Source organism: Podarcis melisellensis, assembly GCF_964234715.1.
Source record: "Podarcis melisellensis genome assembly, chromosome: 15".
Classification (NCBI taxonomy): Eukaryota; Metazoa; Chordata; class Lepidosauria; order Squamata; family Lacertidae; genus Podarcis; species Podarcis melisellensis.
The window spans coordinates 20,150,977-20,294,587 of record NC_138532.1 but is presented as its reverse complement, the minus strand read 5'-3'; the positions used below and the strand labels follow the sequence as shown (position 1 = coordinate 20,294,587).

At 45.3% G+C, this 143,611-nt stretch overlaps 3 protein-coding genes across 5 annotated transcripts; all 3 read left to right on the top strand.

Annotated features, from left to right (window-relative positions):
* Positions 1 to 40,972: 40,972 nt before the first annotated feature.
* On the top strand, positions 40,973 to 60,419 carry LOC309357590 (uncharacterized protein). 3 transcript variants are annotated; one of them, XM_081889861.1, is made up of 12 exons: positions 40,973 to 41,029; positions 41,946 to 42,199; positions 44,802 to 44,923; positions 46,697 to 46,742; positions 46,873 to 46,910; positions 47,006 to 47,652; positions 52,982 to 53,087; positions 54,077 to 54,223; positions 55,174 to 55,234; positions 55,814 to 55,980; positions 57,908 to 58,009; positions 59,396 to 60,419. In XM_081889861.1, exons 2-12 carry the CDS (start codon positions 41,947 to 41,949, stop codon positions 59,516 to 59,518), a joined length of 1,812 nt encoding a protein of 603 aa, XP_081745987.1. In that variant the 5' UTR covers positions 40,973 to 41,029; position 41,946; the 3' UTR covers positions 59,519 to 60,419. The 3 variants fall into 3 exon arrangements, with proteins under 3 accessions (XP_081745987.1, XP_081745986.1, XP_081745985.1); XM_081889860.1 differs by lacking the exon at positions 40,973 to 41,029 and adding an exon at positions 41,624 to 41,833; XM_081889859.1 differs by lacking the exons at positions 40,973 to 41,029; positions 57,908 to 58,009.
* Positions 60,420 to 76,053: 15,634 nt separating this feature from the next.
* Positions 76,054 to 85,783, top strand: LOC309357629 (uncharacterized protein). The gene is made up of 7 exons (XM_081889960.1): positions 76,054 to 76,248; positions 76,323 to 76,543; positions 77,973 to 78,140; positions 79,432 to 79,614; positions 81,449 to 81,569; positions 84,762 to 84,875; positions 85,459 to 85,783. Exons 2-7 carry the CDS (start codon positions 76,412 to 76,414, stop codon positions 85,629 to 85,631), a joined length of 891 nt encoding a protein of 296 aa, XP_081746086.1. The 5' UTR covers positions 76,054 to 76,248; positions 76,323 to 76,411; the 3' UTR covers positions 85,632 to 85,783.
* A 3,750-nt stretch (positions 85,784 to 89,533) lies between these two features.
* LOC309357544 (uncharacterized protein) lies at positions 89,534 to 143,339 on the top strand. The gene is made up of 34 exons (XM_081889734.1): positions 89,534 to 89,995; positions 90,284 to 90,476; positions 91,937 to 92,064; positions 94,251 to 94,388; positions 97,023 to 97,243; positions 98,003 to 98,160; positions 98,718 to 98,945; positions 100,405 to 100,740; positions 104,432 to 104,830; positions 106,721 to 106,891; positions 108,329 to 108,486; positions 108,600 to 108,740; positions 109,670 to 109,808; positions 110,161 to 110,351; positions 111,761 to 111,886; positions 113,794 to 113,995; positions 120,351 to 120,513; positions 121,383 to 121,497; positions 122,563 to 122,832; positions 123,544 to 123,684; positions 124,312 to 124,560; positions 125,203 to 125,406; positions 125,942 to 126,109; positions 127,356 to 127,505; positions 127,639 to 127,818; positions 128,631 to 128,844; positions 130,583 to 130,666; positions 130,860 to 130,982; positions 133,639 to 133,793; positions 134,821 to 134,907; positions 136,188 to 136,334; positions 138,202 to 138,396; positions 139,256 to 139,377; positions 142,694 to 143,339. The coding sequence occupies exons 1-34, from the start codon at positions 89,819 to 89,821 to the stop codon at positions 142,935 to 142,937; spliced, it is 6,117 nt and encodes a 2,038-aa protein (XP_081745860.1). The 5' UTR covers positions 89,534 to 89,818; the 3' UTR covers positions 142,938 to 143,339.
* The last annotated feature ends 272 nt before the right edge of the window (positions 143,340 to 143,611 follow it).

The following is a 143,611-nucleotide window of genomic DNA, read 5'->3' as shown; positions in this document are numbered from 1 at the left end:
TTTTTGTGCATGTGAGGCTACTCTCCCAAACTGGGACATTTTCTTAGAGATGATTTTTTTCCCTTGTGCCCCCACAAAAAGCCACTTTTGAAAGTCAGAGGAAATGCAAAATTTTTGTGCATTATGGTGCGTGGGAGGTCCTGATCAAAGAGAAAACTCAAAAGCTCATCCCAGGCACCCTTTAGGGTTTGGGGTGGATAAATTTGTCTGCTTCCATTTCTCCTTTTGCCAATCTTAAACTCAGTTTGCCCCAATTTGCCAACTTTCCTCTCTTGCAGATTAAAATTCACTTTGACATACTTCCCCTCTAAATATGTGCATTTTCACAAGCTAAATTCCCAAATAGAATTTGTACATTATTTTCAGAAATACATACCTGTTTGTGTGTATTTATTCCCTGTCTGCATCTTTATTGGATCTGAAATCTTTTTTAAAATATGAAATTGCTTTAGTTGCTTTTATATATGGAGTTGTCATAGCACTTTTTAATAACATCAGTATATTTTATAGGAAATGATTTGCAAGTGGAATGAAAATAGATAATATATGCCTGTTTTGTACATGGTTTGGGCTTGGAGAACTAGAACCGCAACCCCACACCCCAAGAAGGGTGAATTCCCATCACACACACAAAAAAAGACTTGAGACAAATAATATCATTGATATACAGGTTACATTTATTTTAAAAATAACAAACTGGAGGATCTGCGAACATACCTAATTAACCAAATAAAAAACTTCTGAGCAGGTGAATAGTAATAATTCTGCGGGGCACCAATCCTCCCGTCTCCTGGGAAAGCTGACAGCCACACACTGTGTCCACAAAGCAATGTTTGTTAAATTCCTCCCTGCCTGCTGTGTGCCTCAAGGGTATGAACCTGACAGGCACACCATGCCTGGACAAAATGCCAATAAAGCCAATTTAAGGAATACCACTCCAGTCACACTGATGACACCCAGCAGGGTAGAGCAGGCAAGAAAGAGGAGACCCAGTGGTTAATTGCGGTGGGGATCTCACCCACAAAGGGCCGGAGCCAATAGAAAATGAGGGAAGAGTGTGGGATGGAGCCAGTTTAAAAAATCTGGTCTCCACTTCTTCCCTATTGGGCAAAACTCCCCACAACATGCTCAAGCACATTTCTCACCCAGCCAAACCATCTCTCCTCTTCTGCCACGGGAGGAGGGTGTGGCTTATTCCCCTCCCCCCCAAAGAGTCGAATGGTATTTCAGAGGATAGCATAGGGGCCAATTCCTAGGGGCCGTAGGGGCTTTGGCCAATACAATAAAATATGTGAGGGGGTTGGGACCCCCCCAAGTTGATGGGCATTCCCATTCAAATGGTGTGCATGCACCGTGTTATGTGATCGATTATGCAGGGCAGAGCTTACCTGGGCCCCCACAATATTTTATTCAAGTTGGCACCCCTGGCCAATAGCTCCATTTTGGTTCTGGAATTAAACCGCTGGTTAGGTTTATATTAAAATGCCAAATGGACAAATTTCCCCCCATTCCTGCTTTAGGAAGGTCTTTGAATCCTGGATGAGATACTGTATATATCGTCAATAGTGTTGAAATGATGGCTGTAGTTCAGTTTGGACTGTTCTAGCGCACTTTGGAAAGGAGGAAGTTTGCAAAGGGCCTGTTATCTGCAGAGGCACAAAGCAGTCCATGCTTCTTCTTCTTCTTTTTTGGCAGCTGACGTTCAGTCATCCATTTCTGTGCTGTAAACACAGCGATAAGATAAGCCCTGAGGTAGAATGCTAAACAGAACGTCTCCTCGCCCCACAAACACAGGCCTGTAACCTCTCTGCAACGCTCATTTAAAAAAGAAAAGGGGGAAAAAATGTTTGATGGAACAGGAACTAAAAATTTGCTCTTCCCTCCCATGAAAGGAACACTGGCTCCCCTTAAATGCATCAGGGGTTTATCCGATGTTTGGCAGAGAATACGGTGCAAGAGTTGAGACAGGCTGGTACACCTTGGGGTTGGCTAGGCTGCTGCTCATATTGTGCGTTCGGAGCCAGTGGTTCGTTGTCCACTTGACATCACACAAAACAGCCACTGGCCAGAAGCAGCTTGAAATGGCAACGTGCCCTGGCTTACTCATGCTGGCAAGGCGTTTGTGTGCAGCACACTGTGTCGTCTCCTGAACCTCAAATACTGTTTCATGTTTCACACAGGTGCTGGGCGCGCATACAATATTGAACGGGGCTTTATACCGCTCCCAGGCAGGGCTCTGTAGCAGGCCTAGAGCAGGCTGCAGTGGCGTAGTGTGGGGGGTGCAGGGGGGGCCGGCCACACCGGGGCAACATCTGGGGGGGCACTCACTCGCACTCGCAGCTCTCTGCCCCTACTAAAATCCACGGGTTAGGGGGCACAAATTACTTGCCTTGCCCCGGGTGCTGACAACCCACGCTACGCCACTGGCAGGCTGTCACCTGGTGCTCCATTTACAGGGGGGCAGAGGGGGTCTAACCCCACCCATTACCTTTTCAGGCATCCCCTTTGGTGACTGCAAGATGATGATGATGATGATGATGATGATGATCCGCTGCTCTGCCTTCAAACTTTTCTGGATTTTTACTTCCCAGTTTTGTGTGCAGAGAGAAAACACACCTCCAGATAAATATTTAGAGAGAAAATGTGCACTTACATGCACACTGATATTCTCTTATTAGAGGAATTTTAAAATGTGAAATAAATGTGGAAACAATACAGAATTATGGGTTTAAAACAAACATTGTCCAGGCCAGAAATATTCATTCATCCTTCATACAAGGCCAGCCTATTTGTCCTTCGAACCTAGTACTGTTGACTCTGAATGACAACAGTCTTCTCAGGATCTTTCCCATCACTTGCTGCCTGGTTCATTTAGTGCTGATGCTAGAAATTGAACCTGAGACCCTCTGTGTGTGGCAGGGCAGGTGCCTTGCCGTTAAGTTGTGGTCTTATCCAGAAGCAGACAACATGGTGAAATAGTGCCACAAAACCACTCTCCCAACACTATCATTGCTGCCACATACGGTATTTGGATAATGCGGTGTTGACATAAAGCAGCAACAAGGTCAGGGCTGTGCAGGTACCACATTTTGTTTTAATTTGATTTCGACCATTGTAACCCACCTTTCCAGCAACAATGTTGAGCTCAGAGCAGCATCAAGAATGAGCAAACATAGCATTCACTATCATCATATCGAAAACATCCACTGGAAGAGTGTGCCTTTGGGGGTTAAGTCAAACTGTCGGAGAGTTACAGTGACCTGTATAAGGCAAAAAAAAAGCCCACAAATTCAGCAGTCGATTCATGCAATTCATTGCAAATGCATAGTGATTTGAAATACAGTGGTACCTCGGGTTACATATGCTTCAAGTTACAGGCGCTTCAGGTTACAGACTCCGCTAACCGAGAAATAGTGCTTCAGGTTAGAAATTTGCTTCAGGATGAGAACAGAAATTGTACAGCAGCGGTGCGGCAGCAGCAGCGGGAGGCCCCATTAGCTAAAATGGTGCTTCAGGTTAAGAACAGTTTCAGGTTAAGAACAGACCTCCAGAACGAATTAAGTCCTTAACCCGAGTGGTACCTCGGGTTACAAACTCCGATAACCTGGAAGTAGTACCTCGGGTTACGAACTTTGCCCCAGGATGAGAACGGAAATTGCACGGCAGTGGCAGCAGGAGGCCCCATTAGCAAAAGAGCACCATGTGCTGTTTTTCAGTTAAATATTCCCATTACTCTGCGGAGGGTTGAAAACATTATGTTGAACTTAAAACTGGTAACGCTCTGAGATGTGTCTGCGTAAGAGAAAGTCTTTGTTTGAGGCGCACAGAATGTGTTTTGGGGGAAAGGGAGAAGAAGGCTTCTGTTTTATTTCCACAACAGCACTAAACTTTGGAATCTTCCCTGCCTCTCACTTTGGAATGAAATAGCCAAAGTCAATTTGTAGCTTTGGTGAAAATTCAATTTCTGGCCACTCCCTCAACGGGAGGAGAGGTGCAGACAGCCGAGAATTAATGTCTCCTGTTGGAATGGGATTTCTCTCCTTCATGAAAATGGAGTCACTTATCGGGCCAGCTAGTTCAAATATGCAAACTTCCGTGTTACACAGAACTCTTCATCAGGATAGATGGAAAATGAAAAATTAAAAGCTGCACAATCCAATGCAAGTCTCCCTGCTTTCAATGGTGCTTACAGTCCCTGGTAAGTGTGCATTGGACAGTGGCCTCCAGCGCTTCATTGCATGTGGAAAAAGTCAGGTACAGTATTCAAACATCCCAGCTGTCATTCACCGTTCATTGTAACACCTTTGGAGGTTCATTGTATTCTTATTACAAGTTAGCAAAGACGTCAGTTAAGAGCTGAGATAATAAGCAATGTCTTTCTTTAAAAAGGAGCAATGCTGTGGACAGGTGTCTATTTCTACAACAAGCACATGTCCAACTATGGAAAAACATTACTCTCATTTTTTTGATGATGTTACTCTCTGTACAGCGATGGTGCCTTAGGAAGAGGAGGAGGAGGAGCAGGAGGAGGAGCAGGAATACTGTAGTGTATCGTTAATTAAGGCTGCAATCCCATACTCCCCTACCTGGGAGCAAGTCCCTTCAAACTACGTCTGGCTTACTTATGAGTAGATGTGGATTGTGTCAAAGCTCCAGCCTATGAACTTGATGGACCACTGATCTGATTTGGTATAAAACAGCTTCCTATGCTCTTATTCTGTCTCTATAACCAAATTTATGCAGATGCAATTAACTGGTCCCTTAATCAACTCGATGTTGGGAACCTGAAGTGTGATACCCATGTAAGTGGAAGTTCCAGTCACCACACAGAGGCACCAAAATAAGGTCCAAAATAGTTTACTGCTGCAGAAGATCAGGCTTCAGTAATACCATTCCAGATGTTGATACACACATACAGCTTGTAGGCAGATACAGATACAGATATATGCAAGTAGAAAGTATTTCTGTTCCTTCCAGCAATTCAAGACACAACACAGACTCCGACTCGCAGACAGACTCGCGGACTGACTAATAAGCTAACATGCCTTAATCATTTATATAGGCCGTTGCCATAGCAACTTGCTAGGCTGACCTTATACCTGTTGGCTTGTCTCATACATGGGGTGATTTGTGCCCATGAAAGAAATTAACCCCTCTCTCCATGTCCAGCTCCTCCAACAACCAACACATATGATCAATCAAAGAAGATTTCTTTAACTGGATGACTGGCACCCGTTATAACAACAGTAACAAATGGGTAATCATTTTTACCGCCCAAAGTCTTTGCAATTCTTAAGAAATCTTGTTCCTTATGTTGCTATGAAACTACCATTTTCTCACACCATCTCCAGGTTTATGCAGGGGACAGAAAAATCTGTTCTTGCTTCCTTTCTTTTAGTTTTCTAGAGTAATATGCTCTCCCCCCCCCCCCGCCCCCAATCATGGTTAATGCTATGGCACATTAGGGATTTGCCACCTTAACCATTCAATGACTGTCTGTTAGCAGAGCGAGGGAAATCAAGAATTTTACATCAACGTATCTCAGTTTGTTTCAAAACACATCCTCCCCCCCCACATGTTTCTACAGGAGCAAGGCATTTACTTTGTTTCCCTGACAGGGAGCAATTTTTATTTTTTGAAAGAAAGAAAGTTATATACCGCTCCTTTCTGGAGATAGTCTTTAAATACATAGAGGTGAATATACAGAAGTAAGATGCATTACTGAAGGTCGTGTAGGGAAGTTTTTAATGTTTGATGTTTTATTATGCTTTTACAGTGTATTTGTTGGAAGCTGCCCAGGGTGGCTGAGGCAATCAATCAATCAATAATATTGGCTGAGGCAATCAATCAATCAATAATAAATTTAGCTGCTGAACATGGCCAACCTAAGACATTTGCTGTTTGCAGCAAAATAAAACATGGAAGCTCCATTCCACGGATGAGACTGGGAGTTGAATCTGATGTTAATACTGGCAACTGGACACTGCTCTCCACTGCCCCTGTTGGTATTAGGCTAGCTTAGGAAATTCAGGATAGGCTCTATGGCATATACAGCTCTGACCTCCAGCACCTTGCCATCACTCCAGCATCTGCTACCTCACTCTGCCTAATGGTAGGGTCGGCCCCACTGCTGATTTTGTACCACCTGAAGTTTCCCAGTAGTCTTCTTAGTGTGTGCATGAGACTTTTCCACACATCCTTCTAAACTGCACATTCGTGGTGATTTGTGCTTGTGATACTATCGGAGCATTAACACCTGATTGTGCTTGTGAAAGTTTGGGTGCTGTCACACTGTTCAGTTCCAATAAGTGCATATCCTGTAACTCATTGAAATCCCATAATTTTTTATACTGCAACTTTTCTGGTTTGTTTGTTTTTTGTCCTGCTTTTCGTTTGTGCTATAACCTCTCTGGACAGCAATAAAGCAGTAACGTCAGGGAAGCATTGCAAAACAACCTGAAGCAGAATAGGTAAAAGGTAAAGGGACCCCTGACCATTAGGTCCAGTCGTGACCGACTCTGGGGTTCCGGCTCTCATCTCGCTTTATTGGCCGAGGGAGCCGGCGTACAGCTTCCAGGTCATGTGGCCAGCATGACTAAGCCACTTCTGACGAACCAGAGCAGCGCACAGAAACGCCGTTTACCTTCCCGCCAGAGTGGTACCTATTTATCTACTTGCACTTTGGCATGCTTTCGAACTGCTAGGTTGGCAGGAGCAGGGACCGAGCAACGGGAGCTCACCCCGTCGCGGGGATTCGAACTGCCAACCTTTCGATTGGCAAGTCCTAGGCTCTGTGGTTTAATCCACAGAATAAATCCATTGCTAATGCACTCTTTCTGTTGTTAAGAGCTTGTTGCTGAATCTGCCTGTGAGAAAACACAGGCTAGAGGGGCCCTATATGTCTAGCAAGCTGCTTTCCTTCATCCGGCCTACTTACCTGGCTTCCATACAAACTTCCTCCTGTCCTCTCCCCAGAAAGTGATGGATGATTCACCTCTTCAAATGGAGGGAGCGCGGAAGAATGCATTGCGTGAGAAACTTTGCATAATGTTCTGGCATCTTTGGCAAGAGGAAGCAGCATCCAGGGCTCACACCAATTCGTCAGCAGTAATAATCATGCTTTTTTTTTAAAAAAAGAAGCAAGCCCATTGTGAGGGTCAGAACGCCAAGGTGTTCCCACAAGGCGAATAAATACCTAGAAGAGATTGCAATTATTTGCTCTTTGAATTGCAGCAGATCTGTATACCATAATAAGACAAGGTTCATAAAGCCTTTGGCAGTTTCAGAAGTGGTGTTTCAGGCAGCATCAAGAAGGAGCTGTTAAAGAAAGAAAAGTCCTCCTCTGCTTGGAGGAATGAATTGTTCAATTCACACACAGAATGAATTGTTTGGGTTCTGAGCATCCTTGCCTTGCCTAAGCTGCTTTGGTTTTTGGGGAGGTGGGGGAGATTTTTGCCATCTTTTTTTCTATTTCTTCAGTGATTTTTCTTGAGTTACAAACATATCCATGCAGTGTCGAGGGCCAGAATCCTTCTGGTGGCAGGATGCCAATGACCTCAGGATCACACCAAACCTCTCTTCTTAGCTTTTGCCTTCCACCCCAAGAGAGCTCAGGGCTGCAAGACCTCAAGGACTGCCTCTCCCTATATGAACCAACCCAGATTCTGCAACCATCATCTGAGGCAATTCTTTGTGTGCCCCCTCTGCGAGAGGCTAGAAGGGTGGCAACACGAGGGTGGCAACACGAGAACAGGCCTTTTCTGTGTTGGCTCCCCAATTGTGGACTGATCTCCCAGGGACCTGGCACATATCTTTAGGTTCCAGGGGAAAATGTCCCTCTTCTTATTAAGGTAAAGGTAAAGGGACCCCTGACCTTTAGGTCCAGTCGTGACCGACTCTGGGGTTGCGGCGCTCATCTCACTTTATTGGCAGAGAGAGCTGGTGTGAACCAGAGCAGCACATGGAAACGCCGTTTACCTTCCCGCCGGAGCAGTACCTATTTATCTACTTGCAGTTTGACGTGCTTTCGAACTGCTAGGTTGACAGGAGCAGGGACCAGCAACGGGAGCTCACCCCGTTGCGGGGATTCGAACCGCCGACTTTTTGATCAGCAAGTCCTAGGCTCTGTGGTTTAACCCACAGTGCCACCCGTGTCCCCTCTTGGCTAATAAACAACCTATGGACTTTTAAACTGTTTGGGGCAGGGGCGGGGGACGGATATCGTTTTCGTTTGTTACCATGTTACGCATTTTTGTGGTTTTTATATTGTAAATCCCCCTGTGATCCTCAGATGAGGGGCAGTATTGAAACATAATTTAATTGCTAAAGCATTTGGCAAAATACAAAGGATGCACTGTTTCTTGGGATGAATCTGCCACCTGCTGGCCATCTCTTCCCTTGAATTCACAGTCAGGAATGTGAGGCTGGCTGGCTGGCCCAACTGCACAGGGTGTAGTTCTTGGCGGCACCGAACTCAAGAAACCCCTGACCGCTGGATCAGGCCCAAGGTCCATCTAGTCCAGCATCCTGTTCTCACAATAGCCAACACGATGCCTTGGGGAAGTTTGGCAGCAGGATTCCTGAGCACGATAACCATCTCTTTGCTTGTGATTCTTCATTTGTGGTATTCAGAGGCCATAGAGGAAGATAGCCATTGTGACTAGTAGCTGATGATAGGCTTTGATTCACCATCTGGTTGGCAAGATGGTCCATTGGCCTGATCCAGCAGTGGATGCCGGTGCCATTTTGCTGGCAGAAGAGGTGGTGGGGCACCCAAGGGGGGGACCACCTTGGGGTCTTCCTCTGTCCGAGGTGGCTATTTCACCCTGCCTCATGGATGAGCTGACCCACCTCCCTTCGTGAAGTTGCTGTTCCCCTGCATGGCACCACTGAGAAATCTTGACCGTGCTTTCTAGGGTCAATATTTGACTGAGCCAATCCCACAACGTTGCCTCCCAGGATGAATACCAAACTGAGCAGCTTTTGGGAATGTCTCAGTGCTGCCTTCTTCAAGACATTTGGACTACTCAGTCCCCATCTGCAGTTGCCAGCTTCAGATACAGCTCCTCTAGCCTGTTATGCAGACTCTAGCGGGTGGCGATATTCAAAAGATTTCTACAGATCATGTTGTCATGCGTAAGAAGTCACAGCAGCTGTGTCCAGGCCAGTTTTCCCTCCTGTTAAGCCGGCTGCCTTATCTATTGCTTCCAGGCTGTTCTTTCTGGTTTCTTTCTGTCTGATTTTGCTGCTGCTGCTGCTGTTTCTATCTCTGTCTTTACTGGCAATGTGGAGCGCAAGTTCTGATTTCAGTAGTGAAAACTTGGGGGCGGGGGAAGAGAGAAAGATATTTTAGTAGAAAGGGTACCTGTTTCAGTACGACCCAAAAGACCTCTGGAATCATTCAAGGTTAAATTGCAAGTGAACAAAAAAGAACAACAACAAAAAGGAGTGCATTTTTTAAGAAGACTCAATATAAGGCAGGGTTTTGTTTTGTTTTGTTTTGTTTATACCTGAATAACTCAGCCTTTCATTCAGAACCATGAAGATTGGAATTTTTTATTTTTAGATGTAGGACAATGGCCTAACAGCAGAGGACAAGCCTTGCAAGCAGATGGTCAGATTCATTCCTTGGAGTCTCCAGGTATGGCTGATAGAGAGCCTTTTCTGAAACCCTGGAAAACCTCTGCCAGTCGGTTTAGATGATGCAGAGCTAGATAGACCAGTGCTTTGACTCAGGGTAAGTCCGTTTCCTAAGAATCTCTCAAATATTGGGGTGTTTGCTTATGATACCACCACAGAAGAAACACACCTCTTTTCTTTTATACAGAGGAAATGCTTCTGCTATGACATGGGAACGTATCTAAAAACAAATAGTCTATTGTTTTCATGGACATGTAAATTTATGCAGGGTTAATCAATCTATTTATCAATTAGGTAAAGGTAAAGGTACCCCTGCCCGTACGGGCCAGTCGTGACCGACTCTAGGGTTGCGCGCTCATCTCGCTCAAGAGGCCGGGAGCCGGCGCCGTCCGAAGACACTTCCGGGTCACGTGGCCAGCGTGATGAAGCTGCAACTGGCGAGCCAGCACCAGTGCCGCACACGGAAACGCTGTTTACCTTCCCGCTATAAAGCGGTACCTATTTATCTACTTGCACTTAGGGGTGCTTTCGAACTGATAGGTGGGCAGGAGCTGGGACTGAACGACGGGAGCTCACCCCGCCGCGGGGATTCGAACCGCCGACCTTACGATCAGCAAGTCCTAGGCACTGAGGTTTTACCCACAGCGCCACCCGCGTCCCATTTATCAATTAATCAAATGCAATTTATATGATGCATCCGTTATAGAATTCACCTGGCTGAGTGCAGAACAAGAAATCACCCCACGGAATTTTGAATGATATGAGTGAAATTGGATGTGCGTGGGAACGATGATGTCGCAGTCATTAGGATTCTGTCCATTAAAAAAACCCGCACCAACCTTGTAAAATGAATTTGCCAGCCTTCTCAGCCTCGCAGGAAACCTGTGAGAAAGCTTTTTTTTTTTTTACATGTTATAGTTTGATGTGGGTACGCATGCTGGGAACGGCGCGGACAGAGAATTCACAAAAGCATCCAGCCCTCTCTTGTGGAAGACCTCAGACCACAACTCTTCCAACTCACCCCGCCCCTTCAAGGCACTAAAGTGCTTTTCATTAAGTCTTGGTACTGTGTCTGCCAAAAAACCTTCAGGGGAAACAGTGATTCTTCATGCCCTCTCTGAAATACCTAAAGTCTTGGAATGACCCCAAAGTATGAATCTGTTGAGGGTAAACTTTTTAAAAAAGAAAAGGTGCTATCCCAGGGACAGAGTGCTGTGCCCGTTAAAGATTTAGAGCTGCCCTGCCTGTTTAGGAGGAAGATTTGCAACAAAGGCTGTCATTGAATGTTTTGTACAACCTGAGCCCTCGGAGAAACCTTCGCTGACTGGGTGTCCCATTCAGCATAGCTGTGCGTAGCCCACACACCTTGGAGGGCACCAGGTTGACAACGTCTGCCTTAAACTTTCTCCAGATTTGAAGGTTGGCAATTCAGGCAGTGGTGTAGCATGGTATGGGGGAGGCCACGGGAGCAAAATTCTGAAGGGGTGCAACTAAGCACCCCCACACACAGGTGCTGGCTTCTGCAGGGATCCCCACTCCAGTGAAGGTGGCAAAACAGCCCAGGCCCATGGTGAACAGGCACAGATGGAGGGAGGTGGTCAAGGGGCGACCCCAGTGCAGTCCAGCCCAGTGCTCCTTTCTGCAGGCGGATTTGCCTATCAATGGCCTCATCAGGTGGCCAAGCTGAGGTGAGGGTGGGCAGATGGCGCGGTGTGGACTTGCTTGGCTCCAGTGGAGGGAGAACTCTGGTGGCATTGGCAACTTGCTTGTCCCGGGCTCCGGCAACCCACGCTATGAACTCAGGGTCCTGCCAAAGGGGATGGGAACATGGCTGTGAGCAGAGTGGCCAGCTTCCAACAACCCACAGAACAACCTGTTGACACACCTGCCAAGCAGAAGATGAGGTAGCTGTGGCTGCTCCTTTCTCCAGAGGGCAGCAAGGTCCAAGCATCTCCTCAGTCCCCCAAGATCAGCAAATAGCCTGTTTGGCTCAGAAGTGCCACCATGCCCACATTTCATGAGGAAGTATAGGAAGGGACGTAGCAAAAGGATAGAGCATTTTCTTTTTGTGCAGGTTCAATCCCTGGAATCTTCAGGTAGACCCCAGCCTGAAACCCTGGAGAGCTACTGCCAGTCAGTGCAGACAGTATTAACTAGATGGACCATTGGTCTGATGCAGTATAATGTAGCTTCCTCTGTTTCTATTTAAACCGGTTCTTTATTCGGGGTCATGAGGACTAGCATCTTACTTCACATTTAGAAGGACCATCTGCTTTGCAGGCACAAGGTCCCAGGTTCAATTCTCCAGGTAGGCCTGGGAGGAAACCCTGCCTGAAACCTTGGACAGCTGCTGCCAGTCAGAGTAGACATTACTGCACTAGATGGACCATTGGTATGGCTCAGTGTGAGGCAGCTTCCTATGTTCCTAAGGAGGTGTGTGTGTTTCTTCCCCAGCATTAGGGCAGACCAGGTGATTTTCAAAGGAAGAACGTTTTTTAAGCAGCTCTGATGTTTACCAAAAGGCAGGATTTCCATACTGGGCACTGCCCAGCACGGTTTGGATTACACGTTAAACAGTGTCACAATAATTCATGCTTCACAATCCAAAGTGTGAAGGTTTTCGCCGCACCCGGGTTCCCAGGAAGGTCAGATATGCCTGTTCAGAAATGTGAAATTAGCAAGTGGAGGAAAACTCACGCAGGCCTTCTCCTGAGCACTGCTCTCAGCCAAATGAGTAGAGAGCTGGTGAAAGTAGCTTCATTTCTAACCACGGCTGCGTGTAATTTGGGTTTCTGCACACGTGCAGAATTCAGGGGCAACTAAAGGAGTTGGTGTCCTGTGAATGGCTGCCTTCAATTTTCTTAAAGAGCCAGTGATTAAGGCTTTGGAGTTTGGCAGTGCGTGGGGGTCTGCCCAGGGACAGCTCAGGAGCTAGAAAATAGTGGCAGACTGTGAGGCAGAGCCAGGTTTAAATTCCCATGCAGTCTTGAAGCTCAGGGGGCAGCTTTCTGCCAGTTCTCAGCCTTAAGTTCTCTGGTGGTGGGGTGGAAAGATGATGTATTTGGCATGCCTTTTACGATGAGCCTACCAAATCCACACTTCCTGAACCAGTGCTCATTGAGGCACACGGCTCGTCTCCTTTGAAATGCGTACTTCTGCTAATTTTGCAATGCAGCTGTTCAGCCAAGGAATGTGTAGAAGAAAATATAATAAATGCACACATTAATGAATAGTATGCATGCAAAAACACATATATATTCATGAAAACAGCATCTATTAATGAAAACGCATTCTATTAGGAGGAAATTGCTTGAAAAATGGACATGCACTCGGCAAAATTGTATGATACGCTCGTATTACGAATGTTCACTTGGACTTAAAAACTTGTTTGTTTGTTTGTCAGTGTTACACAGAAATAGAACAAACTAAACTTAGAACTGGTAAAATATGAGAAAGTGAGAGAAACTGAAGTTGGCACATCTGCTCATCCCTTTCCACCTCACAGTGTTCTTGCGATTGCCACATCCACATGTACATTTAAAGCATTTTTTATGCCACGGGTGGCGCTGTGGGTTAAACCACAGAGCCTAGGACTTGCCGATCAGAAGGTTGGCAGTTCGAATCCCTGTGACGGGGTGAGCTCCCATTGCTCCGTCCCAGCTCCTGCCAACCTAGCAGTTCAAAAGCACGTCAAAGTGCAAGTAGATAAATAGGTACCGCTTTGGCGGGAAGGTAAACGGTGTTTCCGTGTGCTGCTCTGGTTCACCAGAAGCAGCTTAGTCATGCTGGCCACATGACCCGGAAGCTGTACGCCGGCTCCCTCGGCCAATAAAGCGAGATGAGTGCCGCAACCCCAGAGTCGGTCACGACTGGACCTAATGGACAGGGGCCCCACTACCTTTATCTTTAAGAGCCACGGAGAATCCTGGGAATTGTAGTTTGTTAAGAGTGCTGGGAATTGTACCTCTGTGGGGTCAGCTCCCTTAACAAGCTACAGTTCCCAGGATTCTTGCGGGCAGGGATGCCATGACTATTGAGGGTGGGGGTGGGGGTGGATGTGACCGGAAATGGGGAAGGCGAACCATCAAGCTCTTTGGAGGAAAAGTGGGATAACATCAGTAACAATAACAACAATATTTTTGTTGTAATATTAAAAAAAGGACAGTGGTACCTTGCGTTAAGTATTTAATTCGTTCCGGAGGTCCATTCTTAACCTGAAACTGTTCTTAACCTGAAGCACCACTTTAGCTAATGGGGCCTCCTGCTGCCACCAAGCCGCCAGAGCACAATTTCTGTTCTCATCCTGAAGCAAAGTTCTTAACCTGAATCACTATTTCTGGGTTAGCAGAGTCTGTAACCTGAAGCGTATGTAACCTGAAGCATATGTAACCTGTACTGTACTGAGACACTGTACTGAGACAGGATCCCTTCCAAGGATATAGAGCCCTTTGCTGCTGCTTCATATTCAGCTAAGGGCTGCATTAAGCAAGCCAAACATTTTGCTAGCTCCAAGACAGGATGGGACATGTTTTATGGGGGCACCAAAGGTACTGTGTCCCAGTTGCTTTATCTGCCAGCTGCTCCCAAGGCATAAAAGGCGCCCAGCAATGAGCGCTCTTCGCCATTGCTCTCTGTTGACTTATGATTGGAATGTGATTCTCCAAGCCCTCAAAAGGCGGCTGTGGGTTCATAACTCCATTTGCAAATTCCAACCTCCCTCCTGCACTGTAAAAAAACTTTTTGTCTCATTTAAAACACAACCAGTTAAATATTTGAGTTCCAAAACACAGCTTTGACTGGGGCCAGTTTAAGACAGCTTGCTGTGCCTGCATGAGGCTAGGCAGCAAACGGCACCCCGTCCTCTAAAGCACCCGAGGGCGTAGCATAGCACCTAAAGTAAAGGTAAAGGGACCCCTGACCATTAGGTCCAGTCGTGGCCGACTCTGGGGTAAAGCTCATCTAGCTTTATTGGCTGAGGGAGCCGGCATACAGCTTCCGGGTCATGTGGCCAGCATGAATAAGCCACTTCTGGCGAACCAGAGCAGCACACGGAAACGCCGTTTACCTTCCCGCCGGAGCAGTACCTATTTATCTACTTGCACTTTTTGGCATGCTTTCGAACTGCTAGGTTGGCAGGAGCAGGGACTGAGCAACGGGAGCTCACCCCGTTGCGGGGATTCGAACTGCGGACCTTCTGAACAGCAAGTCCTAGGCTCTGTGGTTTAACCCACAGCGCCCGTGTCCCCAGCATAGCACCTAAGGGTGGTCAATTTTTGTTTTGTACCTGTGAACCAGAATATCTCACAAGCTCCTCTCCCCACCCCCCACCCTCGGTTGTGAAATACAATGTTAACTTAAATAATCAATAGTTATTTTCACTAGTGCACACATTTTTATGTTCATTTTACCCAAGTGTGTGCATTTTTGTACAATTTGCTTGGGTGGGGAATTGCATTGCAAAATTCAGATACATGCGAATTCCTAAGGGTAGCTGTGCTTCCATTCATGGATTGTTTTAGAAAGTGAAAATTGAATAGTTGCACCCTTAAATGGAAACTGAATTGAATTTCTCTCCATCCCTAGTAGAGGCTCACATTCCATTTGGCTGACCACTGTGAGAACAGGATGCTGGGTGGACTATTGGAGTGAGCCAGTGGCTCTTGCGCTCTCTCTCTCTTTCTCTCTCTCTCTGTGTGTGTGTGTGCTTCAAGAATGGATGAAAACTTTTAAGCATAGTTTTGCAAAAACTCTGAGTCCTCCCTGCTCAGCTACATAGCTGGCAAAGAAGAGACTGAGAGGAGATATGACAGCCATCTTCAAATATCTAAAGGGCTGTCCCTATGAAGGGTGCAGCAAACTTGCTTTCTCCTGCTCCGGAAACTAGGACCCAGACCAATGGATCCAAGTTGCAAGAAAGGAGATTCCAACTAAAGAGGAGGAGGAACTTTCTGATTGTAAGAACTGTTTGAGAGTGGAACGGTCTCCCTTGGGAGCTGGTGGACTCTCCTTCCTTGGAGGTTTTTAAGCTGAGGTTGGATGGGCGTTTGCCATGTATGATCTAGCTGTGGTTCCTACATTGCAGGGGGCTGGTTTGGATGACCCTTGGGGTCCCATTCAACTCTACAGTTCTATGATTCTGCGATTCCTTCTTGAAGCTATTGTGTGAAAAACCAGATAAACAATTTCTATCTAATCACAAATCATGCCTTTGGTTGCATTTTCCCCCCTCCATCATATATTTCATGGCCAAATGCAGTTGGCTGTGTTAGGCTGCAGACACAGGGCAAAAAGGAACCTGCCCCCATGCTCCCCTGCCCAGCCAGCTGCCCCTAGCAAGCCTCTGATACCTGCCTTTCCATCTACTGCATATGGTAGATGTGAAGAAAAGAGGCCTTAATTGAGAGTGTTTTCATAGCTGTGATCTAGTATCTCTTGGGCGCCCATTTTCTGCTCCTCTCTAGGTTGTGTTTAGGGATGGTGCCTTGCCACCCCACCCAAAAAAGGCACTCCTGTCCCGTGGTTTGCACTTTCTTCCTTTTCTTTTATAGCAGTACAAACAAACTGCAGGTGCTGTGCATCTCCCTATAAACCGCAAGAGCCAGAGTCCTGCCCTGGATACAAAAGGCCTTCATTGCAGACACTGGGTGACCCTGTTGTGTTTTTTCAGGCCATGATTAAAAGGGCAATTATTCACCCAGTGTTGATAGTTGGGGCAGCTTATTGATCAAATGCAAGAGACAACTTTGATGGAGGGAAGACTGAACTTCAAACTTGACCGCAGAATCTCCCTGGATTCAATGCGCCTTCATTTTTCTTTAGAATTGGGTGGACTCGCATGCAAATCAGACCCTCCACGCTGAAATGACAAGGGGAGGGAGGCTGCTGCTGGGGGGCTCTTGAACTGGAGCCAGTTGGGGGTATGGAGGCGGGTAAAACTGAGCAAAGTAAAGCACGATGCAGAACAAGATGGAGATACTGTGTGTGAAAACGTAGGAAACTGCCTTGAGTCCATCCAGGCCAGTGTTGTTTACACTTAACTGGCAGCAGTTCTTCAAGGTTTCAGGCAAAGGACACTCTCAGCTCTAACTGGGAGACACCAGGGACTGAACCTGGGACCATCTGCATCCAAAGCAGATGCTGTACCACTGAGCTACAGCCCTTAAGATCCAGGATTGGACCATTGGTCCATCCAGATCAGCATCGTCCACACTAACCAGCAGTGGCTGTCCAGGCTTACAGGAAGGGTACATCCCCAGCTTTGCTTGGGAGATGCCAAGGACTGGAGCTGGGATCTAAAGCAGATGATCTCCACTGAACTAGAGTCCTTCTCTCAAGGCACAGGAACATAGGGAAGCTGTCAGACCATTGGTAGTCTCACTCAGTATTGTCTACTGTGATGGACAGTGGCTCTCCCAGATTTCAGGCAGAGACCTCTCCCTGCCCTGCCATTGCCATTGGGGACTGAACCTGTGATCTTCTCAAGAGAAAGCAGATGCTGTACCACTGAGATGTGACCTTACCAACCACTGTAGACTGAAGTTTTTATTAATATTATTAAATTTTTATTGGAATTTTATTTGCAACATAACATAAACCCCCCACCCATCCCATACACAAATCCATCCTCATTAAACATGAACATAACATACACTGAGCATAATATAAGGTAAAGGGTAAAGGGACCCCTGACCATTAGGTCCAGTCATGACCGACTCTGGGGTTGTAGCGCTCATCTCGCTTTATTGGCCAAGGGAGCCGGCGTACAGCTTCCGGGTCATGTGGCCAGCATGACTAAGCCGCTTCTGGCGAACCAGAGCAGCGCACGGAAATGCCGTTTACCTTCCCGCCAGAGCAGTACCTATTTATCTACTTGCACTTTGACGTGCTTTTGAACTGCTAGGTTGGCAGGAGCTGGGACCGAGCAACGGGAGCTCACCCCGTCGTGGGGATTCGAACCACTGACCTTCTGATCGGCAAGTCCTAGGCTCTGTGGTTTAACCCACAATCACCACCTGCATCCCATGAGCATAACATACAACAATACAAAAAACAAATAAAAGACTTTCTTTATCCTGTATCTGGCCTCCTTATTTACTTCTTATAAACTGTTTCCTTTATGAATAATTATTAAGAATTTTCTAATTATAACTTAAATATCCACAAAGTCTCCTGCAGACATTAATTGAAATAAGTCCAGGTATGTATTTTAGGGCACTGTTTTGTGAATGTAGACTGAAGTTTCGAAACCATTCAGGATAAAGGGCACTGAGAGTTCTTCTGGACTCTGCGCTGTGTGGGGAAACTCAGGGGGCTGTGGTTGTGCTTTTTAACAGCATAAGATGATATGTCAACTGTTGACCCATTCTGTAGAGTGTAGACCTTGCCTCAGTTCTCAAGACTCTAGTGTAGGGGGTGGGGAACTTGTGGCCTTCCAAATGTTGATGGGCTGCAACACCCGTCTTTCCAAACCACTGACCATACTGGCTGAGGCTAATAGGTTCTGTTAATAATGATAGCTCAGTGAAACCCTCCCAAATCTCTGAGCATCAGTTTCTCAGAAGGACAAACCAATAAGGGAGGGCTGTTGCTTTCCTTCTCTGCTTTCCAGATTCTCCAAGGTACATACAGTAGTACCTCAGGTTACAGACGCTTCAGGTTACAGACTCCGCTAACCCAGGAATAGTACCTCGGGTTAAGAACTTTGCGTGAAGAGGAGAACAGAAATCGTGCGGTGACAGCAGGAGGCCCCATTAGCTAAAGTGGTACCTCAGGTTAAGAACAGTTTAAGGTTAAGAACGGACCTCCAGAACGAATTAAGTTCTTAACCCGAGGTACCACTGTAGTTAGTCGCTGTATAAAGTGGGATTCTTGAAGCAGCTTGCTGGGTCAGAGAAGCCTCCCACACCCTGAGAGTGCAGGACCCAGACCTGAGACCTAGGGGCAGCTCCTGGTGATGTCACTGGGGCGGGCCTGAGTGATGTCACAGGGGGCGGGCCACAATAATGTTATTACGCATGACACATCGCACATTAACGACAGTCACTGAGAGCATGTCGTTCAAATACATAACAGGAAGACTAACAAATGAGCAAATGTGTTACTGGTTGGAAATTAAGACAGAAGCCTTAAGCTAAATGGATGTTCCCAGGTCCACCTGAAGTGAGGGGATCATTCCTTCTCACCTGCTTAGGGAGCCTGGGTAGGGAAGGCACTCTCAACCACCTGGAGAGTCAAGACTTTTCTCTGCTATCTGGGGGGCAGCAGGCAAACCTGGAGACTTCAAGTCAGCCCTGGTGGTCTGGCAACCTTAGAAGAGAGAGACCTTTGGTCTGTTCCCACAGGGCTCTTGTTTATGTTCTAGTGGCAGATTTCACCTGCAGGGTTCTGTGTGGCCAGGCAAATCTGTACCCTGCCTGCCACCTTGTGTTTTGGAAATAGAGCAATGGGGTTGAGGAACCCCATTTGCAAGTGGTCGGCCAGGGCTTCACTGGAACCCAGTTCAGGAACCCCTGGTACCTGCTCTTAATGCCTGGGCTCAGCGATGGTGAAACACATGAACGAAAAATAAGGAACAGCCAAGGAAACGATTCAGCCAGCATTCCATCTTCCTGTAAAGGATCGGTGCGCCAGACGGTTCACGCGTGTGGCATGCCTGCCAGGATGGACTCTTCCCCCCGGGGATAAAATGGCTTTTGTTCCAGGCAGCTGATACAATCGCCCCAGGCTGGGTGCGATAACTCCACACAGCCTCCGCCGGCTGCCTTGTTTGTTCTTCCCATGGAGGGAACGGCTCATTTCACGGGGACAGAAGTGGGCCGCAATTGTGAAGCTTAATAAGAGGCTCTCGCTCGTTCTCAGTTTACAAATAAAAACAAAAGCCGCATGCAATGCGATCAGAGGCATCGCTCCAATCAACACACAAACACACACACCTTCTTTCTTTCTTTCTTTCTTTCTTTCTTTCTTTCTTTCTTTCTTTCTTTCTTTCTTTCTTTCTTTCTTTCTTTCTTTCTCAGATGTCAGTGCAATGCAGCCACTTCCTTTAGAAATCGCCATGGGCATTTTAGTCTGTGGCCACCTCTCCAAAGTGCTTGTGCCTTTTCAGGCTTCTGCAAGTAAAGAACTGCACTGCAAAATTTGGAGGCCTTTAAAAGTGAATTGAATCATATTTTTCCCGATCCCTATCTGTGGCTAAGCTGATCTTTCCTCTTCTTGTTCAATTTCTAACTACAAAATGTTAGCTTTCTCTGATCACAAAGTTCCCGCCCAGAGAGTAAATGTTGCAGGTGTGCTCTTAGTGCATGCTTGGTGTGCATTATTGTGCTTTCACTGAATGTCGCACAGAGCTGATTCCTGCATCCCAATCTACTATGGTAGGCACAGAACAGAGGTGTGTTTCTTTTCTCCTGGTTAATTGGCAACCCCGTTTCCATACAGTTGCCCTTTCTTGCTCCATTCCTGGTTTTCCCCTACTCAGATGGCAAGGTGCCATCCCTGGGTTATGAAAATCACTTCAGCTCTCTTCAAAAAAAGTCCTCCATGCATTGGCAAACATGTGGACAATGGCTTGTTGTATGTCAGACCAGCTTTATTCTTCCAATATCCACATGTTGAGTGTAAGGTAAAGGGACCCCTGAGCATTAGGTCCAGTCATGACCGACTCTGGGGTTGCGGCACTCATCTCGCTTTATTGGCTGAGGGAGCCGGCGTACAGCTTTCGGGTCATGTGGTCAGCAGGACTAAGCCGCTTCTGGCAAACCAGAGAAGCGAACGGAAACGCTGTTTACCTTCCCACCAGAGTGGTACCTATTTATCTACTTGCACTTTGACGTGCTTTTGAACTGCTAGGTTGGCAGGAGCAGGGACCGAGCAATGGGAGCTCACCCCGTCGCAGGGATTCGAACCGCCAACCTTCTGATCGGCAAGTCCTAGGCTCTGTGGTTTAACCCACAGCGCCACCCGCATCCCCATGTTGAGTGCAGATGTCTGCAAAAGAGTGGCTGTGTATGAACATCTGCCCTGGGTTAGCACTTCATATGTCTTGTACCCCTGTATGTTTTAGTGGGATTGAGAAATAGCTTACTTGCTTCCAACCAACCCATATATATTTTATTGATATGTTTCCTGAGTTATCATATCATTGTTGTTTATTGAATTGTAAACCGCTTTGGTGAGAGGCACTATAGATATGAGTTTATAAATAAATGTACAGAGAAACCCACAACCTTCATTGTGTGTGTGTGTGTGTGTGTGTTATGGTTCATATGCCCACTTTGCACAGGTGTGGAGCTGCAACCAGATTTTGAGTGCCCCTTCTGGCTGGGGCGATAAGGAAGGACAAATGGTATGTTGACTCTGTAGTCCTGCATTTCTTTGGCTGAGTAAATATTTGATGGTACAGCAGTCAGGAGGGGTACCTCCCCCCTACACTGCCAGCTTTTTTGCTTTGAGCTGAGCTGCAATGAGCCACTTAGGCCTGGGTAAAAAAGGAGCAGCCTCCAAGGAACACCTGTGCATGCCACCGGCTCTCATTTCCCTATGCAAACTCAGCTCTGGTAAAGTTAAATAGTCTAGCGTTGGTGGCGGCAGCGGCAGCATCCTTAAGCCACAGACACACTTGTGAAAAGGCAATCCAAAATCCTCCAGGGGCAACTGTGGGGAATGCAGATATGGGAAAACCCAGACTATGATGGGGAAGGTTTGGGTGTGAATTAAGGCTATGGGAGAAAAATAGGGACATGGGTCTAAACCACTGAGCCTCTTGAGCTTTCCGATCAGAAGGTCGGCAGTTTGAATCCCTGTGATGGGGTGAGCTCCCGTTGCTGTCCCAGCTCCTGCCAACCTAGCAGTTCAAAAGCACACCAGTGCAAGTAGATAAATAGGTACTGCTGCGGAGGGAAGGTAAATGGCATTTCCATGTGCTCTGGTTTCTGTCACAGTGTTCCATTGTGCCAGAAGCGGTCTAGTCCTGCTGGCCACATGTCCCGGAAAATTGTCTGTGGACAAACGCTGGCTCCCTCAGCCTGAAAGAGAGATGAGTGCCGCAACCCCATAGTCGCCTTTGACTGCATTTAACCGTCCAGGGGTCCTTTACCTTACCTTTTTCTTTCTTTTTACCTATGGGAGGAATGCTCTTCTTAGGTTCCTTGAAATTAGTCTCCCACGCAAGGAGCTTCAAATTTCAATTTAGACCAAACTTGGCAGCGGAGATGTGCAGATCCCTCTTCCAAATATCTCTCCAGCATGCCCAATAAATTGCAAAACTTCTGCCTGAAATTTGTTTTGCTTCATTCATAATTCATCAGATGTTTAGCTGTCGCAACACTTTTCTTTTGGCAAAACCTGTGGATGGCTGTGGACATGATTTAGCATCAGTTGTGGGACTGTGGTGGAGACAAGATGTATGGAAAGTTCGGCTCAATAGGGTCTGTGTGATATAGCAGTCATTAGCATGTCAGAATAGGACCTGCGAGACTCAAGTTCAAATCCTCACTCAGCCATGAAGCTCATTGGATGACCTTGGGCCAGTCAGTGACTCTCAGACTAGCCTGCCTCACAGGGTTGTTGTATGGCTAACATGATAAGTAGGAGAACTACGTCTGCCACCTTGAGATCTCCTCAGAGGAAATATGCATTATAAATCCAGCAAACAGATAACTAAATAGGACGGTTGGTGAGGGGTGCAGAAAGTGAAGCTGGATCTTGGAGCACTTCCAGGTGGGTACTTATTATGGGATGGGGGGCTTCTCATGCATGTAATTCTTACCAGCCCATTTTAAAAAACTTGTTTTTCCATTTCTCGGGTAAATCCAATGAATTGGGGGGGGGGGACTGTTGCAATGGCCCATTTGTGATCTCTGGGTGAGTTCACCCACTGGCAATATTAAGGCCTCATCTGAAATCCCCCTTAGCTAGGAGCCAAGATTATATCAGAGACAGGAGGGCTTGAGATTTCACAGCAGCACAAGCTGGCCCTGAACTGAGCACATGGGACATGTATGAAACAATCAGTTCACCTCAGATAAAATGTGTGAAATAAAAATGTATGTTTTACAGTTACCACTTGTGTACTGTTCTTCTTTCTTTGTAAATGAGAGAGAACATCCAGGCAGAGGGCCTTCTGGGTGGTGGCGCCCGCCCTGTGGAATGCCCTCCCATCAGCTGTCAAGGAAATAAACATCTACAGTGGTACCTCGGGTTAAGTACTTAATTCGTTCTGGAGGTCCATTCTTAACCTGAAACTGTTCTTAACCTGAAGCACCACTTTAGCTAATGGGGCCTCTTGCTGCTGCCACGCCGCCAGAGCACAATTTCTGTTCTCATCCTGAAGCAAAGTTCTCAACCCGAGGTAATATTTCTGGGTTAGCGGAGTCTGTAACCTGAAGCGAATGTAACCTGAAGCATATGTAATCCGAGGTACCACTGTATCTGACTTTTAGAAGACATCTGAAGGCTCAGGTTTAGGGAAGTTTTTAATGTTTGATGTTTTATTCAATTTTTAATATTCTGTTGGGAGCCGCCCAGAGTAGCCGGGGAAACCCTGCCAGATGGGTGGTAAATGATTAGTAAATTATTATTAAATAAATAGTATTTAAAAATTATTAAATAAATAGTAAATTATTATTGTTGTTGTTGTTGTTGTTGTTGCAATTTGAGGGTGATCCACAACTTTGGGCTTTGCATCTTTTAAATTTGGCCATTTGAAATTGGGGAGTGCAAAATGCTCTGCCATAAGTAAGAAATAAAACCCCACCTTGATATCAGAGTGAAGACTTCAGCAGGTGCTCTGAATCATTTAGGATACAGTAATGAAGTTTCCCATTTATCTCAGCTGAGTTGGGATTTTCTCGTGTGAACTCATTGTTTAAGACAAAGCCATGTGGCAAGAAGCCAGTTCCAGAAGTTACCAGGAGAAACTGGTTCCAACTTGGAATCTGCTCTCCTGAAGTCATAGATCAGCTTCTTATCAATGCATCTAGTCAATGGTATGAATAGGAGAGAGAGAGAGAGAGAGAGAGAGAGAGAGAGAGAGAGAGAGAGAGAGAGAGAGAACGAAAGATCTTGGTGAAATGGCAAGCCTGCAAGTGTTGACAAGCAGGGAATCAATACACAGTGCAAGAAGAAGAGGAACAACGTTCAGATTCGACCCAGGGAATCAAAGTACTTGCATTCAGGTTGCTTAAACCGAAAGTGACAGATATGACCATCGCCACCCCACCCATCCACCCAATGTGGTTTTTCACACAGTCCGCTATTAGTCTTCAAGTCATTGAGAAAAATCAAAGGAAGCAAATTTACCGTATTTTTTGCTCTATAAGACTCACTTTTTCCCTCCTAAAAAGCAAGGGGAAATGTGTGTGCGTCTTATGGAGCAAATGCAGGCTGCGCAGCTATCCCAGAAGCCAGAACAGCAAGAGGGATTGCAGCTTTCACTGTGCAGCAATCCCTCTTGCTGTTCTGGCTTCTGAGATTCAGAATATTTTTTTTCTTGTTTTCCTCCTCCAAAAACTAGGTGCATCTTGTGGTCTGGTGCGTCTTATAGAGCGAAAAATACGGTATATATGAACAGAAACAGCCCTTTTCCAGTACAGTCTATCCTAAAAAAAAAAATTAAAATATTCAGGCAAGTCTCCTTCAGAATGCTGAAGAAACCAAGTTGCCATGTTCTTTGCCTGGAACAGCTCTTGTTTTGGCAGCTGGCATGACAGACAGGAAATACGCACAGCAACTTTTCTCATTGGGGGGAAGTCACACCACTTGTGGAACTTCTGCCTAACTTCTAGCTGCTAAAAGCACAGGAGCTCCCTGCCCAGCCCCCACAAAAGGAGTGGGCATTACTTTTCCATCTCACTGCAATTTCATGCTTTGGAATTTTCTTACCCAATCCTCCTTCTCTGATTCCACCTCCCCCTATCAACCAACCACCTCCTTAGGGAAATCTACAGTGGAATCAGCCGGCTTCTGTGTGTTCTTTTGTAAAGGTGTTTTCACCAGAGAAAGGAATCGCATGCCTCTAGCACAAGACGAGGGCCACCTTCTGTTCTGCACACGCTTCCAGGGGCCACATGCTGTTGGTGGGCAGGGCCAGAGACAAAAATGGGTGGAGCAACAAATGTAAATTTTACCTTTGTGCAGTGGGCTAGTTTCTACATACACTCTCACACACCCCTTCCTCCTCCCCCATTCTCATGCCATCCAAAAAAATTTTCCCATTGAAACCGGGATGCCCCATTTTTGGTCCCAAGCTTCCACGCAAGAGCATGAGACCAAAAAAAATGCTCGTTCTTTGGTCTTGCGAGACCATTTGTATATGTTGGAAGCCACCCAGAGTGTCTGGGGTACAAATATTATTATTATTATTATTATTATTATTATTATTATTATTATTATTAATCTCACACTCTGGTGCAAATCAGGAGGATCACACCAGATTGTTGAGCTGCAAGATGCTCCCTTCTCAGTCTGATGCTCTGGTGCAGCCCTGCTGATTCACAGCAGAGCGCCGGACTGGGGAAAAACCAGAGCTTCTTTCAATCCTGCACTCTGGCACACTGCTGCATACCCTCCCCTCACGGTCGCCCACCACGCATGAAACCCGGGACGAAGGCAGAGCCTGGAACATCCTCAGAGAAAGTGGTGTCATCCTACTGAAAACGGGGCGCTCGGCAGATATGCATTCTCAGTATTCGAGGACACATTCCAGCTATTATTTGAGGAGGCTGTGAAGGAAGGGGTGAGTTTCAGACAGAGGAGTTCAGCAAGCTAGATTTGGCCACTGGGCCTGAAGCTCCCCACCTTTGCTCTGATATGTTTGTAACCGCTGCTAGCACTAGATAGTGGAAAGCCATTTCTGTTTCTGCAGCTTAAACAGGTTGTCTTAAAGTAAAGGTAAAGGGACCCCTGACCATTAGGTCCAGTCGTGGACGACTCTGGGGTTGTGGTGCTCATTTCGCTTTATTGGCTGAGGGAGCCGGTGTACAGCTTCCGGGTCATGTGGACAGCATGACTAAGCCGCTTCTGGCGAACCAGAGCAGCGCAAGGAAATGCCGTTTACCTTCCCACCAGAGCGGTACCTATTTATCTACTTGCACTTTGACGTGCTTTCGAACTGCTAGGTTGGCAGGAGCTGTGACCAAGCAACGGGAGCTCACCCCGTCACAGGGATTTGAACCGCCAACCTTCTGATCAGCAAGTCCTAGGCTCTGTAGTTCAACCCACAGCGCCACCCGCGTCCCTTCAAACAGATTGTCTTAATTATGTGTTTATTTGCTTTCAATTTTTGTATTATAGTGCTGGTGGGCATTGCTCTGAAGCGGAGTTGCTGTACGCCACATGGGAATCCCTTGCAACGAAAGGGTGGGCTAAAGATACTCAAAATAAATCAAGAAGATGCTTCAACGATGTGGCAGAAGCGAGCGTGAAATACGCGGCGTCTCAGCCAAGCTTTGCATACTTGGTGCGCTTGGGAATGGGTTTAATCGGCTGTAAAAAGAACGAAAGGCAGCTGGACGCATTTCTCAACCTTGCCAATTAATTAGGCTTTAACAATACCCCCACTTTTTTTTAGATAAATAGCAGATGTCACAATTATTTGGGACTGTACCACAGCCTTAAGTAAAGAAAGAACTTGGCATCCCTCCACGAAATCTTATGCAGATGGCTTTTCAGGGCGGTGCTGGTAGCCTTTCTCTATTAGAAGACAAAGGAAATGTTGGCAACCTGTCATGTGCTCATGACTCAGTCTCAAGCTAAATGGGCAAGGAGTCTCTCAACCCCTCACTCCCAGCTGCAGTACCTCTGGGAACAAACTTTGCTCATAATGACTGCATTTCGCTTGCAGCTTCTGCTTTTGAATCTTGGGGGAACATTATTCTGCAGGCTAAGATTGCCAGCTCATTGACCTCTGCTTTTTTGAGTAGCTGTTAGCAGGTAACACACACACACAGAGAGAGAGAGAGAGAGAGAGAGAGAGAGAGAGAGAGAGAGAGAGAGAGAGAGAGAGAGCAGCACAGCACAGCACACTTTCTCCTGTCCCAGATACCTACCTCAGTTTTCTCCTGTGGGGGTGGGGTGGGGTGAAGCACAATCTAGTTTCAAAACAGGTGAGGGGTGCGTGACTTGCCTTTTAAACCTAATTACCGGTATCTAGCTAGGATACCCAGAGCAAGAATCGCTGCCCATTTTGAGAATAAAATGGTAATCTCCACTGGTGGGAACCAAGCTGTGAAATCGAACCCTGGATTACGGGCCATTGTGTCTCAGCCCCATGGCTCTCAGTATTTCCTGCACAGCCTTTAACACATGCATTGTTGATGGGCTTGTTGTCGCTAACATTACGGATGGATTTCTTTCCTGATTATTCTCAAATAGGCACCAGCTTATTTAAGAGCATAACACACACCCCTAGAAGCTCATTTTGTTTTGTTGCATTCATTGGAATGCTTTTGTAGTACTTTGCAGCAAAGATGAAGTGGTAAGGAAATAAAGGGGATTAACTATTCCTGGCTGCGGGATAGGCCAGCATTGTTCCACCGAATGCAACACGCACAAGGTTGGTGCAGATGCATTAGATGTAGTTTAGATTACCAAGCACGAGTGGGGGCTGGTCCATTATTTGGACAAGTGGGGCACTGCCCCACCAACTTCCGCTTGCCCTGATCCAACTCTCCTCCTTCTTATGTACAACCAGTCCAGGGTGGGTTGGGTAAAGGGACCCCTGACCATTAGGTCCAGTCATGGCCGATTCTGGGGTTGTGGCGCTCATCTCGCTTTATTGGCCGAGGGAGCCAGCGTACAGCTTCCAGGTCATGTGACCAGCATGACTAAGCTGCTTCTGGTGAACCACAGCAGCACACGGAAATGCCGTTTATCTTCCCGCCAGAAGGTACTTGCGCTTTGAAACGCTTTCAAACCGCTAAGTTGGCAGGAGCTGGGACCGAACAACAGGAGCTCACCCCGTCATGGGGATTCAAACCACCGACCTGATCAGCAAGTCCTAGGCTCTGTGGTTTAACCCACAGTACAAAGTACTAGTTTTCACCTTCCTCTTCCTTAGTCTTGACCCTTGTAGAACTCAATAGGAAGGATGGCAAGGGGGCAAGACCAGAAATCTTTCACTCTACCTGCCATTGGCCTGGACTGTTCACCTCTTGTTTCAGTTACCTGAATTCCTCCCCACCAGTCTCTATGGGGTACCAACTACCACTACCAAGCATGATTTGTGCTCCAGACATCCAAGCCAGCCATGTTTTGTGTGATTATCTTCCTACCTCCATGGGAATCACCATCTGCCACCCCCAAATAGTGGCCTCCAAGGATGGAGCAACACTAGCAAACAGCGCATTGCTAGCTTGCATGTCATGCTGAATGATAGGTTGCTGGATCCGTCCAAAGACTCCTCTAATTCAGCATCCTTTTCTCACAGTGGCCAGTCAGATGTCTCATCTGGGAAGCCCATAAGCAGAAACTGAGTGCAACGGCGCTCACGTCTCCTGCCACTTCCAGAAACCAGTATTCAGACGCATGATGTTTCAAGCTACAGTGGAAGTAAAGCATAGTCCATTGTGACTGGTAGCTTTATTCTCCATGTTGTCCAACCCATTTTTATAGCCATCCAAGTTGGTGTCCATCATTACTGCTCAGCTTCATAACAACTGCATCTCTGAACTGTACAGACATTGCAATAATCTGCTTTTCTTTCCGTTAAAATAAATTTTAAAGATATTTCCTGCTTGGTTTTGGATCCTAGCATTCATGCTTGGTTTGACACAACTGGTCAATAATTTCTGTGCCAAATTGTAAAGGGATGAGAGATGCCGTTAGAAGCTCAGCGGGTTCGCCCGGCCTTTTTAAAGGGCTCTGCTAAACATGGACAGAGCGCATTTTGCTCCAACTTGTTCTAAAGATTCCTTGGCTCCTAAATCCTGTTTCTGCTGCCATATAGTCAAGTCTCGGAATTAACTCCACTTGAGGGAGAAAAACATGTCCCCTGCCAACTGAAGCTGGCAGGAAGCCTCTGAACACAAGTTGCTGGAAATTGCAGGTGTTGCCCTCAGGTCCAGCTTACTGGCTTCCCACAGGCATCTGGTCAGCCATGGCAAGAGCACATGCCCTCCAACGAAAATAGGGATGTCCTATTCTATTATTAGGGACGTGGGTGGCGCTGTGGGTTAAAGCACAGAGCCTAGGACTTGCCGATCAGAAGGTCGGCAGTTCAAATCCCTGCGACGGGGTGAGCTCCCATTGCTCGGTCCCAGCTCCTGCCAACCTAGCAGTTCGAAAGCACGTCAAAGTGCAAGTAGATAAGCAGGTACTGCTCTGGTGGGAAGGTAAACGGCATTTCCTTGCGTTGCTCTGGTTCGCCAGAAGCAGCTTAGTCATGCTGGCCACATGACCTGGAAGCTGAATGCCGGCTCCCTTGGCCAATAAAGCAAAATGAGTGCCACAACCCCAGAGTCGGCCATGACTGGACCTAATGGTCAGGGGTCCCTTTACCTTTATTCTATTATTATTAATATTAATAAAGGTAAAGATACCCCTGCCCGTACGGGCCAGTCTTGACAGACTCTGGGATTGTGCGCCCATCTCACTTAAGAGGCCAGGGGCCAGCGCTGTCCGGAGACACTTCCGGGTCACATGGCCAGCGTGACATCGCTGCTCTGGCGAGCCAGAGCCGCACACGGAAACGCCGTTTACCTTCCCGCTGGTAAGCGGTCCCTATTTATCTACTTGCACCCGGAGGTGCTTTCGAACTGCTAGGTTGGCAGGCGCTGGGACCGAGCAGCGGGAGCGCACCCCGCCGCAGGGATTCGAACCGCCGACCTTTCGATCGGCAAGTCCTAGGCGCTGAGGCTTTAACCCACAGCGCCACCTGCGTCCCCATTAATATTAATATCCAACCATTTGACTGAGTTACTCCCTCCACTCTGGGCAGCTTCCAACGTATATAAAAGATTAAACATTAAAAAGTCCCTATACAAGGCTACCTTCAGATGGTCTTCTAAAGGTTTATAGTTACTTATCTCCTTAGCTTGGGGGGGGGGTGTCACATAACTCCATACTCTCCAACATTTCTCTGATGAAAAAAAGAGACGTTCTATGGAAAAGCAGGACATTCCATGATCAAATCAGAAACCAGGACGGCTGCTGTAAATCCAGGGCTGTCCCTGGAAAATAGGGACACTTGGAGGGTCTGAGAGCAGGATGCGGGAATAGTTTGCCCACCAGCCTGGTCTAGCAGTCCTTGTGCTCTTATGAGTAAATGAGGGCTATTGCATTCATGCCCTGCCTGGGAGCTCACCAGAGCCACCTGCTTGGCGGACCAGAAGGGCCTTTGGCAGGGGCTTTGCACCCCATTTCAGCACTTTAAAAAAAATAAAAAATCATTTTATTCATTTCCCAATAAAAAAAATCCAATTAAATATCCAATCATAATACTTCAATTAAAATAAAAAACTAAAATAAAAAAGATCAAATTATAGTCCAAATTATATTTATTAATTTCTTGGGGCTCCCCACGGTCTGGATCTCTGGAGCATATCTCCACATTTTAGTCCTGCTTCTCCTGTTGTTTCCATATTTTCCACATCTCGATTTTAACGCTTCATAATTCTTCGTCCCTGGGTCCAGGATTCTCATTCATGTCAAACATCATATACTTTCATCCACCAAATACAGCTTTGTTAATATATATTTTTTCCAACTGCCTTTTTATCAGCTCGGCTGAGCACCCCATTTCAGCACTTGAGGGGAAACAGGAAGTGCCCCCTCAACCTGCCCCATGGCTGCTGTGCCGCTGCCTCAATGCTGCCGCCACTTGTGCTTCATACGATTTTATGAGATCTTGGCAAGTTCTCATTGGAAATCTGCATCAGTGCTGACCCTGTACCGCTGCTGGTAGCAGAGACTTCTGCTGCGTGAGGTGGCTGCTTCACCCCACCTCATGGAGTGGCGTGACCCTTCGGCCTGACCCAACAGGGCTCTCTACTTCTGCCTTTAAGTTCTTTTTTTTATAAAATCAGTCTATTAGAGGAGAACTTCTGTCCAGGATTTGAGCCTGAAGGGACCCACTGACCCTCTAAAAGTGCCTGTTGTTTCCCTGCCTGCTGGCTCTCCACCGCAGAATGCAATAATGCCAGGGAATGTTCACAAGCATTCCAACTTTGGGGGCGAGGAGGGAAACATGTCAGCAAAAGAACAAGGGTAAGCCCCAACAAAAGAACAGTGGCAAGAAAAACTGATGGACTATGTGGAACTGGCAAAATTGATGCATAAACTACGGGACAAGGACAACTGTGACTTCAAAGAAGAATGGGGACCCTTTACAAAGTACTTAAAGAAACAACAAAACAAATTGGACTCCTTGGCATGTTTTGAATAAACATACACAATTTTATTTGTTAACATAATAGATGGATAGGCACTGAGGGAAGTCGTAGGGGAAGGAGGGGGGTATGTGGGGGTGGGAGGGGGAAATGGGGGGGAAAATACAATTGCTGAAATAATTTGTTATGTGAAAATAATCAATAAAATTTCTTTAAAAAAAGAAGCAGCAAAAGAACAAGGGCAAATAGTCTGGCTTCCGGGAGGGAAGAAAAAGGCCAAGTTGAAAGGGGGGGGGGAATGCGTAAAGGGAACATAGACAAGATACGGCGTTGGCAGGATCTGGGATTAAGAGAGGCACTGGAAAGAGGCCCGAGGCCTGGAAAACTGTGTGGGAAGAGGACGCAAGCATTAAATAGCTTAAGGATGGGGCTGCAATAGGCAACAGTCATGGAAAGAACAAGGAGGGCATCCTCTTTCATCTTGCTGCAAGAGGAGCAGAAATCTTTGATGTCCCCACATGGAAAAGTAGACCTTAAAATGAAGGGTGAGCCTATTTAAAAGTATGTAACATGGGGTACTGGTAGGTAACAGAACTACTCCAAAATATATTATATTAAGATTCTGAGCTGTATGTTTTCTAATGTAAAGAGGAAATATTTCTGCAAACCTATTCTGCATATATGTGTGTGTGTTTGTTTGTGTGTGTGTGTGTGTGTGTGTGCACGCGCACACACTGCTTTTTTTCTGGGGGTACGCATACCCCTAAACATTTTGTGAATCTAAGCTTGGCCTCATTGAGAGGCAGTATTTCAATATGAATAGGAAAATGAGAGTACCCCTAAACATTTTTTAAGGAAAAAGCACTGTATATATGTCTTAACCAATTGTCCTGCATGTATATACCCCCCAACATCTTGTACAGTATATATAGGTTTCCTTGATTCCACAGCACCATCTTGTGGTTGGTGTGAATAGGACATCCTCCTTTGGCACCAGCCCCATAGCTCTGCTTCACTTGGCGAAAGGAGTGGGTTTGTAACCCCGTGCTGCCCAAGCTCCATGGAATGTTTCCCTGATACAAGCCCTGTGCCATAGAAATGAGTGGCAAAGGACAAAAGCCACTGCAATGGCATGGAATGTTCATAAATATTCTAACTTCTGAAGGAGAGGGGTCAAGAGCAGAATATCCATAAGAAGCACAACTACTGTGAGGGGAGAGAGGGGGAAAAACACAGACAGGGCCTGGGAATTGGAGATACGATGTACTGTTGGCAGGATGGAGGGACACAAGCAGGACTTTGATCCATCATAGCAGCAGTAGGCTGGAGAGTTGATAGGACAGCCATTGTGTGTGTGTGAATCTCTTTACATACTGGACTGAAATATAAATGTGAATTCCTGAGGCTGGGGTGGAGAGGGAGTTTAAAAAATGGGGAGGGAAACAGTCCCCCCCTCTTAGGACTCCCCTGCCTTTTCCATTGGTAAAATTGGAAAGATTTGGGAACACTGAAAAACTTCTTCCGTGAAATATTTTCCTTTACGGAATGAGTATAATGCTTTGGAAAACAATGCCTTGCATACTCAAAATGTAGTATGGATAACTTTATACAAGACAATCTGCAGCATAGGCAAACAATACTGTATTTTTCCTTGTATAAGACTAGGGGGTTTTTTTACCAAAAAATTAGGTTTAAAATTGGGGCTCATCTTATATATGGGTAGTGCTGAGGGGTGTTTTCTTAATCTGGAGTCCCCCAAAATAGGGGGCGTCTTATACATGGGGGCGTCTTATACACAGAAAAATACAGTAATTCCTGTGTGGACTGCAGCCATGCATATGACATCCATATTTTCACTGTTGTTATAAAGTTTGCTTCCATGTCCAGATATGCTGGTACTCCTTAATACTGTTTCTGTGCAAATAATGCATTTCCCCCCTTGCTTATTATAAAACTTGCTGTTTTATATTTTCAACTTTTATTTTTCCTGCTTCTCAGGGAACAAAACCTAAAATTCAGCTACTTAAAAGTGGCTTTTTTGCAGTAGTTTGCATCTCTCTAGAAGTGGGTTTTTTTTACAGCTTTGATTATACACAACTATTGTGCCCTAAGTTGTGAATGTTATTATATGTTGCTAAAGTAGAAAATAGGGACGCGGGTGGCACTGTGGGTTAAACCACAGAGCCTAGGACTTGCTGATCAGAAGGTCGGCAGTTCAAATCCCCGTGACGGGGTGAGCTCCCGTTGCTCGGTCCCTGCTCCTGCCAACCTAGCAGTTCAAAAGCACGTCAAAGTACAAGTAGATAAATAGGTACCACTCCAGCGGGAAGGTAAATGGCGTTTCCGCGCGCTGCTCTGGTTCACCAGAAGTGGCTTAGTCATGCTGGCCACATGGCCTGGAAGCTGTACGCCAGCTCCCTCGGCCAATAAGCAAGATGAGTGCCGTAACCCCAGAGTCGGCCATGACTAGACCTAATGGTCAGGGGTCCCCTTACCTTTCCTAAAGTAGAAAAACAAATTGGATTAGCAAGTTAGCACTGCATAGATTTTCTCCAGAATCTCCACTTCCCACTAATTCACACTTAAAAATATCCCACCACCACCATCTCTATGGGATAGCGCAGTCAGTAGAGCATGAGACTTAAAGTCAGTGTTTTGGGTTTGAGCTCCATATCTGGCAAAAGATCCCTGCATTGTAGGAGGTTGGACTGAATGACCCTCGTGGTCCCTCCCAATTCTGCAATTCTATGAATCCCAGTTTCCAGGAATGCAGGCCCTCCAAGTGTCCTAACTTTCCAGGGACACCCCTGATTTAGAGAAGCCATCCCGGTTTCTGATTTGATCCTGGAATGTCTCACTTTTCCTTTGTTGTTGTTGTTTAGTCGTGCCTGACTCTTCATGACTCCATGGACCAGAGCACGCCAGGCACTCCTGTCTTCCACTGCCTCCCGCATTCTGGTCAAACTCATGCTGGTAGCTTCAACAACACTGTCCAACCATCTCATCCTCTGTCATCCCCTTCTCCTTGTGCCCTCCATCTTTCCCAACATCAGGGTCTTTTCCAGGGAGTCTTCTCTTCTCATGAGGTGGCCAAAGTATTGGAGCCTCAGCTTCAGGATCTGTCCTTCCAGTGAGCACTCGGGGCTGATTTCCTTCAGAATGGAGAGGTTTGATCTTCTTGCAGTCCGTGGGACTCTTAAGAGTCTCCTCCAGCACCATAAGTCAAAAGCATCAATTCTTCAGCGATCAGCCTTCTTTATGGTCCAGTCCTCACTTCCATATATCCACTTTTCCTTTTCCTTAGGATGTCCCTATATTCACTGGAGAAATGTTGGAGGGTATGGAAATGTTATGCCTCTAGTATGAAATTGCCAATTCATCAGTTGAAAAGTCATTAAATGGTGGGAACTCTGCTAAGCCGCTGGGTGTCAGCAGAGAATCTTACAAGAACAGCACCAGCCTCTTGACTTCTTATGGAAGGCTTTACAGCTGCTTAACGGAGAAGTACAAGATAGACAAGCTCATTGCCTGGCGATTGACTGACACACAAAAATGCAGCTGAGGAAGCTTCTTCCATCACTTTCTCTTCATGCATGCCATGAAAATCTCCACCTGCTTAATTTCTGCCTCTTGGGCTGCTGTGAAAGGCACATAAACAAGGCCAATCATAATAAGAGATTGCAATCCTAATATATGATGCCCTGAAGGCGCACTCAGAGCTTTTGGAAAACATTGGCTTCATTAGGCTTATGCTGCAACAATTACAAATGTGGGAGGGTGTGTGTGAAATAGCTGCTCTGGAGAGGATGAACGTGAGAATAAAAATTAGTAGAGGTTTGCCTGAACTTAGCAAATAGACCAGGTATCCCCAAACTCAGATCTCCAGATGTTTTGGGACTACAACTCCCATCATCCCTGACCACTGGTCCTGTTAGCTAAGGATGATGGGAGTTGTAGTCCCAAAACATCTGGAGGGCCAAGTTTGGGGGTGCCTGAAATAGACCCTCCCTGAGTGTTCCTGACTGGCCGGAATGTGTCCTGGAGCTCTGATAATACTTTTTTCTCACTTGGACGGAGGAAAGAGAGGAATGTGTGAGCAAACATTTCTTGCTCTTCACACTGTTGCTGGTGGTCCTGCCCAGCACTGGCAGAGTGGCCCTCAGAACGTTGCCTAGAAGGGAATGTGGCCCTTAGGTATATCATGAGAAATATGCACTGAAATGCTGATGAATTTTCATAAGGACTTTAAAAAAAAATGCAAAGGGGTGCAGAAATTTCAGAAAAAACAAAAGAAGACACCGATCTGCATGAAATGCCCATGTATGCATATGCTAATTTATGCGTACAGGTGCAGATTTAGAAGTAATGATTAGAATGCAAATATAAATCTCTATATCCTTCCAGTGTCTTTGTGTTCTCCCCCGCCCTGCCCCTCCCCCCGCAAACTTGGTCCACCAGAGCTCTGGCTTCTTGTATTTAAACAGTTGCTGTTAAGAAAGGATTGTGATGTTGGCTTAAATGGCTGAGATGGATTTAGAGGAGTCCTAGTACAGAATTCAGCAGCCAGGTTGCTCATTAGGGCAAGATGATTTGATCATATTGCACCGATCCTGGTCTGACTGCATTGGCTACAAATTAGTTTCTGGGCCCATTCAGAATGTTGTTTTTGACCTATAAAGCCTTAAACAGCTCAAGATCGCGATACATCAAGAACCGCCTTTCTCCATATGAACCTGCCTAGTTCCTTTGAGGCCTTTCTTTGTGTACCTCCTCCACGAGAGGTCTGAAAGGTGGCAACACGAGAAAGGGCCTTTTCTGCAGTGGTTCCTGTTGGTGGTTCACCAGGCGACTTCATTGTACACCTTTAGGCGCCAGGTGAAAACATTCCTGTTTAGCCAGGCCTTTGGCTGATTGACATCTGGTGCCCTTTTTAATGTGCTGTGGAAAGGGGGGTTATTTGTTTGTCTTTCTTTTTATTATGTATTCTGTGATTTTATATTGTGATTTTATGTTGTGAACTGTCCTGAGATCTACAAGTATAGGGCAGCATACAAAATAAATAAATGTAATATTGATGATGATGATTCAACAAAGCTGGTTGCATTTAAAGAGAGGTTTTCTACATCTCTTGATCTTCCATTTCATTGGACCTCTGACACAGACCTTGGCTTTTCACTAGGGCTTACCTTTAGCCGGTACGAAAACAATTAGTGAATGCCTCTTGAACTCTAGCTTGAAGTCAACTCACTATACCCAGAAAGGTTCGAACATGTTTCTGTTGACGAGACCTGACTCTTCGCCTCTGGGCAAAATGGGTGCCACTGTCTTTCCCGAAAGAAGCCAAGTGAACACCCTGTGTCTTACTTTCGTGCCAGTCTGATGAAAGCCAGGGAAAACATTTAGGATTTTCCCAGTGAGTCATTCATACTCCCACAAATCTTTTTCTCCTGGCGCTTGAGCTGGAGTTTGTAAAAATCATAGTGTTTGTCTGGGCTGGAGAGAGGAGCACGGGAAAGATGCTGTCCAGTGTAGAAGGAGCATACATTTATGAACTGGAAGTCTTGGTGGGTCGAGATTCTAATCATTAAAATGATCTCATTCCTGTTGTTTTACCTTTCTCTTGGATTATATCCTGTGACTGTTGTTTTTCTGCAGATGACTAGCACGGCTGCCCATCTGCAGATTCACACAACCCGAGCACAAAGGGTTTCTTCCGGATGTTGTAGGATGCCAACTCCCATCAGGTCACTGGTCAGGAGTGATGGGTGTTGTAATGCCTGCAACATAACCATTATCAACATAATTCGTCCTTTGTTGCATAGGAGTCAACTCCTGTGGTTGAGGTCCCTTCAGACCCAATAAAATATTTCAGCCCCCACCAGCTCCACCCCCAGTTGATAGGCATTGCCATTCAAATGGGGTGCGTGCGTCGTATCTTGTGATCAATTGTGTGGGGCAGGGCTTACCTGCCACCCACCTCAATATTTTATTCAAGTTGGCACCCCTGCTTTGTTGTAACCAGTTGCTATCAGGTACCCATGCCCTGATCATATGCAATTTTTCACTCATAAGAATAGCAGCAGCACAGGGGCCATTGTTACATGGGATGTTTAGAAAATATTAGGATCTGCCAATATCGGTTCTCTCTCTTTCTCATTTGTCCAATCTTAAATCTAGTTCCCCATATTTTGCAGTAATTTGCCAAAAAAAAGAGCCTCATGAAAATTAATCAGCATTTTAGTGCAACGTTCTAACAAACACATTTGTATATGCACTTTTGACTAATGTACACCTTTTTGCAAGCAATTTCCCACAATATTATGCATTTTTAATATTAATTTCACTCAAAGTTTCATTTTTATGCAGACTTTCCCCTAAAATACACACATTTGTAAGCATGGTTTGATTGGAGAACTCTAACAGAAAACTGTTTTGGAAAATGTGAATTTGATCAATTTGGATTTGAATGCATGTGGAATCAAATGTCTCCCCCATCCTTATTTCACATAGGACTTTCTCCAAATTTTGTTTCCCACGTTACTTTTTCTGTATCATACCTGAGTGTAAGATGAGTGGAGCAATATTTCCTGGCAATATTTGCCAGCAGAAACAGTTTCATTGTGCAAAGGCTGCACGTATGTCTAAATAAAGATTTTTTTGCTTGGAGAACTGGTGTTCCCATTCCTAGTCTTTGCCGTAGGCAGTATTAAAAAAACAAACATCCAAGTTAGGCATGCAGGACAAGTTCTGGAAAGTCTGAGTGGTTTGAAATGCTGAGGGATTAAAATACTCTATATGTGCTGCTAATCTTGTGTGAAGAGCACAGAGTTGATACTAATAGGATTCCTAGAAGGAGCCTGGACCATAAAGAAGGCTGATCGCCAAAGAATTGATGCTTTTGAATTATGGTGCTGGAGGAGACTCTTGAGAGTCCCATGGACTGCAAGAAGATCAAACCTCTCCATTCTTAAGTAAATCAGCCCTGAGTGCTCACTGGAAGGACAGATCCTGAAGCTGAGGCTCCAATACTTTGGCCACTCATGAGAAGAGAAGACTCACTGGAAAAGTTCCTGATGTTGGGAAAGATGGAGGGCACAAGGAGAAGGGGACGACAGAGGACGAGATGGTTGGACAGTGTTCTCGAAGCTATGAACATGACTTTGACCAAACTGCGGGAGGCAGTGGAAGACAGGAGTGCCTGGGGTGCTCTGGTCCATGGGGTCCCGAAGAGTCGGACATGACTAAATGACTAAACAACAACAGAAGGCGCCAGTCAGCCACACTTGCATTTTGATGCTTGCTTTCCTGCAACCTCCTCTAGGAGAGAATTGATCTCAACTGTCACACTGGTTTAAATTAAAAATGCTTGCAATCAATTTGGCAGTTTTCTTAGCCAAGGGAGGAAAAAAACCTCGTCTTTTGTTCTCACACTGCCACCAAATCTATCTGTGGGCAGATCAATTTAAAGCAGATCCAAAACAAATTTAAAATACTTGACTTCCCTCAAAGAATCATGGGAACTGTAGTTTGTTAATGGTTGCGAGGAAACTACAGTTCCCAAAATTCTTTGGGAGATGTCATATGCTTTAAATGTGTGTTAGATGTGCTTTAAATAGATGGTGCAGGTGTGCACCGAGCACCTTACAGTTCTTTGAAAACACTAATGCCATACAGCACCTCAGGGCTGGGAGTATTTCCTGCCAGAAACCCTGGAAGGTTTCGAACAGTAGTCAGTGGTGGACCTTTTTGGAGGTCCTGTTTATTCTGCTAAATTGGCATGACTATGACAGAAACTATGACAGAGTTAAATGCACGAGTTAATTAATAACAGGGGTTATCCTTTTTATTATTCTATTATTAAACAGTACTTCCTTCATGTGTGTATACACACAGAGAGAGAGAGAAGGAGAAAGGGGGGAGAGAGGGGGGGCACTTAAATGAGACCAGTGTGAGCAAGTGAAATGTTGAAGATTAGTTATTTGTGGTCTTACTTGCAAAGATACAGGAAGGCGTATGGCATTTTCAAGACAGTGGCTCAATTTGTGATCTGTAACCACAATACTCAATAATTTAGTAGAGTCCCAGCTGCTAGAACTTTGGTCCCCTTACACCCTTGGAGGCGTTTGCTAAAGCAAAGACGTGTAAGATTGCACTGTTGCTTCATAAGAAGAAGAACTGATAATATTTTGTTGTGGATGTGTCCCAGAAGGAGCATATTACAATATAATTGTTTTATTATTGAAGGACATGCTTAAATGTTACATTGCAAATGGGCCCCTCGTTAGAATGTCTAGCCTGGGCAGATAGAGATAAAGAACAAGGATTTATTGTCACACCAGGATGAGGGAGGTTGCAGGAAGGAGGGAGAGAAGACCAAGACCTTATATGGTAATATAGGAACTTATTATAAGTTTCGATTTCACAGAAATCAGGAAACTTACAAGAAATCAGGTGACTTACAAGAGATCAGGTGGTATTCTATTTTGCAAATCTATATATATATATTTTAAGAATATTTTTTATTCTTAAATCACATCAATCACATCAAATCAAACCAAATTACATAAATTCCAAATTACACAGCCAAATTTTAAATTTTTGTTGGGGGTACCCATATTTCAAGTTCCGAAGGGGATCCAATCAACTTCTTGCTTCTTACTTTAATGTCCACAAATCTAACCTTATGATGTTCACAGTACTATCCAGTCCTTTCTTATTGTTTTTCCACATCTCTTGTTGTTATTTTCATATATTTTTCCTTTCTCTTTGTGACCTCTGATAATCTCCGCAAGCTGGTTAGAACAGTTTGTAATCCTGCATGGATATTATTTTTTTATCCAGTAGCCATATCCAGACGTTCTCCATATAACATCACTTCCATACATCAAAACAGTCTTAGCCTCATTAATCTTCACCAATCTGCCTCCTTTCTCAAAACCTCTGAGGAGATTCACTAGGAATGCAGTCTGAAAACAAGTCCGTTCTTCCTCCCAGCTATAAATCCTTTGGCAAGATGGCGACTCCGAATTAATTGCTGCACCATTCCCAAAAGCTCTTGATCTCCATAAAGCATACTTTTGGTTAAAGTTTATCTCCACACAGACCTTAATCATCCTGCTTGGGTCAGTTCAACCGACGATTCTAATGAGGAGGGGTTCTTGTAAATCACATAGAAGGAAAGTAAAAAAGGTCCCCCCCCCATTCAGTCCCATTGTCAACATACCCAGCCTTTGGTGTATCTTCATCGTAAAATATTCCTGTTTCTCCAACCCGTCGTCTTCTTTCACAGAGGTCACTTAAATTAGCAGACTTCACTCCCCTTCTTCACTTGAAATATGTGCATTTGCTTCTTTTGTAATTAATTATTCCAAATTGCTGCAACTAGTGTGCGATCAGAGACAGCGTCCAGGAGAGCCGAGGTCCACACGGGGGCATTCTGTCTAGGGCCCTCACCCCCTTCTTTCGAATTAGGGGGTGATTTACGGGCACAGCAGGCAAGGGCAGTGTTCCCCATTTCCCTGGGGCAACAAGGGAGGCTGTCTACTCCCATAACAGCCTCTTAATTACCCCGTGTGGGTCGGAGAGATGGTATTGTCGGCCATCTTCCAATGCGCCCCTAGTGGCCCCCCTATTTTGCAAATCTATATAAACGGGCGCACCCTGACTACTGTGTACAGGTTGCGTACTGATCGCCCTGTGCCTTTGTTCTGCATATGCACTTCAAATAAAAATCCTGTTAATAACCTGCAAGAGCGTTTTGCCACTTTGTGTGAATCTGTGCTTCAGGGACCCAAATAGTAGATATGTGTGGTCCTTCATCCCGATACAATGGGGAAAAAGTGTTCTGGGGTTCAGCCTGCACACTTGTTCCCTGCTGCTGGCCCTCAGCTGTGTCCTAAGTGCAAATGCAATCCTGGCCTTTTTTTAAAAAATAAAAATAAAAAATCCAAGGAATGTGGGGGAGGGGGCACATTAAAAGGGGGAGAGATTCAGGACCACGTTGGGACCTTCGCCTCCCATCATCCCTGCCCACTGACTGGCACAGGACCACTGGGTTACTACCACTGGTGCGGGCAATGACCAGTTGCCTGGTAGTTTAAGGCACCTTCCTATATTCACACAACACACAACTGGAATTGTAGGCAGAATGTTTTATTAAACAGAAGACAGGCTTGAGGCCTAGTTCCTTCCCTTGAGGCAGTAGTGACTGAATAGTTACCATGGTAACCATAGGGGACTCCTGATAGCTGTGAATCTCTCTGTGCTTTTGAATGGGAAGGTTGTTCTCCTCTAGTGGGAACAAGGTGTGTGGAGGGGAAGCAGTCAGAGCACGTAGTTTTTGAGGACCTTGAGCAAACCGTGAGGTGTGAGCAGTACCTTAGACTGCGAGGTTTCAGTCTGGGATGAACGAGTTGTATAACAGAGTGCAAGATGTTTGCTTCCCCTTGCAATCTGCTAACAGGATCATTCTGTGCAGCTGTTTAATATTAGCTACCTGCCGCTGCCAATTATGTTTTTTGCATTGTTTTTCTGCCTTTCACCACCTACGTTATCTGTCAGTCAGCTGCTTCTACAGCTTAATTGGGAAACAGGGTGCGGTTTCTTACTGACAACTGACGTCTATCCAGAGTTACCTGGGTATAAATTTTCTTTTTCTTTTTCTTTTTTTAAAAGTAGGCAGGGAACCAGCTTTGAAACACCCAGAAACGGCTTCCAGAACCTGACAGGTTACAACCCAGATTGATTTAATCCTGTAAACATTTTCCCTCTTGCTTTCATGAGCAAAGAAAGTCAGAGGATGCTGCTTCCACCAGCTTCTACCATAGGGGAACAGACAACCTAAGCTTGGTCGCCTCCCAGAATTCCTCTAAGTAAGTGGGAGTCTAGTTTGCACAGTGATGGCGCTGACATGCGGAATCATGCACCCTTCGCAATGAGTAGGAAAGTGAGCCTCATTGAGGGAATGTAATCTTCTTTCTGCAGGATGGAAGCACTGGTGAAAGTATTTCAATCGGATACCCAGCCATTGACAGCCAGCCCAGATATCTGTGCCAAGGAAGGTTATGGCTATGCAGAGGACCACGGGTCTCCTATGCCAGGGGAAACAGCCAGTCCCAAAAGCTATTTTCAACAGAGCCCGTCTTTACCAGCCTCTGGATTAACTGAACTCAGCAGTGTGGAATCCACTACCTGGAATACATCTCCAGCTAAGGTTCAGGAGCTGCCTGCCAGGAGAGGTAAGATGAAACCTTTCTGTGCATAATTGAATACTGTCGTGCAACATGATTTGCGGTCATTTCATCAGGCAAGAAAACAGATTGATTTCTGACCTGCTTCTTGCGATATATGTTAGTGTGCAAGAGAAATTCCCTGAGGATAGTGACCTACAGACACTTCAGGTTGCATTTTTTTTGGTTACGGACCCACTTAAACCCAGAAGTACCGGAACAGGTTACTTCCAGGTTTCGGCGGTCGCGCATGCGCAGAAATGCTAAATCGTGCTTTGCGCATGTGTAGACACACTGCTGTGGGTTGCAAACACTGCGGGTTGCGAGCGTGCATCCCACACGGATCACATTCGCAACCTGAGCGTCCACTGTATATAGGAAGTGTCCTTGGTATATAAGGGAAGGGCCGTGGCTTAGGGGTAGGGCACCTAGTGTGCATGCAAAAGGTGCAGGCCGATGGTTTTATGGAGTGTGAGGCAGCTTCCTATATAAGTGTGTTGCAATCTCTATTGGCCCGCACTGTGAAGGGGATTTCCTGCAGTGTTTTTGGAAGAACACAGAAGTGAACTGTGTACATCTGCATTCTGCATTAGATGGATGGCGCGAGCAAATTTACTGCGACTTTGTTTTGCATTCTGCCCCATGTTAATGGTGTCCACATGCGTCACGAATGACAGGAAAGAGGCTCAAAGTGGATTTTGATTGTGAAAGCACCATTATCCTAATACGTTATGTAAGCCCAGTGTTCAAAGCACTTCAGATGCGCTGTATCAGTATTATTTCCAACCCTCTGGAAAGGTTTGGTCAGCCTTGGTAGCTCATATTTCCAGCAGAGGACATGAGAGTGGGAATGAGTAGCTTGCTTACAGACACCTAGGATGTTTCTACATTTTCAAACGTATATCTGTTTTATACCACTTTAACCATTGTGGATTCCCTCAAAGAATCCTGAGAACTGTAGTTTGACGTGAGGGACTGAGAATGCTCTGTTAGATATTCCTAGTTCTCTGCAGCTAAAATTCCTAGCACTCTAATATGAAGATATAGAAGTTAAATCAGTTTAATTCTGTGGTGTGCATATGTCTTGTAGAGAGCTAGATAGCGGAGGTGAAGTTTGAAAGAACTCCCAGCCCAGGCTCCTGACCAATATGCTACCTCTCTTCATAAAACATTTTCACTTCAGTTGTCACTGGATGACTTTTGGTGTCACTTCCAAATTTACTGATTTGCTGAGCCTTTCAAGGCTATAACAAGAATTGAATCCCATACAGTCAAGTGCAGCTAATAACTGGGAAATGAGGACCCAAACATCCAAAGAAACCCTTAATATTGCAATTGAGACATCTTGAGAGGAAAGTTGCACCTGAACCTCATGCATCTTTGCTGAGAGAAACCTCAGAACCTCCACCGCAAGGTCAACAGAGCTTGGTCCCAGATCCTAGGATAGGAATGAGGGAGAGAGATTCCATTTAGTTCACATTTCAAGGCTGACTTACCTAATTTACACTTTCCTAAGCAATACCTACACTGAAGCACAGGCATTCTTCAAAATCTGCACTTTCCCAATTTTTGCAGTGCGTTTCTCCAGCCAGGTAATATGTACGGAAATGGATATTCTAGGGTACTGGGGGCATAAAAATACATCAGTTGGTGAGGATAAAATTCAGGAATGTGTTCTATTAGGAAACATTGATTTGCAAAAATGTGTATTTGGGGCAAGATTATGGTATAAAAAGTGTGTATTAAGAGATATGCACCTGAAAATAGTGATGAATTTTCATTAAAACTTTTTTTTAAAGGCAAACTGATGTGAAAATGTGGAGAACTGAACTTAAGATTGGGAGAAAATGAGAAACCAACATTGACAGATTTGCCCATCCCCAAACTGGGATTGCAATGTGCTCTGTTTTCCAGGCAGGCTCTGGGCCCAAACATTGTTCTCCATGACCAGTTCCTAGAAGTGTTGATGGTAGTGATAGGAAGACTTGATTAATAAGATGCTTATCATTATTCATGGGAGGCCTTTTGAGTGCCAAGCATTTTGAAACTGGCAGGACTTCAAGGAATTTCCTGTTGTCAGTGAATATGCAAAGGTTGGTGGAATCCACTATGGTAGCAAAAGTATTTCAATCAACCACTCAGGTGAAAGAAATAAAAGCATATTGCAGGGCCAGTATGCTGAAATACACAGCTCCTAAACAAAACTTTCCTCCGAACAAGCACACAAGAGTAGAAATGATTGCATTACCTGCCAAAGGGCATAGCTGGGCAACACTGAGGTTTTCTCTATACTGAAAAACCTGAATTGCTTTCATGCCCCTTTTACCATCCAAAGCATCCTAGGAATTGTACTTTAGCAAGGAGGAAAAGAACTCTGCTAAAGATTCCCAGCTTCACAGAACATCAGGTGCCATTGTTTATGTTCTGGGTTGTTGTTGCTTTTTTAAAAAAAACATTTTTTAATTATTTAAATTTTGATTATTATTTTTTTAAAAAAATATTGGTTTATCCAGTGGTGTTTATATACTGCTTTGGGAACACCAGCTGAGAAGCATGGAGCAGGCCCTCTGTAAATGCATGTCACCACCTTTTGATTGATTGATTTTTCCAGGTTCGGCATTGACTGTGGGTGCCCCTCAGAAGCAGTATGTGGGCGTGAGGGTAAAAATGCCAGTGTGTGAACTGCTGAGAAAAATCCGTCTCTCCAAAGGGACAGAGTCCAGTGACGTCAGGGTAAGATACTCACCCCATTTCCTGAGCACGAGGATAATGAAGATCGGGCTGTTCCCACTGTGAGATGCCCCTTGCCCCTTCCCTTGTTTTGCTAAGCTAAGTGTCCAACCCAAATTATTATGATTCCCAAGATGGAGATTCACACTTCCTTCCATTAATTAACTCCATGTTCTTCCTGCCCCATTTCCTTTCATCATTGTCATTTATTTATTAAAAACAGCGGGTACCTTTAAAATAAAACTAAAACAATCCTGTGCAGGTGGAGACCATTTTAGGTATGTGCAGTTGATGCATGACCTCCGACGCGTGGGTCCTTTGGGGCCTGGAAGAGGCAGGTGTAGGAGCAGAACAGGCTTATGTGTGCCAACATAATGTGTGCTCTGCCAACGCACGTGGGGGCCAGGAATGGAACCCCCCCCATGCAAATCGGTGCTGTCTGTACAAAATAGACACTCGTGGCAAAGACTCATTTATTTAGCCACTTAGAACAAAGAAAACGTTTTCAGTTGTTTCTGGAAAGTGCAGATAGTGGGGTCCCTCTTGCCATTCCATAGAACAGGGGTAAAGGTAAAGGGACCCCTGACCATTAGGTTCAGTCGTGGATGACTCTGGGGTTGCGATGCTCATGGCCGAGGGAGCCGGCGTACAGCTTCTGGGTCATGTGGCCAGCATGACTAAGCCGCTTCTGGCGAACCAGAGCAGCGCACAGAAACGTCATTTACCTTCCCGCTGGAGCGGTACCTATTTATCTACTTGCACTTTGATGTGCTGTTGAAGTGCTAGGTTGGCAGGAGCAGATCTTTGCAACTTGCAGGAGATGTTTTCCCACAGGCTACAGCAATCTTCTGGGGGTACACGTGCTAAGGCAGCATTTCCTTTATATGGCTTCCTCTGCTGTCACGTTATATATAAGCCCTTTGTCAAGCACTACATTGTCAAGAGTGCTTAATAAAGAGCATTAGGAGCTGCAGACACAGCGCAAAGGGGAGATCTCCTGCACAAGCATCATTGGAGGAAAGGCCTACAGTCCCTGCTCATCTCAGTGGTGTCTGCACAAGAGAATTTCCCCTTGGGTTCTGTTGCATCTCTAGGTCATTCCTGTCTGTCTCCCACTCTTCCATACTTGCAAATAATCAACCACATTCTCCACTAAAAGTGCCCCAAATGCTATACAGTAATAATTTTTCCTAAAAGGTGACTAATTCCTACCCTTTTATTCCTATTTCTTCCTGATGGTATCACCTCTGATAGGATTCCATGCCAGTAATATTTCCCTTACGCTCTTGCTCATTTTGCTAAATTATTGCTTGTTGCTGTTTTTGTAGTATTAACTTTAAGTTAATTTATACAACACTTAATGTCAAAACTCATTTACCAATTATGACCCTGTCTGAAAACACCCTAGTTCACTTTTCTAGTACTGCTGGTATGGTGGTCAGGGAATCAAACTTTGTGTTCAGTATTGATATTTATCCTTCCACTAAGAGTCGCACACTAAAAGTGTGACTTTCTGGGCTACTTCTCTCGAACAGAAAAGTTGGCTACAACTGAAGCTTGATTTGTAGAAGGGATCACCTTGAGATCACCTGCTTGTGTCACTGCCATTTTTTTCAGCTTTTGCCCCAGTCAATGAGACACCCCAGGCTGTCTACAACTGTGCTGGCCGGGACTGATGGGAGTTATAGTCCAAAGCTTCTGGAGGGCACTAGGTTGAGGCTGATCTATTTAATCAAGGTTGATAATTTCCCAAATACATTTTTTTTCTTTCCATAGGAAACACCTGCAAAAGCAAATACCAAAAGGTCTTCAGGAAGAGCAGGTAAAAAAAAGGGGGGGGAAAACCTTGTGTGTGTATGTATGGGGCAACCCTACATGCAAAAACCCTTGCTTTAATTGTTTTGGTAAGTGAATACCTACAGATATTTATATATTTCTTTTTTCCTGTACAGGGAAAAAAAGAGCTCGCTCAGAAAGGCATGACAAGCAAGTATGTGGGACACTTTTTCTCTTCTGTAGCCAGCATTTCCCAAGCAAATCAGACCGCAGACCTCACACATTCATTTCTTTCTCTTCTTTTTAAAGAACTGCTGTCAGGCTCAGACAGCCTTAAAAAGCACGGAGGACTTGGACATCCTAGTCGAAGTACTTCAGGAAGACCTGAACAAGAGCCACTCCAGGCTAGAGCCTCAGTTGCCTACGCAGTTCCCACATGGTGCGACGCAGGGATTTCAGCCTCCCTGGTGGGAAACCAATGGCAACTCACAACCAGATGGCAACTGGCTGGGAAGCAGCTGGGAGCCTGTCGGATTTCAGCCGTTGTCTGCTTCAGGCGCATTGCCTCACCCACGTGCTGAGATTTCCTATGGATTTGATTGCAGAAAGACGCAACAACGTCTGGATCTTATCGACACGTTCCAGAATACCTGCGTGGAAGAAAGATGCTGGCTGGGGAATGGGTCTGTTGAACATCCTGGGGAGAGTTCCCAAGGCTTTGCCAAGGAGATTAGGCCTCACTGCCACGACCCACTGGGGCAGGCTTTGCCAGAGACTTGGGAAGAGGACATTGCTGCCTTGCATGGCAGGGGATGTCTGAAGGCAAGTGCGTGGTCTTCCATGGGGCAGGAGGCTCCTGCCATTTCTTTCTTCCAATTCCAGCTCTGCCGCGAGGAGAGTCGGCTCAGGGGCATCTCGGTGGACAAGTTGCTCATGCCAGATAGAAATGGGAACAGGTTGGTCAGTGGTTTGGTTTTGTACCTGACAATACTTTATTATTATTATTATTTTTTAAAGTTATTGGTTTTCACAAACAAACACATAAGACAAACATAAATCATAGTCTTATTGAAAATTACACTTATTAACTTTGTTAAGTGACTTCCCCGCTCCCCCTTGGTTGAATTTCATTGCATATCCTTTTAATGGTTTCCCAAATCATAATTCTTATAAAATTTAACTTAAACATTAACATCCTTAAATCTTAACTTTATGAAATTAAACATATTAATTCATCACTTAACATAAATAAAATCCTAAACCAATTTAGTATCTGCAAGCTATTTTCAGTTAATTTAACTTAACATATTTAACTAAATAATCATTAAATTTAATCCACTCTTCCTGATACTCCTCCTCCTTCTGGTGACAATACTTTAAAAAGTTAAAACATCTTTTAACAAAACCCTTTGTAACTTGGGTGATGGAATGATTATACGCCCCATGATTCTTGCTACCTTTCCCCCGTGGCCTTTGTTTCATTTCATTGCGGTTCACAGATGTATCCTGAGAGCTACTGTGAGTCTATGTTTACTTTTTGCAATGCTCAGAGTAACATATGCAAAACAAAAGTGAGGAGGGGGCAGTTCCCTGCCCCAACAAACTTGAAGCCAAATACCAATAACTAGGGAGAAAGGGAAGGGAAGAATTTGGTAATGAATTTTAGTAAATGCTGTGGCTTAAAAACTCAAGTTTTAAACCATCCAAGGAAGGGATCCTGGATCTGGAGGACAATGGCTCTCTTATGTATATATCATAGTAAAGGTAAAGGTAAAGGGACCCCTGACCATTAAGTCCAGTCGTGGCCGACTCTGGGGTTGCGGCGCTCATCTCGCTTTATTGGCTGAGGGAGCCAGCGTACAGCTTCTGGGTCATGTGGCCAGCATGACTAAGCCGCTTCTGGCGAACCAGAGCAGCGCCGTTTACCTTCCCGCTGGAGCGGTACCTATTTATCTACTTGCACTTTGACGTGCTTTTGAACTGCTAGGTTGGCAGGAGCTGGGACGAGCAACGGGAGCTCACCCCGTTGCAGGGATTTGAACCGCCGACCTTCTGACCGGCAAGTCCTAGGCTCTGTGGTTTAACCCACAGTGCCACCCGTGTCCCGGGTATATCATAGGAAACTTCTAAGTCCATAGGTCCATCTAGCTCAGCGTTGTCTACACTGATTGGCAGTGACTCTCTATTATTATCCCCATATTATAGATGTGTCGGGGATTAAGCCTTCCGCTTATCCTCACAGCCACTAGCTTTACTATTCCTCTTATTGCCAACTTACCAATATGTCATTATCATTGTTCTTAGAGTGGCAGAAGCCGATGGTGCTTCTCTGTCATCCATTTTCTTTCCTTCCTTATTTTCAAACATGATGGCCATAAATCTGAATGGGGAGGTTATCCTGCAGCATCAGGTCACTGATAAGGGAACTGGGAGGAGACTTCCAGAGAACTCAGAGGGCCTATTCACTGGAACCGGAACAAAACAAAGCAACATTTTATGAGCCATTTCATTAGAACTGTGTATGTTTCTATTTCAAATATTTGCTTCTAAATCTTAGATCTAAAATAAAGGGAAATCCCTTTTCCCTTTCAGAGCTGAGTCAAAGCGAAGCCGTAACCTTTATTTTGAAACTGAATAACTTTGAACCAGCATACCATAGAATCTATGATTCTATGTATCACAGAATCATAGAATTGTAGAGTTGGGAGTGACCCTGAGGGTCATCTAGTCCGACCCCCTGCAATGCAGGAATCTCAACTAAAGCATCCTTGACAGATGACCAAACCAACCTCTGTCTTAATAACCTCCAAGGAAGAAAGTATTGGGGCTTGGATAGATATCTGGGGATGGGGTGGGGGTTCCCCCCCCCCCATTTTGGTTTCATGTTTTGCTAGTCTTAAATCCAGTTCCCCACAACTTTAATCTCCATGCGGAGGAAGGAGTTTTCTCATCTGCACTCCTTGAGAGATGTTGCCAGTCAGTGTAGACAGTATTGAACTAGATTGACCAGTGGCCTGACTCGGCATAAAGCCGCTTCCTATGTTACCTTTTGTTAAATTTGCAAATAGTAGGGGTGGGGATCGTATCTGGGGAAGAGCCATAGCTTAGTGGAAGAGCATCTGCTTTGCATGCAGAAGGTTCTAGGTTCAATCCCCAGCATCTCAGTGGGAGGCAACTTCCTATGAGCATGTGAAAATATCCTTTTGACATTTGCCCAGCAGCAGAAGCTCTCATTTGATTTCAAGCCTCTCCGCCCTTGCTGTTTCTCTCTGTTTTGCAAAACCACATACTCCCCAACATTTCTCTGATGAAAATAGGGCATCTTATTCAACAACAGCAACAACAACAACTTTATTATTTATGCCCCGCTTATATGACAGTGTTGCCTCAGCCACTCTCGGCAGCTTCCAACATACAGTGGTACCTCAGGTTAAGTACTTAATTCGTTCCGGAGGTCCGTTCTTAACCTGAAGCACCACTTTAGCTAATGGGGCCTCCTGCTGCTGCCGCACCACCGGAGCACAATTTCTGTTCTTATCCTGAAGCAAAGTTCTTAACATGAGGTACTATTTCTGGGTTAGCAGAGTCTGTAACCTAAAGCGTATGTAACCCGAGGTACCACTGTATATAAAAACATAATAAAACATTAAACATTAAAAAAAAATTCCTATACAGCTGCCTTCGGATGTCTTCCAGTGCCATGGTCAGATCACTTCCTGGTGCAACTGGACTTCTCCGCAACCCTTCCCCTCCGCAGGGAGGTGGGACCGATTCGGCTGGTCCGCCCCCGCCACTTAATGGATCCAATCGGCTTCCAGAGAGTGGTAGGGGATGCTTTATCCCAAGTTGATGGCCTTTCAGCTGATTCCCTGGTGGCCCGCTGGAATGCGGAGTTAACCAGGGCAATTGACTGTCTGGCTCCGAAGCGCCCTCTCCGATTGCATGGAGCCCGGACAGCCCCGTGGTTTTCCCCGGAGCTGAGGGTGATGAAACAATCGTCGAGACGGCTAGAGCGCCGGTGGCGGAAAACTCATTCTGAATCAGACCGGACACGGGTTAGAGCTCAACGTCGAGCCTACCAAGTGGCAATGGCGACGGCGAAGAGGGCCTTCTTCGCCGCCTCCATTGCATCTGCAGAAAACAGCAGCAGGAGACTTTTTCAGGTGGTTCGCAGTTTATCGGAACCACCTGTACCACCGGGGCCTGGTAGGGACCCCAAGATCTCCTGCAATGCTTTTGCAAAGTTTTTTGCAGATAAAATCGCTCAGATTCAGAAGGAGGTAGACTCCACCGTGGGAGCAGGGCCAGGGCGGGAGAGTGCTAGAGTTCTGTCTGGTCCTGTTATATGGGATCAATTCCAATCTGTTACCTCCGAGGATGTGGACAGGCTGCTTGGACGAGTGAAACCGACCACCTGTCTCCTTGATCCTTGCCCATCCTGGCTGATAAAAGCGAGCCGGGAAGCGCTGGGCGATGGGCTCTGCGGGGTGGTGAATGCTTCCCTCTGTGAGGGAGCCTTCCCAGACCCGCTGAAAGAGGCGGTCATTAAACCGCTTCTTAAAAAAACATCTTTAGACCCGGCCAATTTGGCCAACTATCGCCCAGTCTCAAATCTGCCATTCTTGGGCAAGGTGATTGAGCGGGTGGTTGCTGAACAACTCCAAGCACGCCTGGAGGAAACGGACCATTTGGATCCCTTCCAATCGGGATTCAGGCCTCACCATGGGACTGAAACTGCCTTGGTTGCGCTGGTTGATGATCTCCGGCGGGCTAGGGACAAAGGTGAGAGCTGTTTCCTAGTTCTGCTGGATCTCTCAGCGGCCTTTGACACCATCGACCATAACATCCTTCTGGACCGTCTAGAGGGGCTGGGAGCTGGGGGCACTGTCATACAGTGGTTCCGCTCCTTCCTCCTGGGCCGTGTCCAGAAAGTGGTGGTGGGGGGTGAGTGTTCAGACCCCTGGGCTCTCACTTGTGGGGTGCCTCAGGGTTCTGTCCTCTCCCCCATGCTTTTTAATATCTATATGAAGCCGCTGGGAGAGATCATCAGGGGGTTTGGACTGGGTGTTCATCAGTATGCAGATGACACCCAGCTCTACCTCTCCTTTAAATCAGAACCAGTGAAGGCGGTGAAGGTCCTGTGTGAGTGCCTGGAGGCGGTTGGAGGTTGGATGGCGGCCAACAGATTGAGGTTGAATCCTGACAAGACAGAAGTACTGTTTTTGGGGGACAGGAGGCGGGCAGGTGTGGAGGATTCCCTGGTCCTGAATGGGGTAACTGTGCCCCTGAAGGACCAGGTGCGCAGCCTGGGAGTCATTTTGGACTCACAGCTGTCCATGGAGGCGCAGGTTAACTCTGTGTCCAGGGCAGCTGTCTACCAGCTCCACCTGGTACGCAGGCTAAGACCCTACCTCCCCGCGGACTGCCTCGCCAGAGTGGTGCATGCTCTAGTTATCTCACGCTTGGACTACTGCAACGCGCTCTACGTGGGGCTACCTTTGAAGGTGACCCGGAAACTGCAATTAATCCAGAATGCGGCAGCTAGACTGGTGACTGGGAGTGGCCGCCGGGACCACATAACACCGGTTCTGAGAGATCTGCACTGGCTCCCAGTACGTTTCCGAGCACGATTCAAAGTGTTGGTGCTGACCTTTAAAGCCCTAAACGGCCTCGGTCCTGTATACCTGAAGGAGCGTCTCCACCCCCATCGTTCAGCCTGGACACTGAGATCCAGTGCCGAGGGCCTTCTGGCGGTTCCGTCATTGCGAGAAGTGAGGCTACAGGGAACCAGACAGAGGGCCTTCTCGGTAGTGGCGCCCGCCCTGTGGAACGCCCTCCCATCAGATGTCAAAGAGATAAAGAATTACCTGACATTCAGAAAACATCTTAAGGCAGCCCTGTTCAGGGAAGTTTTTAATATGTAATGCTGTACTGTTTTTAACACTGATTGGGAGCCGCCCAGAGTGGCTGGGGAAACTCAGCCAGATGGGCGGGGTATAAATAATAAATTATTATTATTATTATTATTATTCCAAAGGTTGCATAGTTACTTGTCTCCTTGGCTCTGGGGTTGCATAACTCCATATCCTCCAACATTTCTTTGATGAAAATAGGGATGTCCTAAGGAAAAGAGGGACATTCCAGGATCAAATCAGAAACCAGAACAGCTTCTGTATATCCAGGACAGTCCTTGGAAAATAGGGACACTTGGAGGGTCTGGAACCACCTGTGGCATTTCTGAAACCAAACCAAAACGCCTCTCTTTTTCTTTCCCCTTCTGCCCAGGCTTCTTCACAATGCTGTTTCTCAGGGGAAAAGGGCGCTGGCATATGCGCTGGCAAGGAGGTTTGCACATCTCAACAGACTTGATGGGAAGAACGCAGCAAAACAGGTACGAGCTGCTTTTTAGCAGAAGGCTGTTTGCAGGGCAGCTGTTGGTAATTTTATAGAAATGGACCACATGAAATAGAGCAAAAAGGGGGGGATTATTGAAAAGTTGCAAGCTGCATTTTTTAAAAAACGCAGAAACCATTTGTCCACTAATCCCCAAAAGGTCAACAGAATAAGAGTGTTTTCACTTGTCTGTGAATGATAAGTGTCTTAAGGTGCAAGGGGAGGGAGCCTATAAGGGGAAATGGAATGGCGGATCTTACTTTATTCTAGGTCATGCTCCCTAACGCTAATTCACGTTAACTGAAAGCCAGCTTTTGAAACTGCTCTTGCACTTATTCCTCTACTAGTGGTAGGAAACCTCATACAGCCTCAAGCAGAGAGGAGGAATCTGTGGCTGTCTAAATATGCTAGGACTTCAACTCCAGTCAGCCCCAGCCAGCGTGGCCAGTGATCAGGAGATGGGATGGGAATTGTAGTCTAGCAGTGAAATATACTCAGTCGAGAGTGGATTTCATGCTCTTTATTCAGCTCATAGTGGGAGGAGGAATGAAAGCTCCCCCAAAGTATCTGCTTTATATACATTATTTACACAATGGGCTGCAGGTGATTGACTAATTCCGGAATTCTCCTGTAAGCCAATCAGGTTGTGGATTCACTTCCATCTGGAGCTGGATTGGGTGGCTCCTGCAGACCAATCATACTGCTGCATTGTTCTAGGACCAATTAGACTGCTGCATTCTAAATCCTATAGTTCTAGGACCAATCAGACCTTTTGGATCTTATTCAACTCAGTACATAACAAGCAGCATCCTAGAAGAGCAGGGGGGGCACATGTTCTCTTTCCTTTGAATGGATGTAAAGATTATTGCTTGCTAAATTGCAGCAGTTGCGATATTAACAACACAGTGACAAGGTGCCACTCTCATTTGTGAATAGCTCAAAATTTCTATCTCTCCTTCCCCATCTTTTTTTTTTAATCCTTCAAAGACTGCGTTGCACATAGCAGCTCAAAAGAACCACCATCTGATTGCCAGCGACCTGCTGTCTCTGGGGGCTGATGTAAACGCGAGGGACAGCTCAGAGAAGACTCCCTTGCACCTCTGTGCTGAGAAGGGTTATCTGAGAGTCTTGGAAGTAAGTAGAGTTTGAAAGTGTGGCCTGGCTGGGTTAAAGGTAAAGGTGAAGGGACCCCTGACCATTAGGTCCAGTTGTGGCCGACTCTGGGGTTGTGGTGCTCATCTCGCTTTATTGGCCGAGGGAGCCAGCGTACAGCTTCCGGGTCGTGTGGCCAGCATGACTAAGCTGCTTCTGGCAAACCAGAGCAGCGCACCGAAATGCCATTTACCTTTCTGCTGGAGTGGTGCCTATTTATCTACTTGCACTTTGACGTGCTTTCGAACTGCTAGGTGGGCAGGAGCAGGGACCGAGCAACGGGAGCTCACCCCATCGCGGGGATTCGAACCGCCAACCTTCTGATCAGCAAGGCTCTGTGGTTTAACCCGCAGCACCACCCGCACCCCCCTGGCTGGGTTATATGTCTATTAATTTGAGGTAGGGATGGGGGAGAAATTTAATCCAGGTCACCTTTAAACCCAAACCTACCTAAACTGTACTTCCTGAAACAATATGCAGACTAAAGCATAGCCATGCTTCAAAATTACCAACACTCTGAATTTTGCAATGAAGTTCTCCAGCCAAGGACTGTGTACAAAATTGTCTGTGTGTGAAAGTAAAGTGTGCATAAATGCATATATTAATAAAAATATTGTTAGAAATGTATGGTATCTGGGAAAACTGCTTGCAGAAATAAACATGTATATATGTCAAAACTGCATACAAAAATGTGTTTATTATGAGAGCTTTGCACTAAATACTGGTGAATTTGTACATTTTTTATTATTATAAAAAATCGCAACTTTCTGCAGAAATGCAACCTAAATTTAAGATTAGAAAAATGAGAAATGGAGAGAAACCAACACTTGAGAGATGTGTCCATGCCTATCCTTTTGCAGCTGTTTGGCCCACTCTTACTGTGGCCTGAAGTCAGGATATTTAAAGTAGCCTTGACTCTTTTTCCATGGCAGGTCTTGAAAAGCTGTCAGGAAGTTGGCATCCACGTTGAAGTAGACGCAACTGACAATCAGGGTATGTGCAGAAGTTTGGAGAGGATAGGGAACTCTCTTCCTGCCTCTTAGGATACAATCTGTCAATCAAGGCATGCACCTATTACAGCGGTTCTCAACCTGTGGGTCCCCAGATGTTGTTGGACCACAACTCCCATCATCCTTCAGCTCTGGCCTTGCTAGCTAGGGGTGATGGGAGTTGTAGTTCAACAACATCTGGGGACCCACAGGTTGAGAAAGGCTGATTGAAATCAACCACATATCTTGCTTTTCCTTAATTAACTGCAGACATGGGGGGGGCTCAATGTTTACTGGGAAGGCAGTGTGTGTGATGGGGGGGATGCAACTATTCCCTCCCCCCCCCCAATGATATTCCCTCCCTCAGTCTCCCAGTAGCACACAGGGAACGAGATGGGATCTCTGTTCCAACCACAGTGAGAAAGTGACGATACGAGCCTCCACTCTGTTGTTTTCCACACTGTGAATTGGGTTTGCACATGCCTGTAATTATCGAATAAAGAGCAAAACGCATGCTACATGCTAAGCACACGTCTGGTTTGGCCCGCAGTGTCTAATGCTCCTTCTGCTCCTCTTTAAACAGGCTTAACGCCAATACAGTGCGCGGGTTTGGCTCACTGCACACTCACGATGGACTCGGACAGCCGCCATCTCTCGGCTGAGACCTGGAAGCTTCTGAACCTCTGTAAGGATCAGATCCTGAGTGGCATCAAGTGCCTGATACAAATGGGAGCCAACCCATGGGAGCAAGTAAGTGCTTTGGTCTCAAACAGAAATGTAGCTTGATTTTATGATGGGTTTTGGAGTGGGTGTAGGGTCTTTTTCTTTCCAGGTCTTTCCCCTTCTGCTCACTCGTATCCTTTCTCCTATCAGAAGAGAGAGTTTTGCCAACTGCCAGAGGCTTTCCACACTTTTTTTAAAAAAAGGATTTGTGGTACAGTCGTACCTTGGTTTTCGAACAGCTTAGTTCTCGAACCTTTCTGCTCCCGAACGCCGCAAACCCAGAAGTGACTGTTCCGGTTTGCGAACTATTTTTGGAAGCTGAACGTCCGACAGGGCTTCCACAGCTTCTGATTGGCTGCAGGAGCTTCCTGCAGCCAATCAGAAGCTGCACTTTGGTTTCCAAACATTTTGGAAGTCGAACGGACTTCTGGAACGGATTCCGTTCGACTTCCAAGGTATGATTGTACTACAAAAGAGAGTGCCAACTGGCATAAAATTGGTGTCGGTAAATCATGTGCATAGATACAAATTTGGAAATAGTGGATGGTAGCTAACTACCATATTTTTCACCCCATAGGGCGCACCGGTTCATAGGATGCACCTGGTTTTTTGGGTGGGAAATCAAGGAAAAAATTTTGATTTCCCCCCCCCTCGCTGTGGGCTTCGGGATCAGCAAAAGGGGACCTTCAAGGACAGCCTCTCTAGCCTCCATGGGGCAGCACACTCCGCTGCCCTGCAAAGGCTTTGCACAGCCATCCCCAAGCTAGAAGAGGGAGACGGAGTGCTCCGTCTCCCTCTTCTGCCTTCAGGGACAGCCTCCCTAGCCTCCGTCGGGCAGCGGATTGCCCCGCTGTCCCCTGAGCTTGTAGGGCTGGCGGTGGGGAGAAGCTTGCTTCTCCCCACCGCCAGCCTCCAAACCAGGTCGGGGAATAGCAGGATGGCGGAGCGCCTCCCCGCTGTCCCCCGAGCTTGTGGGGCTGCCCGATATCTGCCTAAAGCCCGGGGTGTGCTCCGGAGCGTGCCTCATGCTTCGGGCTGCAGGCTGCCGTCCACAAGCCTTGCGAGCCTGCGGGAACTCACGCCGGGCTCGCAAGGCTTGCGGACATCTGCGCGAAGCACAGGACGCCCTCCGGAGCGCGCCCCGAGCTTCAGGCTGCAGGCTGCTGCCCGCAAGCCTTGTGAGCCCGGCAGGCACTCCCGCGGGCTCCCAAGGCTTGTGGATAGCTTTCTGAAGTCTGGAGAGCAAGAGGGTTCGGTGCGCACCGACGCTTCTCGCTCTCCAGGCTTCAGCGAAAGCCTGCATTCGCCCCATAGGACGCACACACATTTCCCCTTCATTTTTGGCGTGGGAAAAGTGCATCCTATAGGGCGAAAAATATGGTAACTTCTACTCAGATCAAACCCATTAAAATTAGTGGACCGAAGTTGTTTTTATTATTATTCCTTTCATTTCTATATTGCTTTATATTTTTAAGAAATCTGAAAGCAGTTTACAAGACATTAAAGCATCAAATGAAACCCTCTGGAATAAAACACTGCTGAAGGAAGTCAAACATAAAATATACATTCAAAGCAGCATAATTAACAGGAAACTTAAAATAGTAGCTTAAAGATTTCAAAATAAAACATTGCAAAGTAAATCAAGTACAGAACGAACATTTAACACAGCAAAGTTGACAAAGCAAATTATATTAAACCTTTCAAAAGAAAGCATTACTAGAGGAAGTCAGATGTAAAATGTGCATTTAAACCAGCTATTCTCCTAAAATAGGATACACTGCGACTCTGCTAGGAACCCATGTATTAAATTGCTCTTAGTTCCGGAGATAGTCTTCTTGATACACGTATGTTCTTTCGTTGACATGTTTTGCTGGGATCTCTTCTAAGCATAATGTCTATGCAAAAGCTGTATCCAAACCAGGGGACTATGACTATCCTCTTATTCTTTTCCTAGGGAACAAACTCATCAAGTCAAGTTTCAAATTATTTTGCAAAAGTCCAGCAAAATAGTGAACTGATGCGTTTTTTCCAAACTCACAGGCCCCAAAGGCAGCAGGTAATTCTATTGGGTTGGTGAAAAGGGTGGCAGGTAGACTGCAAGAGGATTGGTTGCTTTGCCAGTTTTTGTGTGTGTGGTCCTTAAGTATTACGGATGACAGGCAGAAAGGAAAGAGAATGAAGCTTTCAGTCATAAAACCAGCCAGATGGGTGGGGCATAAATAATAAGTTGTTGTTGTTGTTACTTGGGAGTAGGAATGTGGGAGAAACTCAGTTCCAGTTTGCATCATTTAAAGGAGAACGTAATTCTTTATTACAGTGGATGCTCGGGTTGCGAATGTGATCTGTGCGGGAGGCACGTTTGCAACCCGCATCACCACGTCTGCATGCGCGGGTTGCGCTTCTGTGCATGTGCAAAGTGTGAATTAGTGCTTCTGCGCATGCGCAACCGTTGAAACCCGGAAGAAACCCGTTCCGGTACTTCTGGGTTTCGGCACGTCCGTAACCCAAAAAAACACAACCTGAAGCGTCTGTAACCCGAGGTATGACTGTATTATTATTATTATTATTATTATTATTATTACTACTACTACTACTACTACTACAATAATGGTACCTTGGGTTACAGATGCTTCAGGTTACATACGCTTCAGGTTACAGACTCCACTAACCCAGAAATAGTACCTCGGATTAAGAACTTTGCTTCAGGGTGAGAACAGAAATCGTGCTGTGGCAGTGCGGCGGCAGCATGGGAGGCCCCATTAGCTAAAGTGGTACTTCAGGTTAAGAACAGTTTCAGGTTAAGAACAGACCTCCGGAACGAATTGAGTTCTTAACCCAAGGTACCACTGTATCTAAATTCCCATGCTTGGTTGCAACAGTTTAAAAAACAACTTTAGACAGAGCTTAAAAACTTAGTTAGAAAAAAAATGCAAAAAATTGTATCCTTTAATTAAATGAAACATACACACATTGCCTCACTGTTGTTATTTTTTTCTAAGCCCAGATCACACTAATGAAGTTGCAAAATAACTCTAGGGATTGAGGGCAGGAGAGAAAGTGAATACATGGTGTCACAAAGCACCAGGCAATCTGTACTTGGCACAGCCAGCTACTGTTGCAAACTTGCAGAACCCAGCCTTGGCAGTAGGCTGTAGGGGACACTGAAGTCCCACCTTTGCCCCTGAGAGTCTTCTTCAGCAGCCCCTGGGGCTTTGGGGTTTCATTAGTCAGTACCCGCCCCCTGCCTCGTATATCATTGCAACCTTCAAAAGTAGAAATGCCCTTTGTTTTTGTTTTGTTTTTAAATTAAAGCTGAGATCCTTAGGAAATGCAGATTCTTCCGTCAATACAGCTTTGCTGAGATTCTGTGGAAGCCTGGCTTATGCATAGCTCTTGTCCGTGATAGGAAATGAGACTGATTGAATACTTTCACTTTGTCCAGGATTACAGCTTGCTCTCTGGACTAGATGAAATCGCCCTTCTGTATTTGCAAGGAGAAGATGTGGAGCCACCAATGGTTTCTTTTCCAAGTTTCCTTGACCATTCCCATGAAAGTGCAATGTAAACAGGACACCTAAGCACACCAGGAAGCATTGGACTTCCTAGAACACTGGTTGCTGATACATCAGATGTGTTTCAGGCTTTGTATACTTGATGATCTGAAGCCCGCGGAATGCCTCGATGGACTTCAAGAAATCTGGAGTGCCATTTCTGCCAGGCTGTTGGCGGAAGAACAGCTTGAGAATAGACAGTAAAAGTCTTTGAACCTGTGAAGGCTTGGGCTTTGCTGGATTCATGTCCTCAGAAAAATTGTAGTGGAAGAGCACTGAAGATTATAGATGGCAAAGGCTGGCTCTATTTCCCCAAGCCATATGTGTCAAAATAGAGAAGCTGTGAGGTCTTCTCCCCTGCCTTAAATGACCTTGCTCTCAAAATATCAAGTGCAGGAGAAGATGCTCCTTAATGGATGGTGGTCCATGGAGCAGGCACAGATTATTGCCATGCAAAAATTCAAACTGGTCCCCTACAGAGGGAGGGCTTCTGTATCTCATTGGCAGAGCACCTGCCTTTTATCTCTGGCGTGAACTGGGGAAAACAAAGCCACCCTTGATCTGAGGATGTATTTTCAGCAAAGCCACAATGCTTTGTTTATCGATGCAATCAAAGTTTATGGAGGTTGTTTTGAATGTGTATAAGAAATGCACAGACGAATCTGGAACCGGACAAATGGAGCTGGGCATTTCACCAGGGCTGAGTGAAAACTGCTCCCCCATAATTCTGCACACTGAATTTTTGGTGAAAGCTCCTGATACAGTATTATGTAAACAAACAAACATGCATACAAACCTCTTGTACCATCTCCCAGATGAAGACATTTAATACGGCACAAGCTTTTGTAGACTGCAGTTCAATTCAACAGGTGTAATTTCCTTTGCACCATGAATCTTTCCTTCCTTCCTTCCTTCCTTCCTTCCTTCCTTCCTTCCTTCCTTCCTTCCTTCCTTCCTTCCTTCCTTCCTTCCTCTTTAATCAGTGAAATCTAAAATCTACCTAGCATCTGCCACAATCCAGTCCAAAGTTCATTGTGCTGAAATCCTTTGAGGTTGGAGCTGAATTGCAGCCATTGTTCTGACATCCTATATTTATGGATCTTTTTGATTGGACCCAGCACAGGGATGGGAAACCTCCAGCCTATGGGCCAATCTTGGTCTGCCTGTCAATCAGCTGGTATCACTTTTTCCTGCTGTGTGTGTGTGTGTGTGTGTGTGAGAGAGAGAGAGAGAGAGAGAGAGAGAGAGAGAGAGAGAGAGAGAGAGGGAGGGAGAGAGAAGTTTCAAGAAGACTCCTGTTGGGCAATAATTTTTTAAGAGAGCTCATTTCCCATGTAGTGGAAACAGCTTTCTTTTGTTTTCTGCAAGTCAAACAGGTTTTTTGGGGGGCGAGGGAATACAAACACCTGCCAGATCTGTTTAATGATAGACAAAAGTTAGCTGGAAGATACTGTGTACAGTGATTCCACTTTGAGATTTCCCCTTCTCTCCCTCTCTGCACACCAAGACCTGTACTGTACCTCTTTGTTCAACAACTTGCTCATAGCTCTACGTCCGGTTCCAAATATTGCCCTTTCTTTTGGTAAGCTTTGGTTCTTAAGTTAGTGGTTTCTGTGAAACTTCATTAGTTGCTACACATGGAGCAATACGATACTAATAATGTTTTTGTAATTAAAAAAAAAAGCAAATTGAATATATCCAGCAATTGGTAAACATGGAGTATTCCCACTGATTTCAATGGGAAATGTATTTTTTCAAACAAAAGATTGTGTATAATAAGATGAACCTCATAAATGGTAAATATTTGTAAATGCACTTCGATTATAGTGCTGAGAAAGTTTGGGGTTTTTTCCATGTAGTTTATTTTTCTTTGAACTGTTTTGTTGACTGAAATTGAAGATTGCTGCTGTTTTAATGACTCCAGATGATTTTTGACTTAAAAGTACACGCTCTACCATAAAATGTACACCTACTATAAGAGAAAACATGCAAATCAATCCAGTAAGTTTATGGAAAGATGGGCATTTTTTGGTAATGTTCTGGAATAATAAGCTTAATGTACTACCCTGTGCTGTCTTTAATTTGCTGCAATGTTAATAGTTACTTTTTATGTCAGTAGTTGGAATTTTGGTTGTCAATGCTTTAATGATCTAATAAAGAATATATCTATTTTTAAAAAGGTCACATTCTTCCAAATGCAGTGAAATAATCATCTTGCGCATATGGCTGTGTAGTTCCTCCAGAATCAGCAACTAAAAACGGTCCATCAGGATTCCAAGACTGCAGTCCTAGGGTGCACTTGTACATAAAACTGTACATAAAACTGCTAGTACATTTGCAAAGCTAAGCATTGGATGGGGGACCACATGTTGAGATTCCTGCATTGCAGGGGGTTGGACTAGATGATTCTCGGGATCCCTTCCAACTCTTCAATTTTATGATTCTATGTGTGCACAGTGAGGTTGTATTAGTGATTTTGAATTTGTAGGCTGGCTGTGGATGATACGTATAAAAGTCAAAAATCATCTTGGCAATGAATTCACAAAATAGGCCTAGTGATACACAGTGAGAAACATTTTTTTGCTCTAGTGGATTATGAAAGTTAGACTTTGAATCATTGTGTGTGTGTGTGTGTGTGTGTGTGTGTGCATTATTTAATCATTGTGAAATCTATAACAAACAGACTTTTTTCTGAGAATATCTGGGAGCTTAATCCATTTCCTCCATCCCTCACCTTCAATAAATATTTATAATTTCCAGCACTTGGCAGGCCTGTTGTTTAACTGCAAAGAGTGTGAAAGATGTCTGTTAGGCATTGCCAAATGGCTCTACTCACAACTCACTGGTATGTGTGTGTGTGTGTCTGTGACATCACTTCTGTAAAGTCAGGTTTACAGCCTAGATGAAAAATCAGCTGTTATGGGTGCTGTTAGGTTGGTTCTGCACTGGACCTCTTTAGCACAGCGAAGGCATTTCTATTTCCTGCTAGATGTGGAATTAACTAGAAGAGGAAGTGTGGTGGAGTGGTTAGAGTGTTGGACTAGGAACTGGGCAGTCCCGGGTTCAAATTTGGATCAACCCTTGCCTCTTAGCCTAAGCTATGTCACAGTGTTGTCGTGAGGATAACATGGGGAGAAGACTTGTGTTTCCATGCCACTTGGAGCTGCTTGAAGGCAAGGCGGGATATAAACGCAACAATAATCTTAACTAAGAACACTGTTCCTCATAGACAAGTTATTATTATAATACCTAGTCAAAAGTAAGTTCCTTTCAATAACGGTGCCTTATAATGCTAATCGAAAGCCACCTGTTTGCAAGTTGTGCTGTTGTGGTTTTTAGCTTCCCGAGTCTGTACAGCTAAGAGATCAATTGCTCCTTATTTTATTTCGCTTTACTAATTTTTTTCCATCTCTCTCTCTCTCTCTCTCTCTCTCATGCTCTGTCTCTCGCTCTGTCTCCCTTTCCTTTCCATTGCAGGTAAATAGTGTAATTCTGCTATCATGAAAAGAAAGGGATAACAGAGTGAAACAAGCATTATTATTATTTTTTAAAAAGAACCCCATAATTTTATTAATCTAGATTTCCAAGATAGCCCACAAAAGAGATCCATAAAACAAATATAAAAACAGATCAGAAACATCAGAAAGAAGTGTGCATACACATGAAAGCTCATACAAATAACAAGCTTACTTGGTCTCTAAGGAGCTACTGGAAGGGGGAAATTTTTTTATCAGGAACAAAAGCAATTATCGTAGCAACAGTAAAAATACAAAAAGCAGTAGATATAAAATCAGTTAAAATCCTGGGCAATCCCCCCCCCGAAAATGTCTAAATTTGCGGGTCTCCGGGCAGCCCAATCAGGTGGTGGCATATAAATTATTATTATTATTATTATTATTATTATTATTTTATTATTATTAAGAAAGTCTACAGAGTGGCAGGGATATTTAGAGAATTACCGGTACCTCTAGTGCTAGGGTTAACAAACAGATAGGTTCCTTTTTTAAAAAAAAAGAAAAGAAAAGCTAACATTTTCAATGAATATATCCACCCCCCCCCAGACACCTCTGTGATGATGATGGCATTAAAATATCTTGTTCTTCAATAAAAGAGAAAAGGGGATACCAGATTGTATCAAAGGTATCTTTTTTTGAGATTCCCTTGATTAGTCACCGATGGTATGTGAGGCGTTCTGATAGAGTAATACTCCAGATATTGTTAACCCAAGCCTCTATTGGTATATTAGATGTTTCCTTCCATCGTTGGGCAATAACTACTGGTAGTCTAGCTGCTGTGAACAGGAGAGATGGAGTTTGGGGCCAAATCTTGTGATAATAAAGCAAGTGCTGAATTAGGAGGGATATATTGTAAAACAAGCAATTTGACAACTCACTTGCAAGAGACAAAAGCTCAATAAATAAGGGGCAATTCAGGGGCAATTCACATATTTTTAGTACCATTTTGAGGCTTGCCTCTGTTATGTGTTTTCCCAGAGGAGGGATCAGGCTGGTTTTGTGCGAACAGCATGTTGGACTAGATGGGCCACTGGGCTGATCTAGCAGCCAGGCTCCTCCTCTTATTGAATACAAGAAACAGAACACAACACAAAGAAAGGCCTATCTTCCTGTTGATTAGAATCTGGGCACAAAAACATCAGCCAGGATTGATGGGAGAGGCGGTTTCAATTTACACTTGAAAGGCTGTGGCCCAAACACCTTGCTGGGATTAGCATTGCTTCTCCCAAGAACAAAAGAAGATGTCATGGGACCGGGGGGGGGGGGGAGAGAGACTGGCCTATGTGGGAAGTAATCTCAGGAGTACAGACTCACTTTCACTGAAAATAATGAGAGGGCAAGTTCACAAGATAGCCACAAGGACCATAGGTTACCAGATTTTTTTCAAAGAATCCGGGGACACTTTTCTTTTTTTTTGAATACTGAAAAAGAGAAACCTGCTGGTTTGTGGCCTTCCAGAAATAGATGTGTGCGTGCTTTTAAAAACTTTTTATTGATATTTTGCAAAACCGGGTAATCATGGGAACATTAAGAAACACACCAAGACAGAACAAGAACAACCCCGTATTAATTATTGTATGTTGATACATTTTTAGGAAGAAGTACAAGTAATTGGGAGAGCAAAATCTGCAAAAAGATCATCCTCTTACATTTCCTCTCCAAAACCCAAGTTGAGTACTAAGGTAAAGGTAAAGGGACCCCTGACCATTAGGTCCAGTCGCGGACGACTCTGGGGTTATGGCGCTCATCTCACTTTATTGGCTGAGGGAGTCGGTGTACAGCTTCTGGGTCACGTGGCCAGCATGACTAAGCTGCTTCTGGCGAACCAGAGTAGTGCACAGAAACACCGTTTACCTTCCCGCCAGAGCGGTACCTATTTATCTAATTGCACTTAAACATGCTTTCGAACTGCTAGGTTGGCAGGAGCAGGGACCGAGCAACGGGAGCTCACCCCATCGCGGGGATTCAAACCGCCAACCTTCTGATCGGCAAGTCCTTAGGCTCTGTGGTTTAACCCACAGTGCCACCCGCGTCCCAGTTGAGTACTAGACAGTGGCATAACTGAAGTATTAAATTGGGGGTGTGCTGTTTCAGATACATCAGATTTGACTTGACCCTTAGCCCTGTGTAGATCATGAGTTAACCTTTCCATAAGATTCTGCCCCCCCACCAATATCTAAATTGTGCTTTATTTTATGTACATTCCTTTTTAAAACCCTTTTGAGAATTTAAGAAGATAGGAAGAAGCATGAAAAAATTATTACAATTCTGTGAGTATATCACACACATACACAAAACATGTCCCAGCAATACAAAGTGCAAACAGTAGTAGCTCGGATTGCCTTGATAACCTCCAATGACTGAATACCACATTCATTAGTTTCCATGCTTGGTAAGCTTCTTTTGCAATAGAGTGCCCAATTTTAGTACAGTGGTACCTCTGGTTAAGTACTTAATTCATTCCGGAGGTCTGTTCTTAACCTGAAACTGTTCTTCACCTGAAGCACCACTTTAGCTAATGGGGCCTCCCACTGCCACCGCACTGCCGGAGCACCATTTCTGTTCTCATCCTGAAGCAAAGTTCTTAACCTGAAGCACTATTTCTGGGTTAGCGGAGTCTATAACCTGAAGTGTATGTAACCTGAAGCATATGTAACCTGAGGTACCACTGTATTTTTAAGGACACTGCTGCCCATACAGGTTTAGCACATTTCCTTTCTCTGTTCCTGCTCAGTATGGCAGGCTTGGTTTTATGTGTGATGTTTCATCTACAGAGATTCCTGAGCACTTCTTTTATATGATAGGACTGGCTCTACATCTCCATTTCTCCTAGACAAAAATGGACAGCGATGGTAGGGTTGACATATGAATTGAATTTTGTTATGTACTGAAGTTCTCACCCTGGGCCAGCAGGGGGATACTGTAGATAGTTATGCAAATAAGGGATCGAAAGTGACGTTCAGTGATTGGATAGTTATAGAAAATGGTTACTGTTGCGTTCTAGTGGAGCTCTATATAAGCAGGCTGGCTGAACCCTTCAGTTCAGTTCTGTTCTGGCCTCGGAATAAACAAGAGCTGTTTGAAGAATCGCTGTGTCGTCTGATATGTTCACCCACAACTTAACAAATTTCTTTTCTTTTTTAATATACTCTTTCTTCGCCACGTTGTTGCCTACGAGGTCCGTTCATTTCTGAACACAGGATTATAGTGGAATTTTCTGGGTGGCGTTCAAGTTGTAAAACTCAGGTGCAAAACGGTGAGGGAAACCAAGCATAGAAGGATCTTTGACTTCATTAAAAACAAAACTGCTAGACACAGGGTGCTTTGAATTTATATGTAAGATTCATCCTGTGTTTTGCACACAAAAATATTTGCCCTACTGTGTATTTAGCCAGAACTTCTCTGTTACAATTGCTGCCTGTGACAATGGAGAAGAACCTGTTGCCCTCTATATATTGGGCTCCAACTTACAGCTGGGGTGGTCAGTGGTCAGGAACTATAGGAGCTGTAATCCAACATCAGGTTCTTGACTACTGGCTTATAACATACTAGATAACTGTTGCAGAGCTGAACTTCTTCACACCTCTGTCCTTTGATTTCCATAAGATCTAAGTGCCAAACATCCCCATGCCAATTGGTACATGAGCAGTCAGATTACATTTTCCAGCCTCCTGCTAAGGTGGACCAAGTGTTTGTGTGCCAGGTAAGGCACCGGGTGATAGACTAACCTTTGCATTAGGATGACTCACCTGTAAAGGCACTCATGACTCTGATGTAAGTTCAGATAAAGGGATTTCTCTGGAACCCAGCAATTCCTAGTAATGTGGGTTAAGGCATGTTGCATTCTGAGCTCTTGGACAACACCCACGCAGGTAGAAAGTTCATGAGGCATAGGCAGTGCCCGCTGTTTAATGGCATGCTTCTTTTTCCCCCCATTTCATGAGCATGCAATGTTTACGGACCTGAAAGAGAAGGAGAAGAATTCCTAGTCTCTTCTTTGGCAGGCATATTTTTGCAAAAAAAAAAAAAACACTTCTTGTCGGGGAAAGCCTGCAGAGTCAGTGATGCAGCAGACACTTTGCATTGTAACAACTCTAGGCAACACACAATGTGAATAGGTGTTACACACACCTGAATCATTTACAACCCCTTCTGGAATTTGGCATTATTCCCAAGATGATGGGTTTCTGAGCTGCATTACCCAAAGTCTTTGCTCATTCTTTGTGTGTGTGTGTGTCACTCAGCACAAAACAGCTTTCAAGCACGCACACAGTTATCTTAAAAAAAATTCACAATTTTATACATTTTAACTTTAACCATTTCAAACATGAAAATAAAAGGTTCTTTTGAACCTTCGGACCTCCTTCCCTCCCTCCATGAGTTCCATAATTAAGATAAAGTTTTCTGCATCTTCTACCATTGTCCATCTGTTGTACGTCCATAGTTACCATAGTTAATACCATATTACAAGTGTCATTACATCCCTGCCAATGATTTTAACCTTTTACAGTGGTCTTTTAAATAAATTAGAAATTTATTCCAGTCTTTTAAAAATACTTGATCTTCCTGTTTTCAGATCTTTCCCGTCAGTTTCGCCATCTCTGCATACTCCATCAGTTTCGTCTGCCGTTTTTCTTTTCTTGGCTCAAGCACGCACACAGTTATCAGAACAATTCCTAAAAATCTTCAAACAGTTCCCATCACCACAAAGATGCAAAATACACAAATCAACAGCATTCCAAAAAGCAATGATGAAACTTTCAAGAAGAATCTGTACAGTAAATCAGTAAACGGTCCCCAAAAGCACAAACCTCTACCCCACACCTTGAGGGTGGTTTCCTGCATGACTCTTTGTTTAACAAAGTTCTCAGTCCAAGTTGGTTAACATCTGCTTTGGGGCTCAAATCACACACACACAAAAATTGCTTACAAAAAAAGTGTATATTGGGAGAAATTTGCACTAAAATGCTGGTGAGATTTTCTTTTTTAAAACAACAACAACAACAACAACAACTGCAAACTGATGTGGAAATATGAAGAACTGAACTTAAGATTGGGGAAAAGAGGATAAATAGAAAAATAGAAATTGACATATTAACTCATCACCACTGCACACCAAACTGAGTGGGGAGTGGGTCGGTTTGGATACCTGTTTCTCAGCCTGCAGAATCCACAGCTCATATCCCACAGCCAATGTTTTTAAAAGGGAGCTAGATTTAAAGCAATTTTGCACTATGGCATGCAAGGCATGGAGTCCAAAACCTACTGGAAATTGAAAAAGGTAAAGGGACCCCTGACCATTAGGTCCAGTTGTGGCCGACTCTGGGGTTGCGGCGCTCATGTCGCTTTATTGGCCGAGGGAGCCGGCGTACAGCTTCTGGGTCATGTGGCCAGCAGGCCTAAGCCACTTCTGGCGAACCAGAGCAGCGCACGGAAATGCCGTTTACCTTCCCGCCAGAGCAGTACCTATTTATTTTCTTGCACTTTGACGTGCTTTCAAACTGCTAGGTTGGCAGGAGCTGGGACTGAGCAACCGGGGGCTCACCCCATCGCGGGGATTCGAACCACCAACCTTCTGATCGGCAAGTCCTAGGCTATGTGGTTTAACCCACCGCGCCACTCGTGTCCCTTAAACATAAACCAGCGTCCCTTAAACTTCCAGTTTAGCTGTGCCTAAATATCACTTTTTGGATTGCATTCAGTGTGCATAAGAAAGAGAGAGGGAGGCTACAAATTATTCACTCTATGAAACATCACAGAAATCAGAGGTAGAGAAGTGCACCTTCTTATCATGCTGTTTATTTCTATGGTTGCCAGGACAGTTTTGCTTCACTTCTGCCTCAGCCCTGAAAAGCAAAGTCCTTGCCAACACCTTAAAGCCACAATGTCTAAAAATAGCCAAGAGCCATTTCTCTGGAAGAAGCAGGTGGGAGGAACCTTCAACAACACAGTGGGATTCTAGGGACAATAAACTTCTTTATGAGCCACTCCTCTATATAGATTGCCTGGATAACGGCAACATTTCTTTGGAAAAGCAATTACGAAGAAAGCAGGTCAAAGGCAGGTGTGAGCATGTGCTGGATTAGTCCCACCTCTTGTCTATGGGCTCTTTGTTTTGCCCCACTCCCATTGCTGGACTTTTAGCAGCTGTGCAACAGATAAAGTCAGCAAGCAAGCCTTCTTCCTAACTTTATAGAATAAGGACCCAATACAAAATACAGCAAGTAACAAAAATTCTGGCATGGTTTAGTAGCAAGGGGCAAAGGTTCACCAGCTGATTCAATGGCGTAGCGTGGGTTGTCAGCACCTGGGGCAAGGCAAGTAATTTGCGCCCCCTAACCCATGGATTTTAGCACTCGAGTCTCTTCCGCATGCCCCCCAGATGTTGCACCCGGTGCGGCGGCCCCCCCTGCACCCCCCACGCTACGCCACTGAGTTGATTTTCCCCCTCCTCATTCCTGCCTCTGTTGAAAGCTCAGTGTCTCTGTTAGGGGAAAACAGGAGCAACTTGTCCCTGACTATGGGAACATCTGAGAAGGAGGTTTTTCCCCCCACCAATTCAAACCCTTGCACCGCCTTTGGTTCATTGCTGCAACTCCTAATTTGTAGCATGAACCTCTGCGCTATGAATGTGCATTGAGCCATTTGAAGAAATTGCCCAGTGTCCCAAGCTTCTCTTTGTAACCAAAGGACTAGAAATTTGATTTCAAAAAAAAAGGAGAAGGAGGAGGAAAAGCTTCTCAAAACACCCGGGGGGGGTTGGGGGGGACTTCACAGTACAGTGGTACCTCGGGTTAAGAACTTAATTCATTCCAGAGGTCCGTTCTTAACCTGAAACTGTTCTTAACCTGAAGCACCACTTTAGCTAATGGGGCCTCCCGCTGCTGCCACGCCGCCACTGCACGATTTCTGTTCTCATCCTGAAGCAAAGTTCTTAACCCGAGGTACTATTTCTGGGTTAGCGGAGTCTGTAACCTGAAGCGTATGTAACCTGAGGTACCACTGTAATGCTCGTCCCTCAGTCTGTTGAATGAATCATTGATCTACAGCGGGTGTGGTAGTTCTGAAGAAAAGGGCCTTGGTATATTAGGTTAGTTACCACTGTCTGCTACTAACAGTCAAATCCATTTTATAACAATTATATCTTATCTTTATGGCCAAATGCCATTTGTCAACAGATCACAGTATGCAAAACAAACACCTGCAGGGAATGTAATTGCCAAGGAGTTTAATTAGATAGGCAGCGCACCGCAGACCACAGCAGGCAAAAATAGATCTCTAGGCAGCGCATGAGGGAATCGGCTGTCACAAGACATAGTGAGGATGAGTGCCGGATGGCGCCACAAGTCTGCACCTCTGACCCGACCTCCCTCCAGCTGAGCTGCTGCTGCATTCAGGGGTGGCGTATGGACAGGAGGCAGGGAGAAAATGTTCCACTGGAGCCGATCCAGTGCTTTTGCCAGCATGCTTCCACCATGCCAATCTCTCTGCTTCTCTTCTCCATGCCAGCATGCAGCAACGACTCAGCCCGCAGGAGGGCAAGTAAGCAGCGCACAGCCCCACCATGCCCTCTCTTGCTGGTGGTGACCAGTAGTTCAGATGGCTTTGAGAGGGGAATTGAGAAATGCACAGGGATTAAAGCTCCATCGCTGGGTATTAACAACAGCACATAACTGGCATTCCACGTTCAGAGGCAGTGTTAGGGGGCGGGGCAGTGGTAGCATAGGGCTCTTAGCTTTAGGGTTGCCATGCATCTGGAATACCCCACAATCGAAAGGAGTGTCCGGGCAGAAATCACAAAAAAGTCTTGGGAAATCCGGACATATGGCAATACATGTCAGCAGTGTTGTTTTTGGCAACGAAAGCTCAACAAATTTGGCCAAAAGGCAGCTCAACAACTTTTCTGTCTGGATTTTCACTTTTTGGAATATGATAACCATAGTTATCTTCATACTCTGTTTGTGGTCTGACTGGGAAGCAGGAATGCTGGGAGTTGCCAAGCTTTTGGGGGCCCATGACCATATTTGGAATTTTGAGAGGAAGAAGAGAAGAAGAAGAGTTTGGATTTGATATCCCGCTTTATCACTGCCCTAAGGAGTCTCAAAGCAGCTAACAATCTCCTTTTCCTTTCCTCCCCCACAACAAACACTCTGTGAAGTGAGTGAGGCTGAGAGACTTCAGAGAAGTGTGACTAGCCCAAGGTCATCCAGCAGCTGCATGTGGAGGAGCGGGGACGCGAACCCGGTTCCCCAGATTACGAGTCCACCGCTCTTAACCACTACACCACACTGGCTCCTTCTCACCTTTTCTGGCTGCTTCTCGCCATCCTCTCCTGGAGCACCTCCACCACGACCCTGAGACTTGCAAAAAGCGAGAAAGTGAAAACACGCTCACATACGCACTCTGTGCCATTTTGGGGTGTAGATAAAAGTTAGATCCAGTGGAATGAAAACAGATTCTCTTGAATTTGCATGATTTTACATGGATATCAAACACTATCAAATCAAAGCTTATCGTGGTAGACTGCGCTGTTATACCGAGTCAGTACAACGGTCCATCCAGCTCAGTACTGTCTGCTCTGACTGGTAGCAAATCTGCAGGATTTCAGTCAGGGGTGTCTCCCATTCCTACTGGGAAATGCCAAGGTTTAAAACTGGGACTTTCTGCATGCAAGGGCTGTGCTCGGCCACTGTACTCTACAATTCTTCCCCTAAAAATGAAACACAATTCTAGTCCTCATGCTTCTCAATTAAAGGCTGGTGTAGGGACACGGGTGGTGCTGTGGGTTAAACCACAGAGCCTAGGACTTGCCGATCAGAAGGTCGGCGGTTCGAATCCCCGTGACGGGGTGAGCTCCTGTTGCTCGGTCCCTGCTCCTGCCCACCTAGCAGTTCGAAAGCACGTCAAAGTGCAAGTAGATAAATAGGTACCGCTCCGGCGGGAAGGTAAACGGCGTTTCCGTGCGCTGCTCTGGTTCGCCAGAAGCGGCTTAGTCATGCTGGCCACATGACCCAGAAGCTGTACACCGGCTACCTCGGCCAATAAAGCGAGATGAGTGCCGCAACCCCAGAATCGGCCACGCCTGGACCTAATGGTCAAGGGTCCCTTTACCTTTTTAATGCAGCTATGAGAAATTGCCTTATACCAAGTCAGACCGTGGCTGAATGTAGCTGAGTATTTTCCATGCTTCCTGGCAGCAGCTTTTCATGATTTAGGACAGGGGACATCCCCAACTCTACCCAGAGATGCCAACCTGCGTGTGAAATAGAGGCTCCATCACTGAGCTACATCTCTTCCCATGCACATCTTAGCTACTCAGTTGGAATAGGTAAAGGTAAAGGGACTCCTGATCATTAGGTCCAGTCACGGATGACTCTGGGGTTGCGGCGCTCATCTCACTTTATTGGCCGAGGGAGCTGGAGTACAGCTTCCGGGTCATGTGGACAGCATGACTAAGCCGCTTCTGGCAAACCAGAGCAGTGCACAGAAATGCTGTTTACCTTCCCACCGGAGTGGTGCCTATTTATCTACTTGCACTTTGACATGCTTTCGAACTGCTAGGTTGGCAGGAGCAGAGACTGAGCAACGGGAGCTCACCCCATTGCGGGGATTCAAACCACCGACCTTCCGATCGGCAAGCCCCAGGCTCTCTGGTTTAGACTACAGCGCCACCCGTGACAGTTGGAATAGAAAGCATTAAAAACAAAAGGCAAGCATATGATCCCAGGATGCTATGCTTATGTATATTCAAACACACTTAGGAATTTAGTTAGGCCGGATCAGCCTTAAACTGTAGCCCCGGCTCAGAAACTGTGACCTTTTTGCACGCCACAAGAAGCATTGCTGCCACCTATTGGGAGTAGAGTGCACTTTCCAAATTGAATTGACAATGCAGCAAGGGTGAATTCCCTTACCACCACAGAACTGAGCTTTCCTGCTTTTGCAGTGGGCTAATGAATCAGTTTCCCAGCCAGGCAATGTTCAGTTGTAGCTGCACATAAGGGAGAATTCCAGTTTGCAGCACTTCTCCTAGCATAGCATAGGTCCAGTGACTCAGCAGCTCTTCAGCAGCAAATACAATGTTTTAAGTGCCTTATACAAATGTGGCACTAGATGGCAATGGTGAGCTTATGGCAAATTCAATATATTTTTCAAAACGTTTTTTAAAAAAGCATTTTCACAGCGTTTTTTTAATATATGTCTAGATTCCACCCAGGAATCAGAACAGGAAAGCATGGGAGCTTAAGACACAGTGCTATAGACAGTGCTCATCCTACTCAGAGTAGACCCATTGGAGCCTAAGGTACTCTGCACTGGAAACCTGCATATGTGAATTTCACAAACTGATTGGAAGTCAATTAGTGAGATCGCTACACCTGTCCTTGATATTCTACTGCACCCTTTCCCAATCTGATGCTCTCCAGAAATTTTGGACTTCAATTGGGTTTTGAAACATAGCTGCCTGGAGCTAATAGCACCAGGTTTGTGAAAGCTGTTCTAGTGCAACTCAGCTATGTCATCTGATCCTGAGGGATCCATTTCCACCTTGTTTAATTTACACGCTCTTACTATACTGAAATATTTAAAAGTGGAAGCCCATCAATGCTGAAACAACTGAATGTTTTGAATCCACGAAATATGCTTGACCTTATCTTTATTTTGTTTGCTTTCATTTCTGGAAATTTGCAACTACAAGGAGAAGATTGTGAGAATGAATTTAATTGCACAAGAAGACAAAGAAACCCTTCGACATGCCCAGCAGGTATAAAGTAGCCGAATAATGATTTGTCGGTTTGCTTTTTAAGCTGCACTTGTTTGTTGTGTTTGCTAGATTTTTCTTCAGCGATGCCCAACATGGTGATAACAGAATGAATGATGTAAGGAGGGGGCTGCAGCCCAAGATAGGAAAAGAGGTAGTAAGGGAACACCTAGCTCCTTTAAATGAATTCAAATCTCCAAGGGTAATAAAAGAACTTACAGGTGTAATTCAGACCCTTTGTCTCAGTGGCGTAGCGTGGGTTGTCAGCACCTGACAAGGCAAGTAATTTGTGCCCCCTAACCCGTGGATTTGCGCCCCCTAACCCTAACCCCCAGATGTTGCGCCCAGTGCAGCCGGCCCCCCCTGCACCCCCACGCTACGCCACTGCTTTGTCTATTATCTTTGAGAATTATGGGAGAAAAGTTGAGGTTGCTACAGACTGGAGGCAGGCAAATGTTGTCCCCATCTTCAAAAGGGGGGGAAAGGAAGACCCAGGTACCGGTAACTACCAACCACTGAGCTTATCGATACTAGGGAAGGTTCTAGAACAGATAATTCAGCAATCGATCTGTGAGCATTTAGAAAAGAATGCTGTGATTACTAAGACCCAACATGGGTTTCTCAAAAATAAGTCATGCCAGACCAATCTGATTCCTCTTCTTGATAGAATTACTGCATCTTGATTTCAGTAAGGCTTTTGACAAAGTCTCCCACGATATTCTTGAAAGGAAGCTGGTAAAACGTGGGTTGAACGAGGTAACTGTTAGGTGGATTTGTAACTGGTTGACTGACTGAACCTAAAAAAATACTCATTAATGGTTCCTCATCATGCTGGGAGAAAGTGACAAGTGGAGTGCCACAGGGTTCTGTCCTGGGCCTGTTGTTGTTATAAATGACTTGGATGAAGGAACTGAGGGGGTGCTCATCAAATTTGCAGATATCACTAAACTGGGAGGGGTAGCTAATACCACAGAAGAAAGAATCATAATTCAAAATGACCTTAACAGATTGGAGAACTGGGGGCAAGCTAACAAAATGAATTTCAGTAGGGACAAACGAAAGATTCTGCAGTTAGGCAGGAAGAACCAGATGAACAAATATAGGATGGGGGACACCTGGCTTACTAGCAGTACATGTGAAAAGGATCTAGGGGTCTTGGTGGACCACAAGCTTAATATGAGTCAACAGTGTGATGCAGCAGCAAAAAAAGCTAATGCTATTCTAGGCCGCATCAACAGAAATATAGTGTCCAGATCAAGGGGGGTAATAGAACCACTCTATTATGCCTTGGTCAGACCACACCTGGAATACTGTGCCCAATTCTGGGTGCCACAATTTAAGATGGATGTTGACAAGCTGGAACGTGTGCTGAGGAGGGCAACCAAGATGATCAAAGGTGTGGAAACTAAGCCTTATGAGGAGCGCTTGAAGGACCTGGTATGTTTAGCCTGGAAAAGAGGAGATTGAGAGGAGATAGGATAGATAAAGGGACCCCTGACCATTAGGTCCAGTCGTGACCGACACTGGTGTTGCGGCACTCATCTTGTTTTACTGGCCGAGGGAGCCGGCGTACAGCTTCCAGGTCATGTGGCCAGCATGAGAAACCTGCTTCTGGCGAACCAGAGCAGCACATGGAAACGCCGTTTACCTTTCCGCCAGAGCGGTACCTATTTATCTACTTGCACTTTGACGTTCTTTCGAACTGCTGGGTTGGCAGAAGCAGGGACCGAGCAACGGGAGCTCACCCCGTTGCAGGGATTTGAACCGCCAACCTTCTGATCGGCAAGTCCTAGGCTCTGTAGTTTAACCCACAGTGCCACCCACATCCCATGGAGATAGGATAGTCATCTTCAAATATCTTAAGAGCTGTCACATGGAGGAGGGAGTGTGCTTGTTTTCTCCTGCTCTGGAGGGTAGGACCCGAACCAACGGCTTCAAGTTGCAAGAAAGGAGATTCCGACTAAACATTCAGAAAAACCTTCTGACAGTGAGAGCTGTTCAGCAGTGGAACAGTCTCCCACGAGAGGTGGAGGACTTTCCTTCCTCGGAGGTTTTTAAATAGAGTTTGGGTGGCCAAATGTCAAAGATGCTGCAGCTGAGATTCCTGCATTGCAGAGGGTTGGACTTCCAGCTCTAAGATTCTATCACTCTGTGAAATATTTGAATGATTGCTTGACTGAAATGCATAATTTAAAAAACAACAAAACAAAAATCCTCACCATGCCTTTAACATCCTAGTAACAACACAGATTTCTCATTACCCATGTAGGTTAAGAGCCAAACTGTGATAGCAGAAAATTGCAGATAAATTACATATTGCATTTATGGCCTTTAGGAGATGAAGGGTCTTTGTTTTGCTGCTGAGTGATTGATGTGCTGTTAACCTTACAAAGCAAGGGTAATATCCAATGCATCACAGGCAACTGAAAGTTTCCAACTGCAATCCTCATCCAGAGTCCATCCTTTGAAGGTAAGTGCTCCATAACATTACCTGTCAACATCCCTGTATTCATCCCGATTTCATGTCATGCATTTTGCTTTCAGGTTTTTTCTGCCTGGGTAGCAATTCATCCCCTCTCCCATGCCCAGAAGGCACCTTTCGCTCAACAGGAAGGTCTCCCTCCCATTCGTGCATGGCCTGCCCTGTAAACTTCTTCAATGCTAAGCTGGGCCAAGCAGCTTGCTTCCCATGTGGTTCGGAGGCTGTGCAGCCCAAGGAAGGTCAAAGAACTTGTGTCTGCCTTCGGGAAGGCCGAGTGTTCCAGGTAACTGCAGGCTGAATAGGTGGGTCAGCTGAAAGCACCACCATCCTCTATGCATTTGTCCAAGCACCTTCCAAAGTCAGGTAAAAGAGTAAAGGTAAAGGTAAAGGGGCCCCTGACCATTAGGTCCAGTCGTGACCGACTCTGGGGTTGCGGCACTCATCTCGCTTTATTGGCCGAGGGATCCGGAGTACAGGTCATGTGGCCAGCATGACTAGGCCACTTCTGGCGAACCAGAGCAGCGCACGGAAATGCTGTTTATCTTCCCGCCGGAGTGGTACCTATTTATCTACTTGCACTTTGATGTGCTTTTGAACTGCTAGGTTGGCAGGAGCAGGGACTGAGCAATGGGAGCTCACCCCGTTGCGGGGATTTGAACCGCCGACCTTCTGATCAGCAAGTCCTAGGCTCTGTGGTTTAACCCACAGCGCCACCCGCGTCCCCTATATGACTGCATCTAGTGGCATTAAATTTCATAAACCATTTAAAAGGATGTCCTGCCTTTTGCCCATCCTTGAACCTCCCACCAAATGCTTCCTGGTGGAAAAAGTTCCTTTTCAAGCCAGAATACTGCTCCATAGATCATAGAATCATAGAGCTGGAAGGGACCACAAGGATCATCTAGTCCAACCCCCTGCAATGCAAGAATCTTTCACCCAATGTGGGGCTTAAACCCACGGTCCTGAGATAGGGGGTGGATCTACACACGGGGGGGGGGATGCTATAAATAAGTCAGAAATTAGATCGTTATAACCAAGGGGGGACCTATGGAAAATCATGTATGAAAATTTCTTGCTCTCTGATGCCATCTGGTGTTGCATGTTTATAGTGCATGCCAATCCTTGCTTCTCTACCTATGTAACTGAGTCCTAAAAGTCTCATGCTCTACCAACTGTGCTCCATCTAACTCACTATTGTCTACTGACAGCAGCGTTATGGGGTTTTCAGGCAGAGGATATTCCTAGCCCTCCCTGGAGGTGCTGGGGATTGAACCTGGGACACCTTCTACGTGCAAAACAGATGCCCTGCCCCTGAGCTATAGTCCTTCTCTTAAGCTATAGGAGCATAGGAAGCTTCTTTATACCAACTCAGACCATTGGTCCATCCAGCTCAATATTGATGATGCTGACTAGCAGGCAATTCCCAGCACTTCCTGGAGATGCCATAGATTGCACTTTCCTCTAAAATAAAATGCCGCAAACTTTATAGCCTTTCCCCTTAGGGAAAGATGCCCTGTGGTTTGGGTCATTTTAGTTACATTTCTTTAATTCTAGAGGAACACCCCTCCCTCCCTCCCTCCCTCCCTTCCTTCCTTTCTCTCTCTCTCTCTTTCTTTCTTTCTTTCTAATAATAAATCAAGAAAAGTGGTGTGAATCACTGAGGTAACAAAAATTAATAAATGCAAAACACAGGCATCGTATTCTCGTTGCAGCCTAGTGATGCCCAATGCCCGTGTGCCCCTGGGTATAAAAGCCCTATAGAAGACCGGAGATGGGACTGTGTCAGACAGGTGTATGACATCTGCAGGGATGGTGCTGTCCGGAACGAAGAGGGGCAATGCTTAACTCAGGAAGGATGGCGCCACTACTGCTCAGACAAGGTACTGCAAGTTATGTCTTAACACAAGTCAGCCAGTTCCCACTGAATGGCTGTGAGTAATGCTTGGGTTTTTTTTTTTAAAAAAGTCTAAATTCTCTTGCTTCATTTTGGGTAACTGATCTTTCCAGCTTTGCCCATTTCCAGTCAGTTCCCCTTCACCTGAAGTTTCTTAAGCAACCGTGCCCTCAGTTTCGGTAGATTTCCCAAGCGCCAAGCTTGCCAACTGCCAAAGGACACAGCCATTGCTCATGGTAAATTCTGCTGGGGCTGCAGCTTCTCAGTCACAACAATATTACAAAACCTGACGTGCCAAACAGTTCAGATCTAAGGTCTAGCAAGGCTAGGTTGCTGCTCAGGTTTTTCAGGATTTCCTTAGCTCCTAATTAGCACCTTTGACAGCAAGCGGAGCTGGACCGGAATGAACAAAAGAGGAGAGTGTTTCAACTTCCCACCTAAAGATGAATTCAAAGCCGAAGCAGCTACTCCCACACTCATTCTCCTCTGCTCTGAGCACATCTGTCAAGCAGCAGCTCATTTTTCAGAATCCTGATTTGTGGGTGACATTTTCGCTCATGTTTGCAGTGATGTTTACAGTCATTTTTCAGAGGACTGACCAGCTGATCATCGTTCCAAGTCCTAACCTGTGGGTCATGTTTTCAGTCCTTTTTAGGTTTCCTGACCCACAGATCACATTTCCAGTCCTTTTTTGGAGTCATGGGTCACCTTTTTGGCCAGTTTCCAAAGTCCTGCCAACCACATGCCCATTACTGAAACTCCACAAGCAGGACTTCAGCACGACAGCCCTCTCCCAGCTTGTGATTCTGAGCAGCAGGTACAGTGGTACCTCTGGTTATGTACTTAATTCGTTCCGGAGGTCCGTTCTTAACCTGAAACTGTTCTTAACCTGAAGCACCACTTTAGCTAATGGGGCCTCCTGCTGCTACCGCACTGCTGCCGTGCTATTTCTGTTCTCATCCTGAAGCAAAGTTCTTAACCTGAGGTATTATTTCTGGGTTAGCGGAGTCTGTAACCTGAAGCGTATGTAACCTGAAGTGTATGTAACCCGAGGTACCACTGTATTCTTCTCAGTGAAGGTAGAATGTAGCCTTCCAAAGTCATCCAAGTTGGTGGCCACCATGACTGTCTCCTGTAGAAGTGAATTCTGTTGTTTAATTTTGCATTGTGTAAAGATGCCCTTTCTTTTGTCTCCCCCCAAATCTTCCAGCATTCAGCTTCATTGGATCAGCCCCACTGAGTGCCAGCCCTTATGTTCATCTCACTTTCTCTGCTAGGTTTGTGCTCTCCCCAAAGATTATCAGGGATACGACAAAGTTCTTGGCCTCTGCCTTTGCCAAACGGACAACCTGGACAGTCTGTGCAACCGCCTGTGCCGAAGACGACAAAGGAGAATTTTCCAATTTGTCAGTGAAAAAGAATCAGCCCGATTTTCTTTGGCCTTCAGAAATGGGAGCCAGGTAAAAAACAAAAACAACCAGAACTCATCAGCAGAAGTGTAACTGGCTGGGCTCACGCGGGGTTAAAGACCCTTGGCTATTTCTGTTAGCAGGTTGCTAGCAGGGTCTCTGTCTCTGGTGAAATAGAGCTGCCCAGTCAGCATGAAAGGGGAGAGTTTTTGGCCACTGAGAATAATAATAATAATAAATAATACATTTTTATTTATACCTTGCCCTTCCCGGTTCAGAAAACTGGGCTCAGGGTGGCTAACATCAAATTTTAAACACCTAATTGCTGCAACAACAAAACAGCATAAAATACAGTATAAAATGTGAATAACAATAAATTCAGAATTCAAAAATCAATTTACAGAGGAAATCCATCCAATAAATCCATCCAGGGCTAGCTAGCTAAATTAGTCCTATTTGGGCCAGCAAGGAGACCAGGGGAGAATTAGCTGTGGGATCCAGAGGGGGTAATCTTCATAAAAAGGGGAGGGGGAGGGAAGGAAGGGGAATAAAAGATCAGGCTAAGTTCAAATTGAAAGCCAGACAGAATAGCTCTGTCTTACAGGCCCTGTAGAAGGAAGTTAAATCCTGCAGGGCCCTGGTCTCATGGGACAGAGCATTCCACCAGGTCCGAGCCATCACTGAGAAGGCCCTGGTGGAGGATAACCTGACTTCCTTAGGGCCCGGGAAGAGGGCATCCCTCCCTTTGTGTTTATTGGAGCCAATCAGAGCGAAAGGCAGTGAGTCAGCCACTGAGGACTTTCTCCTAGGGTCACTCTGGAGAAGGCACTCAGGAAGAAAAACGAGGAGGAATTGTTCTTTATGCTCCAAAGCTCAGCGTTTGGGAACAGGGAAAACACAAGATGCTACAGTTTCAAGAGAATGGTGTGCAAGTTTTGTTTCATGCAATGGAACTTGGAGGAAAACACAATTTAAGTCACTCCCCCAAAAAAGGATACTGGAGCATTCTGAATCATGCGCACAGAAAATAATAGAAGTAGCTGAAAGGCAACACGTGAAGATCTGTATTGATTGTTGCAATGCATCCCTTGTTGTTATTATTGCATTAGGTTATTGTATAATCTTAGAAGGGGGTGTGGATGCAAGGAAGCATAGCCATGACTATTATGGAGTGATCCTGCACTTCTGAATTTGTCAGTGCACTGCTGATCATAAGCAACTTGTTTTGTTGGGAAACTGCATTGACAAGGCAGGTGTGGGGTGGGGTAGTAGGCCAACATCCTCCCACCTGCCTTCCCAATGGTCTTGTTGCTAAGGCTGTGTGCAGACTCTTGTTTGCACTGCACCCAATGCGCTCCCATCGTGGAACTGAGAAGAGATGCACAAACAACACTAGCCACAGTCCATACCTATTCTGTCATTTCTTAGGAAACACTATGTTCTGATGCACTTTCCCTCAAGCCAACATCAACATGAACTGAGAAAAAGAGTGACCTAGTTGTGGCTTTATAGCAGTAATGTCAAACAGCCTTTGTCTCTCTGCCACTGATGCTGCTTGGTTGCAACCCTGATTTTCATTGGGGTGAAGCATCAATGGCACTCAGGCCAGATCAAGTCTTTCCACTGCCTGAAGCCAACAACAAGATACAGTAGCATCCCCATCCCACATCCAGGTGGACCAGCAAAGTCCAATAGCAACCAGAGGACCACAACTTATGCAGCCCTAATGTAGAGGTTCCTTTTGGCACCCCTGCATATTGTTGCAAAATGTACTTTAGCTTTAGCCAGTTCCATTGTGTACATCCAAACTGATGGCCCATCAGTGCAAATACTGCCAGGATGTGAAGTCTAGGCTCTCAAGACTTCTCCTTTCAATTCTTTATAGCTTGACGTTTTATTGGAAGAGATAAGAGCGTCGCTGCAGCTGTTAGATTTCCACACACTAAATGGGTGCACCTCAGAGGAGAACAAGAAATCATGTCCTGTATATGTGGTAAAAACAAGTGGTAAGGAACAAGTTCTGTCCTTTTGATTTATGGTTTGCATTTGTAACACCTTTTCCCTCCAAATAGCTCAATGTAGCATACCTGGCCACGCAGGTGGCGGTGTGGGTTAAACCACAGAGCCTAGGACTTGCTGATCAGAAGGTCAGTGGTTTGAATCTCCATGACGGGGTGAGCTCCCGTTGCTCGGTCCCTGCTCCTGCCAACCTAGCAGTTCGAAAGCATGCCAAAGTGCAAGTAGGTACCACTCTGGCAGGAAGGTAAACGGCATTTCCATGAGCTGCTCTGGTTCGCCAGAAGCGGCTTAGTCATGCTGGCCACATGACCCGGAAGCTGTACGCCGGCTTCCTCAACCAATAAAGCGAGATGAGCACCGCAACCCTAGAGTCGGTCACGACCGGACCTAATGGTCAGTGGTCCCGTTACATACCTGGCTCCATCCACCCTCTCCATTTTATCTTCAGAACAACCCTGTGAGTTAGGCTGCACTGAGAGACAGTGACCAGCTTAAGGTCATCTAGTGATCTTTATGACAGGGGAAGTTTGAACTCAGGGCTCCCTAATTCTAGTTGGATTCTGGAATGACAGCATCACACCCAATCTCTCTTTTTCTTAGTTTTCCACTCTTAATCCTGTTAGATTAATATTCTGCCTTCCCTATGATTACTCTTTGTGTGTGTGTTGTGCATTTTCCTGTTTCTTCTGTTTCCTGATAGCATAGTAGAAGACTGATTTAAGTGCACAATTTAGATATATCTGTCATTACCTAAAGAAACTCCACTGCTGTTTTTGGCTTGTACAAATAACCGTATTTGGCTTGGTGTTTGATTTCTACAGACAAATGTGGTAAATCAAAAGCAATTCATTTGTCAGTTGGCCTCGAAGCTGCAGAGATAAAGTGATTGTGTTTTATTTATTTAAAAACATTTTTAGACTGCTCATCTTGCAAAGCAGATCTAGAGAGTGGGTTAGAAGTAAAGTGTAGTAAGAACAGACATAGACAGCAAAAGGAAAAGAAAAGAAAAAGATGAACCACAATTACTTAGGGGAGAAACTTGATTCAGTTCTCATTGAAAGCCGAAACTACTTCATACTTTCCAAAACAACACAAGAACCAAAGCACAGCCCATCCTTCAAAATTCACACTTTTATAAATATTGCAGTGCAGTTCTCCAGCCAAGCAGTGTGTACAAAAATACATATATGGTGACAAAATGTCCATGAAAATGCATATATTGGTGAAAATAACATATATAAAAACGCATTGTTTTAATGGAAATTGTTCTGCAAAAAAAAAAACCACACAAAATTGCATACAAATGTTTATAATAGGAGGAAATTACATTAAAATGCATTATATTAAAAGAGATGAGATGCCAGGGGTTGAACCTTCTGCATGCCAAGTGTCTTGCAAGGAAATATCATTTTGCCAGGATTACACTGGCCCATCAGATCAGACCCTGTTGTTGTTGTTTTATTATTATTTGTTTGAATTATCTGATTTGCTTTTATACTGCCGCTTTTACTGTCTTCATGTTGTATTTTTGTTTTGATTATATTTTAAATTGATTTTAAGTTGCACACTGCTCAGAGATTATTCTTCTTTAAAATTAAGCGGCTGATTAATACTTTAAGAACAAACTAACTAACAAGACCACTCACCTCTCTTGGTGTGGCAGCGTTGCTGGACGGAAGAGGTTTCACTGGGGCCCCAACGGTGGAATTCAAATGGCAGTGTCCTTCCTGATAGGCGGTGAGGGCATAAGCCCCCGCCACCTATCAGAAGCCAGATCCTAGCCTGCACCCTGTATTGGCCAATGGGGATGCAGGCTGGGATGTGGGCGGAGCCAGGGGCGGAGCCAATGGAGCCGACGGTGGGCTTCCCTCGAGGTTGTAGTCCCCGCCTGCCCCTCCAAATGCTGGGGTATCCTGTTAAAGCAGCCTTTCTCAACCTGTGGGTCCCCAGATGTTGTTGAACTACAGCTCCCATCACCCCTAGCTAGCAAGGCCAGAGCTCAGGGGTGATGGGAGTTGTAATCCAACAACATCTGGGGACCCACAGGTTGAGAAATGCTGTGTTAAAGGGATCTAGGGGGAGTGGCCATGTCTGCGTACCCAGGGCTGAAGGCACTCCCCCAGATGGCAGTCACTGCGGGGGTCACCCTATTGGATGTAAGTCTTAGGAACCCCCGCCTGGATTGACCACACGTCACTTTCAGCTGGCAGGCTGGAAGTATTTAGATTGCTTCATGCCCAGGCCAGACTTCTTTCATCTGTACAGTGGTACCTTCGTTCTCAAACTTAATCCGTTCCAAAAGTCTGTTCCAAAACCAAAGTTCCCCAAAACCGAGACGCCCTTTCCCATAGAAAGTAATGCAAAACAGATTAATCCATTCCATACTTTTAAAAACAACCCCTAAAACAGCAATTTAACATACATTTTACTATCTGATGAGACCATTGATCCATAAAATGAAAGCAATAATCAATGTACTGTACTATAAAATAAATAAAACAGTATTGTAGATTATGAAAATTAAAATTATTAATTTTTTCTTACCTGCACTGATGATAGTCATTGTTTGGCTTTTATCCATTTCCACAGTAGCACGATCAATCAATCAGTAGCTGAACTGGGTTCCACACAGTCACAAAAACAAATTAACCGAAAAAGCCTCAAAAACAAAAACGCAAAATAAATCGCAAAAACAGAAGTGCCAAACTTAATCTATTCCGCAATTCCGTTTGACTTCCAAAATGTTCAAAAACCAAGGCACAGCTTCTGATTGGTGCAGACACCCCAGAAACAATAGCCGGCAGCCACATCAGATGTTTGGCTTCCAAAAAACGTTTGAAAACCGGAACACTTACTTCCGGGTTTTCAGCATTTGAGAACCAAGGTGTTTGAGTACCGAGTACCAAGGCATTTGAGAACCAAAGTTCCACTGTATTCAATAAAGTTGTGGCCTGTTTTTACCCAAAACCCAGTCTTATTGGTCTCTTATTTATATGGGTTGGGGTATGGGAAGTCTGATGCCTGGTCCTGCAAGTAAATATGCAAAGCAGTTTGTTGCTGCATTGGAAATTGTGGATACAAACAAACCTGGGTGACTACAGATAATCTAGAAGAAGTCTAGGCAGAGAGAGCAGGCCTATGACCTTTGGTTTATTTGGTTTTTTTCAATGTAATTTCAGGAAGAGGATTCCTGGGAGTGTACGATCCTGAACCAGAGCTCCTACACTACTTCCTTACCTCAAATGCGGTTCTGTTAGACTCCCAGAATAGATTGCGCTCCATGACATCTACAGGTATTATATAGCGGTATTTTTTCTGACAGTACTCAACAGTATGCTTGTACACCACCCAGTTGGAATTGCCTGTTGACACAAGCATGAGCCCACACAAGTGCTGAGCAGATTCAATAATAATAATAATAATAATAATAATAATAATAATAATAATAATAATAATAATTTATTTGTACCCTGCCCACTCTGGGCGGCTTCCAACAAAGATTAAAAATACATTAAAATGTCACACATTAAAAACTTCCCTGAACAGGGCTGCCTTCAGATGTCTTCTAAATGTCAGGCAGTTGTTTATCTCTTTGACATCTGATGGGAGGGCATTCCACAGGGCAAGTGCCACTACCGAAAAGGCCCTCTGCCTGGTTCCCTGTAGCTTTGCTTCTCGCAGTGAGGGAACCACCAGAAGGCCCTCGGCGCTGGACCTCAGTGTCCAGGCAGAACGATGGGAGTGGAGATGCTCCTTCAGGTATGCTGGGCCAAGGCTGTTTAGGGCTTTAAAGGTCAACATCAACACACCTCTTTTCATGTGCAAATCATCAGTTGTATGCAGATCCCACTACACTTGGTTTTTATGTTCACACAGGGACATCTAGAGAAGAAGATTTTGCATTTTACAAGTCCTGGCCCCAGCAACCTTCCGATTCTACACTGAAAATGACTTTCAGTGGCATCCTCAACCCTACTACATGCCTCAAGATTCACGACATTGTCATGTTCATTGTTTCTAAGGATCATTATCCAGTTTATGATGTGTAAGTAAGCACTGTGGTGGGGAGGTCTCGTTCGTGCATTCCGAACAAGGTGCAAACCGAAACACAGCCATTCTTTGAAATTCACACTGAATTTTGCAATGCAATTCTCCAGTCAAATAATGTGTACAGTGGTACCTCGAGTTACATACACTTCAGGTTACATGCGCTTCAGGTTACAGAATATCTCACCCAGAAATAGTACCTCAGGTTAAGAACTTTGCTTCAGGATGAGAACAGATATTGTGCTCTGGCGGTGCGGCAGCAGCAGGAGGCCCCATTAGCTAAAGTGGTGCTTCAGGTTAAGAACAGTTTCAGGTTAAGAATGGACCGCCGGAATGAATTAAGTACTTAACCCGAGGTACCAATGTACAAAAATGGGTCTACTAGCATAAAGGGTGCATACAAATACATATTACTAATGAAAAGAACGTACAAAAATTGCCTCAAAATGTATTTATTTCATACAGCTGGATTGTAAACAACAACAAACTCAAAGCAGAAGAACAAAACAATGCAATTATCAGTTAAAAACTATATAAAACATTCGAAAAACAATTAAAATCCATGATAAGCTAAAATCCAGATCAGAGTGTGATGCTGATAATGCCAAGGTTGCAGGTTCGATCCCCATGTGAGAAAACTGCATATTCCTGTATTGCAGGGGGTTGGACTAGATGATCCTAAGGGTCCCTTTCAACTCTGCAATTCTATTATCATTATTCTACAGGTCTGAACAGGCTTGACTAAACAAATATATTTTTATTGGGTGCCTGCCTCGTGTCAATAAGGGAGTTCCGAAGTATGGGTGCTCCCACATTCTTAAGAGTTAGCCATGGGGAAACTTACTTGCACAGTTCAATATACTCCCAGGGAGAAGTTAAAGCAGACTTTTGCTGAGATGATAAATGTACATTTTCCATCAGAAGATCCCTGCTGGATTACATCAAAGGCCTATCTAGCTCTGCATCCTGTTTCACAATCTCTCACCAATCAGCTTCATCGTATGACCCCTAGTTCCACAATTATGCATGGCAAATAAAAACGACTACCCACTTTCTTAACTCAGTGCATCATTTTTAATGGCACCCTCACCCCGTCCCCGGACTTCCTTTTTTCTAGACTGGAAAGTCCCAGATATTTTAACCATTACTCATATGGAAGTTGTTCCACACACCTGATCATTTTGGTTGCCATTTTCTGAGCAGGTAATTATCAACACAAATATTGTCAACACAGAATGTCCTTCTGTTTCCTGTGATCGGTAAAACTGATATAAATGGATAGCAGCTTCCCTAATACGTAAATTCTGTTTAATCTTGCATCGCTGTCCTGTCTGTTGCGCTGAGGACGGAATCAGAGTTAAAACTGCAAGTACCATTTTTGGAATCGAGATAATTTGGGCAGCTAACATGTTTGTCTTGTGTCTTTCCTTAGCAACAGCCTGTACAATACAAACCACGAGTTTGACTGGGGAGGTTTCCGCAGCCTAGCAGAAGAAGCTAAGTTGGCCTCAGGCTCCGACAACTTCCTGCTCTTCTTTTACCAGTTCCATGATCCCGGAACTTATGTCTTGAGGCTAAGTAGCAACCAGCACAAAAGAATGGTTTGTTTCAGGTCCTGGCATGTTTGCTTACAAAAGAGATTTTCCAGTGAGGTGCATTCATTAGTCTGATAAACATTTGCAATGGGTGGTGTGTCTCATCTGTGGGAGGGATGGGCCATTGGTTCAGCAGCTTAATCCTTGGTTTACATAACTTTTGGGCCACCTTTCAATATAAAACTCGTGGCACAGATCATAAAAGAAAACAGCAGAACTACAAAAGCAAATATCAGAGCACAGAAACAGCGGCCCATCAAACTAACAAAGTCTAGCCAAACTCCCCCATAAAACTAAAAAGGAGCTCTAGAACAGGCTGAAACACATGGGTAAATTTTTTAAAGGATCGGCTTGGCACCAAAACAATAGAATGAGCACTAGGGAAACTTCCTGAGGGCCTACAACCAAAAAGGTCCTTTCTGCCATCACCCTCCTAACGGCCTCAGTCCAGTATACCTGAAAGAGCGTCTCCACCCCCATCATTCTGCCCAGACACTGAGGTTCAGCGCCGAGAACCTTCTGGTGGTTCCTTTGCTGTGAGAAGCCAGTTACAGGGAACCAGGCAGAGGGCCTTCTCGGTAGTGGCACCCGCCCTGTGGAATGCCCTCCCACCAGATGTCAAAGAGAAAAACAACTACCAAACTTTTAGAAAACATCTGAAGGCAGCCCTGTTTAGGGAAGCTTTTAATGTTTAACAGACTATTGTATTTTAATATTCTGTTGAAAGCCGCCCAGAGTGGCTGGGGAAACCCAGCTAGATTGGTAGGTATAAATAATAAAATAATAATAATAATAATAATAATAATAATAATAATAATAATAATAATAATTATACATCAGATGAAGGGGAGGGACCCAGAAGACTATCCTCATATGAGGATCCAGACTGCTTAGCAAAGAAGTAGGCAACCCTCCAAGTAGCCAGGTCTGTATTTTAGTGATTCCATTCTCCACCTTCCCAGGAGCTGGGGAAATCATTTTTCAGGCCAAGGGCGAGATTCCAGAAGTGGAGCAACATGCCAGTAGTAAGAAGGGCTAGAGGCAAAATAGGTGTGGCTAGAAGCAAAATGTGGACAAGGCCTGCAACTCTTGATTTTGCACAGCAGGCCACATTCCAGCAACCCTTGTGCTGTGTTTTGATCAATGGCCTCAGCAGTAGATGAGAGGTCAGTAGTACCATGGACAGCTCCATGCATGACTTGGGCTGGAGACTCCAACAGAGCATAGCTCAGATGTTGCTTCAGCACCAGCCAACCTACCAGACAGGTAGGAGCTGCAGCTCTTGTCTATGCCTGTCTTTGGTGAGAGACGCATAATCATTTAAAGGGGTACAGCCTGGCTCCGAATGAGTGGCATGAGGGCAGGCATGAGGAATCTTTTTCGGACTGAGGGTCATCTACCCTTCTGTGCAACCTCCCAGGGGCCACATGCATATACAATGTGTGGGTTTGTGAACATGTATGTAAGAAGTAGGGATGTGTGTGGGTTAAACCACAGAACCTAGGACTTGCCGATCAGCAGGTCGCCGGTTCGAATCCCCGCTACGGGGTGAGCTCCCGCTGCTCGGTCCCTGCTCCTGCCAACCTAGCAGTTCAGAAGCACGTCAAAGTGCAAGTAGATAAATAGGTACCACTCTGGCGGGAAGGTAAACGGCATTTCCGTGCGCTGCTCTGGTTTGCCAGAAGTGGCTTAGTCATGCTGGCCACATGACCCGGAAGCTGTACGCTGGCTCCCTCGGCCAATAAAGCGAGATGAGCGCCGCAACCCCACGTGACTGGACCTAATGGTCAGGGGTCCCTTTACCTTTATGTAAGAAGTGCATTGAAGTGGGGGTCCAGCTATGGAACTGGTCATCTCATCTTAAGACCAAACAAAATGTGCTGTTAAATACATCTTTGCATTTATTGTGCAGCGTTCTTGGCCGTTTGTTTGTTTGTTTGTTTGTTTCATTTTAAGAGGAAATTATATCATGCCCAATAATTACTGGAATCCCAGCAGGTGTGGAAGGGGGAAATTAACCCCTTCTCTCCCCTGCTGAGGTCCTGAAGAAAATAATTCCTTTAAAACCGGTAACTGAATTGGGAAGAAATCCCCCCGTTTGTGCTGCCCCTCCCCTCCATACAAAATAAATTCCAGCTGGGGGGGGGGAGTATTTTCCTCAGCATCCTAGCAGGGAGGAAAGGTTAAGTTTCCACTCCAGACTTGGTGGGATCTGAAATAATTATTGCACAGACCTAGTTTATTAAGTTTCCATTTAATAACCCCCCCCCCAAAACTCTGCCTGGTAAATGCAAGTATGTGGAGGGGGGACAGGATTTATATGATGTGTAAAAATCAAAACCTCTAAGAGGTTTGCATTAAAATTACCCATGATAAATCAGATATTAAAGCAAGCTAGCTGAAAAAAATTCACAATGAAATCAGCAGTCTTGAAGCCAAATGTCACAAAACACAGTTACATGATGTCTACAACTCATCTGGTCCTTACAGACTTCCCTTTCTGTGTTTGTGGCTATGTGTGAATCTTCCTTCTTTGTGCCTCTGACCTGGGTTTCCTGTCTCTGTCTGTTCCTTTCCCGAAGTATGTCAGAGTCATGCCATACGGTGGGCAGTGTTACGATGAGGGTCCCTTCTTCCCAACGACTCCCAGACACATGGTGCAAGTGGGGGTTGCCAGGATCCCAGACCTCATTCTGAAACCTGACTGGAGAGCAATTATTGGGATTATATTCGGAGTCGTCCTTCTCCTCATTGTTTGCCTGCTGCTGATTGTGAGTAAACAAAAGACAAGGGGAGGCAACTACCCCCTAATTTTGTGCATTTATAGGCCTTATTCACACTTTACACTGACCACAGGTGCAAGCTGTCTCTACACATGTACAAGTCTTTGTGAGAAAGAGTGAACACTTGCTGATTTGTACAGCACAGTTATTGTATACACAGGTACACAGATTGTACACTTGTTGAATGTAATGTGTGAACAGTGTGTGTGTGTGTGTGTGGTTTTTTTCCTGGGAACGTCCCTGCTCCTGTAAGTTCTTTTCTCATGAATTTTTCAGACTTTTTGCCAAACCTTTGGCATGTCCAGGAAAGGAAGCCCTTCCCCACAGTTCCGAAAGTTACAGCTGAAATATAATATAGACAAATATTCCTCCAGAGAATCCACAGTCCTTACCCTCAGAAAATATCACCCTGGAATGCAGCAAGCAGGCAGCTTGGAAAAGAACTTCAGCCACATGGAGAAAAGAGAAGGTATGAATAATCTTTTACAGTATATGATACAGACACTGCACATAAATAAAGAACCAAATTGTGTTTGATGGGTGCATCCATGGAGGACTGCTTCTTCATGAGAGGTAGCATAAAATCCTTTCCTTACTGCCAAGTAACCTTTGAATTAATTTAGATTTGGAGTCTGTGGGACTCTGGCCCTCCAGATGCACTACAGAGCCCATCATCCCTTACTATTGACCATGGTGGTTGCAGCCGATGGGAGTTGGAGTCCTCCAACAACAACTGGAGGGTCACAGGTTACTTGTTGTTGTTGTTTAGTCGTTTAGTCGTGTCCGACTCTTTGTGACCCCATGGACCAGAGCACGCCAGGCACTCCTGTCTTCCACTGCCCCCCGCAGCTTGGTCAAAGTCATGCTGGTAGCTTCGAGAACACTATCCAACCATCTCGTCCGCTGTCGTCCCCTTCTCCTTGTGCCCTCCATCTTTCCCAACATCAGGGTCTTTTCCAAGGAGTCTTCTCATGAGGTGGCCAAAGTATTGGAGCCCCAGCTTCAGGATCTGTCCTTCCAGTGAGCACTCAGGGCTGATTTCCTTCAGAATGGATAGGTTTGATCTTCTTGCAGTCCATGGGACTCTCAAGAGTCTCCTCCAGCACCATAATTCAAAAGTATCAATTCTTTGGCGATCAGCCTTCTTGATGGTCCAGCTCTCACTTCCATACATCACTACTAGGAAAACCATAGCTTTAACTATACGGACCTTTGTTGGCAAGGTGATGTCTTTGCTTTTTAAGATGCTGCACAGGTTACTTATCCCTGCCTTGATAAATATGTGTTTGCACTCGGGACAGGGATATTGTGTCAAGGCATGGAGGGTGCTGTTGCAAACGCTACCCCAGAATCCCTGTGATTTTCTTCTTCGCATAATACAGAATGAACTTGTGGCAGCCTTCAACTTGTGGTGCCTTCCAGATGTTGCTGGACTACAACCCCCACCATGCTGGCTAGTTGTCACCTAACATCTGGAGGGCCATGAGATCAACCCTGTTATCTGCTGAGCTCAGATCAGAGAGCTAGTGTGATCAAATGACTAGTTTGTTGTTGCTGTTAAGAAACAAGGGATACCTGCATTCAAATCCCACTACAGTCAAGAATAGCTTCAGTATTTTGTTTATAACACAAGTCACTATGCTTTGGCCTCAGTTTTCTGTCTGTAGAATGGGAATTCGGCAATAATCAACCTTACAGCCCAGTCTAACTATGCTTACCAGCTGATGGAACTTGTCCAAGGAAACATGTTCGCAAAAAATTGTATATATTATTGAATATATTGAGCAGGATATTGTTGCTGTGCTCCTCTGCTCTCCTTAACACACACGCCACCTTCACATTCCTCTGTTGTTATTATTACTGTAGCCATTATTATTACTATTGCTGTTTGTGCTAATATTGCAGCACTCATTTTACCTCTCTTCCTAGGCAAGTGTGAAATATGGGACACGGAAGAACAAATAGATCTGGACTCATTCAATACCAACGCCTTCTTTGAAATTCTGGTCGCACAGTCTCTGGCAGTTACAGCCAAACTGAGCCAGTTTAAGGAAGAGGTGCCTAGTGGTTGTTTCCTCTGTTTGGATTTTCACCAGCTGAACTGGTTTTAGAAGTCATGGGTTGTCATATTTCACACTAGGAAAGCAAGAACAGGCAGTGTGTGAAGAGCTCAGCCTTCACCTGAGGGACTGAGAAGAGCAAGCAGCTTTATAAAGCCAAGTGGAATGTGATTGGCTCCTTTAGTCACCTGACCCGGGCAGGGAGTTGTGGCAGCAGACCACTGGGCATCTGCAGTGCTGGGACTACTGGTTCGCCCCTGTGAGAATAGGGTGTTGGACTAGAAGGGTCTTTGGCCTGATCCAGCAAGTCTCTTCTGATATTCTTATAATCCTAACAACAGTACAATTGTCCAAAGACTAGAGTCACATCTTGATGCCTTCAGTATGATATAGTACTCGGGTGACGCTGTGGTCTAAACCACTGAGCCTCTTGGGCTTGCCGATCAGAAGGTCAGTGGTTCGAATCCCCATGACAGAGTGAGTTCCTGTTGTTTTGTCCCAGCTCCTGCCAACCTAGCAGTTCGAAAGCACGTCAGTGCAAGTAGATAAATAGATACCACAGCGGCAGGAAGGTAAACGCGTTTCCGTGCACTCTGGCTTCTGTCACGGTGTTCTGTTGCGCCAGAAGCGGTTTAGTCATGCTGGCCACATGACCTGGAAAGTTGTGTGTGGACAAACATTGGCTCTCTCTGCCTGAAAGTGAGATGAGCACCGCAACCCCATAGTTGTCTTTGACTGGAATTAACCATCCAGGGGTCCTTTACCTTTTACCTTTTTACCTAAGACTCAGACAGAAAAGGCTGACCTTTACTCACTGACATTGTTGTTGTGTAGCAAAGTCGGTCACCAGATTAGTGACAGGCCTATGCCCAAATTCCAGTGGACTTTTTGAAAACTGGGGGAGGCCAAGTGCTGGTTAAAGTGACTAAGACAGTTTCAAGGAAAGAGATTTGTAAGTAAAAATGAGCCACACAGCAACATTGCATTGTTTTCTCTTTTGCAAAAAATTAAAAAAATTAAAAATCCAAAAAACAACAAAAACAGTACAATTGCGACCAGGACAGCAATATTTGCCACTTGCAAGCTGCCACAGAAAAGGGCCATAGCTCAGCATCGGTTTTGCTTGCAGTTGGTGCCAGGTTTAATCCCCAGCACACCAGGTTTGAGAGATCCCTATCTGAAATCATGTAGAGCTACTGAAGTCAGTGTAAACTGTACTGTGCAAGATAGACTGGGCTGGATCTACACATGGGAAAAACATTATAAATAAGACAAAAATTAAATCGTTATAACAAAAGGAAAAAAATGCATAGAATTTTATTGTTGTTGTTGCTATCCTGCGACACCTGGTGTTGCATGTTTATAATGCATTCAAAATGCTAGTTTTTTTTTTACTAATGTAGCTGGGTTCCAGGAGTATTAAAGTTCTAGCACCCTTTAGAAATCCCTTCTTTGGGGTCTAAGGAGCCAAAGGTAAAGAAAAAGGTAAAGGGCCCCCTGACCATTAAGTCCAGTCATGGCCGACTCTGGGGTTGTGACGCTCATCTCACTTTATTGGTCAAGGAAGCCGGCGTACAGCTTCCGGGTCATGTGGCCAGCATGACTAAGCCACTTCTGGCAAACCAGAGCAGCGCATGGAAACACTGTTTACCTTCCTGCCAGAGCGGTACCTATTTATCTACTTGCATTTTGACATGCTTTTGAATTGCTAGGTTGGCAGGAGCAGGGACCGAGCAACGGGAGCTCACCCCATTGTGGGGATTCGAACTGCAGACCTTCTGATCGGCAAGCCCAAGAGGCTCAGTGGTTTAACCCACAGTGCCACTTGCGTCCCTTAAGGAGCCAAAGGGTCCTTCCCTTTATTTATCACAGGAATTAGGTAACAACATATCCAGATGTTGATGGACTCCAACTCCCATTAGCCCCACACTGCATATTCTATGGGCATTGTAGTCCCTTGACATCTGGAGGGGCCCTGGTTTAGCATAGCACCTGAGCCATTTTTAAGGGTGCTGTTCTCTCTTCCTCAGTTCTTCCTGCTTTAGACTATATTCTAACAGATTGCTATAACAACTGCGTATGTCTTATAATTGCATGCACAGAGAATATGGGAGCATAAAATGGGAGCCAAGCCCAGCACAACTGCAACCTGCTCATTTTGTGTGCTTCCTTTCCCTTTGTAGCTGAAAACCTTGTACCATAAACTTCTGGATGAAGCAGCCATGCTCAGAGATCTTTGGCTAGCCAAGCTGTGCATCCCTGACAGAGCTGATCCTTGTGATGATGTAATGATGGGGAACTATGTCAAAGCAAAACAGCAGGTAGAAGACCTCTCCAGATGATCGCTTATTTCTGATTAATGCAGGGGTGGCTGATCTTTCTTGGATCAAGGGCTGCATTGACTTGTGGTCAGGAAACATTTTGTGGGGATTCTGGGGGGTTGCAAAAAAAAATTTTTGTCATCACCCACAGAAGTTATTAGCAATTTATTTATTTTTTAAAAGCATGCTTTTTCAGACTGGTGATTTTCAACATGCCATTGATGCAACTGTCGTGAATTACTGGTGGATTTATAATGTTAGGTGCAAAGTTAAGGACCCCTGGATGGTTAAGTGTGGTCAAAGGCAACTATGGGGTTGCGGTGCTCATCTCACTTTCAGGCCGAGGTAGCTGGTGTTTGTCCACAGACAGCTTTCCAAGTCATGATGAATTTTAACAAGGAGAAATGTAAAGTATTGCACTTGGGCAAAAAAAATGAGAGGCACAAATACAAGATGGGTGACACCTGGCTTGAGAGCAGTACATGTGAAAAGGATCTAGGAGTCTTGGTTGGCCACAAACTTGACATGAGCCAACAGTGTGACGCGGCAGCTAAAAAAGCCAATGCAATTCTGGGCTGCATCAATAGGAGTATAGCATCTAGATCAAGGGAAGTAATAGTGCCACTGTATTCTGCTCTGGTCAGACCTCACCTGGAGTACTGTGTCTAGTTCTGGGCACCACAGTTCAAGAAGGACACTGACAAACTGGAACGTGTCCAGAGGAGGGCAACCAAAATGGTCAAAGGCCTGGAAACGATGCCTTATGAGGAACGGCTAAGGGAGCTGGGCATGTTTAGCCTGGAGAAGAGGAGGTTAAGGGGTGATATGATAGCCATGTTCAAATATATAAAAGGATGTCACATAGAGGAGGGAGAAAGGTTGTTTTCTGCTGCTCCAGAGAAGCGGACACGGAGCAATGGATCCAAACTACAAGAAAGAAGATTCCACCTAAACATTAGGAAGAACTTCCTGACAGTAAGAGCTGTTCGACAGTGGAATTTGCTGCCAAGGAGTGTGGTGGAGTCTCCTTCTTTGGAGGTCTTTAAGCAGAGGCTTGACACCCATATGTCAGGAGTGCTCTGATGGTGTTTCCTGCTTGGCAGGGGGTTGGACTCGATGGTCCTTGTGGTCTCTTCCAACTCTATGATTCTATGATTCATGTGGCCAGTATGACTTGAATCGCTTCTGGTGCAATGGAAGACTGTGACAGAAGCCAGAGTGCACAGAAACGCCATTTACTTTCCCACCATAGCGGTACATATTTATGTACTTGCACTGGTGTGTTTTCAAACTGCTAGGTTGGCAGGAGCTGGGACTGAGCAACGGGAGCTCACTCTGGCACGAGGATTTGAACTGCCAACCTTCTGATCGGCAAGCCCAAGCGGCTCAGTGGTTTAGACCACAGCGCCACCTCTTTATAATGGACCATCCATATATCACTCCACTTTATTCATTACTTTGTGATACTTCCCCAGTGTTACCACATTATTGCTGTCTGGAGGCCTGTTCTCATGCAATAATCCACCAGTAATACACTACAGTTGCACCAACTTATGTAAGTGGGACAGCAATAATAGAGCAAAGAACCTCATCAGGACCTAGGGAGGATGGCAGCAGCTACTGGGAAAGGCTGAGCTTGAATCAGAAGGGAAGGATACAGGTGAGGTGAGATGGGACATCTTCATCTGGTCCCGAACTTCTTGACCAGCTCCTGAAGTTTTGATTCCTACAGCCATGTTTGCTACTGAACCTATACTGAATAAGGCTGTCTGTCTTACAAGTAAGAGCCTCTGCCATCATGCTATGCCAGGACTGTGTGAAACAAAAGGAACCGATTTTGTGGGTGATGGAATCCATGCCATGAGGGAGAAATTATCTGGTTTCATTTTAATGGGAGCCTACGAAATTTGTTCTTCCCAACCTACTTGCAAACTGAAATGCAGGTATACTTCAAAACATTATGTCCTCTAAAGTTTGTGATGCAGTTCCCCCACACAAAAAAATGTTTATTAAAAAGCACATACATTATAGTAGGGAAATTTGCTTGCTGAAATGCATGAACCAGGAGAAATGCATACAAAATATAGCCCTGCTTTCATCTGAATTTTTTTTTTAAGAAAAACACACAAACACATGAGATGGAAGGAAGAGATAATCCCAACCAGAGAAGAATGGCAAATCAAGTTGATGGACTATGCTGAAATGGCAAAACTAACTGGGAAGCTCAGGAATCAAGAAGACAAGAAATTTTAAAAATAATTGGAAATGTTTATAACGTATATGAAAAATCATTGTAAACAGGTCAAAACACCAGCAGGATTTTAAACATACTTGTAATGTATAGATAATTTAGGAAGATGAAAAACTGAAGAAGTACTGATATGCAGTTGAAAATAGAATCAATAGGACCCATGGAAGGGATGGGGGAAAGTCAGGAGATTCAGAGTAATCTCAGTAAATAGATTGGGAATTGTTTTAGTTGTATGTTTATGTTTTGGAAAATCAAATAAAAATCTGTTTCAAAAAAAGAAAAGAAAAAATGGGGTAAACTGAAGCCTGGAGAAACTGGGAGAAACTGAAATTGCCTGGTTTGGCCATCCCAATTGTGAATGTGTGGATTTAATGTTTCATTAGGCGGAGGAGGAGATTCTGCTCCGAAAGCACCTGGCCACAGAATATGAAGAAAGCGTGAGCAGGCAGCTCCACTTACTGAGCCAGGACATGAAACGACGTGAGGAGCACTGGGTGGCCTTTAATTCTGCTCTGCGGGAAGCCATAAGGTTGACAGAGGCCCTGGCGGAGGCTCTGTCTTCTGAGGAAGGTCAAGTCTCAGGCTCTAAATCAGCCCATCACAGGTAAGGGCCATTCTCTGCGACATGTAAAAGCTTCAGTGACATTATGACCTGGCTATGCATTAAGACTTCATTTCAGTGTGTACTTAATGCGATCTGAGGCAGGGATGTTGAATCCTCAGGCCTGCCCCTCCCAGGACCTGGCCTCACATCTCATGGGCCCTGCTTCACACCCTCCTTGAGTGTTTTTGACTGGCTGGGATGCACCCTTGAACCCTGATAATACCTCTTGCCAGCTTTTCTTACTTATGGGGAACTGTTTATATGCAGACCTGACTTTCCTACCTCAGAGTGGATACCCTTGTTGTTTAGTCGTTTAGTCATGTCCGACTCTTCGTGACCCCATGGACCAGAGCACGCCAGGCACTCCTGTCTTCCACTGCCTCCCGCAGTTTGGTCAAAGTCATGCTGGTAGCTTCGAGAACACTGTCCAACCATCTCGTCCTCTGTCATCCCCTTCTCCTTGTGCCCTCAATTTTTCCCAACATCAGGGTCTTCCCTTCTCATGAGGTAGCCAAAGCATGGAGCCTCAGCTTCACGATCTGTCCTTCCAGTGAGCACTCAGGGCTGATTTCCTTAAGAATGGATCGGTTTGGTCTTCTTACAGTCCATGGGACTCTCAGGAGTCTCCTCCAGCACTATAATTCAAAAGCATCAATTCTTCGGCGATCAGCCTTCTTTATGGTCCAGCTCTCACTTCCATAGTTGATACCCTAAGATCATTTTATTTCTGCTTTTTGCTTCTTATCATGGTGGCTTCAGGTTATTAAGCCTCATCGATGCTGCAAGCAACCAGGTGTCCAGCACTGTCATACAGGAGACTCGTAGGCTCATGGCATGGGGCATCCTGGGAGAAGGAACAGGAGCTCACCTTGTTAACAGAGAGAGAACCAGGCTACTCACCAAGGCGGAGCTTGTAGGTAAATGTAAACTCTTAGCTTCCCAGAGGGGTTTTTCTTCATTGTGCACATCTGCACAATATGTGTGCGTGACTGAAATTTGTTTAGTTGTGATGGCTCCCTCCCCTCCACACAGACACACAAAAAAAGATCCATGGGGAGAGTTGTTCTGTGCAGGTAGAGCCCAAGGATGGGGAACTTGTGGCTATCCATCTGTGGACTCCAACTCAACCAGCCCAAGCCAGCATGGCCAATGGTCAGGAATGGTGGGAGTTGGAGTCCAACAAAATCCAGAGGGTTCCCCATCCCTTGGATCAGGCATCCCCAAACTCAGCCCTCCAGCTGTTATGGGACTACAACTCCCATCATCCCTAGCTAACAGGACCAGTGGTCAGGGATGATGGGAACTGTAGTCCAGAAAACAGTTGGGGGGCTGAGTTTGGGATGCCTGCCTTGGATGAACTACAGTTCCCAGGAATGCCTGAGGGGCAGCCTCATCTCTTAAGCAAGCATCCTTTGCAGAAAGTTACTCAGCTGTACCATTGAGTCTGTGTGTATCTTTCCATTGCTCTTCCCAGGATCAGATGGCTCTGTGAAGGCACACGATGTCCTGCACCAGGATGCTACCACTGGACTGATAATGCCCAGCCATGGTGCTGTCATGCTGCTGGCCAATCAGTCCATGGAGCCTGTATCTGCCCACCACTTCCTGCACCCCGACACAGGAAGATTGCTCCCGATAGCTGGGAATGTTGGCTTCGACCCAGTCAACTCTAAGCTGATCCCTGTTGTTGATTTAGCACCTGGTAAGAGCCATGGTTCTTCTATAACTCCATTAATCAGCCCTATCTGGAGGTGCTAGCTTGCGTACTGTTGTTGAACCACCAACACATTGTAATCATGAACCGGTGGTTGCCCAACCCATGCACCTAGAGCTGCCAAATGTAGAGGAATACCACTGGATCTGCTCAGACTGACACCATTTCCCCAAAGATTTAGACAGGGATCTTTCCACCCAAGGTCCTGTCCTGTCTCCAGCTGGGGGCACAGAGTCCAGGGACACCAAGCCACATACTGCCAGCATCAGCCTGAGATCTAGGAAGCAAAGTCAGCTCAAACAAAGGGCATATGGCAGCAATGGCAGGTCAGGCAAAGCAGAGAGTAAGTTCAGATCAGCAATGGCAGGCAAAGCAGAGGTCAGCATCCACATGTAGCTGCTTGGGAAGGTTCTGCCTACTTTTGCCTCTGACTCCACCCACAAGTGGCACGTGGCCCCCTAAAAGGTTGCCCAGAGGGAAATGAGAAATGTTACTCCTCATCCCCCAGTCTAGACTGTGGAAACGTTAAGGATTGTAGGAAAGGATACATTGAATAAATATTATCCTTCCTTGTCTCGCATTAGTGAGTGATGTAGCAGAGCAAATTCCCCTTTATATAGCTGGAAGCTAATTTGCAGATTCGTTTCAATCTCTTAGTTAAGATTATTTCCTGGTGTCCCCTTTTATCCCTCCTGAAAGAATAAAGACACAAAAGTCTTTCTGAGTAAAGTAACAAAAAGTTTACTCACATTTCAGATCACGTTATGATCCCTGAAAGGCAGGCTTTTCTTAGTACAGTGGTACCTCAGGTTACATACGCTTCAGGTTACATACGCTTCAGGTTACAGACTCCGCTAACCCAAAAATAGTGCTTCAGGTTAAGAACTTTGCTTCAGGATGAGAACAGAAATCGTGCTCCGGCAGTGCGGCAGCAACAGGAGGCCCCATTAGCTAAAGTGGTGCTTCAGGTTAAGAACAGTTTCAGGTTAAGAACGGATTTCCAGAACGAATTAAGTACTTAACCCGAGGTACCACTGTAGTTACATAAGAGATAGTGAGTTCATCTCAAATGGAGACTGAACTCATGTGCTGCTGGCTGAGAGCCAGCAGACAGCAAAATTACATTAAGAGAACAAATGGCTGCAGGAGAGCAGCATGGCAGCAAAAGATAGAACAAGACAACATTGAAACAAGACAACTTTAAGACTAGACTGCAACTGAGAAAATGGCTGTGGGACTCAGCTCTTTTATGGAGTCAGCCAGGGCCATGCCCATCTCCCAGGTCACATGCAGGGGGAGGACGCTCCAGACCAGTGGAACAGAAAGCTACACTGACTGGATGTCCCCTGCCTGTGCCCACTCTAGAAAAATAAGGAATGTTGCATTTGACTGCATCAATGGATTATATCCCGCATTGACTGTAACCACCTTTGGTTTCTCTGCTTAGGGGAGATTCATCACTCGGAAGTTCCCATCTTGCCCTATGTCCCGTATCCTGTGTGTCTCCACTCTGGTCTACCAGTGAAGACTCGCCTGCCAGTCCTACAGCCTGAGAAAGTGTTTAAACTGGGAGGCCTCATGCAAGACCCAGCGACAGGGATCGAGGTGCCAATACTTGCCGTTACCATTCACCCCCAAACTGGCCAGAAGCTGTCTTTGGGTGGGACATACCTGAATCCTCTAACAGGAACGGTGACGCCTCTTGAATTGGGGGGGCCTATGAGGTTCCCAGAAGAAGGGAGAATTGTTCCAATCCTTGGAGTCACTTTGGACAATAACACAGGTAAGTGTTGTGTTCTCTTAACTGGGTTCTGTTCTCTTGGTTTCATCTACCTGGCTTGCTTCTGGAAGAAAGAGAAACAGCGGGGAGGATAGGTCAATGGCAGGACACCTGCCTGGCATGCAGAAGGTCACCGGTTCCATTCCCAGCATCTCCAGGTAGGGCTGGGAGAGACCCCTGCCTGAAACCCTGGGGAGCCGCTGCCAGGCAGTGTAGACCATACTGAGTCAGATGGATCAATGGTCTTGATGCAGTTTGAGGAAACATCCTATGCCTTAAAGGATGGATCTTAGGTCAGTGGGAGAGCATCTGCTTTCCATGTCGAAGGTCACAGATCCCCAGCATTTCCTTCTAGGGGTGGGAATGTCCCGCCGGGAAACTCGGAGACCCACTGCCAGTCAGAATAGACAGCATTAGGCTAGATGGACAAACAGGCAGGTTCATCTGTAAGATTCGGATGTCTCTGCAGTGCAGGCAGAAGGTCACTATGCTGAGCTATGTCTCAACCACGATGGTCATCTGGCAACCAGCAGGCAAGACCCAGCTCCCCAAAATCCCCATCCAGCCCCTAGTAGTTTTGCCTGCATTGTCCTTGTACCAACCTTCAGGTTTATCCTACTAGCTGGTTACGTTCACTGGAACATAGGAAGCTGCCTGATACCAAGTCAAGTCCATCTAGCACCCTACTGTCTTCTCTGCCTGGCAGTAGTTCTCCTGAGTTTCAGGTATGAAGTCCTTCTCAGCCCTACCTAGAGAAGTCATTTGGGCTTGAACTCAGGATCTTCTGCAGGCAAGGTAGATGCTTTGCTTCTGAGCTACAGCACCATAAAACACCAGTCCTGAAAAACCTACATTGGCTCCCACTACATTTCCGAGCACAATTCAAAGTATTGGTGCTGACATTTAAAGCCCTAAACAGCCTCAGCCCAGTATACCTGAAGGAGTGTCTCCGCCCCCATCATTCAGCCAGGACACTGAGGTCCTCCTTTGAGGCTCTTCTGCTGGTCCCTTCACCACAAGAAGTGAGGTTACAAGGAACCAGGCAGACGGCCTTCTCGATAGTGGCACCCTCCCTGTGAAACACCCTCCCTTCGGATGTCAAGGAAATAAACAACTATCTGACTTTTAGAAGACATCTGAAGGCAGCCCTGTATTGGGAAGTTTTAAATGTTTGATGTTTTGTATGTTCTGATATATGCTGTGAGCCGCCCAGACTGGCTGGGGAAACCCAGCCAGATGGGTGGGGTATAAATTATTATTATTATTATTATTATTATTATTATTATTATTATTATTATTAATTTCCCCTTCTGCTTCCTCTTCTGTCTGTCGTCAGGCCAAGACATTTTGCTGCCTGAGGCAAAGGTCAAGATAGCACCTTCCCCAATGTAGAGAAACCAAGTAGAGAGGCAGCAGTGGTTGAAGGTCACATGACAGCATCCTCCACAACACTTGAAAGCATTGTGGTACCCTAGTGGGCACGTAGCAAGCCATGAGGCACACATAACTCTGCCCTCCTACATTTTGATGCTACCCCCCCCCCCCAGCATCTGCCACCTGAGCCAGCTGGTTGTTTTATGGTAGGGCAAGCCCTGCCTGTGGGTGGGCCATTAGCCCTTCAAGGTGCTGGATGTTAATGACACCTTGGTTTCTACCACCGCCATCTTGCTTTTTAATGGAAAGCCACAGGTGATGGGCATGAACTTAATACGTGACACAGCTCAAATCAAAAGGTCTCTGAGAGAAACGGTTGATTTAGAAGCATTATTTCAGAAGCTAAAAAATAAAATCAATAACCACCCCAGCCTTTTCATGAAGATATTCTAGAAAGAGTGAGAGAGTTGAAATTAAAGCTATGATTGATTACTCTTAAGAGGTGCTGCATTCATTAATTGAACAGCTGAGGCAAATTTGACTTTCTTGGAAGTAGTTCAGTTGATCGATTAATGTAATAAACAGCGCATTAAAATGGGTCTGTTAGATTCTTCCAGCTCAGCTTAGTAAGCATTTTTCACTCTGTTCAGTTTTGTATCAGTGATGTTAGAAAATGATATGAACAGATTCCTCATTTTCCTCCGGTCTCTGTCAACTCCATGGTAATGACAGGATGAAGACACCCAGAAATTAGGGAGAGGGCAGACTGAGGGCCTCCTAAGCTCCAGCTCCAACTCAGTTTATCCTAACTTCTTTGTCTAAACTAGGCTCCAAGCTCCAAGCTCAAAGAGTTTTTTCTTCCCGGTTAGTATATGATCCACTTTGTGTCTCCCGTTTGTGTTAGTAAATAGAGCTGGTCTTTCTCTTTGACCAACCGATGTGGAGTGTTAAAATTAGGTCATGATTCTTCATTCCCTCAACTTTGGGTAACTTTTTCTGGTTCAGACAAAAAAAGCAGAAAGAAACTCTGGGTGCTAGAAATGAGATTTATTTCAGGCCTGACATGTTTGAAACAAATCCTTCCTTGGGGCACTATAAATATACAAACCGCATACAAAGCAAATGGGATATCGAGTGCAGAAGATAATAACTCAGTTCTGTGGTTGGTTGATCCTGGCTCAGAAACAAGAGTGAAGCATCACTCCAAGGCCTACCCATTTCCTGATTTGCCTTAGTTCTGCTCCATGGGCTTCCAAATATTCTTTTCTGTGACTGGGGGGAAGCCTCACAAACCTGAACCTGCCTAATCTGTATTTTCTCAAACAATACCTGATTCAAAACACAGCCATCCTTTGAAATACTCACTTGTCATAATTTGGCATTGCAATTCTTCAGCCAAGTAATTTGTACAAAAATGCATATACTAGGGCTAAAGTGAACATATGTAAGTGAAAATAGTACAGTGGTACCTCGGGTTAAGTACTTAATTTGTTCTGGAGGTCCGTTCTTAACCTGAAACTGTTCTTAACCTGAAGCACCACTGTAGCTAATAGGGCTTCCTGCTGCCGCCGCACCGTCAGACCACAATTCTGTTCTCATCTTGAAGCAAAGCTCTTAACCTGAAGCACTATTTCTGGGTTAGCGGAGTCTGTAACCTGAAGCGTATGTAACCTGAAGTGTATGTAACCTGAGGTACCACTGTACACAAAAATGCATAAGGTTAGGGGAAATGGCTTTGCAAAAATGGGTATATTAGAATCAAGATTGTAAGGCAGAGCAACTTTCATGAGGAATTTTCTGGAAAGAAAAAAATTACAATGATGTGGAAATGTTGAACTTCCACATCACATTTAACTGTAACTTCCTGTAACTTACTTACTTTCTTTCTTTCTTTCTTTCTTTCTTTCTTTCTTTCTTTCTTTCTTTCAACTGTTTAAACCAATTCATGAACCAAGAACCTATACATTGTCCACTAATAATGAAACTTATGTTGTAGATATTTTCCCATGTTTACTATGCTATTTTTGTGATACACAAATGACATGAGAAAACTTGGTATACTTGTTTGTATAACATTATTCTTGTTTATAAAACCCAATAAAAAATAAAAATAAAAACTGTAACTTCCTGTGACAAATCTTATTGTTTACTGTGTAAGGGAGTTGAATTGAAAACTAGTTGTGTGGTAAATACCAGGCCTTTGAGTGAAAGGCCCTATTCAAATAAAGCATTGAAATGGAACCTGAACCTGAACCTTATGTGGGAAGGTGAATATCCAGATTAACTCTTTTTTCTTTCTTTGCTTGTCTTTTAAATGCAGGAGACCTCATTCCAGTGGGAGGCTTCCATGGGCCCTCAGAGAACCTCCTCCTTATAGGGGATTCCTTTAAGGAGCCACTGAGTGGGAAGGTTGCCCGTGTCCAAGGCATTTGCCTTCAGCAAGACAAGATGGCCGCTCACGCAGGGGGCTATCAGGCGGTATTGGACGCCAACCTCCTTGTAGCTCAGATCCACGTGGCTCAATCACTAAGAGAGTATAAGGACGCCATTTGTGAGGATCTGTGCTCTGCTGGAGATAGGCAGAAAGCCCTCAAAGCCGCAGAAGAAGACATGAAAAGAGTACTCTCCGAGGTGCTGGATTATTTGTTGTACCAGCTAAGAACCCTAGAGAAGCAACGGGGCCATGCGTCAGTTCTCAAGAGCACCGGCGGCAAGCTGGGTAGGTGCTTTGAATTACAACTGTGTTGTTCTACATCCTTCTGCAGAAATGAATCCCTGCCAGTTACTGTTCCGTACAATTCAGCCTGTACTTGAAGTTCCACAGGTGTTAAGTTGTGGGTGAACATATCAGACGACATAGCGATTCTTCAAACAGCTCTTGTTTATTCAGAGGCCAGAACAGAACTGAGCTGAAGTGCTCAGTCAGCCTGCTTATATAGAGCTCCAGTACAACGTTACTGTAGCAACTTTCTAAAACTATCCAATCACTGAACGTCACTTTCGATCCTTCATTTGCATAACTATCTACAGTATCCCCTGCTGGCCCAGGGTGAGAACTTCAGTACATAACAACAGGTGCAGCCTTTGCTCAAAGCAATCCTGTGGGGCAGTGGTTTTCAACCCTGGGGTGCCTTGAATGATGGTCAGGGGATGCTGCGAGCAACCCTGGCCTCTGTCCTACTTTCTTCCCCTCCCTTGTTTGATGCCCTTTCTTGTCTCTGCCTCCCAAAAGCTGGCACAGTTGTTTGTTGCAGCAGCCCTGGCTACAAACTTCCCAGGTGGATGGTGCCACTGGGAGGCACCTCTCTTTGGGGTGGGGTGGGGGGCAATTCAGATAACGGGGCAGTAGCAGTGGCTGCCCGGAGGACTCCCAAGGAGACGGGAGAAGAGAGGAGGCTGAAGGAACTCTCCACAAGGGAGGGTGTTTGAAAAACAACTGGGCTCCTGAGCCCCACAGGGCAGCTGCAGAAAGAATGTAGTTGGTCAAGGGAGCTGTGGACCCCAAAAGTTTGAAAACCTCTGCTGTGGGGGATGTGGTGCAATGTGAGTTGTATCTACACACTACACAACATGCTGAGAGTGGGCCCACTGAAATTAGCAGACATAGCTAACTTCCACTGGGTCTACTGTACGTAAGTACAAGCCTGTGTCTATATATGGAACACAATAAAATGCAACATGGTGCAGTGATTAGAGTGTTGAGTTAAGGATGGAAAAATCTGTCCATTTTGAGTTTCTTATTTTTCCAATCTTAAAGTCAGTTCTCCAGATCTGCATCCATTTGTGTGGTTTTTTTTCTAAACAATTTCATTAAAATTCACCATAATTTTAGGGTGTGTGTCCCCTAACATACACATTTTTACAAGCAATTTTCCATAAGAACATGCATTTGTGTATGCTCTTTCCCTGACTATACACAGTACAATAACACATTCTTGGGTCAGAGAGCTGCATTGCAAAATGTGGAGGTGGGCAAATTGGAAGAAAAGTTTCAATTTGCACATTGTTTTGGGAAGGGTAGATTAGGTAAGTTTGCAAGAAAATATGTACCGAAAGAAATTTCACTCCCCAGGCTCAAATTCCCTGCTCAGTTGAGAACCTCACTGGATGACCATGTACAAATAACTCTCTCTGAGCCTTGCCAACCTCACATGAGAGCCAGTGTGGTGTTGTGGTTAAGAGCGGTGGAGTCGTAATCTGGTGAACCAGGTTCGATTCCCCGCTCCTCTACATGCAGCTGCTGGGTGACCTTGGACTAGTCACACTTCTCTGAAGTCTCTCAGCCTCACTCACCTCACAGAGTGTTTGTTGTGGGGGAGGAAGGGAAAGGAGAATATTAGCCGCTTTGAGACTCCTTAGGGTAGTGATAAAGTGGGATATCAAATCCAAACTCTTCTTTTCTAAAAGGATGAGGAGGAAGAAAAGAAAATGCACACTGCCCCTTTGAGGAGTTGTAAAATAAACGGGTAACAGAGAAATAAGCAACATACAAGTTCTCCTTCTTTCCATATACATACACCCAAATTCACCTATTGTCATGATGATGGGCATTTGCTAATACAGCATTCATACTGACTTGGCTATCCTTTCCCTGTCTCAACCAAATTAGGGATGATCAAATATCCCAGCACAGAACTCTGGATCCCTGCCGTCTTTGGGATGAAAATCCCGGATCCAGGAGGTTCTGATTTGATGGTGCCCATCCTTGGAGTGGAATGTGATTGGAAGACAGGGCAGCCAATGCCGTTAGCTGGGACCATGGAAGATGCAGATGGGAAAGGTGAGGGCTAACACTTTGGACTGGAAGCTCCCTGCAGCAGGAAGGAAAGTGAGCAGGTGACACACAGTCAGCTACAGGGAGGTGGTGTCATGCTTAGCAGCGCTACAAGAAGAGGATCTTTGATTTGTTGCTCCTAATGCTGTATTATTTTATTGTGTTCTTGGATAGCTGAAAGTTGGGGGCAGTGCTTGATTTTTCAAAGGATGGGTGCCATGGTGTTACTGTTAGCATAGGTAAAGGTAAAGGGAACCCTGACCATTAGGTCCTGTCGTGACCGACTCTGGGGTTGCAGTGCTCATCTCGCTTTATTGGCCAAGGGAGCCAGCATACAGCTTCCGGGTCATGTGGCCAGCATGACTAAGCCGCTTCTGGTGAACCAGAGCAGCGCACGGAAACGCTGTTTACCTTCCCGCCGGAGCGGTACCTATTTATCTACTTGCACTTTGACCTTTGACGTGCTTTCGAACTGCTAGGTTGGCAGGAGCAGGGACTGAGCAACGGGAGCTCACCCCGTTGCGGGGATTCGAACAGCCAACCTTCTGATTGGCAAGTCCTAGGCTCTGTGATTTAACCCACAGCGCCACCCGTGTCCCTTAATGTTAGCATACAAAGCCATTTAACAGATTGGGACCAGTTTACTTAAGGGATTTCCTTACCCCACTTCATTCTGTGGAGCTGCCACTATTAAAAGTGCCACATAAAATTTGTTCCACTCTTGCAAGAAATCAATCTTTTAGTGTGGCGACACCTACACTTTGGGCCTCTCCCTCTTTCATAATACTAGAACTCAGGGCCATTCAATGAAGGTGAATATGGGAAGATTCAGGACAGACAAAAGGAAATGCTTTTTCTCATGCACTGTAGAGGTAGACTATGGAATCCCACAAGATGTACCCATGACCACTAAACTGGAAGGCTTTAAAAGAGGATTCGACAAATGCATGGCAGATATGGGTGTCAGTGGCTACTAGGCCCAATGGCTATGTTCACCCTCCACTGTTTGAGACAGGATGCTGGGAATCCCAAGTTTGGACACCGCTGTTGAATTTGGGTCCTATTTGCAGGCTTTCCAGAAGCTTCCGGGAAGGATAGGATGCTGAGTTTAGATGGGTCTTTGGCCTGATGAAGCAGGACTCTTAGGTTCTTCTGTTAAGTAGGAAATATATATGCAGTTGTCTAGTGGGGAAGGTGGAATGAGTGGAGACTGTGGTCCCATAGTGAATCCCTTTGTGGTTCAAATCATGGTCTAGAATGAATGGGGTAGAATCCAGAAACATTAAGGATGTAGCAGCCCGCTGCAAAAAGCAACAACACAAAAAATACGCTTCTCACAATGGTATGGGTTTAATCATGCTTCAGAGATTTCTGACTTCATGCTCATAAAAACTCACATTAATACCCACTTAGGCTTGGTGGTTTGGCTCTGACTTCTTGCAGGTCTTGTTCCACTCGCTGTTGGCTTCAGAACTGTGGATCCCATAACAGGCGAGACCGGTCCAGTCATTGGGGCTCAAATTAACCCTTGGACAAATGCTGTCATTCCTGTGGTCCAGTCCCTGGGAAACTTACCAAGAGGAAATCCAGACCCGGAACTGGTAACTCCCATTCCAAGTTATTATTATTTTCAAGGGGGGGGGAGGGGGTTTGTTATTTGCCAAACTCCTTTCTGATGCTTGCAGCCTGTTATGGGAAGTCTTTGTTTTTACAGCTGGCTGCTTTGGAGAAGGAAAGAAATGCCAAGCAAGCATACTGGCACTGCCAGCAGGCAAAAGAAGAGGAGCTCTTTAAAGAGCTGGATTTTATATGTCTGGATGTCTTGGATGCAGCCAAGGAGGGGAAAATGAAAAAGGTGCACGTTGGCTTTACCTGCAACACCTGCTGTGAAATTAGAAGAGTGTTCTGGCCCTCTGCCCTGTATGCATGCTGGGCTTATTCCCCTGGGCTGGGGTAGCAGCACTCCAACAGACCGTCATGTCCTTGTTAAAGACAGATTCTCCCCACCTATAGATAGGAAGCTGCCTTATAGAACTCAGGCCACTAATCCATCAAGCTCAGCATTATTGTCATGGACTGGTTGGACACAGAGGAATGTAGGAGGGAACGAGCTGGGAAATCCCCAAGGGAGGAAGGCTCAGGGCCCTGGGAGTAACTGTGGGACAACGATGAGTGGTCGGAGGTAGAAGACTGGGAAGAGCAAGTATCGGAAACTAAAGGGGTAACAGGGTTTAGTGAGCAGGGAGAGTCAGTGACAGATCGAAGTCCAGAATCAGAGGCAGAAGCTGAAGCAGGAGAGTAGAGAGGCCAAGGGCAGAGATGAGTCAGGCTGCTGAAGAGTCACAGATATCTCCCCCTCCTGCTGCGACAGGCTCCCCTCCCCCCTTGTCTCCCTGAACTAGAAGAGGCATGAAAAGGGCACAGGAGAGATTAGTGACTCACAGTCTCTGATTGCTTGGGGGAAACCCTGATTATGAGGGAACTTAGGCTTTTGTGGGTGTTAGAACAACCACGAGGACCTCTTCAACTAAAAATAAAATAAGATCCCAGTCCTTATGATTCTGCACAAAGGGCTGAATGAAACACAAATATAGGAAACCACCTTATACTGAGTCCAATAACAGTTACATCCAGTCCAGTATTTCCTGCACTGACTGGCAGTGGCTCTGGAGGAGGCAGTCTTTCCCAGCCCTACCTGGAGATGCTGGGGAGTGAATTGGGAAGACTTTCTGCATGCAAAGCATATTTTAGCTTAATTCTCTTTATCTCCCCTCCCCCTTGCAGTTAAGGTATAGGATCAAATTAAGACCTGCTGATGAAATCTATCACCTACTGGAAGAATTCTCTGCCCAGGAAACTCAAAGGAGAGCTAGCAGAGATCAGAACATGCTGTGGGACACAGAACAGTCTCTGAGGATGAGAGGTATGGAGGCACAGCTTCTGGCTGTTGCGTTTGTGTGGCTGTCTTGAACTACAGCTGAGCTGAAGTTTCTCACAAGACAGTTTCCTTGGAAAATATCTGAGATGTTTCCTTTCCTCACCCCCTTAGAAAAAGACACATTTGCAGAATTTTCTCCACTGTTTGTTGTTGGTTGGTTGGTTGCAATGAGCCCCCTCCCACCCCACTCACACACCCCACCCCACAATCCCCTGGACCTCAATTTCCCCAGCTGTGCCCTAGAGCAGTGCTGTTGCATCAAGCTCTTCTGTAAAATGTCCTTGCTGAGCTTCCAATGGTGTTACTCGTTGAGACGATTGTGTTTTGGTGACTCCAGTTGACAAGGACGAGAGAGACCAGGAAGCCAGAGTTCGGCTTTTGCTCAGGAAGATGCTGGAGAAACTGGTCCAGTTCGTCCGGAGGATGCAGCTAGAAGAAGGACGGATCCAGATGCAGTTGAAGGAGGCAGAACGGCAGTGGAGCAGAGGCTTGCGCATGGAAGATGCCATTAGAGAGAAATCTAGAAAGGTGAGATCACCACCTGTTCCCCAACATAATCTGCCATGATCTGGCTTTGATGTACTGTACATTAAAAACCCTGATTTATGTGTCTCCAGTGGTATAGTGCGGGGAAGAATGCAAGTGGGTACAACTCCAGTACTTTTCTTAGAGAAGAGGTATCACAGCATCTGTTAGAGTGCCACGGCAATTTACAGAGCCTTCTTGCTCTCGCAAGTGAGTGAGCAGATAGTGTGGCTTTCAAGTTGGCTTGTGGTGATGAGAGATTAGCATAAAGCAGGTCAGAAAATGAATCAAATCATCAAGCAGAGGCTGGGTACTTCTTTCCTTTTCTTTGATGGGGTCCCTTCTTCACACACTCTCAAAGATTTCTGGGAACTATGGTTGGCTAAGGGTGCTGGACTCCAATTCCCAGGGTGCTAAACTCCAATTCCCAGGATTCTTTGGGGGAAGCAATGTATTTGAATGTGCTTTAAATGTATGACATATATGGGTAACACTTTTTTGCCTGTCTTTTGCATTTCTGTTTGAAACTCTGAATTATCATAATAGTGTTATAGGTTTTGCGTGCCAGAGTGTGTGGGCGCTAGCTAGGGATAAGCCATTAAGGAACAAAGTCTGGACTGACCAGTCATTAACCTATCAATGCAAGTCATTGATAAACAGAAGACTCTGCTGGGCACAGAGAGGGAGGTTGCTAGGTTTACAGTGGGAGATAATGGAGGCAGAAGGGGAAGTTGCATTTTGGCAAGGTTTTGGGGGGGAAGAAGCAGCAGGATGTAGGCAGAACAGGGTTGTACCCAGAGACCAGGGAGCATAGCTATCCTCTGCTCCAGACCCAAGCTTGATGAAGTTATGGAGAAGAAACTGGAGGCACTCTTGAGGTGTGATATTCTGCACTCCCTCCATCAGTGTCTATACGTGTAAATAAAACCATATATCTCAAAGACACTGCAGTCTCCACTGTGCCAAATTTTCAAGAAGGAACCACAACTCTGGGTAAGTGCCTGGAACCTCCTGGAATCTTGCTAACGCTCAGCAGAGATTGGGGGTGGCACATAACAATAATGTCTAAAGTAGCACATGATAAGAAAGCAGGTAATGAACAACCAAGCATGGGATTGTCTCCAACTAAGTTCTACTCAGAGCAGACACAGCAAAAGCAATGGACTGGAGTTAGCCATGTTCAAGCTCAAAAACAATAAAACAAAAACAAATGGTTGTGCATCATATCTGTGGCCACCAAAAGATGGGTCCCAAATTTTCTGGGAACATTTTGCTGCATGCTTCATGTTAACATTTTGCAACACAAAAATCTTGGCAGTCACATTTCTTGATGCTTAATGCTGCTCTTAAGCAAGATGGTGGGAATGGGAAGAAGGGGTTGAGATCATCCCCGCTTCTCCGCCTTCTTCCAGATCACACTGCATCTTGTGGCTGGATTCCAGGAACACATTGCAAAGCAGCAGACCAGCGTGGAGAGTGCCCACTGCAGGCTGGAATATTTCCGAATATTATCAGATACGTTGGCCCTACAGACAAAGGTATGCCGTTCTTGTGATCATAGGTAGCAAATTGAAAACCAACTTACTACCAGGTGTGCCTAGACTGTCACCATTTTGGGGTGGGATTCATTCATAGGTTGCACAGCTTAGGTCCAAGCTATCTGAAAGACCTTATTCCCTCATATGCACCTGCCAGGGTTATGAGATCTTCAGGGGAAGCCCTTCTCTTGGTCCTGAGTCTCTCACAGGCATACTTGGGCCTTCTCAGTGGCTGCTCTGACTTTGGAATCCCTCCCTATAGAAGCTAGACTGGCTCCTTCCTTGTCGTTCCACTGGCAAGTGAATACTTTTTTGTTCCGGTAGGCTTTTGGGAACTGACTGCTTTTAATGAAAGGGCTGATGCCATGCTGTTTTTATTGTAATTATTGGTATGGTTTTAATAGATTTCGTGTGTGTGTGTGTGTGTGTGTGTGTGTAATTCTATCAATGTTTAATCGATTTTTAATGGTTGATTTTCTATGTTTTAAGCAATACTTATTTTTATTTGTAAGCTGCATTGAGTTTTGTCCATATATATATATATATATATATATAGCAGTAGTAGTAACAACAACAACAACAACAACAACATAGTGCATCGGGAGTTCTTGCGCAACAAACCTGCTTCCCCAAAAGATCAAACTTTTTGCAGTAAGAAAGGTGATGGGGAAATAAACTGGAAAGTGTGGGATAAACTTTGCTTGATGAAACGTCTTCTAATCTGTGGTGCAACCACACCTGAATACTGCACAAAGTTCAGGTTGCCTCACCCAGAAAAAAGGATACTATAAAGCTATTTTCTTAAAAAAGCTTCAGGGAGGGGCAACCAAGAAGATCAAGGGATGGAACAACTCCCGAATCAGGAAAGATTACAGCACTGGGAGCTTTTTAGTTCAGAGAAAAGGCAAGTAAGAGGCAACATGATAGGAATGTATACAGTTACATAGCCTCTAACATTTCCCTGGTGAAAATAGGGACATCCTATCTAAGTTCCTGTTGTTGTTGTTGTTGTTGTTGTTGTTGTACCCCGTCCATCTTCCTGGGTTGCCTCAGCCACTCTGGGCAGCTTCCAACATATATAATAAAACATTAAACATTTTAGAAAAACTTCCCTATACAGGGCTGCCTTCAGATGGCTTTGGGGTCACATAACTCCATACTCTCCAAAAAAATTCTGATGAGAAATTTCTCTGATGAAAATAGGGACATCCTAAGGAAAAGTGGGACATTCCGGGATCAAACTGGGACACATTCTGTAAATCCAGGACTGTCCCTGGAAAATAGGGACACTTGAAGGATCTGCAGTTATGCACAGTGTGGATGAAGTGGAATGCTGGAAGATTCAGTACAGAGAAAAGGAAATACTTCTTTACACAGTGCATACTGTAGATAATGATGGAATCTGCTCCCACAGGAGGAAGTGATGGCCACCAGCTTGGATGACTTTAAAAGAGGATTAGCTGAAATTATGGAGCATGAGAGTATGTGTCCAAATACCAGTTGCTGCATTTGGGTCTGGCTTGTGGGTTTCTCACAGGCATCTGGTTGGCTGCAGTGAGAACAGGATGCTAGATTAGATGCCCTGATGGCCCTGCCAGCACCTTTCTTCATATGTTCTTAGCCTCCTTGCAAACAAATCAGAATGAATGCTCATTAAACAGCTAATATTGTCTGATCTTCCTGCAAACAAATTAGGATGAATGCTCAGTCATCTGGAAGCTTCCTAAAAGCTTAACCCAAGGGTGATCACATGCTGCAAAAATAAAGGTTTTCCCTGGATTGGGCTTATTCATATTATTTAACACTCAAAGAGTTGCTTCTTTACTGGTTCCTATAGCTGGGTTTAACCCTGTGAAAAATTCAAGTGGCAAATGTTTGCTGAGAGTTAATCTTCTTCTCTGTCTCAGGACCTTCTCTCCGGTTCATCTCAGTGTTTTCTGAACTACCCAGCCGCAAAATTCTACAGCGCGGCCGGCACTGCCCATGGAAGTTGGGAAGTCATCAATCGGAAACTGATCCCGCTCCTCAAGTCTGTGGTTCAGACTCTGGAGGAGAACAAAAGGGGTCCCTTATCTCCTGAGATGCTTCTGGGTCTGGGATCAGGAGAAGGTGTGGTCTGCTGTTTCCATGGTCTTTGCAATGCTTGTCTTTCAACTGAGCAAGAGATGAAACCATATTCTGAGCCGTGAAATAAGTGCAGTTGCAAGGCCAGCCCTACCATTAGGTATAATGAGGCAGATGCCTCAGGTGGCAGATACTAGGAGGAACTTGTGGCAGCCACCCAAGCTTTTTGTGCTGGTCTAGTAGGTTACCCGAGAGGCGAGGTCTAAGTCTGGTCCATGGTCAAAGGTGCAACGTGGAGGCAGTCCATAGTAGCTGAAGCTGGGTGCAGGGCAGGGAGTCGGGTGAAGTCAGTAACAGGCATGCAAGCAGGGAGCCAGGGCAGGTCAGGAGCTCAGGCAGGAAAGCAGGAGAGGGACCAGGCAGGAACTAGCAACCAACAATGTTGCTCCCACAACTTGGGACTGGGGCTGGCTGGCTTTTATCTGCCCCGAGGCATAGGGCGGCCCCGATCCTCTGGTCACTCGCTTCTCCTGGCCTGGAGGCGAACACTCCTCCTGCGGGAACTTAGTTCCCTCTGCCTCTCTGCCCTGAGCCTCTGCCGCTCAGGAGAGGCTGGAGGGTGACCGGACACAGAGGCAACCTCAGCTTCCCCTAACGGGGCTGAGAGTGGAGCACCTGCAGGCAATGGGTCCTCCATCATCTCAGGAGCTAGAACAGACTCAGCTGATGCCTGCACCTGAGGATCCCGCACAGGTGAGGACCCTTCAGGCTCATGCCCCAGCCCCGGCTCAGCTGGTTCTGGAGTTGGGGAATCCTGTGCAGGCTGAGATCCCTCAGGTTCAGCATCCGAGTCTGAATCCCAGGCCATCACACTTTTGCTCTTGAGCCATTCCCCACCATCACTTAAAAGGCCATTTTCATTCTTCTGAGATGGTGCCCCAGTGAGGATGTCTGCTTGTTGCTGGTCTGGGACTGCTGAAGAAAGCTTCTCAGTGAGTGTGCAAAGTTCAGGCCGCAAATTTCAGCAGGCATTCAGCTTGTGCCTGCATTGCTCCACTAATTCTGCATGTGTTGCTGGAACCACCCACTGCATTGTAGATTTATTTATTTTTTTGCAATGTGAGTCTCCAGCCAAGAAACATGTGAAAAAAATGAACATACCAGTGCAAGATGTGCATTAAATGCATACATTGGTACAAAAATGCTTTCTGGTAAAAGACTTTGCAAAAAAAGAAAAGAAAAGAACACATTAGAAGAAATTAACACTAAAATGCTGGTGATTTTTTTTTTGTGAGGATTTTGTTTTTATTTAAAATATAAATCACAAACTGATGAGGAAATGTGGAGAACTGAAGAATGGGGAGATAACAAACTGGGAGAAACAGAAATGAACATATTTTCCCATCCCTAGGCAGCACAGCCCCATAGCCAGTGTTGCAGTAAGATTCAGTCTTGTTGCCCCGATGAATGGAAAAGGCATATTATATCTCCTGTAGAAGCCCAAGGAAAGTTATATGAGTACAGTGGTACGTCGGGTAAAGTACTTAATTCATTCTGGAGGTCCGTTCTTAACCTGAAACTGTTCTTAAGCTGAAGCACCACTTTAGCTAATGGGGCCTCCCGCTGCCGCTGCGCCACTGGAGCACGATTTCTGTTCTCATCCTGAAGCAAAGTTCTTAACCTGAAGCACTATTTCTGGGTTAGCGGAGTCTGTAACCTGAAGCGTATGTAACCCGAGGTACCACTGTATATAGTACTCATGCCTGCTTATAAAGTCTTTGCCTATTAAGCATTCAACAGTGGAATCATAAACCCATTTCATGAAGATTTAGTTTCTTTATTTGTTTACTGTTGCACACAGGGTCTGCTTTGGGGCTTCCCATAATGGGAATCCGGTTGGCCACTGTGACAAGGTAAAGGTAAAGGACCCCTGGATTGTTAAGTCCAGTCAAAGGCGACTAAGGGGTTGTGGCGCTCATCTCGCTTTCAGGTCAAGGGAGCCAGTTTTTGTTTGCAGACAGCTTTCTGGGTCATGCGTCTAGCAGGACTAAACTGCTTCTGGTGCAACGGAACACCGCGACAGAAGCCAGAGCGCATGGAAATGCCATTTACCTTCCTGCCGCTGTGGTGCCTATTTATCTACTTGCACTGGCGTGCTTTCGAACTGCTAGGTTGGCAGGAGCTGGGACAGAACAACATGAGCTCACTCCATTGCAGGGATTCAAACCGCCGACCTTCTGCTCGGCAAGCTCAAGAGGCTCAGTGGTTTAAACCACAGCGCCACCTGTGTCTACTGTGACAACAGGATGCTAGACAAGATGGACCACTGGCCTGTCTCCTTCTGGTGTGCTTATGTCTCTGTGCTGCACAGACTCCCAATTATTTATTTTGTCTAGGAGAACTATTTTTATACACCACTTTTCAGGGGGAACCTCGCAAAGCGGTTTCCATAAAATTATCAAAACAATGAGCATCAATAATTTAAAAAGAGACAATTGCTCGGAAAAGAGCAAAAACTCTCTGCATTGAAGATGCCATTTCTGATTTTATTCCCTTTTAATTTCCAGGTTTGGGCGGGCTCAGAATCTGTCTATGCGGATGTGCCCTTGCATTATTCAAACCCTGACCACAAGATTTTAATGTGGAGGCATTATAAACACTGCGTCTAAACTGCTTCCCTCTGCAGTTTAATTCCCCCCCTCAATTAATTCAGCAGCATACCCGGAGTCTGTTAGCACAGGATTCCTTCTGTCCTCAACTTGGCAGCAAGTGGATGAAGTACAGAAAATCGATGGCATCCCTTTTACTCCCCACCCCACTCTCCTGGGAATTCAGATCTATCAATTGTGATGCAACCAGACTCTTAGTTACACAATAGATCTAAATGGGGGGTTTGTTGGCAGACAGTGCTAGGCTAAAGCTGGGAATATGGAGAACAGGGTGGGGAAGATGCACAGGCAGGGAGGCAGGCATTAGGGTTCTGCTGACAGGACCAAAACGGGAGCTGAGCTGCACTCAGAAGATGCTAAAGATTTTTATTTTCATCCAGTCCTTCCTCAAGCAACTGTTGATTGTGCACAGGCCTTTTACCATATCTTATGTAGACAAATTTGATTCACTTTGCATGCATTTGCTTATTGTTTAAGCTACTTAGAGGGGGAGCCTACCCGATTTGCACTTCTGAAGCCAACACACAGCCATCCTTTGAAATTCACACAACTCCAAATTTTGCAAGGCAGTTCTCCAGCCAAGTAAAGTTTGCGAATGCCCATGCTAGGCCGAAGTGTTTCCCACATAAAATGCGTTATGTTAAAAATCCATTTCCAACACATTGATTAGCAGCAGAGCATTAAGCTATTAATCTCAGGGTCGTAGGTTTGAGCCCCACATTAGGCAAAAGATTCCTGCATTGTAGGAAGTTGGACTTCATTATCCTAGCGGTCCTTTCCAACTCTATAACTCTATGATGCTAAGATCCCATTCGCAATACCAAGCTCCCATCTAGAAGCAACTCCAGAAGTGTCTGGGGTGCAATTTCAGTTTGGGCAGGAAGGTAGCCACACCGTGGTACAGGGCAGGTCCACAAGTTGCTTCAGACACTGCAGGTACCCCTTGAATTCTGCCAGCTAAGTGACTACCTAGTAAGAACAGAGAAATCCATCAATTTCAGTTCCTTCTATTTCTCACTTAGGGACGCGGGTGGCGCTGTGGGTTAAACCACAGAGCCTAGGACTTGCCGGTCAGAAGGTCAGCAGTTCAAATCCCGCGACGGGGTAAGCTCCCATTGCTCAGCCCCTGCTCCTGCCCACCTAGCAGTTTGAAAGCATGTCAAAGTACAAGTAGATAAATAGGTACCGCTCTGGCGGGAAGGTAAACGGCGTTTCTGTGCGCTGCTATGGTTCGCCAGAAGCAGCTTAGTCATGCTGGCCACATGGCCCGGAAGCTGTACGCCAGCTCCCTTGGCCAATAAAGCGAGATGAGCGCTGCAACCCCAGAGTTGGTCACGACTGGACCTAATGGTCAGGGGTTCCTTTACTTTATTTCTCACTTTCCTAAATCCAGATCTCCACATATCCACAGCAATATGTGGGTTATGTGTGTTTTTTTCAAAGCTCATGGAAATTTGTCAGCATTTTAGTATGAGCCTCTCTTAAAATACTTTTTCATGTATAATTTTAAGTAACACACGCATTTTTGCAAGTAATTCCCCCTTGTATAATGCATTTTAATATTTTCGTTGTGGTGTGTTTTTATGCACTCTTCCCCTTATATATGCATCAGGGTTATTCTTTAGAACTGCATTGCAACATTTGAAAAAGTGGGCATTTTGAAGCTGAATTCTCCTGCGGTGCACAGATTGGTTCAAAATGTGCATATTAGGTCATTTCCCATTAACGTGCAAACAAAACACGACTTCTCCCCAGTCCAGACTGCCTGCTGCACCTTCTGGCTTCTGTTAAGCAGCAGTGATCTGGCTTCAGCCTTAAATGTCCTACCATTAAAAGTAAATAAAATAGAACCCCCATAGTTTCTCAAACTTTCTTTTAAATGAACAAAGTCTTGTCACTTGTCCATATCATTGGACTGAAGACTAGGGGGTGGGGGGGATCCAGTTCAAGCTGGGAAGAATCCCAAAAGCCTTTAAGATTTGTCAGCAAATAGTTGGTGGTTATTTAAAAACTACCAGAACTGCATTAACGTAATTAATGGCAGGCAGGGTAAAGTCCACCCATTTCTTCTCGCATGTTGTTCCTTTTTGCACCCTCCACTGGTTCCACATACAGAACCCAACGCAGCTGCTGCTGAATCTTGCTTCAGCACTAGCAATGGAAAAAAAAACATACCCTTTCTCTTCTGGGGGCACCAGGCCAGCTTAGGGGCCCCAGAACAGCTTAGTTCCAGGGACTGAGGGGCAGCTACCCCCCCCCCCCGGGCATTGGATATCTGAGGCAGCTCTCCCTCTCTCTACCTAATAGTAGGACCGGCTCTGTTTGGAAAGGAGGAGTATTTAACCCTTTGTCCCCACCACAGTTGCAATTTGCAGAAACAATCATTGGTACTAGTGGTTTATTTTTCAAGATAGCAGCTATGCAAAGGTAGAAATGCCACCTCAGATTGGGCCCTCAGCCTCTCAGCTAAGTCACCAGCTGATCTAATTAAGCCTCAGCCCATGCCATGGACTACTTCATTTTCCATCCCCATTATCCAATTTTAGACCAGGAATAAAACATAGGTCCTCAGGCCCGGGGGCCCTAGGTGGCCCTCTGGGCCTCTCTTTGTGGCCCTTGGGGCTTTACTTCCCAGGTCACACTCCATCCCGGCCCTGCTTTACGTCCTCCTTGCCCAGCTGGAATGTGTCCTTCAACTTTTGCTTGCCTGGGCAGAGGATAGAGAGGAATGTTTGAGTGTAAGTGGAAACCAGCCTACTGGTCCAAGGTCAAATTCACCCTTATTGGTCTGCTCGCTTTTACCTCTGGCCCCAACCACCAGTGGCCCTCAGAAGGAAATATGGCCCTCAGGCTGGAAAAGGTCCTCACTGGTGTTTTAGAATATCAGCATTTTGGACCTGAAAGCCCTCACTTCTTTGGCGTAGGGCAGCTGTCTCACTTAACGCCACTGCCAAGCTGCTCCACGTTTGTTTGCTGACACCCTGTTCTACGCAGTGCTTCCCCTCCCAGAGATACGGCCTTCAAAAGAAGCATCCCTTTGACACCTCTCTTTTTTCCTTCTTTTTTTTGGAATCCCCCCCCCCCCATTTCTATTTTTTATTGTTAAAATAATTCAGCATTAATACACATATATTGCAAATATACAAACATACATTTCATTCAATCCTTAAAAATGTTCAAACATACCTACACTCAATCCCACAGATAATTCCTTTTCCCATCAACATCCACCACCCCTCACCCCACCTTTGTGTTGGACTTCCAATCTACTCAATTGCAATTTCTTTCCACTTCTATTACTTTCTTTCACACCCCTTTAACCTAATTTCATACTTCTTTTTCTATTACACGTTGTTATCCATCTTATTTAGTATTTCAGTATTTGAAACGGAACTTGTTTATTCTAATAGGAGTTCTGATTTTTCGATATGGTTTTGCAAGTATCTTTTAAACACCTTCCAGTCCCTATCTATCTTCTCTTTTGAGATCCTTACAATTTCTCCCATTGTTTTGGATATATTGTAGTACTCCAATAATTTGGCAAGCCACTCTATTTTTGTCGGTATAATACCACTTTTCCAATATTTCGCAATCAATAGCCTTGCGGCTACTGTTGCATATAAATATAATGTCTTGTCTTCTTCCTTTAGGCTTCCTGTTACTATTCCCAATAGAAAACCTTCTGGTGTTTTCCTAAATGAACCCTTTGACACCTCTTATTCCTCCTATAGGCTACTCATCCAGAAGCACTCTGAAGGTGTCTGAAGCTGCCGGCGAAGCCTTCCGGACCGAAACGAGGCAGGAAATGGCTCTTGCTGCGGCAACCCTCTCGCCTGCGCCACCTTCTTGGTCCACACCAAGCAGATCCCAGTTGTTGCAAGAAATCCAGACCAGGTGAGATGCATGGGTTTTCCTCAAGCTCCAGGGCCCAGCACAAAACACCCAGGGGCTGGGGGCCTTGGGATACCTTCTAATGACTCTCTTGCCATTGGCATAACCCTAAGACTTCCCCTCTTCTGCACAAGCATGATGCAGAACAGCTGTGCAAAACAGGGAGAGCTCATCCCTGAAATGCCATAGGATAGGCAACACACTGCACAAGCCAATGGGAAGGTTGGGAAGGAGCTTACAGGTTACTACAGCTCTGTGCTGTCTTAATTCTTCATGGGATTGTGGTTATGATGCTTTTTCTTCTTGGCCTTCACAGTGTTTAGAATCAAGGGGCTCTTAAGCTCTGGGACAGCTCAATTGGTAGAGGATGAGACTTAATATCAGGGATGTGGGTTCAAGCCCTGCATTGGGCAAAAGATTCCTGCATTGCAGGGGGTAGATGATCCCAATGGTCTCTTCCAACTCTGCAATTCTATGATTCTATGATCAGAGAAGGTTCTGCTTCCACCCTTGGCAGTTCCAAGTCCTTCCCAGCCTCCACTGAGGCTCTTTGCTCTGCAGAATATCAGGGGGGAGAACTAGCACCGATGCTCCCTCTTCCAAAGTAGCTGAAATCAGGGAAGATAGAGAAGATCCATTCCTCCTCCAGTCCACATTCCCACCATTCAGCATCCTCCTTTTGCTCCTTCCTCCTCCTGCATCAGTGCCTTTCAATCAACATCTGATCCCAGCAGCCCCTTGGGGCTCATGACAGCTCCCGCCTCTTCCTGCCATTCTTTCAGCAACTGGAGAATCAATTCATCTCTTTCTCACACGGCAGCTTATAAATCTGCCAGTGCCTCCTGACGTTACCTATGATGTTGTTTGGACAGGATTTTCTTGGAGAAGCACGCCAGCGAGATGGTGCACCTTGAGCTGTCCTTGATGGCTGAGGAAATCAACATGATCTCTTGCTTTTGCGAATCCTCCAAGCTGAGAAAGGACCTGGTGAGAGAGCTGTCTGTCACAGAGAGGGGCGATGGGCAAGAGACAGAATTTGCTTTATGGAGTTTCCTCCAGTAATTGAGGTCTTTAAAGGTGGATGATTGGTCTTGATGCTCAGCATCCAAATATCTGAAACGGTTGCATGAATCAAAAATGGTGCTATGGTTCCATCCCCGATATTTCCAGGTAGATTTGAAAAAGAACCCTGGAGAACAACTGTCAATCAGTGTAAAGACTGGAAAAGGGATTGGGAGTCTTTGGCCCTCTAAATGTTGTAGGTCTCCACCTTCTATTATCCTTGACCAAGGGCCATGCTGAAGGGAGTTGAAGTCCAACAAGATCTGGAGAGACAAAGCTTCATTTCCGAGCACAATTCAAAGTGTTGGTGCTGACCTTTAAAGCCCTAAACGGCCTCAGCCCAGTATACCTGAAGGAGCGTCTCCACCCTCACATTCAGCCCAGACACTGAGGTCCAGTTCCGAGGGCCTTCTGGCAGTTCCCTCCCCACAAGAAGTGAGGTTACAGGGAACCAGGCAGAGGGCCTTCTTGGTAGTGGCACCCTCCCATCAGATGTCAAGGAAATAAACAACTACCTGACTTTTAGAGGACATCTGAAGGCAGCCCTTAGGGAAGTTTTTAATGTTTGATGTTTTGTTGTATTTCTAATATTCTGTTAAGAACCGCTCAGAGTGGCTGGAGAAACCCAGCCAGATGGGTGGGGTATAAATAAATTATTATCATCATTATTATTATCATTATTCCCCACCCCTGGTGGTTCCCCCACCCCAATAGCCTGACCCTGAATAAGGCAGCTCCCTACATCCTGATGTCTTTACTGAAACCTAAAAGCATGAAATCCAATTTCCTGATAAAGTCTAATTTACCAGTTCACACTGGAGACTTGTTGAGCGATAGTGACTTCTCCAGGATAGCAGCAAAGGCTGAAGATGGTTCTTCCACTGCCACCTGAACGCTGACATTTTTAATATCTGTTTTGTGCTCATTGATCCCTTTGCATCAAGAAATTGACCTTATTGCCCTGTGCTTCCCATATCCCTATATTTCCAGGGAACGACACAAAGGCATAACTTGGGAGCAGCCAACGACTGGGACAGCCTCCTGAAGGAACTGGCTGAGTATCACCAGCATGCTGAAGAAGAGCTTAGACAGCAGCATTGGGAAGAAATTAAATGTGCCGGGCTCAGCCCCGAGGAAAGAACCCTCAAAGACGGGGCTTTATTCTCTCTGGAAGAAATCCTGCAGAATCTTGCGTCGCTGGGTGCCGACCTGCAAAAAGCAGGGGGCCCCTCTAGACTAGGCCTTGCAAAAGCAAACAGTGTGAGTTGCAACTCCCGGAGTCCTGTGCTTTGCAGACTCCTGTCTTCATTCCCCCTCTCTGTAACCTGTGTTATTCAATGACAGGCTGGTGTGGATGCATTTGGCAGAGAGGTGGGTTGGGTTCGATCGGTGCATGGATATTATGGGGAGAAGGAAAGGTACAGAGACTTTGGGGAAAGGGCCATATAGCTTAGCTATAGAGCACATATATAAACAAATACTCATCCCTACTGGGTTTCCCATTGTCATAGCTCTAGATCCAGCACAGAGAGCAAGACAAGCCTCAGTGCCTCTACTTCTCAACCCAACGTTCTAGGCTGCTAGTTCTTTGTTCTCCTTCACTGGCCCACAGAGCTTGATAACACCACCTCCAGCCAATTTGGACCACACTTCACAAAACAAGGCAGATCCCTTACAGACTTGACTGGAATCATCAACTTAGCAAAGAGATTGGTCTGGCCACTTTAGCAGTCCTTTATTCTTTGCAGAAACCCCATTCCAGGGGGACAAAAGCACAGGCTTGGTGAGGACCCTAAGGATGACATCTAAACTAAAAAATATGTTTTTATATATACTGGAAGCCACCCAGAGTGTCTGCCGAAGGCCAGCCAGATGGGCAGGGTATAAATAATGAAAATTATTATTATTATTATTATTATCCCCCTGGCAAAAAACAACGCCCTTACAGCAACGTTATCTTTTGCTCTGCAGGAAACTCAAGCTTTGGAGAGCAAGCTGGGCAGAGGCTCAGTGGCTCAGAAACTGCGAGCCACAGCAAGCAAGATAGTGAAGCAAGAAGCTATGAAGCAAATGTGGATACACAGAGTTCTGGATTGTTACAACCATCTCCAGGTACAGCCCAGCCTCTTGTTTCAGAGGAAGGACCATAGCTCAGTGACAGAACCCCTGCCTTGCATGCAGAAGATCCCAGGTTCAATGGTCGACATCTCCAAGTAGGGCTGGGAGGGAACCTTCTCTGAAAATATGGCTGCCCGCTAGTGTAGAGAATACTGAGCTAGATGGAGCAAGTGTCTGACTCAGGCCAAGACCTCAGTTCCTCCACCTCAGTTCTCCTACTTTTAATGGGTAACTATATCCTGCATAGGGACACGGGTGGCACTGTGGGTTAAACCACAGAGCCTAGGGCTTGCCGATCAGAAGGTCAGCGGTTTGAATCCCCGCGACGGGGTGAGCTCCTGTTGCTCGGTCCCTGCTCCTGCCAACCTAGCAATTCAAAAGCATGTCAAGTGCAAGTAGATAAATAGGTACTGCTCCAGCGGGAAGGTAAACAGCAAGATGAGTGCCGCAACCCCAGAGTCGGCCACGACTGGACCTAATGGTCAGGGGTCCCTTTACCTTTACCTTTATATCCTGCATGCACTATCTTCATGAGTTGTTCTAACTTTGCTCAGTTGCAGCTCCTCCCATGGAGCTGCCACTGCTAACATTGTTGTGAATTTCTCTACCTTCTGCCCTAAGAGATGGAGCTGTCCGGAAGACGTATTACAGGTTCTGGACAACTTATGCTACACAGCTGCAGGGGAAACGGTGGCCCGTGAGGTGACCCAGTCAGCTGAGCAACATCAGGTGGAGAGAGTGATGACCTTTCTCCAAAAGTCCTCTAAGGAAGGGGAAATACTTGTCTCTTTCAAAGAAATGGATGAAGCTGAGCTGAGGAAGCTACAGGCACTGATCCAAATGGAACTGCAAGCACAGATAGAGGAAAAGGTACAGAAACTGCGCTGCATTGGCCTGGCTGCATCCAGATGTGCCTGTCAGGCTTCGGGGAAGCAGCTTCCTCCCTCCCTTTGGCTGTGGATAAGCAGAACAAAGCAGAATAGTCTGTTGCCGTTTAAAGAGATTTTAATGATCACAGCAAAAGAACAGAGTCCATTCTTGGAGTGAAGGTTCTCCCAATTAAAGTTTCCACCCACTCCACCCCAAGTCACCTGAGTCACTTCCTCGTCTTGCAATCTGTTCTTTTTCTCCCAGCTATTCACTACCCGGTTCTTCCTAACTTTTGTCTTCTGAACTCTGTCCCTCTGCAAACCACTGCTCCAAATCTATACTGTCCCACTGCTCCTGAGAAGATTCAGGATCATGATCCATAGCAGGGGGGAGGGGGGAGGCTCCATCCATTCCTCATCTGTGCAGCCTTCCTCAGCATGGTCCCTGACAGTGCCCCAAACTCTGGATTCAACTGTAATGTATCAGGAAAAGGCAACCGCTAGAGGTAGAACACCGACTCTGCATGCATAAGGTCTGCAATGCAATGGTCTGACTCCGCGATTATCCACACTTGCCTTTCATCCACTCTTCCCTTCATCCTTTTAAAAATGGTTTTACAAGGCTTTCTCATGTTTCCTCCAGCTGGAAGCCAAAGAAATGGAAGCAATTCAGGAGGTGGCCAAGCAGACCCCAGGCCCCGCTGCTGCTGAACAATTGGCGTATTTTCTCCTGACTCAGAGGCATCTACGGCAAACAGTCCTAGTATCAGAAGGTATCTCAAGGCTTCAAAAAGCAGGCCCCAGAACACCAGGCGATGAGAGCTCCACAGAAGACCTTGCTCAGGAGGTAGGGACATGTGTTCCTGCCAATGGACGTCTCTAAGATATTTTTGATAGTGGAGAAGAATGGCTGTCAAAATTGCAGCATTGTGCAGATACTACAGGTCAGCTACTCTGAGTGCTGGAAGATTGACAGGATGTAAAGCTGTCTTATATTTAGCCTCAGCCTTTTGCTCTCCAATTGCTTTGGACTACAACTCCCATACATTTCAGCCAGGGGGCAGCCACTGGGAAGGCCCTGTCCCTCATTTGATTCAGCGGGGGGCACCCAGAGCAGTGCCTCCAAAGGGGATCTTAAGGTTCAGGTAGGTACGTACGGGAGAAGGTGATCCTTCAGGTAACCTGGCACCAAGCAGGTACCTTTGAATGTCAGTTGCAGGGCAGCAGAAAGCAGGGGAGGTCTGTTTGCTTGTCAGCTTCCCAGAAGGCTAGATTCTATGCTAGATCGAATGCACGCAGCAAAGCTCTTCTATTGCTCTCCTTAAACAAAATAAAAGAGGGTGGTATTGATCGTATTGAATCTGGGCCTTTCTATGTCTCAGGAGCTGATTGTGGATGAAGAGATGAAGGGTGTTGCTCAGCTGCTGAAGGGGAAAAAGGAGTATGAGGACTCCGTGCTGGAGCTGCAACACACGGCACAGATGCTGCAGTTGAGGGAGAGGCAATTTCAAGAGACGGTCCAAATGCTGAAGGCTCACTCCTCAGACAAGGTGACAATGAACTGACATTATTATGATGCATTGAAATTACATCCTGCTCTTCCTCCCCAAGCAGCCCAGGGTAGCAAACAGACACTTTAGAAACAAAAAAGAAAGCAAAAACAGTAATATATATATATATATCTAAAAACCATTACAGTGGTACCTCGGGTTAAGAACTTAATTCGTTCTGGAGGTCTGTTCTTTTTTTAAAAAATAATTATATTTTATTAATTTTTCCATACAATCGTACCACATTACAATTTCTGTTAAACTTTTCGATTTTTGACTTCCTTCGGCTTCTCTGCCAATCATTCGAAATTTAATTTCTTTAAATACACATTTCCAAATTTTGATATTGCCTTTATACCTACCCCCCTCTTATATTTTGCTTTTTTACAATATTTCTTATTTTATTACAGAGCTTCTCTAAATGCTACTAACGTTATTTCGTTATCACTTATACATTCCCAGTATTCTGTTAATTTTCCCCAGTCCTCGATGAATTTTTGATCTCGTTGATATCTAATCTTCCCAGTCAGTTTATCAAGTTCTGCATAGTCCATCAGCTTCGTTCTCCATTCCTCCAATGTTGGTAATTGTTCTTGTTTCCATTTCTGAGCCAGTAATATTCTTGCTGCTGTTACTGCATATTGGAAAATTTTATGGTCCTTTCTATTTATTTCATTGCCTACAATTCCTAAGAGAAAAGCCTCTGGTTTCTTAACAAATGTATATTTCAACATTTTTTTCAATTCATTATATATCGACTCCCAGAAGGTTTTCACTTTCTTACATTCCCCTGGAGGTCTGTTCTTAACCTGAAACTGTTCTTAACCTGAGGTACCACTTTAGCTAATGGGGCCTCCCACTGCTGCGCGACTTCTGTTCTCATCCTGAAGCAAAGTTCTTAACCCGAGGTACTATTTCTGGGTTAGCGGAGTCTGTAACCTGAAGCATCTGTAACCCGAGGTACCACTATAGAAGGTTTGCTGTTGCAGCTCAGTTCCTGTTTGCACTGGCTTGTCCTCTGCTACCTCCCATAGCAGCCAATTTGTGTTATGCATCATGGCAGCCATTTTGAATGCTGCTCACAGCCTTTCCTCAAAATTCCAAGTGTGCCCACTGACCTGCAAAGATTTACAAGCCCTACATTAAGAGTGACTATTTTTGCTGACTCCTCTGCTATTGTGCAACCTAACCACTGCCTGTATTTCCTGTCTTTCTCTCTTGCTGTTTCAATGCGGCCTTCAAACAGCAGCGCCTGGAGTATGCTCACCAGATAGCTAGTGGACTGCAGGACTTCAGGAAGCAGAAAACCAGAGAGCTGGCAGAGCAGCTGAGAACTTACCTGCTGGGCAGCCAGAAGGCAAAAGAGGGAACCTCAAGCAATCCCAGTCCGCCCCAGGTAGAATTGCCATGGAAGCCACTGGTTTTCTGCAGGGAAGAGTCAAATGAGGTTACCAAATGAGAAGAAGTAAATCACTTCTTGTTTCTTAAAAAAAAAAAATTGAAAGTCATGGTTTCTTTCTGCCCTGCAGAGTGAAAGTCCTCCTCTAGAAAAAAAAGGAAAAGGAGGAAAAGGAAAAGAGAAATGGGTGGGTTCCCAAGAAGCTCGGTTGGTGGAGCTGGAGGAATCTTACCGGGAGCAAATATTGGAAGAGAAAGCAAAACTGGAGGATCAGCTGGAAAGAGGGGAAATGAAGAAGTGGTCAAAGCAGGTGGGAGTGAAGAACATGCTTTATGACCTCCTGATCTGATGAGATCCTTGGAGCAATAGAGACGCTTGAAAGAGTCAAAATGACAGCAGGAAAAATCCCTTTATTTTGTCATGACAAAAATGGTACAGACACGCGTTTGCCCGATGTCTGCCCCTGAATTCTGAGCGAGCCAGCTTTTTATACATTTGCAGAATACAATACCACCTGATTTCTTGTAAACCACCTGATTTCTGGGAAATCGAAAGTTATAGTAAGTTCCTATTACCATGTAAGGTCTTGGCCTCCCTCCTTCCTGCAATCTCCCTCCTCCCTGCCATCTCCCACATCACCACGGCCATGTGCATTCCTGAGTTTGCTTATCTCTTTACAACCTTCAATAATAAACATTTGAGCCTGTTCCATCAATGCCAGCCTTGTTCTCCTGACGGACTTCTCCTTTCTCAGACAGGCCTTGGGGGCGGTTGCTATGGCCCTACAGGAGCAGGAGGGCTGGCTCTCCTCCAAATGTGGTGCTCGTGCACCCCATCATGTGATCGATTAGGTGGGGCGGGGCTTACCTGGGCACTCCAGTATTTTTTCAAGTTGGCACCCCTGCATGACTTCTACACACACAAAATGGAGCTCTGTGTCACTGAAGGAGAAACTGTAATTCCTGGCTTCTGCAGTTTCCAGTATTGTGATGTCTATTAAAGAGGCTCAGAGCATTATGCAGAAATGCCCCAGCTAGACTCCAGGAGGTGGAGGGTCAGGACTTACAGATATTTATAGGGAATGCAGACAGCAACTCAGTGCTTAACCCTTATTCTTGTTAGAAACTGATCAGAGAACATGATGAGACGGTGACCTTCTTGGACAAAGCATTTCGCCAAGATGTGCACAAGCTCAGAGGGAGGATGGAGAAAGATCAAATGAGAAAATACTCAGGCCAAGAAGACGGAAATTCTCTGACTTCTGAAGCTGCCTCTTTGCCAGGACAAAACCAACCCAGCCTGGCTGAAGACAGAGTTCTCTCCCTCTTGACAGAAAGTAAGTCTCCTTGGCTGCTAACAGAAAGTTAAGCCAGCCTTGTCACTCATCCATGGCCTAGTGAGCACTTTCAAAATAAAGAGAGTGACACTCAGTGATGGAAGCTGAGGCTTCAATCACATAAATGGAGAGACCTTCATTGGTTGCTAGCAAAGCTGATGGTTTCGGAGTTGCTGTCTCAAACCAACAGCCCCATCTGAGGTTTGTTTACTTGGGCCATGTTAATGCCATATATTTTAAACACTATTATACCACTTTAGCAGCTATAGCTGTTTAAAGAGAATTATGGGAGCTGTAGTTTGCTAAGGGTGCTGAGAGCTGCTAAGAGGTGTCTAGTCGTCGTCGTCCCCCCAGCTACAATTTCCACAGAGGTTTAAAAAGAACCCCTCAGGGATCTCTGGAAATTGCAGCTCTGTGAAAAGACTAGGTTGTTGTTGTTGTTGTTTAGTTGTTTAGTCATGTCCGACTCTTCATGACCCCATGGACCAGAGCACGCCAGGCACTCCTGTCTTCCACTGCCTCCCACAGTTTGGTCAAACTCAAGCTGGTAGCTTCGAGAACACTGTCCAACCATCTTGTTCTCTGTCGTCCCCTTCTCCTTGTGCCCTCCATCTTTCCCAACATCAGGGTCTTTTCCAGGGAGTCTTCTCTTCTCTTGAGGTGACCAAAGTATTGGAGCCTCAGCTTCAGGATCTGTCCTTCCAGTGAGCACTCAGGGCTGATTTCCTTCAGAATGGAGAGGTTTGATCTTCTTGCAGCCCATGGGACTCTCAAGAGTCTCCTCCAGCACCATAATTCAAAAGCATCAATTCTTTGGCGATCAGCCTTCTTTATGGTCCAGCTCTCACTTCCATACATCACTACTGGGAAAACCATAGCTAGGTACCAAAGGACTAGGTACCTCCTAGCAACTCTCAGCACCCTTAGCACGCTACATCTCCCATAATTCTTTGGGGAAGTCATGTCTATTTGAATGTATGGTGTAAATGTGGCGTTGGTCAACAAATCCCATGGAGTCATAGCCATTTCCAGAGCAGCATGCTGAGCCCTATGCAGAACTACTTTCTCTCACTCTCAATTTCTCAATTTCGGTTTCTCCCAGTTTTTCCTTTCTCAAGTTCAGTTTACCTCGTTTATGCATCAGTATGCAAATTATCCAGCAAATAATCTGCACAAAAATACAAGTGCATTTTCAGGCACATTTTTTAGCAACATAAGTAGTTGTTTAGCTTAGTATTACTTACACTGACAGGCAGCAGCTATCCAGGATTTCAGGCAAGAAGCATTTCCAGCAATACATGGAGATGCTGGGATTGAATTTGGGATTTTCTGTATGCAAAACCAGTGCTCTACCACTAAGCTACAGCCCTTCCCCTGATAGTTTTTTCCTAATATATGTGTACATGCTTTCCCCGTGATATCAGCCTTACACACGCTTTTTTGATGCTATTTTTGATTGGGAAATGGCATCAAGTTTGGAGGAGTGTGAATCTCAAGGTTAGTTGCATTAAGAAGAGAAATGAACAATTTTCTCCCCCACCCCACAGGCAGGAGGGGTGGCAGGGATGTGAATGTGTCTACACCATTCTTTGTCTTAGATCACACTAACTAGATTAATAATAAATAGTAATAATAAAATTTTATTCATATCCCACCCTTCCCAGCCGAAGCCGGGCTCAGAGTGGCTAACATCAGTAAAATAATACAGCATTCTAAAATAACTGCTCCTCCCTTGTAGATATCAAGGTCTTGAAGCAAACTGAACTCCTAGTGAGTTTACGAACCACCCTGCTGAATCCTCGGTTCACAGTTCTTCTGTCTGGTAAGGCTTCCAAAGTGATTGTTGCCACATCATCTGGTGCTACGTCTTACTTTTGCAAAGGATTGAAGGCTCCTGTGCATACCAGAATGAGCTATATTGCATGTTAGTTATGAAATGCGCCCTGTGAGTAGCCAAACTTGGCCAAAAAAACACCTGCCAACAAGCAATGTGAATTCTCTTCCTGTTTGTGTAGATAGCAATGGATCTGGTGGTGTGACATCTTCCAAGCTCCTTGCTCTTCTGAAGGATGTGAATTGCCAAATCCAAAAGTGTGCAGCGGCAGTTGGACTGCTGGACGTCCATCGTCCGGAATATGGTACTGTAATTCCTTTGCATTGCACTCTCTGTTCCGCTTTCAGTAGACAAAGGTTTCAGCACCATGGACAGGTTCTTTTCTGGAGGGAGGCTACTGGATCAACAGCTTGATTGGGGCCTTGGTTCATTGCCTTTGAAGATATAACAGCTGCCCTTGCTCTCTATCCCACCCCCCGCCCCTCTCTGTCTGTCTGTCTGTCTGTCTCTTTTTTTATATATAAATATTTATTAAGATTTTTTGAATACAAATACATAAATAGTAAACAGCTTTACTTATATAACATACTTTCTTCACTTCTTTGGACTCCCTCACGTCTCCCGCTCCCACTTACATTGTAGAAAAAATTTTCCAAGCAAATTATCATCTTGTTTACAATCTTATATCCACTTATTTAAATACAATCTAACAATTCTCCTAAAAAGAGTTTATACTTTCTTTAATCTCTCTTATTGTCAAATTCAGATCTAATTTAGTGGTGGGCGATTATTTATGATCTAGCATCCTTCTTAACATTCAACCAAATCACAATATCTTTGTAGATAAATTTTAAATTTCTTCCAGTCTTCTTCAACCCTCTCTTCTCCCAGGTCTCGGATTCTGCCAGTCATCTCGGCCAGTTGCATGTAGTCCATCAGCTGCATCTGCCACTCTTCCAGTGTGGGTAGATCTTGGGTTTTCCAGTTCTTAGCGATGAGTATTCTTGCTGCCGTTGTTGCATACATGAAAAATGTTCGGTCCTTCTTTAACACCTTCTGGCCGACAATACCCAAAAGTAAAGCCTCTGGTTTCTTGGTAAAGGTATACCTAAATACCTTTTTCAGCTCATTGTATATCATTTCCCAGAAGGCCTTCACTTTAGGGCAAGTCCACCAGAGGTGAAAGAATGTTCCTTCATTTTCTTTACATTTCCAACATTTATTATCAGGTGAATGGTATATTTTGGCAAGTTTAACTGGGGTCATGTACCATCTATATATCATTTTCATTACATTTTCCTTCAGAGCATTACATGCAGTGAAGTTCAGCCCTGTGGTCCACAACTTTTCCCAATCCTCAAACATAATGTCATGCCCAATATCCTGTGCCCACTTTATCATAGCCGATTTAACCATTTCATCTTGTGTATTCCATTTCAGCAGCAAGTTATACATTCTTGAAAGTACCTTAATCTTAGGTTCTAACAGTTCTGTTTCCAACTTCGATTTCTCCACCTGGAACCCTAACTTTTTATCGTTTTTAAAGACTTCTTTAATCTGAGCATAGTGTAACCAGTCTCGCACTTTATCCTTCATTTTCTCCAAACTCTGCAATTTCCAATTGTCTCCATCTTTTTCTAATATTTCCCAATACTTTGGCCATTTGGCCTCCATATTGGGTCTTTTTCGGGCCTTGGCTTCCAGAGGTGAAAGCCACCTTGGAGTTTTGTTTTCCAATAAGTCTTTGTATTTTGTCCAGACATTGAACACTGCTTTCCTGACAATATGGTTCTTAAAGGCCTTATTGATCTTAACCTTGTCATACCATAAGTATGCATGCCAACCAAAAGCATTTTTAAAACCTTCCAAGTCCAATACATCAGTGTCCTCGAGAAGTAGCCAGTCTTTTAGCCAGCAGAAAGCTGTGGCTTCATAGTACAACTTTAAGTCTGGCAGGGCAAAGCCCCCTCTTTCTTTCGCATCAGTTAATATCTTAAACTTAATTCTGGGCTTTTTGCCCTGCCAGACAAATTTAGAAATATCTCTCTGCCACTTCCGGAAGCACTCCGTCTTGTCCACAATTTGTAATGTTTGAAACAAAAACAACATTTTTGGCAATACATTCATCTTAATGGCGGCAATTCGGCCTAGCAGAGAAAGTTTTAATCTTGTCCAACTGTCCAAGTCTCTCTTAATTTCAGACCAGCATTTTTCATAATTGTCCTTAAGTAGACTCAGATTTTTTGCTGTTATGTTAACCCCTAGGTACTTTACTTTTTTAACCACAGTTAGTTCTGTCTCTCTCTGAAACCGTTCCGACTCTAAGTCCGTCAAATTTTTCCCCAATACCTTAGTTTTCTGTTTATTTAATTTAAATCCCGCCACCCTACCAAAATCTTGAATCAATTGCAATACTCTTTTCGTACTAGATTCTGGCTCCTGCAGGGTCAAAACAAGGTCATCTGCAAAAGCTTTAAGTTTATATTGTTTCGCTCCGACCTGAATCCCTTCCATCAGCCGGTCCCCTCTAATCATATTCAAGAGCACCTCCAGAACCGAAATAAATTGCTATTTATGTCTGTCTGTCCGTCTGTCTGTCTGTCTCTCTCTCTCTCTCTCTCTCTCTCACACACACACACACACACACAATATAGCTACACCCCATTTACTCTTGTGTCTTATATCTGTGGCCTTCTCCTTCTCCTCTCTGCTGCCCACTTCCTTCTCAAACCATCCCAAATTCTTTCAAGAACTGACACATCAGTACGAATCAAGTAATTCATGAACACTTGATATGCATCCTTTTATCCTTAAAAGCAGTATTTTATTTTTGTCTCTGTTGCTTTAATTGAGGGAGTTTGAAATGCGTCAGCCTATATTGTACAAACAAGCAAAAGTAATTAAAATGAAATATCCAAGAGAACAAATGTATTTTGGTTCATGTTTGTTTTTCCTTGCAGATAAAGTAAATTCTTTTCAGGATATAATGGACACTCAGATGGTCCCTAAATCCAGAGATCTTGTCCCTCTGCTCACATCAACCCTTTCTGCGAGGGAATTTGTTGTGTACCAATACGGAATGGTGATCCTGAAATTCCTCAGGCCTCATATTGGCGTAAGTGTTCACAAGGTTTTTCAGGGAAACAGTCCCATGGAGTGCACAATGGTACGCTTTGCATGGAACCCAGCAATTTGAGCAGAATCTTGAAAAAAAAGATTGAGTTTTAATGGCTCTGGACTGAAACATATGCAGAGGAATACAGTGGTACCTCGGGTTAAGAACTTAATTCGTTCTGGAGGTCCATTCTTAACTTGAAACTGTTCTTAACCTGAGGTACCACTTTAGCTAATGGGGTCTCCCGCTGTTGCCGTGCCTCCACTGCACGATTTCTGTTCTCATCCTGAAGCAAAGTTCTTAACCCAAGGTACTACTTCCGGGTTAGCGGAGTTTGTAACCTGAAGCATCTGTAACCTGAAGCATCTATAATCTGAAGCGTCTGTAACCTGAGGTACCACTTTAATGCCATCTTCTACTAATGCTACTTTTGTGCCACCCCACCCCAAGAATTCCAAAAGCAAGAAAAGAGCAACAATGGTGCTATTCATTTAAAGCACTGAGAGACGGTATTTCTTCTCTTAACATAGCCTTCGCAAACATGGTGCCCTCCAGATGTTGTTTGACTACAATGCCCTTCACCCCTGACCATTGGCCATGCTGGCTGCTGGTTCTGCTGAGCACTGGAGTCCAACAACATCTGTAGCACCGGGAAGACGAAGGCTGTCTTAGCTGTCCATCACTCCATGTGGCTCCCAGTTCGCATCACTCTCTCCCTAAAGACTTTATCCTTTTTGTCTGCAAGTTCTTTGAGCTTCAGCCCCTCTGTGATGTACAGTATTGCAACCAGTATTGGAAAACCTCCTACAAAGAAATGCCCAAGTTAGCCCTCCAAAACATTGAGCAAAGTGGTTTGATTTCATGTCTGTAATTAAAGAACAGGCAGATTGAATGTGAAGGATGTTTTGTATTTGAGAAAGTGGCAGTCTTATTCTAAATTCTGATCAGATATAGCTTGTGCTTTGGGTGTACAGTGGACCAAAGAGACAAAGCATATCCATAACAGATTGTTTTCTTTCAATGTTAGGCACCAGAGATTGATCTGTGCATTGCTTCCAGCATTCCCTCCAGCAACACACCAGGAAACGCCTTCCGGAACTCTTTCTATTATCAGGTACGTCCTCTTGACAGAGGGAATCTTCCCCAAAACAAAATGAAGAACAAATGTCCCACACAAATGAATGTATGGACCTTCCTTACATCGTGTCAGGCCACTGGTCCATCTAGAGTAGCTGTGAGGAACCTCAGACCCAAAGGATAAGGGTCCAAGACTCTCTATCTGGCCATGGGACTCTAGCTGTCAGGCACTTGGAAGCATCCCACAATGAATTTTGACATGTGGGAAGGACAACTGGCCTGTCAGTCATGTGGTGTCACATTATTGATATACTGTAGTTGACATGTCGGTTGTTCTGCCCACCTGTCAAAGGTGGCCCTTAGGATGGGACCAAATACAGGGTGCAGGTCCCAGCAAAAATTCACTCCCACAGCAACTTAGAAAGCTTTAAAGGGGTATTAGAAAATCGCTGGGTGATATCACTGGTTGCTAGTTGTAGTTGTCTCCTGGTGGCAGTAAATAAGCAGATTAAACGAACGGAGCATTCTTACCAGGTAAGTTCTGTAATAATCACAGCGAGAGACAAAGGGATGCATCTCTCTCTTAAAAAGGGCATTGCTCCCAGTATAGGTTCACACTCTCCATCCCCATTCATCTATGTCACTCCTATGTTGTGTAATCTGAGCTTGTTGGCACTGTGCTTTCTGCTCTATCACTGTCATAGCCCACCTAGTTTTAGGCAAAGGGAGGTCAGGAATGCTTTCTAAAGATAGTGCATCTGCCCGCTGTCTCTCTCCTGGTGTTTCCTCTTCTAGCTGTTCTTCACCCAGTATTTCCCAGCTTTCCCCTCTGGACTATGCCCCTCTACAAACCACTGGTCAAAATCAATACCGTCCTCCTGCCATTGGGAAGGTTCAGAAAAGGGGGAGGGCGGCTCCCACCATTCCTCCTCAATCCAGTCCCTGACACCTCCTCCGCTATTGGAGACAGTGTTCCTCTGAAAACCAGTCACACAGGTGAGACAGTGCAATTGTGGCCACCTCCTGATTGCAGGCTTCCCATAATGGGTATCTGGTTGGCCACTGGGAGGACAGAGCACTGAGGCAGATGGGTCACTGAGTCAGGCTCTTCTTATGAATTCTGAGAAAGGAGAGAGAGAGAGAGAGAGAGAGAGAGAGAGAGAGAGAGAGAGAGAGAGAGAAGATTGAAGAGCTTTATAAGTATCAAAAGCCTGAAGACGAAGGACCTGGAGCTAAAAGCATCAGTCCTCAGTCTCTCTCATGTGTTCAGTATTTATTTATCTATTTATTTAAATGTTGCCTTTTCTCCTTCCTTAGACCTCTGGCAACAAACTGTTCGTTCTAAGGGAGTGCCTGAGTTGCGTGGGCAGTTTTATCCTGCTTCTCGTTCACTGCCTGGCCCACATCGCTGCCGAAGACCTCAGCCAGGATTCCAGCCCAGCTTTTCGGAGGCTCTTTTACCAGGTACAAAGCAGTCATCCCTCGCTGTAAATCTGTGGACACTTAAAGGGCATGGTAGTTAAAGGTTGGTGGTGTTCCTGGTGAGACTCCAGGCGTGAGCAGACTAGGAAAGAGCAATGTGGTATCCATCTGTGAATGCCTGTCATCGAGAAGCTAGTAAGGGTGTTCCCTGGACCCACGCAAAGAAAACAGGGCCCAGAACCTCACATAACTGTACTGCTGAGCTGCTGTGCCCAGGGTCAGTGTGTCATTTCTGTTAAAAGATAGAGTTTATATGCAGCAGCAGTTAATATTAGTTAAAATGAATCCTTTACTTGGAGCACACCCTCACTTGAACGGTATTCAGACTGACACTTTGTATAAAATAAGGAAGTTTGTGTTTATTAAAGGAAGTACATTCTGGATAGGAAAGAATTCTATAGCCCTAGCTAACTGTCTGTTTGGAGAAGCAAAGCAGCCATGCTTGCCCCTTTGTTCTCAGAAGATAGATCCAAGATGACCTCTTGTCTTGAGGTCCAGAGAAAGAATGGGAGGAGGAGCAGGAAGCTATAAACAGGATGCAACCTAAGACATATCAGTCTAAACATCGGAGAGATAAAGAAAAGTCGGTGCGGGGATAGTCACAGGCATGGTTTGGGGTCTTCACCCATGCAAACCGCTCCCAGCAAGCTGAATTGCACCCAAAGTTTCAACAATTTCTATGTGCATCTGTATGAAAATCAGCAAGGATTTCGGTGTGCTGCTTCCTTCCTAGCCCCTCTCTGTGGTTCATTAAACAAGCAGAGATAGGAATTTAGAAAACCAAGCAGGGTTGCTGTTAATCTGGGCTCTGCCAGGCCTGTACAAGCACACCTCATTTTATTGTGTTTCACTTTATTGTAGTTTGCAGCTTACAAGGACGTGGGTGCAGCTGCAGGTTGCCTGCCCTGTCGTGTGTCCACCCACCTCCACTACTCCTCTTCTCCAGTGGATCTGGAGCCAGGTTTTTCCCTTTCCACCCCTATAGACTACAGTATAGCGTAAACATAACTTTTATATGCATTGAGTAACACAAAAAATGTGTGTGAGACTCACTCTGTTGCAATATTCAGTTCATTACGGCGGAACCAAACCCGCAATATCTCTGAGGTATAAGCATCACACCCAGGGGTTATGGTGTGCTTTGTGCACACAGTAGAACAGCCATGATGGGTGAAAATGGATTGTGTGTGTCTGTTCTGCAGAAGCTGCTTGGATCTTTATGCACCTATTATGCCCAGCAGTGGAAGTTGTAGGGGCTGCTTTTACATACTCTGTTGTGCACATTCCCTTTAGCCTGCACCTTTCAATTCACAGTGCCTTTCAGCGCCAGCCACCTGAAATTTTTTTAACACTTTAAAATATCTGCACTTCCTCTGCCACTGTCCTCTGGTCCCTCCGGACCAGGTTCCAGCCCAGCTCAACCAAGGAGCAAAATGTTTGAAATCCACAAGCCCACTACTGAGATTGGTCACGTTGATGATATATCATTGATTCATCAGAATTTAAGGGCCCTAATCAACCTGGACCCAATGAGGTGTCTGGGTTAATTTTCCAGGCAACCAGAAGTACATCCAGGAATTTGCTTCCAGCTCTGCTATGCTCCGATTAGTGACTTGCCTGCACCATGAAAATAGCTCCAAGGGATTCTTTGACACCAACAGATTCAGCTTGCCATGAACTCATCTGAAAAGTTATTCTGATCATTTTTCTTTCTTTCCCCCTACCCTTCCTTCATATTTCTCTTAATTTTTGCTACCTTGAAATAATGTGCATTAAGCATACTTAAGGAGAAGGTGCTATATATATATATATTTATATATTAACTATATTATTTATCATTGCATCTAAGGCACTCAAGGCTTGCCTGGGTGAAATGTTCTCTCTCAGGCTTCAGACGTCAGCAGTTCTGGAGGACAGTAAATCCGCTGCAATGATGATTAACGAGGCTTTTCTGAAGGGAGAGGGGCTCGCGGATGAGAAAATCAATCTCCTCTCAGGGCTCTTGGATGCCAAAGTGAAGCCTTCTGAAGACTTAGAGGAGGAGGTAATTCTTCATACACACACACACACCAGTCCACTCTCCACCCCTTCCCAGGGTCCCTTGTGCCACCCCAGAGAGAAAGACTGGTTGCTTCTCAGTCAAGACTGAAGAAGGCTGGGATCGCCCCAGACAGCTTCACTATACGTTTATGAATTTGCAAGGGGGGTTGCAAAAAATATATATACCTTATTTTTCCATGTATAAGACTAGGTTTTCCCCCCTAAAAAATAACGTCAAAAATCAGGGGGCGTTTTATACACGGATACATCTCGCCCCATTTTCTTAAATCTGAGTCCCCAAAAATAGGGGGCATCTTATACATGGGGGTGTCTTATAGACGGGAAAATGCGGTATGTTTCAGCATGGAGCAATTCCTGTTCAAGCTTCCAGCTAGCTGTGTCCTTTTCCAGGATATTCCATTCTCCCTTTTCTCCGCCCCCGTTTTCTGGGCCATCCCCAAAGCAGCAGGTCAGCATACTACTTTTAAATGATCACAAAGTATTAAAAAGCAAAAGTCAACATACAAAGCCACTAATATCTATCAAAGCTACATAACAGAAGGTGGGAGACTTATTGCCCTGCAGTTGCTGTAGTTGAACTCCAACTCCCATCAGTATCCGACAGGTCAGTCAGGGATGATGGAGGTTGTAGTTCAACAATAGTTGGCAATGGCTCTCTGTCCTTGACATGCAACCAGCACAGAAGTCTCCACCTGCCTGCATAACCCCTGCAGATGTACCCAATAGCACCTGCTGCTTTGTCGAATTCTAGGGTTGGAAGGTCCACCAAAGGTCACCTAACCCCCTGGATGCAACGCTAGAGAAGCAAATTCATTAACGGTCACCTTGCCTTTCTTTGCAAGCATGAGAGCCTCTTGCTCGACGTGGATTTTGACAACTCGCTCAGAAGCAAACTGCCCGGAAAGAAGAAGGAATGTTATTCCCACATCTTGCCCAGCGGCCAGGAGATTCTCCCATCGACAAGGTGAGAGTGGTCCAAGTCACAAGTGGTGGTCGATGACAATGTACTGAAAACAGGTGGGTAGTCAGCCTGGGGCCCCCCAGACATTGCTGGGTTGCAAACCCCATCATCCTTGACCATTGGGCATGCTGGCTGAAGCTGATGGGTGTTGGAATCCTACAGGAACATCAGGAAGGCACCATATTGGCTATAGTAAAAGAACCGAATTGTGTGCTGCTACTTGCTTCCATTGCAACCCTGTCCTGCTCGTTTTCAGCTCATACAAGGTCTTGCTCTGTGGCAGTGCAACGGATTTCCCACTTTGCCACTCTGAAACTATGCACTTTGTACCTTGCTCAGTCTAGAATCTCAGAACTAGCAGCACGAGGCTGGTGGAGCACTGTGGCATGCATCCTGTGGCGCTTCAGATGTTGCATGCATTATTATTGTCATTATTTAGTAAATTCATATACTGACCTTCATCCAAAGATCACAGGGTGACTGAAAACATGAAAACGAAACATAAAAACCTAAAATATAGAGCATAATAACACAAAACAATGCCCCCACCCCTCAAAAAAAGACATTTAAAAGGCCATAGATTGTTTAAACAACTAAAGGCCTGGTTGAAGAGTTCACCTGGTGCCCAGAGATATGTACTGAAGTCTCCCTGGTCAGCCTCCCTGGAGAGAGCATTCCACAAACTGGGAGCCACTGTAAAAAAGGCCCTTTTTCATGTTGCCACCCTCCGGGCCTCTCGTGGAAGAGGCACATGAAGAAGGGCCTCACAAGATGATTCCAGTGTCTGGGTTGGTTCATATGGAGAGAGGTGGTCCCTGAGGTATTTTAGTCCTGGGCCACTTAAGGCTTTATAGGTCAAAACCTGCACTTTGAATTAGATCCAGAAACTAATCGGAAGCCAGTGCAGTGTAGACACTTAAGGTCTAGTTTGTTCAGCAAAACTGGGTTTTGTGAAGATGTCCAAACCCAGCCCAGAGGATTGTGAAACGGTTGTTGTTGCCATTTTAGCTATAGATTGGCATTATGTCTTACCACGACTTCCTTGCATAACCATAGTTCGTTTGTCCACTCTATCTCCAATGCTCACCAAGTTGCTTATCTGTGAGACAAGCCATGGTTCATTGAACAAAATGCTTAAAGCAAACCATGGCTTAGTGTTATGTGTCAGTGCATTCAGTGTCTCAGTCATTTGTACAACAACCTTTGAAAGTAGGCCAATGTTGCAGGTATTGAGGGCTGGAAGAGAGCAGCTGAGCAACGGCAACCAAAGGCTAATGGAAAGCGTGAAGTCGGGAAGATAAAGTCACATCCACAACATACATTTATATCTTGTGGCTTCCCATAGACTCCTGGGAACTGTAGTTTGTGAATGGTGTGGGAAACTATAGCTCTGCAAGAGGTGGACTACAATTCCCATGATTCTTTAGAGGGCAACCATGACTATAAAAGTATTGTAAATGTGCTTTAAATGTATGGGTGTGGATATGGGTTAAATTACTACACAGCATGCACCAAGGCCTATCAGGAACGTGCCCCCCCCCCCAGCACAGCGGGAGAGTCAGCCTCAGAAGTTTAGCTGAGCGAGGAAGAGGCTGACTCTGTTGATGAGAGTTGTTTGTCTGATTTTAGAGAGAACAGCCTGGGGCCCCTACTCTCCAAGGAAGAAGTGGTTAGTTCCCAAGGGGAGGAGGAGTTGGACATCGGTCAAGGCATTGCCAGGCAACCAGCAGATAAGACAGTGTTGGAGGATGAGTCTTCTGAGGAAAAGGTAGCTCAGCCCTGCGGTCCTAAAATGAGGAGATTAGAGAGGCTGTGAGAGCAACGGAAGGGAAGGAGACGAAAGGTGGGATTTTGTTTTTTTTTTATAAATATTTTATTAGGTTTTTAATAAACAAATTTCCACTTTCAAATACATACTTCCATAGATCCAATGGACTCCCCCCATCTCCCGAGCACTGCATTCCCTGTGTAACCAAAACCTCAGCAATTTGTTAACTTATTTTATACATAGCAATATATCTTCCATTTTATCGTGTTATCTGATATAAACATTTCAGTACAATTGCATTAATTTTTAATTTCCACACAATAAAAATATTTCATTATCTCACTTCTGTCTTATAGTGTCTTATTTATCAATTCAGAAATTTGCCGATACTGAAGCTATACCTTCCTAGAAAGGAGCATTTTTTAACATTCATACAACTTATAATGCTTTTTCAAATAGTCCTTAAAATTTTCCCAAACTTCCTCCGTTTCTTCTTCTCCCGAGTCTCGAATTCTGCCAGTCATTTCAGCCAACTCCATATAGTCCATCAGCTGCGTCTGCCATTCTTCCAATGTGGGTAGATTTTGTGTCTTCCAGTGCTTTGCCAACAAAATCCTCGCTGCTGTAGTAGCGTACATAAAGAAAGTTCTATCTTTCTTGACCATCCTCTGGTCTACCATGCCCAGAAGAAAGGCCTCCGGTTTCTTAGGTAAGGTGAGTCTCAGCACCTTTTTTAGTTCATTATGTATCATTTCCCAGAAGGCCTTCACTTTCGGGCAGGTCCACCAGAGGTGTAAAAATGTCCCTTCCTCTTCCTTACATTTCCAACATTTATTATCGGACAGGTGATATATCTTTGCAAGCTTGACTGGGGTCATGTACCACCGGTATATCATTTTCATAATGTTTTCCTTCAAGGCAGTACATGCCGTGAATTTCATTCCGGTGTTCCATAACCTTTCCCAGTCTTCAAACATAATGTTATGCCCCAAGTCCTGTGCCCACTTTATCATAGAGGATTTGACAATCTCATCCTGTGTGTTCCATTTAAGCAGCAAGTTATACATTCTCGAAATTAGCTTAGATTTTGGCTCAAGCAACTCTGTTTCTAGTTTCGATTTTTCCTCCTGAAAACCCACTTTTTTGTCTGCTTTAAAAACTTCCTGGATTTGAGCATAATGCAACCAATCTCGCACCTTGTTTTTTAACTTTTCCATACTCTGTAACCTCCATTTATCTCCAATTTTTTCAATTATTTCCCAATATTTAGGCCAATGGGCCTCCATATTGAGTCTTTTACGTGCTTTGGCCTCCATCGGTGAGAGCCACCTCGGAAAGGTGGGATTTTGGCGTTCTTCCTGTTGGGGAAGGAACGATGAGTCAGACTGAGCACCTAGATTAATGAGAGCAGGCAGATTGCCATGCTCTGAATGTGTTTTTCTTTCAAATAAATTGTATAAAACTGATGGAGAGTCTTCACTGCTTTATCAGGCTGCTTGCTTAGCCAGAGATCATTATAAGGCCTGACCTGACCCTTTCTCCTTTCCTTAGCTCACAGGCCAGCAGTTACCCCCACACCACCCCTGAAGCAGCAGCAGACAAGCTGGATGTGCTCAACGAGAAGCTGGTGACACTCCTGCAAGAGGAGGAAGAGTGCATCTCCAGGAGCGGAGATGATGGAGCTTCACTGTTTGATGAGCTCAAGGCCATCGGCTTGGAAAAAGACTCTCTGCTGAAGGAAATAAAAGCCCTGGAAAGGAAAGTGGCAGAAGCCAAAAAGGGGAGGCCGGAATGAATCCGCGGAGTCTTAGAAAAGCAATGGGGGCAGGAGGAAAAGAGGCAACAAGTTAGGATTGTGCCTCTCAGGTGGGCACCATTGCCATTTTAAGAAAATGAGGTTCATGGTGAGTTCCGGCATCTCTTTTTTTCTAGAAAAATAGCATTGGAGACGCCTAATCGCCCCCAAATGCTTGACTTGACATAGCTGCCTGTTTTCTCTCCCTCTACCCCAATGTACATCTGCAACGAGTTGTGTAATGTCAGCTTGCAGCTTAAGCCAAGGATGGCAAGAGTCCGTCACCAGGACATGATAGCAAAGGATTCCAGTTCTCAGTACAATTGGTTAGTTATGGCGAGGCCCACACGAACACAGCAAGGCTGGTAAAGACCATTCCCAAGGCAATGTGTACATGTTGTTGTTGTTGTTGTTGTTGTTGTTGTTTAGTTGTTTAGTCGTGTCCGACTCTTCATGACCCCATGGACCAGAGTACGCCAGGCACTCCTGTCTTCCACTGCCTCCCGCAGTTTGGTCAAACTCATGCTGGTAGCCTCGAGAACACTGTCCAACCATCTCGTCCTCCGTCGTCCCCTTCTCCTTGTGCCCTCAGTCTTTCCCAACATCAGGGTCTTTTCCAGGGAGTCTTCTCTTCTCATGAGGTGGCCAAAGTATTGGAGCCTCAGCTTCAGGAT

Coding starts and splice junctions, on each gene's coding strand:
- LOC309357629 (XM_081889960.1), top strand. CDS start 76,412: ATGGCCTGCCCTGTAAACTTCTTCAATGCTAAGCTGGGCCAAGCAGCT. Junction 81,570..84,761: donor ATATGTGGTAAAAACAAGTG/GTAAGGAACAAG, acceptor ATGTAATTTCAG/GAAGAGGATTCCTGGGAGTG. Junction 84,876..85,458: donor GCGCTCCATGACATCTACAG/GTATTATATAGC, acceptor ATGTTCACACAG/GGACATCTAGAGAAGAAGAT.
- LOC309357590 (XM_081889861.1), top strand. CDS start 41,947: ATGGAAGCACTGGTGAAAGTATTTCAATCGGATACCCAGCCATTGACA. Junction 42,200..44,801: donor GGAGCTGCCTGCCAGGAGAG/GTAAGATGAAAC, acceptor TGATTTTTCCAG/GTTCGGCATTGACTGTGGGT. Junction 47,653..52,981: donor CCAGATAGAAATGGGAACAG/GTTGGTCAGTGG, acceptor CCTTCTGCCCAG/GCTTCTTCACAATGCTGTTT.
- LOC309357544 (XM_081889734.1), top strand. CDS start 89,819: ATGCCATACGGTGGGCAGTGTTACGATGAGGGTCCCTTCTTCCCAACG. Junction 97,244..98,002: donor TCTAAATCAGCCCATCACAG/GTAAGGGCCATT, acceptor TGGTGGCTTCAG/GTTATTAAGCCTCATCGATG. Junction 127,819..128,630: donor TGAAGAAGTGGTCAAAGCAG/GTGGGAGTGAAG, acceptor TATTCTTGTTAG/AAACTGATCAGAGAACATGA.